A 144179-nucleotide genomic window follows, 5' to 3' on the forward strand; every position below is an offset into this window, starting at 1 on the left:
CGCATTAGGTGACCAAAGTATCTGAGCTTGAGCTTCATTATCAATCCTTCCAATGAGCAATCAGGGTTGATTTCCTTTAAGATTGACTGGTTTGACCTCCTAGGAATCCAGGGGACTCTTAAGAGTCTTCCCCAGCACCACAATTCAAAGGCATCAATTCTTCGGCGCTCAGCCTTCTTTATTAGAAGAATAAAAGATTAGGTCAGGCTAATAAATGGGGGATATGCACATATTCCATCTCCTACCTAGATTATTTCTCCTAACAAAAATTGGAGTTTCTATAACTGTAGCTGCTTTAAGTATCTAACAAGAAAGCATGGGGTAGAGTTGGGAAATCTGATCATAACTCTCTTGTGTCATATCTTCTTTAGCTATTAGAGGGTCATTCAGAGGGTCAAAAGTCAGCAGATATGGAGGGAAAAATAGGTCCCAGAAGAATAACAATTGCAGAGCTAAATATGAGGAAAAAAACTGAGTTCTTCTGAGAGAGGCTCTGTGATAAACAGTAGCATTTGAGGACGGGGATGTGTATCCAAAAGAGAGGGCATGGCCACATTGTAAGTGGTTGGGAAAAGGACAGAGCAAGCAGTAAACTAATGAGAAATCACAGAGACCCGACAATAGAACTGCTCCCTATTATTACAGCTTCGGAGAGTCTCTGATGTTAACTTCTAATGGGTAGGTGGATTAAAAGACTGGGGTTTTCAGGGAAAGGTCTTTATAAATATTTCATGGGGTTCTGCAGTGCAAGCTATCTTTAGTAAGCACAAACTGCATTACGCTGAACGCACCACGCTTGAAGTATGTCTCAATTAATGTGCAAATTTTAGTTGAAACCTGCATTTCAATTCCATTCTAGCCTGCACTGGAACAGGGTCATTAAATACTCTCAGACACACACACACACGCAAACGCAAGAGAGAGTCCTCTGATGATTGAAATGGCATTTGTTCTAAGTTTGTGTGTGTGGGGGGGGGGGGTTCCTGGTCAAATTTCTAGTAGAAGAGGAGGCTGGAGAAAGGGAGGACAAGAGGATTTCTGAGAGAAGCCAGAAAATACTGAAACATTTGAAAAATGGAAGAGTCAAGGAAGAGTAGGTATCAATTCATTTGGTCTGATGGCAGAGCAAACATATATCAGTAGGAAATATGGCATACTGTTGATTATCAAAGGACCCACGTATTAATTCTAAAATATGCACCCTTCACTGCACTTTTCCACAAGCAAAATTTTATTATTAAAAATTACTTAACAATAATAAATTATTTAAAATAATAGTACATTATTTTAAATAATTTATTTAAAATTACTGTTAAACAAATACATTATTTAACAGTAATATATTATTTTAGCTCAGGGGAACCACACAAATCAATAGCACAAAGTGAGGCCAGCCTTTGAAACTCACCTAGATAAATGTCTGAAGCATGTATATATACAAAAATGATACAAATAAACCTGATACTTTGGTCAACTGAATTGGTAGGCACAAGAAGACCTACACCTGCCTAAATTGTATGGATCAGGACAATCTGATGAAATCCTTGTTTTGCCTTTTGGCCCAAAGGTCCAGTAAAATCAAATCAAATCTGTGTTTAAAATGTGAGATGGAGTGTTAGAAAAGCTGTCCCAAACAAATACAATTTGCAGGATTTCTAGAAGACCCTCAGATTCATGCTTTGGTGAATATGAGGAAGAAGGGAGTTTGCAACTGATGGAGAATTATTGTACAGTGGCAAGGGAGAATCTAGACAATGTATATATGCCACCTGAGCATTCCTCTTTTGGGGATGTTACATATATTCTATGATATGGAAAAATCATAGGAGGCCCATGGGACAATTTACTCTTCTAAAGTAGTCTGCATACAAACAAGTTGAATTCACACAAGTCTGCACTATATACACATATGGACACAAAAGTAACCAAGTGTTGGAGATCTGAATTCACCAGGAGCTTTTGTTAGAGGATGTGTCCTGAACCTAAGCAGAATGCTGAGTAATTAAATACCAGAACATGTTATTTAAAAAGTGAAATACTCATAATATGGTTGCCTTGGATGCAGAGTATAGGCTTAACCTAGCTATCAATGAATGCTGATTGACATTCGTTATTTTGAAGTAAATGGTAGATTAATTAAATACATAAAATTATATCTTGAAGCGAGAGAAAGACATGGGGGGAGGCGGGGGAGAGAGAGAAAGTTCCTTCAGTTCTTAAAACACCCTTCCCTTATTTGTTTCTTGCCATTTGCCCTAGTGTTCAAAAGGCTTGTAAGCAAAGAAATTATACATTCTCTAACACCCCTTCTCATCATCTTGGGCACCTACTCACAACTCCCATCTTCTCTCAAAGCATCTGGAACTCCAGATCTTGGGCCAGTGGTTTGGTCCGCATGCCCACCATCATTTCTTCTGTGGAACATTACTGCACACTGTTAAGCCCTTCCTGTTGCACATCCTGCACATAGTGCTATGTGGTGTGTCCATTTGGTTTACTCTTGAATTAATCTTTGCTTTCTGTGACAGCTGAATGCACTTTTATTGTCTTCAAATATTACTATAGACTTGCTATCTCCCAGGTCCTTTAGCAATTTGTGACTGCCTTCACTAGGTGAATGTACCCAGCCTCAATGGAGGACAGTACTACGGTAACATGCTTCCTGCTGGCTCCACCACCCTGGAGGAACAGATGCTTGCTTCTAGATGTACAATCACCTCTATCTTTTGTCCAATCTGCATTCATGTATCCAGTTAGTTCAGGGGTGCAGCTTTCCAGCAGCTTAAACTTTAAATCAATAGTGTCTTTTGTGCATCAGGTAGTTCCACAAGTTGCCAGGTGTCACTTTTGTAAAGAGAGTATCTCTTTCTTTGCTGTTTCTTTCCACTTCTCAGCTTCATCTGAGCTGGCAGCCTTTGGATCTCTCTCCATGTCTCTGATTTCTGCATCCTTTTTCTTTTGGCCATGAATGAGAGCCTGACTATGGGATCCCTCTGTGAATGCCTTAACTGTGACTCAGGCTCAGCTGTTGCGTATTGCAAATTCTTTGCTGCAGCCTGTACCACCTCACTCGGAGCTTGTAAGCCCTCTTCTGAAGCTAGCTTTAATACTGGTTTGAAACTAGAGGCAGGAAATAGCTGTGGTTGTGTTGCCTGCTTGTGGTTATTGAGTTCAGAGCCTGATTGTTTTATTGCGAGTTGGCTAAACTCTCTCATTTGTGTGTTTTGGGGAAGAGATTGTGGGTCTGATCACCATCTTGTGTGTGCGACTGGCAGCACCACTGTCAAGGCAAAACTTTCACACCATAGAGAATGGTTTCCACTGGCCAATACTTTTCAAGCAACAGTTCCTACTAGCTTTGAAGTAGGAAAGCTTTGCAATGTATGCCTGAACTAGAAAATAGTGGGGAACCTGCAGATCGCTTTGCTACAAATATAAGCAAAAGTGCCCAATGTCTTTGTCCTGTTCCCATAAATGTACCCAATCTGAATATCAGATGTATGTTTGGACATGATTGACTAAAGAAGAGATATAAATTAGTTGATGTATCTCAATACTGACAATTCCAGCATGCCATCCACCATTGATACAAAGACAATACTGGGATAATATTACTGCAGTATGCTAGATACTACACACTGACAGGAATACTGGACGCTGTACTAAAACAAGGCAAAGCAACAGGACTACTCTGCGGGAAGCTGACATAAATTCTTCCTCACTGCCCTGAGAGGCTACAACAGCTGATTCTGGAATAGAAGCCACCCCAGATAATAAGAACAGTATCTGGGAAATCCCATACTATCATTTTTAACTGTGTAGCCAAATTTTCTACACCTTTTGAGGAACTTACAGGTTTCGAGTTATGGGGAAGGGAAATATGAATATCAATACAGATCAGTGGTCTAGAAAATAGACCCTGAATTTGAACAGTTTGTATATTACATCTAGATGATAGGGTTACAGTACCAAAGAACAGGACACATTGAGTTCTACTGACACCACAATAGCCAGGCTACAACTGGGCTTGGCTTTGCAACTTGAGTTCTCTACTGCAGTAACATGCCTCATTCCTGGTAAATCCAAAACAGTTGCATACAGCCATGTTTATTATAAACAGAATGGCTATTTCAAATTTTACAAAATCCTTGTTGTATAATTTGTTCATCCAACCTGCTATATTTCAGGACAATACTCTTTAGTAGAAAAGAATTTCATTTTTCAAATCCACAAAGATATTTCTATTGCCAGGGAGAGGGTGTTCATAGATGGAGACCTCACTATCTCCTAATTCCTCTGAGGCCAAAAGTCAAAAGCCAAATTTCCCCGCCTACTTTTTGTAATCATTTTTGTACATATTACTCATTTTTGGAGATTATATAGGAAGCTCAGCCTCAGATTAAATATATATTATTTTCTAAAGATCTTTTTTCCTTTTTTCTTCAATTTATTTATTTTTCCTGAAACAAGATGGTAGTATATTCTGATTTAAAAAAAAAAAAAACACTAATGAGATCAGGTTGCTATCTGAAATCAGGATATTTCTTCAAGTCTGCCATAATTGGAACTAAGTATAGTACATTAACAGTTGCTTCCTGAATTCATCATACTCATTCCAGCTCTTTAACTTTGAAGTGTGTACTGTCAGCCCTATTTGGGTTGATTGCAGTATTAAACTTTGTCTGACATGAAATGTCACATTTTCTTCTAAAAGAAGCTGTTTTTAGATTATTTTAAAATTATTCTTCTGAGAGCAGCTCCAGCTTGGACACAAGATCTTCCAGTCACCCAAATATGCTTTCTACTGTTGCTTCAGTGGTGATACCAATAGGCTGAGGGTTTTTTGTTTTTGTTTTCCTTTTTCAGGTAGGGAGGTTAGAGAGTAACTAATTTCCTGTACATTTCACTTTTCCCCTTTAGGCTTCTTATCTTCCTATATGTTATCTGCCTCTCCACAATTCTTTAGTATATTCAGTGGGAATTCACTACTACTTCAAATCTGTTTTTAGTTACTATTGCTCTCTCTTCTGTATTTATGTGGTTCTTTTTACCTTCACAAGGAAATACTCCATCTGTTCTGTTCTGTTCTGTTCTGTTCTGTTCTGTTCTGTTCTGTTCTGTTCTGTTCTGTTCTGTTCTGTTTTTGGTGTAAGCCTGTTTGATTTGACTTTCTTCCACTTATATTTCTTATATGGCATTTCTCCAGATTCTAAATTAACAGATGTTTTCTGAAAGTTGAGTAAGTATTTCTCCACAATAATCAGATGCTGAGAACACACAGGTAGGAGCTATAAATCTGAGTCTTTCCAGGCTCTTATCTTATGCAAGCTAGTTATTAGACTCCTCTCTCTCTCTCAACCTAATAATCTTCCAACATCTTCACAACTATTCCTTCTCCAGCAGCACTGAATGCTAAGTAATTAAGTAGCAGAACATCCCATTAAGAAGATAAAATGCTCCTGATATAAATGTCTGGATGCGGGGTATGGGCTTAGACCAGCTATCAATGAATACATTATAATTGAAGTAAACGTAGATTTAGAAATATATGACGACAGAAAAGTCTTGCTTCTATCCAATCTACATCTTAAAGAGATGGAAGTATGAGAGACAGACAAACAGCGGAAGTCTCCTTTGCCTCTCAAGCATAGACTCATCTAACTAACAACAGGCTAGGTAGAAACAGACCCAGGGACTGCTGACGTGAGAACCCTTCCCTACATCTGTCTCTTGCCCTTTCCCCCAGTGGTCAAAATGGCTCATAGGTACACAGAGTTGGCCATCATCAAATTCCAAATGAGACACTAGAATTTTAATTGATCCAGCTAGTATTAATCAGGAGGTGAAATTCACATTGCAGCTACTTTTCCAACTTTACATATATGGGAGAGACTAACATGACTGACTAAATCTGAAGTGTGCCTTTTTTAACCGGAAACCACTAACTCCTTACTGAGGCAGCAGAAAAAGGAAGCCAAAAAACCATGGAGAAGCTGGCAGCTGATATGCTCTTTGGATATGATAGTCCTCAAAATGTAAAAGCAGCTGTATCACTATATAAGATTTTAGCTAAAAAGGGTCCCATAAAGGCCAGACTGTACGTGGTTCTTTAATTAACTGTAGCTTTAAATAATTACTAGTCAATTTAAAATGAATAATGAATAATTGAAAAGCAGTAAATGTAGGTACATGGAACAAAGAAATCTCCACTAGGTAGTAAGTAAATAATGAATTCAGTTGACTAATTTGACAAGGGTAGTTGGATGTGTGCATAAAACATACCCACAAATTTATTGACTAATTAAAATGTTAGGGCAAGACTTCAAGCCTAAATCCTCTGAAGATGGTATATAGCTGGAAGTCATTTCCCCAAACTAAATTTACATTTATAAGAATGTTAAAAAGCCAGTTTTACATATTTTTTTTCAAAATGGTAATCAGAGAAGGTGGTTGATTCAATGTATGTGTGAGGATAGAGGACTGGGAGAGGGAATATAGTTCAGGTTGCATAGATTTGGGAGGGATGGAGTTCAGATGGTGATGATTGTAGGGGTGGAGAAAGCTGGAGAGGAGTTGACCTGGAAGACTGCCAGTATGGTAAGACCTCCCAAACCAGTAGAGCCACTGGAGAGAGTTGCTTGACTTCCAGACAGTTGAGATGATAGGAGTGGAGCTTTCAATCTGGAGTAATGGGGTGGCAACAACAACTCTATTACAGTGGCAACCATTGCTAGAGGGTGGCTGACTGCATCTGTGGCAGCTCATTGTTTGTGGGCACTTTTGGAGCTAACTGTTCATCAGTCTCCTCCTCTGACTTCGAATCTGAGCCCACCATGACACTAGAAGTCCTGATAGTGTCTGGGCTACTCTGCTGCCCATCAGGATCTGTCACGGGTATTTGGACCTAGTTGCCAGGCTAGTGGTGGACTCTTCCTGCCCACTAACGTTGAGGGACTTCAACCTCTGCATGACAGTTTTAGTAAAACCCAGGAGTTTGTAGCCTTCATGACAAACACAGGCTTGTCTCAGGTAATCTCAGAACCAACACACATGTGTGGTCATATATTAGACCTTGCCTTTGTTTTAGAACAGTTGCTATGTAATCTGGATGTTGAAGGTATTATCATCACTCCACTGCCAAGATCAGATCATTTCTAGGTCCAGATGCAGTTAATAGTCACCTGTAATCTGTATATGATCCATCCCAGATGGTTCATGGATTTGGATGGGAGTTTGGGGAGTTTCCTGACAATCTGACAGGCAAATCTGCTGAGGATCTGTTTTGCTTTTGGCAAAATAAGGTGACCTTGGCCCTTGACAAAATCATCCTTGAATGAACTCTCTCTGTCAACTGATCCCGGGTGGCTTCTTGGTTTACTAATAGCCTCCAGAAGATGAAACGACAGAAGCAATACCTAGAACATGTCTGGAGAAAGACCAAAAGTGAATCTGACCAAGCATGGGTACATGCCCACATGTAGGGCTACTCTGTGGTGATCAGAAAGGCAAAGTACTTTTATTTCTCTCTTATTGTGTTGGTGTGTTATGGCCCATTTAGGGTAGCTAATTCCCTATAGTGGTAGAAGATAGCCACATGATCTTGCTTTAAGGAATTTAAGAAATTGCAGAGCTTTATTACATTTGCTCCCCCCCCCCCACCAACGCAGTCCAAAACACTGTTTTGCCTTTGAAGTGCTGCACAGACATTTTTCAATTTGGCTATATCTGTTTCTTTTCTTACATAGTATCTTAAGAGTTGGAAGGGGTCATTTAGGTCACTAACTGCTAGTCAGTGCAAGAATCCAAATTAAAACATCCCAGACAGATAGCTGCCTCGCTTCTACTAGAACATATATAGTGAAGGGGAGTCCACTATCTCTCTAGGTACTTGGTCCCATGGTCAGATTGTTCTTACTATTAGGAAGCTTTTTCTGAACACTCAATTGGAAACTGCTTTCATGTAATATAGATCCATGATTCCAAGTCATGCCTTCTGGAATGATAGAACAACTAGGATTTTATGCCCCAATTTTCCTGTTGAAAAATAAGAATAAATAGTTGGCTTTGGGGATGGGGGAAGATCTTATGCCTGCTGCTGTTCTCATGTCTTTTGTCTGTAGCAAAATGATTGCTATTTTTATGGTTTTCTTTAGCTTTCTCTTCAACTGGCAAAGCTATTCTTACCTCACTTTCCTTGGCTGCCTTCATATACTACTAAACAGATTGTCTCCTCTTTCAGACCCAACATGATATGAATTAGGATACCAGAGAAATTTAGATGCACCAGATCCCAAATAGTGGTAGGCAAATTGCTTATTCTTCCCCTGCTCAACTTTAGGAAAGAAAGGTGACCTCATTGGTCTTACAAAACCACAGAGGATTTCAAACAGCTTCCTTTTCACAGAGTAATTGTCAATGAGAAAATTAGCATGGATGAGCAAGCCATCATTCATTCACCCACTTAGATGGGTCCTCTGTGATCTGACAGGCCACTCCGTATCTTCTATATTGATCCTGCACTCCTAGTAGGATGCTAACCAGCTATTTAGTGCTACTGCACTGAAATAGGGAGCACTCTCTGCCCAGTTGCAAATACGAATTGATGTGTGCCTAAGATCACTGTAATAGTATTCCTTATCAACAGGAAGATCAAGTGTACATACTCAATTTCAAACTTGCATGTGGTCATCAGAGCCAAACTTTACCCACCCTAGAACTGAGGCCTGATTCATGTTACCTTTGTTACAGTAAAATCACTTGTTGAATTTTATCATTCTGTTTCACTGGAGGAACATCGCACTGAAAAACTCATGTGGTAAGAACAGGCATTTATCACATCCAAACGCAAGAAGAAGGAATCAGTCTTCTCCTTGATATGCCATTTTTTAAATAGTGAAATGTGTATTTTGTATGGAGGAGCATTTAATCAGAAATGATATAACAGAAGTTTACTATGCAAAGACTTTCCCTAAATTTCACCATAGTAAGCTAAGGTAAATATGTCAATTCATTCTTTACCCAGGAATAAATCAGCTAATCATTGCATGAAATTCTCCTGATAAGACCACATCAAAGTAACTTTGTCATATTAAGATTTTAATTTAAGACATTTGTTAACAAATTGGTTGGTAAAAAGCCTTTTGTTGTTGTTTTGGTTCTACAGGCATTAGATTCTTGTCATCAGATGGACCTATATCAGGCAAAGGTAAAAGGAAATGCTCTGTTAAATCTGGTCTAAAATGGCATTTTAAAAATATATTTCTGGCATGATTTTATTTAATTTTTTCTTAGGCACTTGTATATTACACATTTACTAGTATCAGGAGCAATCTTATATCTCAGATGATCATGGTTTGTAAATCAAGTGTTTCAGCTATTTCCAGTTCTAAATTCCTGAATAATAAGCAAAATAATTTTGAATTTTCTTTTTTTTTGAGTTATCATTACTGGCTAGGAATCAATGTTCCAAAGATTTGTGAAGTAGCACTAATTAATTATGTTACAAATTTCAGTGAGTCCTCTTGATGTGTTGAATGTAGCCTTGTTTTAAAATGTATCTATAGTAGTTTAGGTCCTTTATGGAAAAAATGGGGGGAAAACCCATTTTATACAATATAAAAGGGGGAAAAAATTCAAAAGAACCTTGGGTTCCATTTATTCAGAATACAAAGTGGTACTTAAATGCAGTCATCAGTGCCAAAGAAAAATGGAAAGAATCTCAATTCTGAAATGCCCTTCAGCAGAGCAGTTAAAAAACCTTACAAAAACTGAACAGATTCTATCAAGTGCACACCGGTAATTTACATAAAAGTACTTCAGTCTCCACAACCTGCAAAAGGAATTTAGGGATGCTGGCACAGAGTACTTTAGTTCTCTGAGTGTGCAGTGGACAGAAGCCTTCCTCCACATTATAGCGTTAACATACATTGTGTTTTCAGATATATGAATCCTGCTGCTCATGTCCTTGTTCTTTTGGTAATAGTCTAGGGACCTGAAGGTTGCCTTCAAAAGACAGGCTACAATTTGAGGTTCTGCATCTGGCCACACCCAACATTACAACCCTGAAATGCTCATTATAGTGATGGATCCCACTGTTCTGCAGAACAGCATATCTGGCAGTTAATAACAAATGTGTTTGCATTTGTTGAAAGCAGTGGATTAACTGTGAAGTAATAATCAAATCAAAATTGCGTATCCACAAGTGTACTGTTGATCCGGTCCTTCCCCTCCTAGCTTTTGAAATGGGTAGAAGCTCATCTTTCTCCCCAAGCCTCAAGAACCTTCCTGAACACCCATGGCTCAAGATCAGAGATGAAAAAAAGAGACCGGGTTTCTTCCTATGTCGCCAGATCACTGTTTTCTCTCTGCATGAAGTAACTAAGTTCACAGGGCAAGCAGCGGAGAATAAGGGAAAAGGGAAGTGATTTGAGTCCTTCCATTGCATATAGCTTTTTCTACTGAGACGTGAGTGTCAACCTGTATGAGCATCTGCATAACAGGAAACATCAAAAGTGCTACAGAAATTGCACTGTTGTATGAATTCTTCTGCAAGCTCTGTTGCAAGCAATGTAAAACGATGCTTACAGATAAGACAGGTAAAATAGATATTTTTTTCCCTTATCAAGGAGCCACTTGGCTCTGGCTACCCGGAGTATATTAAAAAAGATGGCATCTGTGAAGCTTGATATAATGACGTTCTCTCACCGGCCCCATCTTCCTTCCCCCTCAGGGTAAACAGATATTTTCCATCTACTCAGGATACTTGAGATGGATTGGAGAATTTTGCTTGCACGTGGTAGTGGCAGACGTTAAGATCATAGTATCCATTTCCCCCGTCATGGGCCTTCCGTTTTCTTTTTTCTTTTTTTCATTTTTCTTTTTAATAGTCTGCAATGAATTCAAATGAATAAATAAGGCAAGAAAAAACAAGAATGCAAGATAACGGTGCAGAACAATATATGTCAGTATTCCATCAGAGGTTACATATAGCACTCAATTTATCAGTAGAAGAGATTATTGTTATCCTAACTTATATAATTTTTCCAGATCCAAGTAAAATGTGATTCATCACCTTGGCTAGTCAGTATTCGAGTTTTATCAGTCACTTTTTCCCAAAGAACAATTTTTTTTGCACATCAATTATCCAATGTTACCCAGAAATTCTCAGTTTTGCAGCCAGGAATAAGAATACAATAAGCTCACTTTTGTTTGGTTTAAAGTTATCTCCCTCAAAAATATGTAATAATCCCACGTCTGGCACACATTCTACTTTTTGTTTAGTTATAATTGCATATGAAAAAATGTTTCCTTCTGATTGCAACCCCCTCCAACATTTTGATAAATAACTATAGGCTACTTGTGCTAGTCTAGTTGGAGTTAAATGCCAGTGATGTAATATATTCCACTGCATCTCTTGAGTGGAAGTTGATAGAAAACCACCAGATTTCCAAAATGTTGGCCATTATGTCTCTTCCATTTGTTTCCCTAAATTTGTAACACCTGTTCATTTTCTGTATCCATTGAAGGGAGATTCTGCAGTATCCATATCTTATAAAATATAGTCGCCATTTTGGTAATGTGAGTTACTTTTATTGTTATCAACAGTAGCTAACAAATTAGAAAAAAAAATGAAGATATGCCAGTTGAAAAAGTGAGGCTGATGGAAAGACCAGAAAGTCTGAATTTTAATGAAGAATTCTTGCACTGGGAATTACATCAATACCGTAAGTTTTTGGCTGAAAGGGGAGACACAAAGATACCGGTAAGAGAATTTTCCTCCATTTCTTCCTCTTTGGCCTGCTTCACATAACACCTTAATGTGGTTTTTGAATTAACCCATTTTCTGGATTCCCAAAATACAATTAATCTAATGGCTGGGTTTGCACAATACACTAAGACAGGCAGATATACATATACACATACACAATTAAAATTAATTAATTATAGCATTTTTTGTAAAGATTGCCACTAGGTCTTCAACTGATCTGGGTAAATGTGTTGTGGGAACACATTCTCTATTTATGACAGCATTTTACAATGAATTCTTTATAACCTCCGCTATCCACGAGTTCTATAGATTAGACACATGGCCATAATAGAAAATGTTCTACTATATTTCAAAACATTTGTAGAAGACTAGCCATGTTTATCTGTTGCAGAAAAAAGAAAAAGGAAAAAAAGGAAGAGATGTCTTCTACACCATAAAGATTATCACAGACCTTACGATTACCATCATATTGCAGCATTCAATTCATTTCATCATATGTGGGAAATGCTGTTGTTTATTTCAGGCTTATTTACATACTATTGGCAGCAGGAATAGAGGGTCAGGTGGAGAATGAAATGTGTAGGGTACAGAAAATAATAATTGATTGAATTACTGCTATATTCAAAGTTGTTGGGTGATAATATAGATATTTTTGCAGGGCAACCTGATAAAAAGTCTTCATTTTATCACACTACACAGAACGTTTTCACACACTTTCTGGAAATCTTTCTCTGATATTTCTTCATTCATACATAGTTACTTTAACATAGTGACAGTGCTCTAGGACAGTGAAATATTCCCCCCCACACACTTTTTTTTTTTTAATATTCCCTTTTCTGATGTCAGATTTTCTCTTGGGTAGCCAAGACTGCTTGACCTGCAATAGGGGACTGTTGGAAAAATCAGATACATATTGCATTAGAAAATGAGCTGGAATATTAACATTTTTAAGTCCTGTAATAATATTGCTAAAATAGGAGGGCTGGCTGATTCTACATCTCCAGCAGAGTCTGATTCAACAGTCTTTACAGCTGTGATGTGCTCTTGTATTATGTTTAAGGTTTGGTGGCTATATGCAAGCAATAATAACCCTAACTCCCTGCCCGCACCATATAAGTTGTAGTTAATATGTTCAAGCAGTTTTAGTTGGGAATTGTTGGTAACAATTAGTGGGGTTCTGTTATTTTATTTGCTGGGTTTGTCCTATAGTGGATTCTTCCTCAGTATCAGTATATCTGGTCCTTTTCTTTTTTCTTTTTTACTTCCTTGGCTGGTAATATAGTGTGAGAAATGCCTTCTTAAAGTGGGAGATTCTGTATCATAGCCTGAATAGAAAAAAAAATAGAGAGAGACCGAATTTGAGAAACTATTTTTGAACTGCAACTTCTAGGTCCCTTCACCAGTGACCATGTTGGCTCAGACTCAGACTCTGTTGGGAGTTGTAGTTCAGGAACATGTTGAAGAACTATGGTTACCCATCTCTGTTACTGAAATGGTGTAGTAGGTGTAATATGATAGTGGATTTCCATTACACAGTTGCACAACTGGGACTAGAAGATACATATGCTGCATGGACTGATCTAGGTTTAGCCTGAAGTTGGCAAAAGTTAAGTACTGGTGGAATTTCACTAAGTAAATATAACAAATCTTTAAGAGGTCATAGGATTCTTTGTCAAATATTTGTTTTTCCCTAGCGAAGGCAACACTGAAATATATTGAAAACTACCTTATAATATTGTGAGCCACTTAATAATGTTAAAATATATTATTTGTATAACTTCCTTTCCCAGTTGTTTCATAGCTGCTCCAAAGGATGGGACGGTGCTAGTAAGAAAAGGTACCTATCAGTTCTATGCAGGAAAGGTTTCTATTAACAAACTAGAAAGATTCTTGGAATTTGAGCCTGGTGAAAAAATTTAGGAGGGCATAGTAAGTGTATTCTGAGAGCAGTTTTGTTGTTTGGTTAATACATGCCTTGTGAAGTCTTATACAGAGATAGATACCAACAGTCTAATCTACTGGATTATGACAGCATTATTACTTACAATATTGTAGTTGTTCAGTCATTTCCAACTCTTTGTGACCCAATGAACAACAGTTCACCAGAACTTTACTGTCTGTTAGTAAAGTTTTCTTTGAGGTGTAATCTTGTGCTCATGATATTAATGACAGTGTCTAACCATCCTGTCCACTGATGGCTTCCTTTTCTGTTGCCTTTGATTTTACTACGCATGAGGGTCCTCTCCAAAGTTTTTTGCTTTATGATTCCAAAATATTTAAACTTTAGCTTCATTATTATTAATGTAGCCAGTGAACCATCTGGATTTATTTAATCTAGTACTTAATTATTTGCTCTTCTTACTGCCCAAGGTATTCTCAACAGTTTTCTTCATCATGACTATTCAAAGGTATCCTTTTTTCTTTGTTCAGCCTTTTGATGGTCCTACTTTCATAGCTGCACCAAATGACTGGGAAGACTCTGGCCTTGACAAAGCATACCATTAATATTTTGTTTAGGTTTGTCACAGGCGTTGTTCTGAAAAATAGGTATTGCTTTATTTTATAGTTACAATCACCATTCCTGTGGACTTTTGAGCCAGAAAGATAAATTCTGTTGCTACTTCTACTTCTTTACCCATTGGGATTGGATTGGCATTAGAAGTTGACATAATTTTGAAAATTATATTATTAACAGGGGAAATAAGTGCAATCGTTTAGTAATTTGAGCATTCTTTGAGCTGGTATTGAGTGATAAACTTATCTTTTCCAGTCACTGTTGTGCTTTCTATGCCTGCTAACAAATGACAACAGCACTACGAAGACCATCTTTCAAGAGTTTAAACAATTCTGCTGGTATTTCATCAATGTCTGCAGCTTTGTGATTAGCAGTATTTTCTACAGCCCGTTTAACTTTCCAAAATGTCTGGTTCTAGCTCAGGGGGCATACCTTCATACGTATTTGTGATTTTGGTTTCTTTTTTGTATTGAACATGTATTTGAAATTTCTTTATATTTTATTTCTCCATTGATATTTTTTGCTTTAGGGTTTGTATCCCGACATTGACTTTAGCACTCATTTGCTAATAATGATGGCCACTCCATTTATCCCAGAATCATATCCTGGTTATGAATATCCATTTAGTTGCCTTGGCATTAAACTGGAGTGGGTTGCTATTTGCTTCTCCAGGGATCATATTTAATTTGACCCTTTGTCTGTGACCTGCCCATTATAGGTAATTCTTCTGGAATAAGCATTTCTAATGGTGAAGTTCAGTGTTTCTCAACCTTGACAACTTTAAGATGTGTGGACTTCAACACTGGTATAGTTCATACTGTCATTGGACTGTGCAAAGCCCTTCAAACTCTACAAGGTAATGATCCATGAAGGAGATTACTTAGTATAAATGCAGGATATAATTGCTGTGGAGACATACAGTTCTCCAATCCAGTCTTATCCTTTTGCTATTATGTGTAGTTTATTTACTTTGCGTACCAACAATTCATTTTTTCCAGGTATATCTTGGACAGCTGCATCTTGTGGGAAGAAGAGGACTAGAAAGAGATCATTCTGTATATATGCTCAGATTTCAGGGATGAACACTGTTCCACTAACATTTCTTAATATGTACATTCTCAATTTTGAACATGTTTAAAAAGATGCTGTTTTTTTAAACCCAGTATCCTACCGTTGGATTATAATTCCCAGCCAAAGGCCTTCCTGGCTGAACATTTTAATGGGTTGTAGTTGGAATGCAGGAAACACACATACAGTTTCTTTTAGGAATCTGTTCCCTTCTTTTTAAAGTCTTGTGTGTTCCAAATGCAATTGAGAAGGTTGATGCTAAAGCTTTTTCAGATGGAGAAATGCTAGCAACATGGGAGTTTTTTCAGCAAATGAAGATTTCATAAAGAGGCTGCATTCTCTGAGTGGAATAAACTGAGTAAACTTTGAGTTCTCTTTTAAATCCTACCTCAGATTTAAATATTTTCAGAAAATGACTGTAAACATTGAGCTTTTGTTTTTCCAATGTATTTAAAGTAAATTGAGAATTTGAATTATTTCAAATTCAATTCAGTTTTAGGAAACTGGATTCCCTAAAATTGGGAGAAAACAAAGCAAAACCCCAAGGCTCTTAATTTCACAATCAGGTCCAGAGGCATTAGCAGCATGTAAAACCTCTGAATTATTGTCAGTTTCAGAATCAGTTTGGGGTTATTCTGAGTCTTCAGTATTTTTGGTAAACAATTAAAAACTACTGCTTGAGAAGATACATTGTTTTCAAGAACTTTTTAGTTTTGTTTTTTAGTTTCTCATTTTTTTTCCTTTTTTCCCCTCTCTTTTTGTATACAAAAGTAAATAAAAAAATTCTAAAAATCCAGATTCGGAAAAATGTTATATAAATGCTAACTTTCCCTTCCTATTTTTCTTCAGAAAGCTTTCTACTGCTTTCTAACAGCAGCAAATGCAGGGAATGCAAATGGGATGGCATTCCTTGGAAAGGTACATAATTTGTTTCCTGAGATTAATTTGGGCCATATTCTTTTCTAGTCCCTTCCTATAAATAAAATTAGGTCAGTTACAAAATACAGAAAAATCCAAAGGAACAGCACGTAACAGTTTCTTTGGGAATTTTCACTAAGGTATTATATATCCATCAGCTAAACAGTGTCCTTTTAATATATGCAGATGTATTTAGAAGGAAGTACTGTTGTGACTCACAGTAATAATATAGCTTTGAAGTTCTTCAGAATGGCAGCAGATAAATTAATGTATTAGTTTTTAAAGATTTTTCTTTCTTGTACTTTGCATGGATTTCAAGGAACTTGCAGAAATGTTCATATAATTTAGCTAGAGTCTTGCATAGTAAGAAGGAGGGATATGAAAGTGTATGTGAATGTAGCACATCTATACTAACACAGTGAACACACAGTTGGACTTGTATAACACTATATGATTGGACATACATAATATATATAGACCTCAAATAATATTAAGGCTAAATCCAATGCTCTTGGGCCAGAAATGGATGGTGTAGAAGGAAAATGGTTTATTTAAGTTACAGTAGGTAATAACTAACTGAAAAGATATGAAGGAACTTGTAAGAAAGTTAATGAAGTTTAGTGTCAGGAGTAAATATTATCTTAGGAAGATCAAAGGTAGCTAAAGGAATTGGAACAATATAACTGTTGGAAAGTCAGAAGTTTGAGAAAGCAGTAGATGGTGAAGATATTAAGAAGGAGTCAATAGCAAAAAGACAATTCAGGCCAAACTCTAGCTCTGAAAAGAAGTGGAAGAAAACATCAACAGTAAATTCTGCTTTTTAGGTGACAGAGGGCTTTGTTGTGGAATACCCTGTCATTCGAGTTTCTTTTTTTCTGGAAGAGGTTAAGAAGATTAATGATATCTTTCAGTTTGACAGATGGGATCTAGAAGCATATCTTCAATACTTCTGTAATAGTGGTCATTAGTCTCCAATGAAGGAAAATAAAGTCTGTCAAGCTGAATTTGATTCCTGGTGACTGCATAGCCATGGCCATGTAGTTTTCTTAGAAACAATATGGAAAGTCCCGATCAGGTCTGCTTAGCATTTTCAAGAGTAGTGAAGAGTGAGCTCTAATGAAGGACTGTGTGCCAAATCTCAGTAAAGTTTGTTTCATTTTTGAACTGCTTGTACCCATTATAAGTTCTTCCTAATGTTGAAATGAAATGGAGATTATGCCCAAAACATGGAATTCCCATTTAGCAATCATAGTTAATATTTATTGATGGACCTGGTTCACCATATTAAGGTGATGAATTCCATTGTTTAAGCTACAGTTCTGAAGTGCATATATTTATCTGAAGAATAATTCTCATTGAATTCAGAAAGGAGATTCACAGAACATTGCATTTCTAATCATGAATGTGAAGAAATAACTTATTTTGCTCAAAGTCATATGAACAATGTCAAGTGACACAGGTGAAATATGAGAGAAAACAACTAAACTTATGATTTAGATTTTGGACTACAAGCAGGGAGATCCATGCTCTAGTTCGCTCACAGTATGGGAAGTTCTCTGAGTGATTTGTCAGTCATTCTTTCTCAGCCAGTCATCCTTTCTCAGCCTGTGCGAAACAAGCACCACAAATCTCTCTCTCTGGGTTAGTCAGAAGTAGTTTTATTGGAAGCATTTGCAAAGGCTGGTGGGCTTCGTTGCAAATAAGGAGCCACCCCCACATACACACTCCGGCCTAATTATATACATTCCCGATCGCAAGTCCCTCCCCTTTTCCCCATTGGCTAAGGTACTCAGGGTGTACACTCTTTCCGGCCGCTCTATGATTTCTTCCTGGTCCCTCCCACCTCATCCATTGCAAGTCTATGGTAATTTGCTCAAGGTTTCAGCTAATTGCATTATACTGATAAAGACTGCCCCAGGTTAAATTAGTTTTTATTTACATTGTCCCACACAAGGAGACAACTTCCTCTCCATCTGCCACTATTTGATAACCATAACACTTAACACTACTTCCTTATCTCTCACACAGCTGCACTCTTAGTATGCTCAAGCTACTATTTGTCAATAATAACATATTTTATCCATCTCTCACAAGCCTAACCTACCTCACAGAGTTGTTGTTGTGGGGGAAAATGGAAGGAGACAGCACTGTGTATGCTACCTTGCGCACCTGAAGATAAAGCAGGATATAAATCTAATAAGCAAATCAGTACCTAAATTCAATCTTGTTACATGTGTTGACTCACAGAAATCATGAGACATACTGTACTCTACCCTGTATTTCTAATGCTTTTTTCTCTCAAATGTTTTTTCCCTGCTTCTGAAGGCAACATGATGGCTTTTCTATGCTGCCAAGTATATAATTTGGAAAAGCGTGATTTCTGTTTGCTGACTTGTCCAAATGAACTACAAACTACCAATCCCATTTTAACTGCAGTGCCGTTAATATATAGTTCTGTATGTCATGCTAAGCCAGAACATTTGGTTAACTGAGTAAACTAATATCATGAGAACATCATAGGGAAAAGCAGCCTCGATGTTTCAAAGTTGTGGTCTACCACTATCAATTTTATTTGTGTAATGCTACTGGGAAGGTGGGTGCTACTTGTAAAAGTAGTGAGAATCACACTGAGGTGCTTCCTGTTGGCATGGGGAAACTACTTTGAAGAGATTAAAACTGAACTATAAATTTGACTAGACAGTTTATTCTTTCTTTTTTAAAGAACAATCCATATCAAATGTGCAGGGATGATTATTTCATTCTTGCAAAATAAATATTTTTAAGCATTAAAAATGGGCTAAAATAAAAATCATAGAGGCAGCTGCAGCTTGCAATATGGCACTTTGGGGAGGGATGGGGGTGGAGAAGGCATCTCAGAAGGGACCCTCCCTAGTTTTTGGGAGAGTAAAAGTAAGGGAGCGGAGAGGTGCTTTCAGACTTGCAAGATTCTGTTACTGTAACCTTACAATAAAGGTGGTATTAGTACTCATGTTGGTGCTTCTTGTTTGGACTACCTCAAAGGGTTGACACAGATTGCACTAGAATCTGCATTTCCAACATATTAGTTACTGGGGTGATCATCACTCTGTTTTTCAGTGTAACTATTTATAACATGGGGTATATGCCATTTATTCCATCTCTAGCTCACTGGGAGAAAAGTAGGAAATAAACATGAGGAGCAAAAAATAAGATTTGTTAATCAAGACAAGAGAAACCAGATACTTCAAGCATTATTTACTGATCTTTAATAGCTTTCTTTGTACTCTTCAGCTTTACAGAACTGTATGAGAGCTAGGAGGATGGTCAAAAAAGATCCTGACAGCATACTTTGCTTACCAGTCTGGTAATATAGATTAATCTCTTGTTCAATATGCCTGGCTGAAATGGGCTATGAGGTAGCTCAGAGTAATTCAGCTTACATCATGGAATCTGGTAAGGGAAATATCCAGTTATGCTCTTGCCTCTATTCTGCAATAGATGGGCTGCATTAAGATATGTAATGTGATGCCACAATTGTGTTACAGAAAAGGTTAAACTTCTACAGAGAAATCAGATATACCCACTGGCTCTTCTCTTATGGAAGTGAGCTGCAAGTCAAGGTATGAACAGACTTAAAAGCAATCTACTTTTATTAATATAATTTCCTCTGTTTGTGCTTTTACAACTGAGTAGCAAGAAATGATTATGTTAAGCCATCCCAAAGAATCATGTAATATTTTGGATACAGAATATGCAGACAATACTAAAATATTATTAAGATGGCATTTTCTTGGACACTCATTTTATGTTAAAACTGTTGTATTTTAAAATATTTATTTATTTATTATTTCAATTTCAAGGCTATCCAGCTCTGTAGTGACTCTGGGCAGCTTACAGATAAAAATTAAATGAAAACAATATATATATCCAGAAAAAGAAGACAGTATTAAAAACCAACTACATGCCTGTTTTGGTTTTGTTCCTTGCTCCTTTTTGTTTCTGTTTTGCCTCTTTTCATGATGATACCATTTTAACCAACAGTTGAAATCAGTTGAGGGGGAAAAAAACAATACTAGTCAATTTTCAGTTAATGGCTTTCTTTATTGCCTCCCATTTTATTTTAGTAAAGAGAAAACAGTCTTAAACACTTTAAATTGTTTTACTTTATTGGTATTTCATGCAAGTCATTCCACTCTATCAGAAAACAAGAATGCCTTGAAATATACTATCTCATGTTTGTTTGAGAAAATTATTTGTTAACCTGCCTCTCAAAATCTCTTGATAATGTTCAGAGCACAGAAATAAACTCATGGAAGAACGAAGACTTAGCTACTGTGTACCTTTAATTCCTGCTCAAGTACAGCAACTATGCCTCTTCCTCCTCTGTGCCCTGATGGTGATTAGATTTTGTAGAAGTTAAGCAGATGACTGGTCTCAACCTGCCACACTCTCTTAGACTTAATTTATGTCAGCCTGCATGGAAGAAGGAAATGGCAAACTACTTCCATATTATTGCCAAGAAATTACATAGATGTGTCCATGTAATCAAGAGGCATCCAGGTCAACGTAAGGAACTCTTTACTTTTATCTCTTCATTGTTAAATTTCATTTTTTCCCCTAATGGACTACTTTGAATGTTTTACCAATGTTCTCTGCCTGTTAGAGATTTATATTAATAATTTTGCTTTAAGGTTTGGTCATAGAATAGAGCAATGCTAAACGATAACTGCTGGATCATTTCTCTTTATAAAATGGACAAAATCCTCTGTCCACTCACTGTAAATTCTTTGAACTGCAAGTGGTAAAAGATGGTCTCCTTTGCATAAATGGGTTGAATTCTGTCTAGTTACTGACAAAAACTATCATATAGATTAAATAGTTGTACTTTATGAAATAGACCATTTTTCACGTAACGACAAATTCTATTGAAAGTTTACAACATAAATATAGTTTTATTACTCTGCTGTAAGCTGCTTTGAAAGTTTTATTGCGGAACACATAAAAATTTCAGAAATCAAATAAGATGTTTGAGGACTTTATGGATAAAAATGGAATTGAGTTTTATACATGAAGAGACAGTAAGTTAATTCCAATCCCTATCTAAAATACCATCTTGATAAGAAACAATTGAGATTATAAGATCAGCAGGCAAGGACTTCTTAAAGAGGTCCTCACCTTCTGATTGTGAGGTCTCTTTGTGGAAGAGGACCTCTTCCTACGTTGCTTCCAAACCATGAAATGCACTTATAGTCAGGAACAGACTCAGTCCCACTTTTTTTCTCCTTTTATAAAAGACATCCTCTTTACACAAGCCCTTAGGGTTAATTATGGAATTATTTACTGTTTTATGATATTTTAGATGTTGGGGTTATATATTTTATTGTCTTTAGCTGCCTTCAAGTCCCTATAGGTAGAAAGGTAGAATATAAATAAATAAAAATACTGCGGAGTCCTTGGGGTTCTCTGAGCCTGGTTATTTTCTTGGAGATGTTTCGTTACCCATCTAGGTAACATCTTCAGTGCTTATAATAAAAATACAATGCTTAAATAAAAATACCCATGTAGGATATATGTTTGCATTTTTCCAAGACTGTCTTCAAAAGCTAGTGGAAAAAAAATTTATTCTGAAAAGCTTACTGTAATCAGTTCAAGTTTATAGACAATGTGCAGGATACAAAATAAAATCAACATCATCTTCTTCATCTCTTCCATGTATTTGTTTTCCAGGCAATGCATTTGCCAGAGTTAAAACTAGAAATTATTACTTCTGTTGCTTTGGAACAACAAAAGATTATGCTACAGCAGCAGTTCATTATAATCTTGCTGCAAATCAACAGAGCACTGAAGCCATGTTCAATCTGGCATACATGTATGAAATGGTTTAGGCATTCCTCAGGTAAAGTAACCTGCCCCTGATGTTGTTTCAAACACTCGTGTTCATTTTTATTGTAAATATTCTAGTTAAATAACGAAGAACAGAAAACAATTTCTAATGCAATAAGGTAAGCTTTAATCAATTGAAAAGTGACTGACTAGTTTTGTAAGTCAGTGTGTTAATAAGAGCTGGATAACTTGTTGACTAAAGAAAATGTAAAGCATTAAGAAATGACTGACTGTATCTTGACATTTGCTAGTTCAGGTGTAGAATACGAATTGGTAGATTGTAGAGAACAAAATAGCCTTATATTGTCATGGAGAACTGAAAATGCAGAAAGAGGCTTCCCCTACTTGGTGCATTGGTTTTTGATCTCCATCACTGTCAGCCAGTGCTTCCTTGACCAAGTTGGCTGGGAATTATGGAAGCTATAGTCCAGTATGTCCAGTATGTTGGAAGAGCACCTGTGGGGAAAAGGCTTATCAAGACCACCCCACAACATTTTGCAGCCTACCCCACAAGTGAATAGGCATTATATCCAGACATGGCCCATTCCTGGCACTGTGGTGGAATAACTAACAATTCAAGGCTTTTTCATGATACTTAAAATGTGCTGCCTGAGTATAGCCACTTCATTCTGTATAGAAGCATTTTTTTCCTCCCAGAAAGGGATCTTTATTTTCTGTCCTGAGACTATGAGGAATGGACATTAGAAAGGGGAAACCCCTCATGCAAAAGGAGAATGTCAATTGTAGGGCTTTGGCTCTTGATTTCTTTATCTAAGCCATGTCTAGAAAATAATGACAGAAACAAAATAAGCAATGATTTATAACTAGAACCTTGTGCTGACTGATGGTTTGCAACATGAAACATCTTAAGGTCTTTGGTTTATATCTAATACTGTCCCTTCAGGACATTCAGACAAAACAACCTTGATGGCTCTACAATTGTGTTCTTTCTAGAAAGTACATGCATGTGTCTACACAGAAGTAAACCTGACAGAGTTAGTTGCAGTTTTCAGTTGTTGTATTTTTCCAGAGCAATTTGCTATTCTTAGAAATTATTTCTTATGCTCAGGATATACATTTAGCTAGAAGATGGTATGACCTGGCAGCTGAAACCAACCCAGATGCTATCATGCCAGTGTTCCTAGCATATATAAGGCTTGAGGCTATGCATGTGCTTACATATCTGCCACTTGTCACTGTAAGTCTGATTTATATAAGCTCAGTCTGTTCTAACAGTGTTAGCTGTAGGGTTATCAGATCTGGACCACAACACTCCAGAGAAGCATTGGATTTCAGCTAATTGTTTTCTGTATATTTTGATGTCATCTAGTGGCTGTCCAGATCTTTGAAGTCAGATCTGGTGGTCTTAGTTAGCTGTTCCAGGATACTTTCTTTATGAAACAGCTGTTGCTTTATATTTCTGTTATTTGTGGTTTTTAAATCTAGGATGCTATTAAACAAATGATAATGGTTGTTTTAAATGTTAAATGTCATAACTGACCTATATTGCAAATAATATTGCCACTGCAGATAACAAAACTGCAGATAACAAGACCTTAAAAAAGTACTTGGCACGTATGCAAACATCCCCCAGCCATGTTGAACATGTGTAAAGAAACAAAAAACAAGGTGAAACCCACAGATAGATGAAAACCTATTCCATGTATTACATGTACCACGTAAGGCAAGACTGCAAATGAGAGCAAAAGGTCAATAAAACTACATTTCATATCTGGTGGCTCTATGATTACTGTATTATCATAGATACTCCTCATACTAGCAGAAGTTGTGTGTACTGATAGAAATCACTGAACAACATTCAGGAAATATGCATACGAGTTTTTAGTATCAATATGGCCTCTCTTATTAGTGCATTACAGTACTCACCATATAAAGAATCGGTAGACTGTTCAACATTATTAATAGTATACTGATGTGTCAGATTGTTGTCAGAACAACAAGCAATGATGCCCTTACTGTTTCTGTTAGATGGCCAATAAAAGAAAGGCAAGGAAGGAAGATGACATTTACAATAGATTAAGCTGAAGGGGATCAGATGAAGGATCAAGCCAGGCTTTAACAGTTCATTAACACTTTTAATTAATAAATTCATTAAGGATTTTGAGGGGTATTAAAGGAAAACAAAGAAAGGGGGATTATTTCAGGCATAAGCAACAGCTTCAAGAAAGATGGTTGGTATATGAAAGCACAGAGGTGGTCGTCAATGTCAGTGGTAAATTACATAGTACATAAAAATGATTAAAGGGGAAGAGAGATCTCATTAAGTTCATATTGTAAAAATTGATTTTAACACATTTCCTACCTATGTTTCATAGTGTAGATTTGTTTTTGTGATTTGTTAAACATGTTTATTTAATGTGTTGGGCAACATTCATAACATGGTTTAACAAACCATAATTTTGTATTATGCTAAGCCAGTAACAGAAAGACATTTGTGGAGTCACTGGAGTGGTCCATGCATCAATCTCTTCTGTATGTTGATCTTTCTTTCCCTTCTGGAAAATGGTGGATGGGGAGGCGTTGCAGAACAGGTCCTTTCCTACAGCCCAGGATTTGACTGTTCCTTTGCAGCACCAAAAGGAACAGTCTGCCACTAACTGTGGGTTAGTGAGTCAAAAGAGTGATGTATTTCAAAAGTGCTTGAACATAGTGAAAGTGGGAATGCCCAGGGGATGGGGACAGTCAGCATGAAAAATTACAGATGGTTGCTATGTACGTAGTAATGGAAGAGAGACAGGCATTGAAAGAGAAAACAAGGCAAAATCTTAGAAAGAAGTTACAGCAGTCTAATAAAAAATATGAAAATGCAGCCAGGGTTTTAATGAAAGGTACAAAAGAGGGGTACACCTTGCAAAAAACAAAGAAAGATTTTGCAACCACATAGTTTTAGGGGGGAAGTTAAGAATAAATTCTAGGACATCTACATCAGTGCAACTGAGGGCATTATGGAGGTATTACAACACTTCCAGGAAGATATTACATTGCAATCCTAGTATGACTACCCAAAAGTAAGACTTACTGAAGTCAATAGGGTATCTATTCACAGCAAGATTGTACTTAACCAGTTAACCTGTCAGAAATATAGCTTGATAAGTTTCCATGGCATCAGTAAAGCTCTTGTAGTAGCCAAGAAAAAAAAAGAATTTAGTACAAAACATATCTGTAAGAAGCACTGTTTTTTATATATATATAAAGGTTTTTCTTCTCTTCAACAGCTTACTGGAGTCTAGAAACTGACAGCATTTGATAGTTTGCTAAGACTACACTGGGATCTGCGTACGTTTATATTCCTGTTTATGTTACTGATATTGTTAATAGCCAGTTAGCAAAACTGAACAGTATTAGCTGATATTTTTGATTAAACTGATTTTAAATTCTAATTTTCTACAGCATCTGTTTAGTAAGAAGTCAAAGCATACTAACACACTCTAACAGTGTCATTCTCCTCTTTCTAGCTTACTTTACAAATTGAAGTATATTCAGAACTTTTGTTTAAAAGCCACATGATTCAAACTCACTGCGTGTCAGGTCTATGATGTTCAAGCCCCAATACAGACAAATCTCTTGAAATCCAAAGCAGATTTGAAAAAGATTTCATTTACTGGAGGATACATGCAGCTCTAAGCCAAGCATTGCTAAAACTAAAGCCCACGTAATTTTCCCTCTACTTCCCCCCCTTCCCCCCCCCCTTCAATCTAGGCGCCACTTTTGGTTCTCAGAGAAGTGTGACCCTGTGCATTCCTATCCTCGATAACACGTCTTCTTCCCGGCCTTCAATCTTCCTCCGGCTCTGTCTTCTTTCACTCCCCCCCGCCCCTGCACCAATGAGAATGGCAGAATCAAAGCAAGCTAAGAAAACATTCCCTAAGATCAAAATCTACAAATGGCATTTACTATACTAATAAAACAGTCCTCTAGTTGACATATATTTTGATTGCTGCAGATTCTGGCATTGTGATTGGATGCAAGCAAGGTGGTGCCTTTCTTTCATTAGGCACTTGGCGTAAGTACATCTGCATAAAATTGTACCAACTTTACCTGCAATGCGTGTCTTCTAATATAAGCATTTAGCTTATTTTTCCCAATTTCTTTTGCACAAACATCTTTCAAACTCTGTAATTAAATGACTCTTTTGAAAGTGCCTGTTAAAGTTTACTTTGGTCTATAAAGTTAGAAGTATTCTGGTCATGAAACTCAATAGTAAGATTTAACCCACCAAATAGGACAGAAAATATTCTTTCTGAAATTTTGGAGTGCTGCTGCTAGTCCAATACTTGGTCAAATAGACCAGATGATCTGAATTGATGACTGGATTCACTATCATGCTGAGCCAGCACTAAACAGATCTCATCATGGCTTAGTATACCACATGATCCCAGTCACCAGGTACAGATTCTAGCTTCCTAAATTTACTTTCATTGGCTGGGTTTTCAACACCTTAGGATAAAATGTGGTTGTCTAGTTTGCAGTTCACTATATTGTACGATCCAATAATTAGGTTAATTAATCAAAATTGGGTTAATTAATCAAAATTAAGTAAAATCTAGCTAAGCAAGTTGTGCAAACACAACCATAAAGTGTCTGGTAGCTGAAAAAACACTTTTGAAATTGTGTGGAGACAGTTCTGTAGTGTCAGAGAATAAGTCTACAATTTCTGCAAATTTGCAAAAGTGAACATCTTAGGCCTCAGGAGTACCAAAATAGATACATCTGACCTTGAGAAATGGGTAGGCTAAGTGTTCTTTTTTCAGTAAGTAGCCTGAAATCTCTCTATGAATGGCTGAAAACCTTAGGTAAGACTGAAAACTATTCAAGTTTAATCTGATATTGATAATCTGTAAATTAATTAAAAATTGGCCCAAGTGATGCTAAGATCTCATTTTCAACCTCAACACTGGTGGCATGCAGGTTCACCCACTGCATATGCCAGTTATTAACCATGGTTTATGGAACATGCTTGGTTTGTACATAATACTAAGCTATAAGTGAGCTCACGTATCACACTAAGCCAAAACACATAAACTATGTTGTTAATTGTTTTAGTATTAGGTAAACCAGACCACTGACATTTGGGCTGTTCTGTTTAATTAAAGGACAGAAGAAGAATCCAAATCTGCTGTGTTCAGCTATACAAAAGGTGAAAGAAAGTGTATTATGCTTTAACTGATCTAGCCAAACAACTATCTCTTCCTGAGGATAATTCTTGCACTGAATTTCTCTTATTAATATAAGACAACAGAGTCTTCCACAGATCAGAGTGCTATGTTTCTTTCTAGTTAAATAATGTCATAATCTTTAGCTATTTGATGAACACAGATCAATAGACTGAAAGTAAACTAAGGATAAGAGAATGTAACCATAAAAACTGCACAGTAGTAGGATGGGGCAATAGCTTGGTTTTGAAAATGTAAAAAGAACAAGTGTCTAAATGCTCAAATGGTTTTTGCTTCAACCATTTGAGCATTTAGACCAGTGTTGTCCAAACTTGGCCACTTTAAGATGAGTGGACTTCAACTCCCAGAATTCCCCAGCCAGCCACTCATCTTAAAGTGGCCAAGTTTGGACAACACTGATTTAGACACTTCTTCTAAATATTCCTCTTTGTCTCCTTCTTCTAGGTTCAATAGCGTAACTGGCATGCTGCGTCATTAAGTTAAATACAATTGTCAGGCTTCATACAATACACTGACCCATACAGCATAACTTACAAACTATAATGGCTGGATTCACACAATATACTAAACTGCAAATAAGCAAAACTAATTTTGAGTACAGGTGTGCAAAACCTTTTGAATTTGAAAGGAAGTGTTCCATCTGTATTCTTGGCTTGATACTCTTTTGATAGAGTCAGATCATCACCAGAACCCATCCAATGAGTTTGGAACAAGGAATTTGGAGCTCAAATAGTTTGTACACCTCTAATATTAGTTTAGCATTATTGTGTGACTACAGCCACACAGTACAGAAGCCCTAAACAGGCAGTAACAGATACTTAGGATAAGTGTATGCAGTTGCATGTAGCCATCTTGTTGTGTGATCAATTCATTTACATGACGACACCAAAACAGAGAGTTCAACAATACTGCAACTTCTGTATTTTGAATATCTGGAGAACTGCTTCAATGAGTTCCTTCCAGCAATCTCTCTGAGTATTCAGCTCCTCCATACATCAGTTTCTCCATATCATTATGTGCTTACATCTCTTCCACATTGATTATAGATCACCATACAGCTGGGAGCATGAACAAGCCTGGTCAATCACAGCCTGCCATGCACATCAAAAGTAAAATGGACCTCCTTTTTAAGGCAAATGAGTTGATTAACTCTTCCAAATTATCTCTCTCCATCTGGGCTGGATTCTCACAACATAATAGGTTAAAATGTGACTGATTTGTTGGTCACATGTTGAGTTAATTTCAATAAACTACGGTTCAGTTAACTGATTGTGCAAGCATAACTTGTTTATTTTATACACAACAGACACACATACACATATATAGGAGGAATTAAAGGTAGCAGCTCTGCTAAGTCATTGAAGTCATAATTAAGCTTATAAACAGATTATTGTGGTTTACTATTTTAACTGGAAAATTTATCCCCATTTTAACAAGTGCAAAAGCTAGAATAAGAGATACCAATAGATCTTTGGATAACTTAGCTGTAAGTCAGCATGGATGCCTGACTCATAATTGTTTAATGCAGCATAAAAAAAATAAATCTTTTGTTCTGGATAGTTGAGAAAAAAAATTGAAAGAAAATCCAGGGATGGTTGTTACCAGGAAAATACCTGGATCCTTATTACTTTGACACTCTTATCCATGAGTGTCAGCAGGGTGGCAAGGTGGGTAAATGCTTATGTGTGCATCATGAAGTTATTCCACAAGTGGCCCAAGTTAACAGATAGCATCATGCAAATGATACATTTCTACAATGATGTCAAATTGCATGTGATGACACTGTAGCTTGTAATAGTCACCTATGGGATGAACATACAATTAGAAGCCCACTGTTCCTTAATTCTTAGCATATGCCTACTGTATACCATTACTTGTCATCTCAGCTCTTCATTGGTGGGCCTTGGGATCCTAGCCAAGAATCTAGGTCCCAAAAGCATGTAGTCTGGCATAGTGGAATTAAATGGCTTTCCTTTCATCAAACAGCCCACTAGCTAACAGACAATACATTATTTAACAGAAGATGCAAAAAATGCAGCAGTCAGAATGGCCCTTCCATGTAATGCCTAGGGGTTGTAGGAGCAACTACCCAGTCCCTACTCTGCCATTCATTTATTGAGTAGGTGGACCTCTCACATTTTCACATGGACAGGTAATACCTATACAGAAATACACACTATCATTTCTTTGGATGTATCCAGTTCAAATTTGCAACTTTACTATTACCATTTATATATAAAAATACAGCCACTGAAATGGTAAACAGGAATATAAACCCTTTTTTTCCTAGGCACTGAAGTAAACTTTTGGGGAAACATAGTGTCAGTTGTTTGTCAAAATTAAATGATAACTGCTAAATATTCAACAGGCTATGTACAATTTATATTACTATGATATTTCATGTCAAAGGTTTTTTTTGCCTGGAATAAGTTCATTTATTTTTCTCAGATCCCCAAATGATACTGTTGCAGAACCTCTCTGTGCTGGTTGTGCCTGAAAAGGAAAAAGAAGTTATAAGTTTAAACATGGGAACCAACTATTAAGTAAAATAATATGGTTCCTTTTTTAAAAAATCAATTAAAAACCTTTTTTTTTTTTCTTCCTAGCATTTTTCCTGCAGGTGCAGAGTCCACTTTAAAAACCCTAATACATACACTTATTTAGCCACCCCACGTATTACAGGGAAGGTAAATATTACCTGTGATTCATGGAATTTCCATCCTATCATATAATAAATCTGAAATGTTGCTGGTATTGTCCCATCATTATTTCCGTACAATTCTGCAAAAGAAACATTTTGCATTTATTTCAATGCAGCAACAAGAAATACAGCAAAAACCTATCTAATCTATTATAAAATCAGTGGCTTGTATCCAATTCAAGGCAGCTTAATGCTCTAAAGGTACTGACCCAACTCCCAATGCCAGCAAATTTATCAACTATCAGGAACCATCAGAAAAGAGCACAGGGGAATGCAGTGGGTTCACTGGAGGCACACCAACCCTCTTGGCATAAACTCCTCTCCATTTTCTGTCTCTTGTTTGAGCAGAACACTGGTTGTGCTACCCAAATAGGTAGTTATAACTGCCACTTATAATGACAGCCTATGGGAAGAATCAGCAAAGGATGACAACTTTATATCATAACTATGTTTCACTGGCTAGGTTTCCATTCTCTCTTTAGCATTAAGGCCAGTGGATTATATATCTATGCTGGAATGGTACATTCAGTGGTGCTGAAAAGTTTGTCAACCCTTTTGAATGTTCAATCTTTCTGCCTAAATATGACCTAAAACGTTATTTGTTCTCCACACAAGTCCTAAAACTAGATAAAGAGAACCCAATTAAAAAATGAGTCAAAAACATATTTGTTCACTTATTTATTGAGGAAAATTATCCAAAGCTATGTATTTGTGTCCAGCAAAAGTAGGTGAAACGTTTAGTTGCAGTTATTGCTACCCTAAGGGAGGCACACCGGTTACCGAAAGCAAACTTTTTCCCAAACTGTTAAGCACCACTGTTTATGGAAAGGACAGAAGATAGCATGGAGTGAGCAAGCTTGAAAATACAGAGTGATAAAACCTTGCTCCATGTGATAAAGATGTCTTACTGAATGGGAAGCTCATACCCTTATACACGGCTGCAGCTGCCAACATGGTTTCTCTGTGTAGCAAAGGTTTCCTGTTCCAGCAGCAATTACTTTCTCCCATACCTAAAAACAGTTTCAGGCTTTAAAGGAAGATACAGCACACACCATCAGTTGAATGCATTTCAGCAATATGAATAGGATCAGATGAGCATAACTGCTTTAAAATAACGCCAAAGATTTCTGCTTACTCAAAGATAAATTAATCTATCCACAATGAGGTTACATGAAGGACGGCAACCCCAGTAAGCAGTCTTTAGCCCTAAAATCTCTTTATAAACAAGTATACATTAAGATAAGTGAATCCACTGAAAACTAAGACCTATACAACATAAAGAAGTACACTTAATACAGTTGACCAGTAAACAATTTTCTATGAAAATGTCTTCATAACGCTTATAGCAGAAAGCTTCCAACTTTCCTTCTACAACAGAACAATTGTTTATATGTTACCTGGGAAGTAAACTCCACTGAATTCAGTGGAATTTACCTCCACCTAACTGTGCTTAAAATTGCAACCGATGTTTCTCTTTAATGTACAAATTAATCAAGACAGCAATACCCCAGCTCTCAAAGCACTTCCTTCAACTATTTGAGGAAAGAAAAGATGCAAGAATTCAGTTTGATTCAAAATTACACTGGTGAGTCAAGTCTAAGCAGAAATGAAAAGCTACTTACTTGATGTATAATGATAGCTATATGAGTATATTAATAATGCAAGGTTGGTTTAAATGGAACCAAACAATTGGCCTTTGACATATCTACAGTTTATACCTACAAAATATATCTACTGGAATACACGGGTCACTACTATGGCTTGTTACTTGAAAGGTCACTCTGCCACACCCTAGGACAGAGGCAAGCATCTTCTGAGGTGCTGAGGGAAGGGACATCACCCAGAAACCATATACCTAATTTTTTTTTTTTCAATTCAGTTTCTGGGGGAAGGGAGGGAGTGGTAACAGTGCCATGATGTGCTGCCTTTTGGGGCACACATGCAATGTTGTGATGCCTGTAGAAAGGGGGCAGGGCTTGTGCCCAAATACTGCTTTTGTCAGTCTAACCTTCCTTTCTCCTTTGCCATCCCCCCTCCAGATGCTGCTACAGGGTGGTTGGCAGGGAGAACGGGGGCAGAGGGCTTTAGGAGATAAATTGCTACAATTCTCACTTTTAAAACCCTCCCCAAACTTGGAGAATGTCCAAACATAGCACCCCCAATTTGACCACTTTGCTATTAATTTATGTGGCATAATTTCAGAGTTCTGTCTGTAAGTTTACCACCCATTTTAGAAATGTAGCCACAACATACAGAGGTTTTGGTCTTTGATTGTAAATAAGCTAAACGCAATATGCAGAACTGTATACTATCAATCTTAACAGGATATGAAAAAGTAGACTGCAAATGTAAATTATGTTATGCATTCATAGGTTCTGAAACATATATTATTTCTATATTCATATACTTTTCATTAATTCCTCTGCGACAAAGAGTGTATTTACTCCCATCAATATACTTCACAATTCAATAATAAAGTAATGTTGATCTGTCACTTATTTCTCCAAATGAAGTCAAATAGCTCTGGTAGTTCACTATTTTAAAAAATTGGACTTGCCTTGTAGATCAGCGATAATTTCAAACATTCCTGGATAGTTAACTTGGATTTCATCTGAATCCTGAAAATAGTAAATAGTTAGATTTATCTCCAGAACAAAACATATTGTCTAAAAATGGGATCCCAGAAATAAATAAATGAGGTAAAACTAAATGTTGCTGACTATGTTGTCTCTATCCTATATACCACTGCATATTGTAGAATGTTTATTTATTTATTTTTTTGAACTGGAGCTATCAATAAAATGCTGACATTGCACACTGACAGAAGAAAAATCAGTTGGGGTAAGAAAAAACTATACCAAACCAACAAACATTGGTTTTACTGCAGCTTATAGAAAGAGTAGTCCAGCAAGTTAGTTAAATAGATGCTGGGTTTGTATATCACACTAAGCCATATCATGATTTGACTGGCCAATGTGGTTGGTAAATCACAGACTGGACCTTGGTGTTGTGTGTAAACCAGGCCAATGTAGCTCATTCAGTGAGCCATGGATTAGTGCAATGTGTTACTGCAAATCATCCCCTCCCCTGCTTCCTTTCGGTCCCCTGGCTAGTAAAGTTGGGGGACTTCAATCTAACTTCCTTCTGCTAGGGACCTGAAGCAGCCCAGAAGTTCATGATCATGAAGACAACTACAAGCCCGACCAACTTATTGAGGGACTGATGCATGTGAAAGGTCACACACTAGATCTAGCTTCTGACTTGGGGCAGACACGAACCAATTTGAAATGGGGGGGGCATTAAATTTTGCCCCTTGTCATGGAGGATAAGGATATTTTCTTATTATTATCATTTTAATTTATATGCTACCCAACTCCCAACAACTCTGGACTGTTACAAATAAAAATGTTACAAACAAATAAACAAAACTACTGTACAGTAATAGACCAAAATGAAGAGTAAAGATGGCAAGGATGACAAAAAACTGATGGGAACAATAAGAAACAAACCCACACAATCCAAAGGGTGGTTTCACTCACCCTTGCCAGTCAGATTATTCTCTGTCTGCTAAGGAGTTTTGCAGTGTGACCCCACTTTCTCCACAGTGGGGAAAAATGGGTCAAAGGGCTCTTAGAGAGACTCCCAAGGATCTGGTAGGCAGTTTGACCATGGTCACCCATTGGACTAAAGGGGCATCCAGGAGGCTGGACCACATTGCACTGGAGCAGCCTCTCTCTGCTTGCAGATCCACTGCAGTTTCTTGCTTTACTGAGGAGCTGAGAGAGATGAAGTAGCAGAGAAGATGCCTAGAACGCTGCTGGAAGGCCCACCTCAAGTCTGACTGGACACTGGTACAAGCTCATGTTGAGTGACAAAACCAAAATATTTTGCCACTTTATTGCCATCCAGCAGCCCTTTTAATGCAACTTGCTCCATTCTCAAGAATGTTTGCCAAAACCATCTGAAGGGCTGCTGTGAATAATTAGCATTTGATGGACAAAACTTCTTAGATTTAAGAGGAGCTGGACTTCACCTGGACAGTGCCAATGGAAATGACTGGGATGTCATCTTGTGAAGTGATCTGGAAACATTTTGAGTTTGTGAGTTCCAAGGAAGCAGACAGAACCCGCTGCAGTGTCAGTTCTACCACTTCTCAGGTGGATCCCTGCTCCTAATGGCTGGCTAAGGCTTCCCGTGAGATGGCAGGAGGTTGGATCCAAGCAGTAATCAGTCCTTGAGTGAAGGGTTGTTTCCATCACCTCTGAAAGAGGCTGTAGTGTGCCCCCTACTTAAGAAACCTTTGTTCAAGCTGACTATTTTGGACAACTTTAGATCCATCCCCAAGCTTCCTTTTCTAAAAAATGTTGTGAAGAAAATGGTGCCTCTGAACTGTAGAGCCTTAGAGGAAAGAAATTATTTGGATCCTTGTCAGTCAGAGGTCAGGTCAGGATACAGCACAGAAATTGTACTGGTCATGCTTGGTGATGTCTGGGATTGGGGAAGCACAACCCTCCTTGATCTCTTAGTGGCTTTTGATACCACTGATCATGGTATCCTATTGGAACTTCCTTAAATGATTGGAAAGGGGATCATTTCAACTACTCTGATTTAATGAACAGGATAGGGAAACATGAATAATCTGAGACCTTGAGATCCTTCTGCTGAAGTCCAGGAGACTTCAGCAGGTGAAGTTCTTCTCCTTCAGATCCAGATCCTATTGGGAAGGGGAGGTTCAGGTTCAGCCTGGTCTCTATATATCAAATGCAGAAATAAAGTATACTGCTTCCAGTTCATGGGCTGGTTCCCATGTCTGCTTTATCTTATGGCAAATACATTACCACTTAGAGATTTCTTTCTGTTGAAGCAAGGTAACAAGTACTGATTAGCACTTCTTGTAGTTTTCTGGAATGTTCCTTTCTTATAACTGATAATTACCACAGTCAGTGTGTTGAAGCCAGCTCTTCCCAGTAGATGTCCTAGGTCACTCACAGCTGTAAAAGGGGACACATGTGGAGAAAATCCACCTTCTCTTTCTAGTTCTGCTAGCTGCAAAGAGCAGCGAAGCTCAAAGAGTGTGTCTCCCCCAAACATGGAACCAATGAATACTCCATCAGGTTTAAGGACTCGATGTACCTGAAATAAATCATCATAATTAAATCAAACATTAACAAAGATCTAAAGTATCACTGCATACATTTTGATGCTAAGGGCTTACTTCATGGTAAACTTCACCCATTTCATTGTAATGCAGCCTGTCATTGCAAGTCACTATAAAATACTTAGACCAGTGTTGTGCAAACTTGGGCACTTTAAGATGAGTGGACTTCAACTCCCAGAGTTCCCCAGCCAGCCATGCTGGTTGGGGAATTCTGGGAGTTGAAGTCCACTCATCTTAAAGTGCCCAAGTTTGGACAACATTGACTTAGACGTACTTCATTCTTAAATTCCACAAAATCTCATTGGACATGTAACACAAGAAATATTTAACCAATGCATTTGCAGGAATTATTAGAATTGGAAGCGGCCATGCAGTTGATGTAGGAATCCAAATTAATATACCTCAACTGTTAGGAAAAGTATGGGATGGGATAGGTTTGGCAATGACTTGCCCCCAAGCAGTTGGATCAATATTCTTAGCCAGAAGTGAGCAATCCTTTTGGCTCTGAAAATTACATTGAGCAGCAACTACAGGTCAGGGCTATATGCCAATAATATATACACATATGTATGCATACACAAAAAGTGCTATTTCCCCAAAACAGACAGCAGACTCCCTTTCAAATGAGGAAGAATAAATATCTGGGTAGGACTAGTGGGGGGAAAGGCTTTAAGTCCTGTATCCAATGATCTTGCTTCAACCAAGGTTATCCATTATTACTGATAGGGAAAAAGCACAAGCCTTCAGACAAGATGGGGGAGTAAGAGATATCAAAGCCTCCTCATCAAAATAATTCCACTTCTGCTGCTGCTGATTGCAGCTGTCAGAACAGCAATCTTTTCCCCACCATCTAGCATTCAGTTAGTAGCAAAGAAAAGAGCATGGGCAACAGGGGTTGTGTAAAGAGTGACCATGGTTGCATGTGGGCTGTGGATTACTGAACTCTGCCCTAGGCTTAGCTTTATCTACTGTGCTGTATCAGCTGTGGGCAGGTGAGTACATTATGGACTGACTTTACAGAAAATAGGATCTGTAGCAAAATATTACAGGTCAGTATCTCTTCCGACATGATTTCTGTTGAGGGTTCCATAAATAAGCTCAAAGAGGCTCTTTTACTCCACCCCTTTCCTTTTTTTTTTTTCCTTTGCTAACTAACACTCAATATTCCATAGCTATTGACTGTACACAGTTCTTGTTGAGTTTAGGTTGCTTGCTCTGACAATTGTGTTTTTGCTTTAGGAATATACTGATGTAGTTTCCTTGGCAACAGTAAGGATGTGGCTTATTATTATTGCCTTCTTCTGGGATGTCATTTCAACCTCCCAATCTAGTCTCCAGTCTTCTTGTCCCTGGAGGTCTCTCATCACAGAACTAACTAGGCCTGAACCAGCTTAGCTTCTGAGTCCAAACAAGGTCAATCAGGTGCTGCCACCTGCACATTAAAACAACAGTGAAGTGTTACTGTCATCAGTTCCCTGAGGGTCTGAACACGCAGGCATGTTTCTTAAGCATTTTTCTGCAGAAAATTTTATATACCAATAAAAGATGGGTGATATCAATATATTATAGGGAGGGAACGGGTGTACTTACTTCATGCAATGCTTTGGGAAGATCATTGACCCAATGCAAACTAAAAAGTAATTACAATAGAAAGCAAGTTAATAAAAGGCACAAAACTATCTCAGCACTGTAAATTTTAGGTGGCAAGCTCAGAGTGGCATGTTGGCACAAGAAAAATATACCACAGCGAAGCTGCATTTATATAACATACCAAGAGAATGATCTTAAGTAACATGAGTGCATGTGGCATCATTTCTGCTGTGCATTTCATCCAAAATGTCAGTTGCACTGTATTGTGCAAATTCAATCTTGGATCCCTTTGACTTAGATAGCCAGTTATGTAAAGGCTAGGATTCAAGGAGTCACCCGTTGGGGGGAGATGGGCAGCATACAAATTTAATAATAAATAAATAAATAAAATAAATATGCTTTCCTCATTTTTTACTGCAGATCAACACACCAAGTCCTCTAAAGCAGTGTTTAGGAAAGGTTGCAGGAGTACATCCAATAAAGTCAATTTTCTTTATATTAAACTTCTGGTCTCCCAATTATAAATTACACTTGTCAAGCTTGTTCTGGTAGCAGACCAGGTATTATACTAACATACAAAATTACAACCTCAGAAAGAGTTTTAGAACTAAGGGTCACAATTATAAAAACCACTATTCTCATTATACATGTATCTAATTCAATTGTTAATTACCTCAGACTGCTGACAACAAGATTAAATGTGTTTTCTTTGAAAGGAAGAAATTCTTCATCAGCTACAATATTGACTCTTGGTATTTCTGAATGTATTGTGTTCTTCTAAATCAGATTAGAAGAGAAATAACTTAGGACTCCAGTTAAGACAATTCAACTTTTCAGTAGCATGAATTAATATCTGGCAAACATCATGCAAATATTTACCAGAGCATTTTCAGCCACATCTGATTGAAAAAGCCTTTCAACAACATCCTGAAAGAAAAATAGATTGTAAGAGGTTTTCAATTATTTTACTGATTTTATTTAGGAGGCAAGATAGGTAAGCTTGTTTGGCTAGCCAGATGAAGAATAAGAACAGCATGTATGTTGTATGTGATAAGGCCTTTGTTAAAAGATAATATTGTATATGCATCATTAAACTATTTCTTTGTATTCATATACCTGGTATTATTTTGTTAAAATAATACTTTTGAAACTATAAAGAATTGATCTATGGAACTACTGCTATTAGTCTAAAGCTACCCTGAAACATTTTGAAAAATCAGGTATTTCGGGAACCATAACACGCTCACACTATAGACTTCTATTTCCTTATCTGGGGAAAGCCTTTTTTAATTAGGTGGAAGAGGTTTCTGATCAGACATACAGAGGAAAACACAGTTAGGGTCCTTTGCCCTCCGCACAAAACCCCCATGTATTCTAAGCCACAGCAACTAGCTGCAATCCTCTGCATAATTATTTAAAAATCCAGCTGAACCAAAGGGGTTTGCTTCTTTGTGACCACAGTCTGTCAAATGCTGAGACTATCAAACACGATATGATCAAACAGGAGTGACGCTTTTTATATCTTATTTTTAGCATGCAGCAGAGGCTTGACTAATTACTTAGTTCAGTTGTCTGATTCAAATTCACAAAGTTAGGCGGGTTCACACAACACATTAAGTCATAATGCAATCTGTCTAGCCATAGCTTCATGTGTTGTATGAACCCATCCATTTTGGCTTATAACCCATGGCTTACTAGTTTGATGTATTGTGTAAATCAGCCAAATGTGATTTGTTCAGCCATCCACAATGTAATAGGTTGTACTCTATGAATAAAACCCAAGCTACAGAAAAGCATAATACCTTGTTTAAATGCTGAGCTATATAGCTTCGCCCACACCCAAGGTCCAAGGCAAGGGGAAATGTCCTTAAGAACCAAAAATAGAATAGGAATAAGATGCAAAACTGCAAATCATTGACCTACTTTGTGTGCAATGTTTCAGTAAAACCATTGCTTTTACCAACAGAGTTAGCAATCTTACGTGTATTTACTTGTGAATACACTGCCCTAATCAAGGTGAACATAATCTGATCATGGATATTTAATATCATATACTGACTGAATCTTAATGCCTACAAATTCAGTCCCCTTCTTCTTCACACTGCAATCCTATGAAAATTACACAGTAATTCCCACTTCAATTCTAGAAATATTGAGTCAGGAATGATTCTTGCAGTGTTCAGCAATGCTTATTCCTTATCAGAAATGGGTAAGAGGACAGCATTTAGTCATCTAAGAGTCGGTCTCAATGCAGCAGCTTTTGCTATTTCGTTCCTGAGTTCTAATTCAGAAAAATATACACTTAAAGCTTCTTTGGGCATATTCCCTTAAATGCTTTGAAACTGAAGTAGACAAAAGGATGGATGCAAATTTCAAAGATGAATTGCTTCTTTTGAAGCTGGTTGATGTAAAGCTTAATCTGATAGCTGCAACAAATTGAAAACAGAGAATGCTTCTTCCACAACAGGGATTACAACTTTTCTGCGTTTAGGGTCATTGAGAGTTTTTAAATTCCCTCTAAAACTATGTTAAGCATATTTTAGAGCTTATATTACTGTTCTGTTTCCTGGTTGAAAATTGTGAGAAGCCATTTCCTGAGTTTGGGCTACTGTGGTTGGAGAAAGCTTCCAGAATCACAAAGCCAGGATGTTGGTATGGCATGCAACTCAGGCCTTCTGGCTTGCCCAATCTTGTTTGATATGCAGGGTGAGAACAATGAGATAAAGTTTGTGAACTCTTTAAAACTCTCAGTAATTCTGCAGTACCTACGGTGGGATTTGAGCTTCAACTAAGTTGTATTAATAGACAGAGATTCCAGTTAAATAGCAACACATAAGACAGTGTATTTTGTCATGTCTTTACTCAACACCATCAAAACTCTTTTTCAGAGGACTACAGAGATCTCTTTTGACAGGGGCATGATTCACTTCCACGATCCTGTGTCATGAAGAGCAAGCTCTGAGAGTGGCAACCAAAGTGTGCATATGTACAGGAAAGGCTCCTCAAATGCATACCTGATTGGAACATTTGACTTACTCCTTAAAAGAGCTGATTATCCTAGGATTTCACATACTTTTAAAACATTGGCTTAATGTTTACAATAAAGACCTGAGATAGCACATGTTTGTACTGTATGTTGTTTGTTTAATCAGAATCTTTTATCTCAGATGAACCTCTGATCACACTGTAGGTCATAGTACTTCAGGATTATGGATAGTTCTAAAGGGTTCACAAAATTTCTCTCATCCCTATATACATGAACAGATGGGCCTTTCATCTGAGGGACAGGGCTTTAAGGTAGGTGAGGGACATCTGACCAGGCTTCTGTAGGCTGGACAGAGCAACCTAGAATGCCACATTTGCTTCATGGATCAGAAATTCCTCATCCCCATTTTTCAGTACTGCTGAGATAAAATGAACAGAACTCAAGGTAATGAATAATGTAATACACTTACAATGAAATCCCAAATCAAAAATCATTCTTTCCACCCTATGCCTCTGGGGGAGATGGGTGGCATGTAAATTTAATAAATAAATAAAAATAAATAAATAAATAAATACAAACTATAATAGTTTATTGCCCAAGTTAGCAAGTTTTTGCTTTTAAGTATTTACATCTCTTATCTTTAAGCTTTATATTATACAGACAAGGCACATCATTTTGTAGAGAAAAAAAATGAGATAATATCTTACCTGGATATGTCAAACACACGATCAGCCATCCTACTACCAACCTAGAATACAGGAAAAAAATTAATATTTATTAGAAGATGGTTTTGCTATTCTTTCTGTTCTTCACATTTGGCATAGGATTGGGGGAAAACTGTTGAAACAATGACAGAATTCACACTTCATGCCAAGTCACAGCAGTAGGGCTACCAGTAGACTGTAATAATCTAGATGACGAGAGTTAGTATTTTCTACACCTCTTTACTGCCATCATGTTGTCCAAAAGGGGTCTGTATTCTAGTTCTGACAACTCTAATAATAGAATTGGTTCATACTACTTAGTATGTTGCATGAATTCACATCAGCAGCTGTGTTAAATTGTAAATCATGGATTTTGTTTTAATGCAACGTGTGAACATTCCCACTGCAATTTACCCAACAAATCAATGTTGAACAAATTATGACATCTAACAAAATAAACTGCAATTTATAAACATTTTTGATACCAATTCATTAATTTTAAGGTATTTTTTGGTGCCTTTGAGTCAGTGTTCTCCTGGCGACTGTCTGGACAAGTCCCTGCAGTTTTCCTGGCAAGGTTTTCAGAAGTGGTTTGACCTTGCCTGCTTCTTCCCAGGGCTGAGAGACAGTGACTGGCCCAAGGTCACCCAGCCGGTTTTGTGCCTAAGGTAGGACTAGAAGTCACCATCTCCTGATTTCTAGCCTGGTGCTTAACTGCTACACCAAAGTGGCTTTTTCTTTTCTTTTTTTATTTTAATGTTACACAAAACTAAAGCACCGCTTTAGCAGATCAAAATATTTCACATCCCATGTTAATTCGACCACCAAAGTAAGGTCAGAATGAAAACAGAACAAAAACGACCTAGAACCTAAGATTTTCAGCACATTCCTTACAATACAGTATAATGTATCCGTTGCTGCCGGAAGAATCTTAACGATATTTGAGGGCTAAAAAAAAAAAAGGACATTGGATGTAATTCGGCAGTTTTGGGGGAGGGAGGCTAGATTACTCGGGGCTTTCCTCCGACAACAGCACCGAAAAGTTTCTTCGATACTCGCGAAGGCACGAGATGCCTCAGAACGCGAGGTCGGCAGCGGGTGGATCGGAGCGCCCGCTCCTCCCGCCCTTTCGCCTCTACCTCCTCCCGCAGATACTCGCAGTGCTCCGCGTGAGGCTGCCCGGCTGCCCAGTTCTTCTGCTTCCTCTTCATCTGCCGGTCGAAAGGGCTGAGGGCTCCGGGCCCCGTGGCGGGACGGGACCCCACACCCAAGGGCGCCGAAGGGGCGAAGCGGCGGCGGAACCAGGGCCCCCACGGCGCGCCTCTCACCGCCGCTAACTGCAGGCGGCAAAGGCACGACGCCCGCAGAAACGCCTTAGCTTCCATTGCTCCTCCGGCGCTCGCTTTGTAAGGACTGCTAGAGCTAGAAAAGACAGAGCAGCAAACGCCTGTTTGGTTCGCAATATCCGCCTGCCTCAAGTTGAAGCTACTTCTGCACGCTAGCTTGGAGCTGGAGGGGGTAGGCAAACCCATCTGAAAGGGATGGGAGGGTGGCTTGCTCAATTATACTGCACGTTTCAGTAGCGAAAACAGTCTTGTTTTTAAACAAATAAAAAATAAATAAATCTGAAAGCTAAGTTTACTAAGTTAGCTCAAGAGTACTACGTAGGGTACAAGCTTTCCTGACCAGGCAAGTGGATTAAAATTCAGGCAGAACGGGGAGAAGGGGAGGAAAAAGCGGTAGGTGTTTAAACCGTGCTTGCATCAGTTACAGACAGGGTTTATCCAGCATGCTAAACCCAATTGTGCAAATCCAGCCAATTGGTTTATTCAATAAACCACTGACAAATAACGTTTTAATGTGAAGTCAGTCACAAATAATGGTTGGGAAGTCAGTCTTCGGCTGGTTTTTCATGACATCTAGAACCACCAACTAACCTTCCCTGTTGACTTCTAGGAAGAATGTTACTTTGCAATTTCTACTGACTTGCACAGTAGGGAAATAATAAAGGTACTGACTTAGAAGTCCTGCTTATTATGTATTTAACGCATGCTTTACTTAATTCTGGCTATTGAACTAGACGATTGCTAGGATTCACTAACATTCTGAGCTATAAACAATTCACATAACATACTGAGCCTCGAATTACCCAATCACATTTCAATTTAGAGCGACATGCAAGTTCAGCCTAAGAAACCTAGACTGCGTTAAAGGCTTCTCTTTCAGCCTCACTGCAGACTTAAAACATTGCATCTCCAACCTCCAATGTTAATGGTGAAATGCATTACAGTGTTACTGTACGTCATATCTCTCAGTGTCCCCTCCCATTGTGATACAGGGACAGGCCACCAAATAATATTGCATTTCTAAGTCTTTGCTCCAGCGTTCAGTACATGGATGACAGTGCTGGACCACACTGAAGGATAATTACAACCGATGCTCAGCTACTGCTTCTTCGATCTGTACAAAAAAAACAGCCCAGCTGGATCAGATCAAAAAAGCCCCTGTGCGATAGAGGACTTGAAGAAGCTCATTAAAATCCAGGTTTTTAAAACGACCCAAAATAGCAAAGATTGAAATTTCCTTAAAAGTAGTTCTTTGAAAAAAAAAACAACGCACTGATTGGTCTGATAGGTTCCAGTAAAGCCGTACTTCCTCTTTTCTGCCCCTCCCCTCCGCTACCTGTATGAAGTTAATGTACATTTGGCTTTCGAGTCGCTGTAGGAAATGACGTACATTTTCTGCGCACGGAAGCCTGTTCGGTACCTAGGGTCGACGCGTGGTTTGTTCAGGCGTAGTTAAACGAGTGGTAGCATTGGTAGCGGTAATAGCGGGATTGACACGTAATAAGTAAGTGAGATTTCTGCTGGGGAGCATTATGGGGTTATGAGATTCACGCGAGGCCGCTTTCTTTCCTTTTCTGTTATCTTGTGGCTCAGATGTAGAGATTCACGACCTTGACTTTTGTTTCTCTGCGCGTTGCACTTTGTTTATGCAATACGCTAAATCTTTGTTAAGTGAACAGTGAGTTCAATGCTAGATTCCCACTACACGATAAACTAAAATGTAGATGTTTGATGATAATTAACGAGGAATAGCTGCTGCGTTGTTAGATTCGGAACTTAAATACAGAGACATTAAACACAGAAGAATTAGTACTTGGTATTCCCATGCATGGTGTTATTGGTTAAGACCACGAAGACCCATCTTCAAATCTTCTTAACCGTAACATTTACTGCTTGATTTTTGGCCAGTGACTACTTTTGAGCCCTGTCTACCCCACAAAATATATGGGAGATAAAATGAGAAAAGATCTTAAGTGTACTGCCTTGATCTAATAAAGGATATAAATGTAGCATATAAATTAATAAATACATAGCGTATATTTATTCAAGTTCAGTTATATTCAATATGCATATAAGTGCAACCAAAGGATGAAGCAACGTGAATTATTTTTCTGTGTTATTTAAATGTATGTGCCACAGTGTAGGTGGATGTAACATACTGCCTAATGTTATCCATAATTGACCTAAAAATGCTGGGTGGTTCTGAGGGCAGAGAAAGATTGAATGTCTTTTCCTATTTACCATATGCTTCTCTAAAAATCTCTTCTTTTATCAAAAATAGTGTTTTTCAGTCTTGTTTTATGGAATACTGCTTTGTTATCATATATGAACTATTTTAACTTTAGAAGATAGCATTTATTATTATTTTATGATATGACAATACTTATTTTTTCTTTCCTTTCAGTAGTTAAAATTTGTTACATTTTATTAAAAAAAAGCAAGAATGGAATCTAAGAAGGAACTCATGAGTGACAAGCGGTTTTCTCGCATCACAAAAGACCCTCGGTTTTGGGAAATGCCAGAAAAGGACCGCAAGATCAAAATTGATTCAAGATTTCGGGCTATGTTTCATGACAAAAAATTCAAGTTGAAATATACTGTGGATAAGCGAGGTCGACCTATTAATCGCAGCTCTACAGAGGACCTGAAACGTTTTTATGATTTTTCTGATTCAGATTCTGATGTTTCAGAGACTGACAGTAAGCAGACTGAAAAGAAAACAAATCAGAAAAAGGTCAAATCTAAAAGGGAAAAAAGCTCCCAAAAGTCTTCTGTTGGTAGGCAGGCAAGCAAGCAGGTAGATAAGATTTCATCTGTCTCACAGTCAGATATTTTAAAAACCGATGGTCAAAAAGGCAAATCATTTAAACCAGAAAAGGATATAAAAGAGAAAAATGCAACTGAATTTCCACAAGACCTTGCAGTTGTGCCCAAAAAGCAGAACAATTATGATGGGATTTCTAAAGAGAGTATATGTAAAAAATCTTCAAGGAAGATTGTAAAAGAAAAACCAATGGGAAATTACAGTAAGTAAAATAATTCAGGCCATAAAAAAAATGAATAAGATTGGTTGAATGTAATTGCCATTTGCATCAGGTTTGTATCTTCTACTCCTTGGAAGTAAGTTTTACTGCCTTGCTTTGGATAATCAAATCTTAGTATGTTAAGCCAGGATATATACAAACCACTTCTCTTTGCATACAATGCCTTGTCTTCTAAAAACAGGAATTTTAAAACAATAATTAGTCATTTCATCTGAATTAAAAATATCAAGTATTAACTTCAGAATATGACGGGAATTCTTTATCATATTTTGAAATTAGTCCTGGCTGGTTCTGAAACCATTAAAATTGAGAAACTAGTTTGTTTGGCCCCTTGTTTTTTAATGGTGTATATTCCAAAGAGGTTGTATGCATATGGAAGAAGCTGGTGTGTTTATCTATCTACTAAGATAATAGGATAGCCTAAGCTCTACGTGGTTACAAATTGTTGTATTATCGTATATCAAAACTAACATACAGGTGAAACTCGAAAAATTAGAATATCGTGCAAATGTTCATTTATGTCAGTATGGCAACTCAAAAGGTGAAACCAATATATGAGATAGACGCATTACATGCTAAGCGAGATATGCCAAGCCTTACTTTGGTATAATTGTGATGATTATGATGTACAGCTTATGAAAACCCCAAATTCACAATCTCAGAAAATTAGAATATTACGTGACATCAATAACACAAGGATTGGAAATAGAACAATATCGGACCTCTGCAAAGTATAAGCATGCATATGTACTCAGTACTTGGTTTGGGCCCCTTTTGCAGCAATGACTGCCGCAATGCGGCGTGGCATGGATGCTATCAGCCTGTGGCACTGCTGAGGTGTTATGGAAGACCAGGATGCTTCAATAGTGGCCTTCAGCTCCGCTGCATTGTTTGGTCTCATGTCCCTCATCTTTCTCTTGGCAATGCCCCATAGATTCTCTATGGGGTTCAGGTCAGGCGAGTTTGCTGGCCAATCAAGCACAGTAATCCCATGATCATTGAACCAGGTTTTGGTACTTTTGGCAGTGTGGGCAGGTGCCAAATCCTGCTGGAAGATGAAGTCAGCATCCCCATAAAGCTCATCTGTGGAAGGAAGCATAAAGTGCACCAAAATCTCCTGGTAGATGGCTGCATTGACCCTGGACTTAATGAAGCACAGTGGACAAACACCAGCAGATGACATGGCTCCCCAAATCAACACAGACTGTGGAAACTTCACACTGGACTTCAAGCATCGTGCATTGTGTGCCTCTCCATTCTTCCTCCAGACTCTGGGTCCTTGGTTCCCAAATGAGATGCAAAAGTTGCTCTCATCAGAAAAGAGGCCAGGGGGAACAGACCAGTTCTTTTTTTCTGTAGCCCAGGTAAGACGCTTCTGATGTTTGTTGTTCAGGAGCAGCTTGGCAAGAGGAATACGACATTTGAAGCCCATGTCCAGGATCCGTCTGTGTGTGGTGGCTCTTGATGCACTAACTCCAGCCTCAGTCCACTCCTTGTGAAAGTCCCCAACACTTTTGAATGTCCTTTTCTTGACAATCCTCTCCAGGCTGTGGTCATCCCTGCTGCTTGTGCACCTTTTTCTACCACACTTTTCCCTTCCACATAACCTTCTATTGATGTGCTTTGAGACAGCACTTTGGGAACATCCAACTTCTTTTGCAATTACCTTTTGGGGCTTTCCCTCCTTATGGAGGGTGCCAATGATGGTTTTCTGCACAACTGTCAGGTCAGCAGTCTTTCCCATGCTTGTGATTCCTACTGAACCAGCCTGAGAGACCATTTAAAGGCTCAGGAACCCTTTGCAGGTGTTATGGATTCATTAGCTGATTAGAGTGGGACATTTTGAGCCTAGAATATTGAACCTTTTCACACTATTCTAATTTTCTGAGATTCTGAATTTGGGGTTTTCATAAGCTGTACGCCATAATCATCACAATTATACCAAAGTAAGGCTTGACATATCTTGCTTTGCATGTAATGCGTCTATCTCATATATTGGTTTCACCTTTTGAGTTGCCATACTGACATAAATGAACATTTGCACGATATTCTAATTTTTCGAGTTTCACCTGTAATAATAGTCTTTCTGGTGTAGCAGAAGCATTATCAAATCATGTGTTAATAGCATGCTTTTGAAAGGATTCTGTTTTGATCTGACATGTACTTATAAAATCAGTGGGGAAATGGGTAAAATCTTTGGAAGACACAGATGAGATAAATCTGATTTCTGAAATAGATGGCAGTATCTAGCCGGCTATAAAGTCTGCACTATTTGGGATTGCAGCAGGGAATCATATAGTATTTCCAAAGAAATCTGCTATATCTTGTAATGTCACAAGGCCTGTTCCCCTAAAACCATTATTAAAGATTTGAAGGCCGCAGAACATGACACAGTAATATACTGACGTCTTTATGTAAGACATGTTTTAGTAATACTTAATCATTTCCCTTATATTTATTAACTTGATTATAAATGTTAATGGGATGTATGAGCTTGGTTTTTGTTTCTGTGCCCTTGAGTCAGTGTTGACTCCTAGCAGCTGCCTGCTCTGTCTGCAGTTTTCTTGGCACGATTTTTGGAAGTGGTTTGCCACTGCCTGCTTCCTAGGGCTGAGAGAGAGTGACTGGCCCAAGGTCACCCAGCTGGCTTTGTGCCTAAGGCGGGAATAAAACTCACGGTCTCCCAGTTTCTAGCCTGATGTCTTAACCACTACACCAAACTGTCTCTCTATGAGGTTGTATATGACATCTTATTTCATCAGTGTCTGGAATGAAATTTGTTAAAGGAAGTCAGTGTAACCATCCATCTACTGTATTTTGACATTTGGTCTTAGTTCTGGTGAGTACTGAAAAACCACTTTTACCAAGGTATATTGTGCCTATTCATGTAAAAGCTCATATTTGTGACTTTTCTTCCAAACACCTTTGAGGACTGAAATTTGTTCAATTTCAATTTGACATTGGATGGGGGAGCTGCCAGAATTTCCCTGTGATTTATAGCTAGTGAATTTGAAAGGATCCAAGTCACAAAAATACTTCATTTGAATCTTCAAACTAGCTGACAAAGCACTTTTGTGTTGTTAGGGAACCACAGAATACCATGGGTGCATAGTTTAAGAAAACAGTGCTTTGAACTATGCTACCTACACCATTAAGTGAAGAGTATAGTCACAAAGCTGTAGGATTTAGCCAGATGGTGGTCATTAACTGCCCCAAAGAAAATTGCTGGAGAAATGGATCTACTGTGATAGTACGCTTAGCTTTGGAATGAGGCATTGAATATGGTGGTTTTATTGGTGTTATTAATATGTTGGTTCTCGTCCTGCTTGATTGTAATTGTAGTATTTGACTGTGTTTTATATTGCCATAGTTCCTTGGATGCTGGATATATATTTTTTGTTTCCAGTTGGAACGGTTTGGTTTATGTCAGATATCTCATTCATATTGTATATATAGAGTGATTATGTGCCATCAAGTCGTTTTTGACTCTTAGCAACTGCATATTTTTCCATGACAATCTATCCTTTATTTATTTATTTAGTGGATCGCTTCAAATAAATAAATTCATAGCTCTTGCTGTGTGGTATAATAACCAAGATACTTGTGTATAAAAGAATAGACTTCCTAATATAAATTTGTGTAGCTCTTTACACGTACCCTATTTTAGAAATGTAAAGTAGTCAATATAGCACCACCTTAATTTGTTGCAATTCACATGTCTGTTTAGACAAAAATTAAGGACTCAGGGCAGAAGAAACTAGCTAACTGTCATTTCAGGGCACTTCTGGCAGTTTGAGGTGACACTATTATAGGAATTTCTTTTAACCACTCAGGGTAAATGGGTAATTGTCTTTGGCAGTTATTATAAACATGCTATTTATAAACTATTATTGGGTAAAAAGTAATATTCAGTTTGCCAAAGCTCTTGAGCTCTCAATTTTTTTATTTTTATTTTTTCAAAAACACTGGACTGGAGTGTAGGTTTTTTGGGAATAGAGGAAAACATTTTGTTGTCATGAATTTGCCTTTGCAGAAGGATTATAATGCAAGTATATGAAATGCCTTGTTGTTTTTCTTTCATTTAGGAAATGATTTATCTGCCAGCTGTGTCAAGAAAGCATATATGAAAAATAAAAGTTGTAAAATTGAGAATTCTAATCTCCAAGAATCAAAAGAAAGTGGGGAAAGTGAAGACGAAAATAAGTTAGAAGATAATAGCGATCTGGAAGAGGAAAGTGATGTGGGAGATGATAGAGGAATAAGAAAGGGAAGCAGTTCAGAAGATGATGAAGAAGAATCAGTGAATGAAAGTCAAACAGATGGTGATGAAAGTGACAGCGGGCCAGATTTGGCAAGGGGGAAAGGTAATCTTGAAACCAGCTCCGAGGAGGAAGAGGAAGATGATTTGTCAGAGTTATTTCCCAGAGAGCCTGAAATTATACATGAGTGGGGGGAACTGGGGAAGGATGCCCCACAAGCAGATCAGGTAAGGTTAATGATAGCAATAAGTGATTTGTGATCCTTTAAATGTTGGGTTGAATCAACTCTGGGTAGTCAATGAACAGGGATGATGGATTATTCCAACAGCATTTGGAGGACTACTGGTTACTTGCTCTATTCAATGGATCTTAAAAGTTAGAACTATTTTAATGTTCTATTTCTATTCATATTCATATTTACTTTAAATGTAAAATCATGTGGAATTCAGAGATGTGTATTCCCAGGGAGCATCCCTAGAATGGTGGACTTAGTTACAAATTGTGGCCTTTAATAGTGCAATCCATGTACATGGATCCAGAAGAAAGCCCTGCTGAGCTTAGTTCCACTTCTTCCAGAGTAGTATATATGGCAAGGATTGGCGTTCTACAGGCTACCTGAGGCCCTGAGACCACCTTTAACTGCACTGCCAAATTGCAGAATATTGTTTCCAAAAATCAGCACTGTGGCTTCCTGCCATCTGGAGGTGGAAACTGTGTGTTCACATAGCATGCTAAACCATAAACCATGGTTGGAAGATCAGAATGGCTAAACTGAAAGCAAACAAGCCATGTGATCTCTTAGTGTACTGTGTAGAAGGCCATCAAATGTGATTTGGCCTTAGCTTAACTGCATGAAAAAAAACCATCGTGATTCAGTAAGTATGATTTATATTTTAGTTTTGTGTTGTTACATACCAATAACATGGGTATATGAATTCTATAATAGACATACATACATTTTTAAAAAGCCCTTGTGTATGCTGTATCCCCTCCACTTTGCCTAGCCTTCTGCCACTCCATGTCATTGCCCCACTTAATACAGCTTTTGACCCCTCCAAAGGCATTACCCACAACTTCCCTTGCACCTGAAAGGTTCCACATGCTTGGTGTACAGAATAGCAGTCCAAGTAGAAGTTACTCAAAGAGCTTCATATGTGAAATGTTTGGACATTAGCTTCATACTTTATAGTCCAATCTCTCAGCCTGTGTGATGTTTACAGCTGGTATTGACAACCTGCTACTTCTAGGTACCACTGCACTCATTCACCCAAACTAGGTTGAGGTGTCTACCAAGCAATTCCCTCTTTGGGTATATTAATGAAGCAATCTCTCCATTCATGCATGGAGGGAAACATCTGTAAATTGGGAAGAAGGGAAAGGAATCTTCCATTATGATCCCAAAGAACTTAGATAGAGAATAGGTATCATACTGTATCTCAAATCTTTTACAGCTATTTTATTCAGTCACTTATTAGGAGCAGGAAAAAAAATCCTCTGTCTTTATCCATTCTCTGTCCCTTTGTCTCTATGCTTTTGTGCATATTTGCTGCCATCTCTTTGTGTCCGCCTCCTCTCTGGACTTTGTGCAATTTGTGTTTGTTCCCTCTTTGAGTGCCATTTTTTTTTACTTTGCTATCTCTCTTGCTGTGTCTGTCCTCTGTATGTCTTTCCTGCCAGCCCATCTCTCCTTGTCTCATTTTCTCTCTGAAAAAGAGGAAGAAAGGGAATGTACTCCCAAATTTGTGTTACTGATTGTACTTCCACTAGAGCCAGTTCATAATTCCCTGCTTACAAAATAGTTGCATTCACAAAACTTTTATAAAATGCATTCAGAAGGTTGCCTGTCCTTGTCCTAGAGCTAAGAGGAATCAAAAAGCAAATTTGTTCTTTTAGTTCATTGATACAGGGAAAAATCCTAATGTCACCAGAAAAGATTTTCTTGAGTGTTTAAATAGACTACCCTTATATGTGCTGTCCTTGGTCACTGTTGTTTTAAGGAATGACTTCAACTGACTGAAGTGATCTATATATATTCAGTCATGGGCTTGGCTGAGAAAGCAGAGTTAAGTTCTGATTTGATGATTTCCATCTTCTACTCTTTTTCATGGCAAGAAGCTTTGTAGCTTTCCAATTAAACTGTGGTTCTCCCTGCTATATACAAATCTAAATTCACAGCTGAACTTTTGCATGAATGATAGGCTCAGCCATAATGTTTCAGTGTACCTCTATTGTCCTATTACAAAATACTTTTCTTTGATACAGATTACACACAGACTGGCAGTTTGTAACATGGATTGGGATCGATTGAAAGCAAAGGACCTACTGGCTTTACTTAACTCATTTACACCCAAAGGCGGTGTTATTTTTTCTGTAAAGGTAAGCACTTGCAATAAATACTTGTACAGATCATCAGCAACCAGTGAAATAAAGGTCTTGTTGTTATTTTGGTTATGAGCCTGGCAGGACTTTTGAAGACAGCACTTTCCTCTTTCCCTTTAACTGGAGCTCTGGCAAGACTGCTGCAGTACTTTGATCAGAGAGGGAAAGAGATTGATTGATTGATTATGTGCCATCAAGTTAGTGTCAACTCTTAGCAACCACATACTGTAGATCATGATCTCCATGATCATCTTTTCGTAACCTGGACTTTCAGATCTTCAAACGGTGCACTCATCGCCACTGTAACTGAGTCCATCCACCTTGCTGCTGGTCATCCTCTTCTCTGTCCTTCCACCGTTCCCAACATTAGAGCCTTCTCTAGAGAGCTGGGTCTTTGCATAATGTGTCCAAAGTAGGCCAATTTGAGCCCAGTCATTTGTGCTCAAGGGAGAACTCTGGATCAATTTGTTTGATGATCCATTTGTTTGTTTTCTTGGCTGTCCACAGTATTCTCAGGAGTCTTCTCCAACAGAAAGAGTGATTACTTGTATATTTTCTAAAGATTTTTTTTTAACAAGGATCAGTACTGAGTCTTAGACCACATTTTGGGAAACACTTGTCTAGATTTAGAAAAAGGTAGGCAAATGAAAAATATCCAGAGTGGATATTTAATCCTTAGAGATGAATGTTATATGAAGTTAAACTTCAGAAATATTTTGTCTGTGTCTGTGTATTCATTCAGATTCAGAATATGTATTTTCATTTTTTTTTAACTGGACAGTGGTGGTGTAAGAGTCTAACTAGCATTTCTGCCAACGTATTCATACCCTTCTTCTGAATCACTTGAAAGCACCTAGTTAGCTGAAGTTCTGTTATTTATGAGTGTCTGTGTGTGTGTGTATATAGGCAGGCTCTGGCCATGATTGATTGTGGCACGTTGGCCTAAAAAGGATTCCTTCCCACAGTCAGTATAAAATGCAACTGTAAAGGAATGCAAATTACTTTATACTTAAAAAATTGTAATTTGGTTGAGATCATTTCTCAGTTCTGCTTTGAAGGAAGGATTCTTAAATGGAGTATAATTGTAAATCCTGATGATACAATAGATGCTAGAACTCATTTCTTATGAAAAACAAAGCTGTTTTTAGAAGGAGAACAGTGAAAATACTTATATTCAAAAGTTTATTGCTTTTAAAATGATGTGTTTTTAAAATGATATGCCATTTACTGCCATCCATTTTCAAGTATTTGGCAAGTACAAACGAGGCTTTTTCTGTAAAGATAAGATAGAATAAAAATAAAAATGGAGACTTCCTTTTTTGTTTAGTTTTTCATAGCTTTAGTGATAGTCTACATTTTATGTAAATATCACATGTGAACTTCCTTTTATAATCCTGGTAGTTTGATTGCATAGAAAATATAAGAAGCTACCATCCCACTTCCAACTTACATGATATAATTGGTGTGTATCTTCTTTTTTTTTTTTTTTTACTCTTTTTAGATTTACCCTTCAGAGTTTGGAAAACAGAGAATGAAAGAGGAGGAACTGAAAGGCCCTACAGAACTATTAAGCCTTCCTCAAAATGTCACAGAAAAAGACAGGTATTTCATGTTTGTTGAACTTCTGATGATTCTCTGCATGCTTTATTCTTTACCAATGGGCATAAAATTTATCTGCCAGTCTCCATTGCAAAGCTGGGAACAGCATTAAATATGCCTACCCTTTTCTTTATGCATTAAGTGTCTCCGTACCTATTACATATAAGTCACAGTGAGCAGTCCATAAGGGTTGGATCCAGGGTTGTGGATCCAGCATTGCTGTGTAATGCTAAACTGTGAGATTATGGGTTGTGGGCTTTTCTTTCTTTCTTTTTAATATTCCCTATTTCTTTGGAATAGGACTTTGGAAAATTCTTTGAACTTTAGAAAATTCTGGGCAACATATTTTAAACTGATTAGTATTCAAGACATTCATTTTAATTGTGACTCCTGAGCAAATGTAGTAGTAATGGAATAAGAAGAAAGGTTACCTTACTGCTAAAGAACAGAAGGCAGAGAGTAGCAATAATTGATTGGAATAACCTGCCTATAAAAATAAGTCCATCATTTGCTTTTTTTAAAAAGCTTTAAAAAAGGGTGAGTGGGGGGAGGCCTATGCTAGTTGTCCAGTGAATATGAATGGTGAAGAATTTGGAATAGATAAAAGGAAATACTTTTGAACATAGTGCATAGTTGCATAGAATTTGCTTCCAGTAGATATAATGTCCAACTTGGTTAGCTTTAAAAGTGTTCAGATGAATTCATTGTGAAATCAGGCTACCAATGCCAATAATCATTATCCTGGTGCCTGGAGGTTGTGAGAGTCTGGATAGGGAACAACAGGCTTCAGCTGAACCCTGGCAAGACCGAGTGGCTTCAGGTTTTGGGGCGTTCCAGTGCTAGGACTATACTATCTTTGGTGCTGGGTGTGGTTGCACTGCCCCAGACAGACCCAGTGCACAATCTGGGGGTCCTCCTGGACTCATGACTCCCACTCAAAGAGCAGGTAGCAATCGTGGCTAAGAGGGCCTTTGCACAGCTTCATGTTATGCACCAGTTGCTCCCATTCCTGGGTTGGGGGGCTCTGCTCACAGTTACTCATGCTCTGGTCACCTCTTGTTTGGACTTCTATAATGCACTGTATATGGGGATGCCCTTGAAGAATATCTGGAAGCTTCAGCTGGTACAAAATGCAGCAGCATGGCCAGTTATATGTGGCCCTAGAAGGGTACACATTACACCTCTGCTCCATGAGCTTCATTGGTTGCCAGTTTGTTTCCAGGGCCAATTCAAGGTGCTGGTTTTGACCTTTAAAGCTCTTCATAACATAGGACCGGGTTATCTGAGGGACTGCCTCTCCCCGATTACATCTGTCCATCTCATCAGATCTGGCAGAGAAGGCATGCTGAGGGTCCCATCTGTCAGGGAATTACATTTGGCAGGTCCCAAGAGGGGGGCCTTTCTCCCTTGGTGCCCGCCTTGTGGAATCTCCTCCCCCATGAAGTGAAGTTAGCTCCATCCCTCTTAATATTCTGCAAGTCCCTCAAGACCTGGCTGTGTGATCAGGCCTGGGGGTCCCAGGAGACCGGGAAGATTTTGTGATGGCTTCCTTACTGTGGTTAACATCATTCTCTCTTGTTCCGTGTGTTTTTTATAGTTTTTATAGTTTTAATAGTGACTGTTTTATATGTATTTATTGGTTTTCTTTTTAATTGAGCATTGTACGCCACCCAGAGTCACTTTTTTCTGAGATGGGCAGCTAAACAAATATGGTTGGTAGGTAGGTAGGTAGGTAGGTAGGTAGGTAGGTAGGTAGGTAGGTAGATAGATAGATAGATAGATAGATAGATAGATAGATAGATAGATAGATAGATAGGATTATTTATTACATTCAGCACTGGTAGCAGCATACCTCTCAGTGTTAGTTGCTGGGAAACTTGAGTGAGAGGGTGCAGTTGTTGATGTGGTCCTGCTTATGGGCTTCCCAAGACACCTGGCTGGTTGCTATACTTATGTTCCTAAAGTATCAGTAATATTCCTGGTCCTGGTCACCATAAGAGTCTGGGTCTTATATTTGGAAACGCAACTGGATTTTTACATGTTCTCAAATTAGAGTTAAACAACCTACAGTATCTTTAATTAGAATATAAAAGGAGTTGTCTTTTGTTTATTTTAGTGACAAGTCAAAGTTTCCAATTTATTTTTGGAAGGAAGGGAGGGAGGGTAGTGAGAAAGGAGCATACTGTACTTCACTAACTTAGACTTACAGGTACGTTAGACCTATCTGCAAGAGTTGACATACAAGACTCTACTCCCATTGTTTTTCCTCATATTAGATCATTAAATGTAAATTTAACATATAAAAGCATGTACTAAAAACATTATTTGTCTGTGTAGTGTAATGAATGCGTGTTTCTAAAAAAAGTGCACCTATCACAGAGTTAGGAGCAGCTCAAGTTCTTTTTTTCCTTTTAATTTTTATTTAAAACAAAAATGTATTTTCAAGAATGATGTTACTTACAAATAGACAATTACTGAAGTTATACAATTAATGTTCAATATAGCATTAAAAAAAGACACCAGACTACATTGAGTTGTTTTCATTATAAAAAAAGTATAAATTTTTAGCTCAATGCCACATCTCCACTATGTTGTTATTTATAAATGTTGAACCACAAAGCACCCCTATAAATAATAGAGGTAAATATTTAATTTCTGACTTCCCCCTTCTTTATACTCCAACTGATTTGCAGTACCTATTGGTATAGACTTTAGAATCCATATTCTAAGTGCTTGTACTTACCATGTTGCATAATATATAATGTATATGGAAACCATTCTTGTTTAAATTTAGTTAAACTTCTGTTATGTATATATACTGTTAGTTTTGCCTTTGCTGCATATACTCCAAGTTTAAGTTCCCAATCAGATATTGTCGGTACTATGTCTTTTTTCCAAACTTTCCAAAATTTGTCCTCATAGCCATAAACATGTATCTTAATAAATTGTGGTATGTTTTGTTCTCTTAATGTATCCTTGAGGTTGTAGTTACAAGTTGGGTGCTTCTCATTGTCTGAAATAACTCTGGAATTTGTATAATGTGTTTTACCACTAGATGGAATCTTTCTCCTTCAGTATGTAGATCTCACTAGTTATTGGTATACGCATATGTGAATGCCTATTCATAGTTCAGTAATAAAATTGAAAAGGTATGTGTGGAAAGGGGGAGTTTGGTTATTTTATTTCTTCATTGCTACTCTTACTATACATTCTAAGTTCTAAGTTTATTATATGCATCAGATGATATCAATGGTAGCCACTGTTCAGAGGACTTTCCATTTTCAGTTTGTATGCCCCTTATTTGTTGAAGTATACAGGTGGTCCTCAACTTACAACCATTTGTTCAGTAACCGTTCGAAGTTACGGCGGCACTGAACAATGGAATTTATGACCAGTCCCCGAAATTGTGGCTGTTGCAGCACTCTCACAGTCAGGTGATCAAAATTCAGGCACTTGGCAGCCCACCCGCACTTACGACAGCAGGGGCGCTTCAACTCCCCCCACCCACCTGTCTCCCCCCCCCATTATGCCTTTTGGACCCCTGCCACCCTGCGCTCTGTCGCCCCAGCTGACCTTTGCTGCCACCTTGCTCCCACTGCTGACAAGTGTGCCCCTGGCCCTTTGCGAGGCAGCTGCTGTCCATGTGAGGCTTTCTTCCCCAGGTCATGCATGGCAGTTTCCTCATGAGACCTGGGGAAGATGGCCTCACGTGGCCAGTAGCTGCCTTGCAAAGAGCCAGACTGGGTGCACCTCATCAACAGTGGGAGCAAGAAGACAGTGGAGCTCAAGGCGGCAGGAGCCTTGGAGGGCAGGGTGGTGAGGGCGACTTTGTGCTACACTGCTGAAGCTGGGCTTTAGGCTGTGCTGTGGCTCAGGGGCTAAGCTTCACACAAAGGGGCTTTTTGGCATGCTGTGGCTCTGGGGCTGCAAAAAGCAAAGCCCAGCCCTGGCCTGGCACAGCAGCCAGGTCGGGAACACCTCATGAGCAGGAGGAGCAAGAAGACAGCAAAGGTCAGCTGGGGTGGTGGAGCGCAGGGTGGCAGGGGTCTTGGAGTGCAGGCTGGCGAGGGTGACTGTGGCTGGGACTGGGCAGGGGTCCTGGGCCATGGGAAGCAGCCCCAGAGCCATGTGGTTCTGGGGCTGCTTGCCACTCCGCAAGGCAGGGTGCATGATGGCCAGAAGGGCAGAGACGGGGGGGAGATAAGCAGGTGGGGGGAGTCAGAGGCAGTCTCTTACCTTACTGAAGCTTGGGGCTGGGAGGGATCAAGCCTGGAATGACTTGAATTGGGGTGGGTCCTCAGCTAATGACCAGTGGAATTCACTTAATGACTGCAACGGGGAGTGCCAAGATTGCCATCGCTAAGTGATGTGATTATGTGACATCTCACTTTATGACTGCATTGCTTAGCAATGGAAATTCTGGTCCCAATTGTGGTCGTAAGTTGAGGACTACCTGTAATGAACAAAAAGAGTGCTGTATTCATAACATTAATATGTATTTGGATTTTGTCAGGAAAAGTTTTGTGATGTTAAATATTGTAACATTTAAGTATCTCAAAATAGAGGTATAATTGGCTAACACTGCTAAAGCAGCAGCAAAAGCTTTCTTTTGAAGAGCAGTATATACTTTTCTAAAATAAAAATAAATTTGCTTTTGACTTTTTTTTTTTAATGGAAGGCAAATGTAGTAAAACTAGTGCTACATCTTGCTAATTTTTTAAAAAGCCTCTTTCAGCCCTAATTTTGTTAGAACCTTAGCTGGCTGATAAATTTTATCCATTCTTGTACAGGTATGCTGTGCATTGGTATTGTACCATTATGTAGAAAACAAGGATCTATAACCTGTGGCTGAGAGTCAAAGAGGGTTGTTAATAGTTCAGAGTGTTTAGTGTAACGCTGAACTTGTATCTCTCAGACAGCAGCTGCTTTTGAAAATGAGGGACTTTTTAAAAGGTATGGCCTAGGGAACTGCTGTTCAAAGCAGAAATGTGAAAACAAAAACAAATTCCTTTGGGGGACTGTAAGTTGCAGATAAATTGACTCTTTATATCCCGAACTACAAACAGGACTACCAAACAGATGCATGGTATTTAAGGTATAAAAATCTTCCAAATTCTTCTCTTATCCCTGCAAATACCAAGAGGAAAAGGAGTATCCATTATCATAGTGCTTTAATCCTAGCAAATGCTTTCCCCTTTTAAGTTGGAAATCAGCCAACGGTGTATTCCTTCTCAGTGCCTCCTTTTCTCTAACGTTACTTTTCTCATTCCTTGTAGCCTTTATAAGGAGAAATTGAGAGACTATCAATTCAAACGAATGAGGTATTTCTATGCAGTAGTTGACTGTGACTCCCCTGAAACAGCCAACAAAATATATGAAGAGTGTGATGGATTGGAATTTGAAAGCAGCTATTCTTTTGTGGACTTGAGGTAACACATATTAGTTTTTAATAGTTAGTCTGGTTTGACAAACTTCTAATTATCTTTCTCCTTAACAAGCAAGGGGAACATGAAAGTTTGCTTTCATGACTTTGAATGTAACCTGGGTTCCCTGGTAAAGAAAAATATTTAATTTCCCCATGTTCTCTTGATGGTGTTCTGACCAAACTGAGTTTGACCCATGTATCTCAAATCCATATAAAACACTAAAAAGCTATGGAAAGGGATGGTTAAGGAAATTTGTGTTTGCCTGTTGATATGATCCACACCTTCTGGATTAATGTATGAATGGGAAAGTAGTTGCCTACCTTCTTTTTGTACTTTCTGAGTGTTCCAGTGAGTTTTCAGCTTCTAAACAGAGAGAAGATACATTTTAGGAATTGATATTCAGTGAAACAGGATCCTTTAAAAAACGAAATACAGAAATAGGATGAGATGTGTGGAAATGCAACCACAGTGCAGACCCCATTGCTGATCTCTAGGTTTAGGCTATCTTTCCCATATCAGACTGATTCTGTGATTCATGTCTTTATTCTTCCATCCCCTCTTGCTGGTCCCTTTCAATTGAAATTGCCTGGGATTTAACCTGGAATCTTCTATACAGAAAATATTTCCTCTGTCACTGAACTAGAGTTCTCCCCTCTCTGCTGGGGGAAAAAAAAACTGGAATATGGCAAGTGGTCAGGATTGTCCTCCAGATTATATATTTTTAGCTTTGATTATAGGATCAGTATCATTTTTCAGTTCCTGCCCTGAGCAAAGAGTTAACACTTTCATTGTGTCACTCCTCCTTCTCTTATCTAGAGCCTGAACAACTGGTTTTTTCACAGCTAATTTGAAAGATGCTAGGCCTATCAATTTTGTCCCTTTGAGGCATTGCAATAGCTGTTTTAATAATGAGCTATTTTCTTCTGGCTCCTAAGATTTATTCCAGATGATGTGACATTTGATGATGAGCCAAAGGACGTGGCCTCTGAAGTGGATGGGGCTGCTTATAAACCAAAGTACTTCACATCCGCTGCTGTGGCAACATCAAAGGTACCTTAACAATGTTTTTATAGCCATTCAGAATTTGTTTGGTTTTGTGTGTTTAATTTGTAAATTACGTAAATTTAGCAGTGGTCACAGTGTAGATAGAAGGGGGAAACTATCCATATGTATTGATGCAATATAAATATTCTTGCAAAATAGGCTGCTTTCTCTGCTCTTCTTGGAGAGGATAATAGTACTTGTATAACAAAATAATAGGGCAGCAGTTTGTTATAATTCTGATTTAATGAAGATGTCATGGGAGCTTTACATTGCTTGTTTGTTTGTTTGTTTGTGTGTGTGTGTGATTTTTTAACGACTGCTTTTGAAAGTAGAGTAAGAAAATCTGGAAAGCACAGGTGGCCCTTGTGATTCTAAGGGGGTTCCATTCTACTGTAACAAACCACAAAGAACAATAACTTTATTATGTCTATATCTATATCTATATCTATATCTATATCTATATCTATATCTATATCTATATCTATATCTGAACAAGTTCAGTTTATGAGAACTGGAGATTCCAAAGTCTATATTTGTCCTTTTGGTTCCATAAGCACTTCATTCCATAAAGGTGGTCGCTGCAAAGTATTTGTGCTTCCCCTTTGTTCAGTGTCAGTGGATTTCCCATCTATGGGGTTTCACATGGCTTACAGCTTACCCTGTGGGATGCTGTAGAAGGAGCAGCAGCAGCAGCAGCAGCAGCAAATGCATTGAGTAGACAACCTAACCCTGAAAAAACATACTTTATGCTTCCACAAAAGGCAGTCTGCCATTTTGGGAATGCACGAAGTACAGAAAGTCATTCCAGACCCATGGATGCATGAAAAACTTTACTTGTTTATTGAGGTCTGGTCTCAAGCTTGAATAAATTGTATATACCAAGACTATCTATACTTTATCCTTTTTAGTTTTTTTTTTTTCTATTAATGATAGAATTGGGGAGCATTCTTTTGAGTGACAAGCATGGGCTCATTGCCTGAGACTGCAGTTCAATGAATCAGTGATGGAACCTTTGGTTCCCTAGATGGAGAGCAGTTCCCAACCTTCTTTATCATGGCCACCATGAATTGATCCCATGGAACTCAGTGGAGCTTAGGTTTGAGAAGTGCATTATAACTGTACCATCTATTGATAGCTGCAAGGCTGGTATTAGGAGAACCTGAATGTTTAATTTAAAAATGAAAGCTTCTTTTCAAACCTTGTTGTTTGGAATAAAATAACCAAATGCATGTAGTTATTACATGGAAAGGCTCCATAACAGGAAATGCTTTGGGCAAACCTTTCTATGATTTAGTCTGTTATCCTAGTAATCTGTTTCCTACCTGTCTCCAAAGATCATAGCCGTCCTCTCAGTCCCAGTTACTGTTATTATAGCATAGCCCAAGTGACTAAAATATTCCAATATCTTGATAAACCTGAGGAAAGGAAAATAAGGATGAAGAAATATATGCACAATTGCTGACCGTCTTTTCTCACTAATGTTAGCTGCTGTATTCCAACCAAAGTTAGAGCTGCTCTGACATCCTGTAAGGAAAGTGGGACGTAATCCTGCAGCCTTGGGTCATTCATCTGTATAGATTTCCATTCCTTACCCAATACATTTTGCTTCAATAATATTTTGCCAATGCTTGAAGGTAGGGTGTTGCAGAATTCTCTTTGGTTGTAAATTATTGTTCTTAGCACTACAACTGAATTTCTTATGGCCCAGAATCAGGACTGGCATTAGTATGGTTATTTGGAATAATCAAGCATGCATACAAATTGTGACTAGAATGTATACATTGTGCTAAACCAACATGTGCATGGCTTGGTTTTGGCTCAGCATGTTGTGTAAGCCTAGCCATTGTAGTTGATGGCTTGGTACGATGTGAGGAAATACTCAGTTGAAGTTTATCCAGTAACCATTGTTGAACAAACTGGTTGACAGTAGTGCATGAGCCAATTGCTATGTGATTTTCCAATGCATATTTACAGTTTAAGATGCAGCATATTTATCTTGCCTGTTGGTAAGGTAGACATTACGTGGGACGAAACAGATCAAGAAAGGGTGACTTCTTTGAGCAAAACTTTTAAAAAAGATGAACTTCTAGACATGGACTTCCAAGCTTATTTGGCTTCATCAAGTGAAGAAGAAGAGGAGGATGAGAAAGAAAAAGGTATTGCTAATTGATAAGGTTCATCTAAGCAGTTCAGGATTTTAAAACAATATTGTATTAATTATTTTCATGGTGTCTATTAAAAGAAACTAATGGGTACATTATACTATGCTTTTAATAAATCAAACATTTAGTTCTTTTTTTTTAAATTCCCCCTCACTAGCACCCTTGCTCTACCTGATTAGGAGTCTCATTTAAAACCTCTGAGACACAAGCGTTGTGTAGGTGCTATGGGAAGCCATATTGTCTACTATGTGAATGATCCTGTACAAGCTTCTGATTTATAGGCTTTTTTCCCCAGATCTCTGCTGTTCCTTTTCATGGACATGAGAAGGGAAGTGTTCCCTTTCAGTTTAAAGCAAACTACAGACCCTCATGATGTCTGAATTCAGCAGATCATGTCAGGTTCAGCCCAAGAAATGTAGTGGGACAATTCAGGAACAGTTCAGTTACTTTATTAGCTTACACCTACTAGACAGAATCTTGCCAGACTAACTCTAACCCCCAGCGACCGCAACTAAACACTCTGAATTCCTTAGGGTGGTGCCAGTCTCATCCTGTTAGTTTTCATACGCTCAGGCTGTGGGCTGAGGAGATGCTTGAGATTCCTTTCCGACTCCCAATGATCTTGGACCTCCTCACTCAAGTCTTCCATCACAGATCATAATTGAAGTAGCTAGTGAAAAGTAGGTATTGGTTTTCTGCCTCACACAAGGCTCTAAGTATAGTTTCTGATTTTGGCTTCTACATGAATTGGCTTAGCCTACTTAACACAGATAAGTATTTGTTAACACGGTAACAATGTCACAGCAGATGTCAACACTTAATCAAATGTAGCTAATCTCAAAAAAGCTAAGTAGGGTTGGACCTGCTTAGTGGTTGGATTGAGAGAGCATCAGGATATCCCAGGGATATGGACTAGACCAGGAAGTTGAAAAAAGATCCTCAGAGAAGACGGTAGCAAACCATTTCTGTACTGTTGCCTGGAAAACAAGATGGATGTGTCCATATAATTACTGGGAATTGAATTAATCTCAAGGGAGACCGTATCTTTACCTTACTCAGATAACCACCCACAGTAATATTCTTAGAAGTATGAACCTTTTTTGAGAATTGAATATAAATGTACTAGGTGACTAGACTAATCATAACCTCTCTCTGTCTCTGATCTGTACTTCGATAATACAGAAGAAAGGCAACAGTTCATTTTTTGTAATGTTTGAACTTGCATAAAACTGGAAGAAATATAAATATTTTCACTAAAATTTAATATTTATAAAGCCTACTTAGGATACTGATCGACAAATCCTGTTTTACAAAGAGGGCTCTTTTATACTATAAATAAATAGATCTGGCGTAATGTTTTCAAGACAAATAATTCCAGAGCAGTGCATTTTTTTTTCTGCTTATAAGAAAGCTGCTTTCATATGACTCAAGTGGGATTTCATTTAGTAATGAATAGTATTTTAAAACAATCAGTAATACGGTTGTATAGATCAAAGAAACAGCTTTGGGTTAATAGTAGAACAAGAACTATGCAATGAACAATGGCCAGTTCTCCATAAACCTATCATAGTTATCCACCTTACTTATATATTGTTTAATCTTTGAGTTGGTAATATTTTATGGCTGTATCCTGTCAATTATGTTACATTCTTAAGGCAATTATATCAGGAAAAGTGAACAAATTATGATTAATTGATATTTATTATTAAGTCATAATCTTGTATAAAGAAGCGGATGGAATAAGTTTTCTTTGACATTTTGGAAGAATTGGATGGCTACGGTTGTAACTGGTACTTTTATTATTCATAGAAATGTTTCTTTGCCTTAAAACTCAGCTCCTGAAATCATGCAGTTGTAGAGAAACTTAATACTCTGAGTTACAGAGGCTGAATCTGGCCAATTGATATGAACATTTGTATACTTGAGGAGTTTGAGTAGTTTGGCACTGCTGAGAGCTGGAAATAATATTAGTGACATAGTCACAAAGGTCTCTGATTTCTTTGCCATCTTTCCTTTCTTCATGTAGAGCAAAGGGTATGTAATGTAAACCTCAAATTTTCTGCCATACAGTGGATGGAGTTATCATAAGTTTATAATACTGTAATATCAGACTTAACAATATGATCATATGGAGCTTGTATTAAATAATATAAATCATTATATTAAAATGAAAAAAATCAGTGCATCTACATCATAGAGTAATGGGCAGGAGGGGAAGATAGTAATGGCAGTTGGATGTGGGGAGGGAAAATCCCAGAAATTGCCATGTCATCTCTCCCTTTATCCATTCTAAATAGACACTGGGAACTTTACATCCATGCACATACAATCATCCACAGTACTGCATTGCTAAAGAATGGGATATGATTGCCCCCTCCTCAAGAAGCAATCACTGGATCCCACCATCCTGGACAATTTTTGTCCAATGTTGAACTTCCCTTTTTTAGGGAAGGTTGTGGAGAAGGTGGTTATGCAGCAGCTCATTGGGCCCTGGATGAAGCGGATTATCTGAACCCCTTTCAGTCAGATTTCAGGCCCGGGCATGGGATGGACACAGCATTGGTTGTGTTTTTAGATGATCTCTGATGGGAGCAGGATCGGTAGTTCATCTGTCCTTGCTCTTCTTGACCTCTTGGCAGCCATTGATACCATCAACCATGGTATCCTTCTGGATTGGCTCTGTGGGCTGGGAGTGGGCAGCAACAGTATTGTGCTGGTTCACTTCCTTTCTGCAGGGCCGGTACTGGTTGGTGTTAATTGGTCCTGCCCTTGAACCTTGTTATGTGAGGTTCCATAGAGCTCGGTTCTCCCTCCACTCCTAGTTAACATCTACTTGAAGCTGCTGGGTGAAATCATTTGTCACCACTGGGTGCGGTATCAACAGTATGGTGATGATACTCAGTTGTATATCTGCCCCTGGCAAACTAAGTGATGTAGAGGATGTCTTGTCCCGGTGCCTGGAGGCTGTAGAGGTCTGGATGGAGAACAACAGACTTCAGCTGAACCCTGGCAAGACTGAGTGGTTCTGGGTTTTTGGGCCTTCTAACCAGTATATTTATTGGGGACTAAGCAAAAACAGCAGAAGAAAAAGAATGAATTTCAGTTGTTTGAAGAGCAAAGTGAAAAGTGTAATCAGATGGAAACAGCAATCTGTACTTATTTTCTTCAGTATATTTATTGAAGGTATTGCATATAAGAAAATCATCAGTCTATCTTGTCCTGATTTACCCGGAGTTTTTTAATTGAATGTATAAATTAAGTCACTGAGCTTCCCATCAAGTGGAGTTCATGAAAAGTGACTCTAGATAGTATTCGGAACAAACTTTATTTATTTAACATGAAAATCAGGGTGCAGTGCTTAGTTGTAAGATATAAGCTGTGGAGAGAGAAAACTCATGATTCCATCCCCAGCATGTTCTGCAGGTTTGTTTGGAGAAGTCTCCTGTTCTTTGCCTGATCCCGCCCCCCTCCCCCCATATGGCTTAATTTCAATTTTTATATAAATATTTTTAGAAAGATTCTCTCTTCACTTTTATTTAAAGGTGATGATGAAACACATGTAGTGGATGGCAGTAAACCTAAAGAACATTCGAAAGATGATGAAGACCAGATAATGAAATACAGAGAGCTTCTTCAGAGTATTCAGGAAAAAGAAAGGAAGCACCGAGAAACTGATATGGAAATGGAAATTAAATGGGTTCCTGGTAGGTGGCTCTTTCTTTTTTATAGTATTGGTTGTCCATTTCTGATCTCTTCTCCCCACTTAAAAAAGGCTGAATAGCTTAAATTCCATCATTAAAATATATACTGATTGCAGCAATTAAACTAATGATTAGTTAATATTAATTCAAATTATTCTACTGAAAAGTACTTAAATATTTGTTTATGGAGAGATAATATGAGCAAACATAAGGTTTCTTTCCTATTGCATTACATCTATAGTTTTTGTTTGTTTTTCTTGGTTGTAAGGTGAATTTGTCAGCTACGAGCTTGGTTCTACTTGTCTGTAAGTGGCACAGAGATAGTTTGAAAGCGTTGCTGATTTTTTAGTGCTAGCAGAGTCTTTCTGCCACCAGAAAAGTTATGGAGAACAGGTGCATTACTACTCCCAGCTTGTTTTATAAGAGTTTGTCAGCTGTAGAATGGTTATACTCACAAATATAGTGCTTTAGTTGTCTTTCTGAGGATTGTCTCCATGTCAAGTAGCAACATCTGATTACAAGGTCTGTGGAGAATTGCTTTTTCATTTGTTGGAGTGGGAGTCCTTATGGAGAAAGAAAAAAACTAATGGTGCTTGTTTTTTCTCAATGTATTTTCATTTCTTCTGCTCTGTACCCCATGCCTGTCTTTTTATTTTAGGAAAAGATCTGTGTTCCATCTTGCAGTGAAGTACTGCTGCTTAAGTGGAAGCTGATAAATGATTAAAATGTGCTGAAGGTGTGCCCCTCTCTGTTGGTGGAAACGTTTCAATCTTTTTTTTTTTTAAGTAACAAAATTCTATAGACATCTGGGGGGAAAACCTCTTCAGTTCATTATCTACAATGCTTTAATTTTGTGATAGATCTGTAATAAAGTTTGTTGTTCAAAAATAACAAATGAACACGTAGGAAGACAGCGTATCCTACAGCTTCTCACCATTTGCTCTGTTTCTTCTAAACAGTTCTTGGCTTTGCACATTGTGGTTGCCTAGACAATTTGGGAGGTTTGTTTGGCAAATGACTTGTAAGACAATCTAATCTATGGCAGAAGTTCAGTCCCTTTCTGCTTCAGAAAAGGGCATGTTACATCCAAGTCATCCTCTTCCAAATGGAGCAGTTGATTTCATTTTCTGGAAAACTTCTTCAGGTTTTTAGGACTCCTGCTATGGAAAAATATGCTTCAACACCTAACGTTGCCTTTTTAAAATAATACTTTAAGGCCGCCATCAACATAATATGTAAAAAGTCAATTTGTTTTGGTAGTTAATCTCAGTAATCTCTTAATTTGCTAGCCATAACTATTGTTGCTTTCATTACGAAGAGCAGATAGGTTAGGACAGGCTGATTGCATTCCTGCATGCCGGAAAGGAGAAAAAAAGTGCTTGTCCAATATTGTTTTAGCTGCTACCATAAATTGTAATACAGTGGTACCTCGGGATACGAACGCCTCTACTAACGAACTTTTCGGGTTACGACCAGCTCCGGCCGCAAAAATTTACCTTGATGTGCGAACTCCGCCTCGGGGTACGGTCATTTTTCCGCCCTGACACGTGGTCCGCGGCCATTTTTCCCCCCCTGACACGTGGTCTGCAGCCATTTTTCTGCCCCTGATGTGGTCCGCGGCCATTTTCCCGCCGCGCGGCGCCCGGCCATTTTCCTGCTCCGCTGCGCGGCGCCCGGCCGTTTTCCTGCTCCACCGCGTGGCGCCCAGCCGTTTTCCCGCCGCATGGTGCCCGGCCGTTTTCCCGCCCCTGACGCGTGGTCCGCAGGAGCCGGAACAGATTAACGGTAATTACATTGAACCTTGTGGGAAAATTTGCTTCGGGGTGCGACCAAATTCGGAGGGCGGAACGGATTAACCGGATTTACATTGAACCCTATGGGGAAATTTGCGTCGGGTTACGACCAACTCGGGATACGCCCAGAGTCACGGAACTGATTAAGTTCGTATCCCGAGGTACCACTGTACTGTGTCATGTTACAAACACATGGTATTATAGAATCCTATTCCTGGGATGGAAAAACCACTAGGACAGAAGCATAGGACCTTCCTCCTTTTGCCTGTTCAGGTTAACTTTAAAGAACAGCTTATTTTTTTCAGAACACAGCTGCAGCAGAGAAGATTTTTGCAGAGTCTCATTAAAGTTTTAAACAATCATACTTGTTCTTAAACTAAATCTGAGAAATGAAAGCCACAGTTGTTTGTGCATCCATATATTTGCTGTTGCACTTCCATTGTCAAGCCAGACTTATTAGCTATCCTGGTTTGGATCCCAATTGCAAGTTATACTTTCTTAGTTCAGATACTGAGGTAAGCAATGATTTATACGAAATAAATCACTGTACTGGAATATATTGGGAGAAGAAAGAGGTCACATAACAATTCCTATAAAAGACAGCTTTCCAATTCAAACAAATGAATGAAAAAGATAATTAGACTATTTCATACTTTTATTTAGCCATTTTACAGTGATTTGTTGAAACTGGTTTCTTGCCATTTTTTTGACATTCGAGCTCTTATTCAAGCTTTGAATCTTGAATTTCCTCTTATATGAGAAGCTGTCTTTTTCTAACTTCTCAGATGCCCTTCTGTACCCAAAGTAGTTGAAAAGGTATAACCAAAGGTATAATAAATAAGTCATAATATGGATATGTCCTGATTTCAAAGGAGTAGGCATTATGGTTTAAAAAAAAAAAAATCCGTACACACCCATGCATGTGAAACAAAATCTTGGTCTTCCCTATTCTGATATTTCATCAGCTAGTTCTAATTCATTTCAGGTTTGTTTTGTAGCTTCTGGGGATGTTGACTGTAGTATTTTATAATATATATTACTCTGTTAATAATAAACTCAGTTCCTTAGTACAATATTGTTTATTCACTCACTGACCAGCAAAATTTAGAAATATAACACACCAAAGTAAAATCAAATGGGTGAGATAAAATACTAACATAGTAAGGGATCTTTATAATAAAAGTGTAACACATGCTACTATAATAGTATGTTAATTAACTGTGCAAGTATAAATCTAAAATATTACCAACTATGAAGTAAAAATACATATCACCTAAAACAAGATTAACTAATAAATAATAAACCTGGAATGATGAATAAAACAGAAGTGGTTATTCCTGTGACCAGTTAAGCCTTATTTTCATGATCAGTTCTTTAAATTATGCCTAGAAATTTGAAGGGTTTAAGGTAGATGGTGAAACACTCATTTTCTGGCAAATCAGTCAGAAAGGAGATTACCATCTTCTGAACTATCTAAAACTTTCTAGTAGTTTTTCAGGGTAGTCCCAAGTACAAGCCACTAGATCTGACCTTGATAGAAACTCTATGAATGAAATTTTCTAGATTTTGAACCAGGAGGAAGAAAAAAATGCAGCATTTCCTCCTGATGCTCTTTTTTCCCATGGGTTCACCTGAATTCCTGCTGAATTCAGCTGCAAGATAAAGAAGTACATCAAAACCTTTAATGGGATACAAGAGAAGACTGAATGCCATTATCTCAAACATGACAAGGCTGCATTTTCTTTGCTTCGGTTCTTCTTTAAATACATCTGCTGGCCTGTTTTCATGCCATTGTTGCCAACAATATATAGATAACAAGACTAGAAAGAGGGTGACTGTGTACACTGATTCCTATTTACATATGGGAAACCCCAATCTTTCCTAAAGTCTTCAAACACAGATTTGGATGGACAGGTAAATAGTATGGAATCCAATATAATATTACAGGGAATGGCTGAAAAGGACCAGGAAGTACTGTCCACTAATTTCTCTGGCTTGCTGGATAAGAGCTGGGTTCTTTGAGTCCAACTTAGCAAGTGCCAGTCAGATCCCTCAGAACAAGGCCAAATGGATGTTTTCTCATCTGTTACTGGAGCCATGGCTTCACACTGGTGCAATATACTACCCCATTCCAATTTTAAAATCCTGGTTTGGTTTAAAGAGCTTCTGCATGTGTTTTCTCATTGGCTGCAGGTCTGAAAGAAAGTGCTGAAGAGATGGTAAGAAACAAGCTAGAAGGCAAGGATAAACTGACTCCCTGGGAGCAATTTCTAGAAAAGAAGAAAGAGAAAAGGAAAATGAAGAAAAAGCAAAAGGTAATTTATGGCTTTAATTAAGTAGTTTTAAAGGGTTCTGTCTTTCGAAAACCCTGTCCCAGCTGGCTCAGACTCTGAAGAACCTGTACTTATTCTAGCACACACAAACCTTTTATGTAGGATCCTTATGCTGGGACTCATTTCAAACCAGGCTTATTGGGAGGTGGGACCATTTGTCAGAACATTCCTAATATAATCCAGTGATTGCACACTGCAAGGGAACCACATGGTTATTGATGCTAACTATCCCTCAGGGAGTTTCATTTATTTATTGCTAATATATATATGTCTCACCTTCAGACAAAAAAGAAAACCATGGATGATTTGCAGCATTCTATTTTTATATAAAAAAAGAAATACATAATAACAGCTTCAGTTGATAAAAGTGACCAAAACTCCAATGTTTAGGTATATAAACTGTTCTAAACGAGAGCTGGGTTTTATTTGGTGAGGGCTACATTCTTTCATGGATGTTCTTTTGACTGTGTTGAAGCAAGCAATGGTTGAAACCACAGTTCAAAGTAGATAGAGATAACCATTGTTTCTCTGGCACACATTCTTGCTATGACACCTCTTTTGTTCTTTCAGTGACACTCTCACCTTTCTCTTTCTCTCTCTCAAATTTCAGAAAAGAGACATTTTACTAATCTCTTGCATAAGAGATTTGAAAGTAGTCCAAGGGATGCAGGTTTTAGAACTTGGAAATGAAAGTTCTTTGCCTGGAATTGAAAAGATAGCAATGTGAGTGTGAGATGATCCTCTCTAAAAAGAACATTCCATTAGCAGGGTGTTGCTGTGAGGAGCTATGTTTCCCCAGTTGCCACTTGTCAGGCAGTGGGATGTTTGAGAAGTGCCTCCAAATGACTTTAGTAGTCAGGCTGGTTGATATGGAATGCTTTCTTCAATCAACCCCTTGATGTTTCTAAGGAATTTTGATCTCCTTGAAAGTTAATTTGAAAGCCCACACTTTTCTTGATGCTTAAACTGCATTTACAGAAAGTGTAAGAGTAGGCAAATGATTGATCATCAAGAAGTCAAAACAGTGTTTTCCTTTGCCTTTGGTAACCTTGTGAATGAAAGATAAGTTATCATTAAAAGAAAAATAAATGTATTAGCTCTCGAGAAAAAGCCCCTTTGATCCTGTATCCTTGATAAGTTCTCCATTCCTAAAGGGAATGTTCATTACTGTTGTTGAAAAGCCATCTTGTTTGAGCTGCCAAGACTTGGATAAAAATTATGTCTTTTTTTTTAAATCTTAAGCAATGAACAGATTTTGCCTGCTGATTTTTTTACTTTTTAACACTGGAAAGATCTTCAAAGAAATACACATTTTGGGATTCTACTAGCAAACTGATGTCAGAGTCTCCACCATTAGGTTTTCTCATGGAGAAGTCAAAAGTAGACGTTCCAGATATCTCTTTATTTTAAGATTAACCTTCTACTCTGAGGATGTGTTAATTCCATATGGATTTCTTTCTTCAGAATGTGCCAGCCAAAAAATGTTATATACTATAAACTGAGTTTCAGAGTGCACTTGGAAAAGTTGATCAAGAATGTTTATAAGAATATTAGATAACCATCTCTTTGAAGATACAGCTTTTGAATTTGTGCTCATGATTATTATGATCTTGAGTTATTTATACAATCTCTTTAATAAAGAAAGTGGGCTGTATATTTTATTATTTTGTGAAGCTAGCTGCATGCACAAGACTCCATCCCAGGGTACATATTCAACATCTCAGACATAGAATTTACATCTTCATGAGAGAGAAGAGCATGTTCTGTCCATGTACAGAGTCAGATTTCTCCCAACCTCACCCTTTCAGCTGAAGAAATAAAAGTTTTAATCCTTTTAGATCAAAAGTAAAAGCTGAGTAGTGGGGCCAGGAAAAAAGGGGAAACTAACTCTGTTCTTCTGAGCCCCTGATTAAAGATTGGAATCTACAAGAAGCTGAAAGAGTCCAGGAAAGCAAGAGAAGAATTTTTGCTTCAGAAATTCACCTACCTCTAAGGAATAAACAAACAAGTCTAGCCAGAAAATTGCATAAGAATTTTGATGTTTTATTTTTCTATGTGGTATTAGTTAAGCCTTATAATTTCTTATGTTTGTTTCTCTATACAGGTAGGTAATTCTGTGTAACCTCACTCTTTTATTCCTACCTCATGCTGTGTAGCAGACAGGTTCCATCATGTGGTCAGCCTAGAACATTGCATGTGTTTTTGAAAATTTCTTCTGGAAGTAAATGGGGTTTCATGTGCCATGTCTTTTCTTTTTAAAGTTTGATGTTGTTTATCTCTTGTGAGATTGATCTGAGTCCCAAAAGAGGGAGGGAAGGGCTGTGAAATCCCTAGTCACACACCGTTATGCTATAAGGCATTATAAATTCACCCTCCTCCCCCCACCCCATTTTTACATTTTAATAGCCAGAAAAATCAGCACAGGTTGTAAGAGCTCTATGTCTCACACATATGCCAGGTGAGGTGTTTCCTAGAAGATAGGTAGTGACAGCAGGAACTACCAAGCTGCTACAAGGTAAGAAATGGGGTCAGATTCTGAAGATGCCGAGGGCTTCTGGGAGAGAGGTTTCAGACCTCCAGTCTTCCATCCTATAGATTCAGCCATACTGTTTCACATTTTTAAGGGCTATTTATTGGCTTCTCCATATTAATAACCTATTTTTCCTCCAGATAAGCTCTGGACCTTGTAGATGGGTCTGTGTCATTTTATCTTCATAGCACCCCCGAGAATTACACTAAAATAAGAAATAGTGATTTGCTTGAAGCCACTTAGTAAACATTAAGTCAAATATTGATTTCAATATTGTTCTGAGTTTCTTTAATCCAAATTTGAGATATAGTCATTACACTCTCCCACATGATCACTTTGTGATTTTCAAGCATAATCTGAAGCTTAATCAGTGTTTCCAACTATCCTTTTAAGCATCTATCCTAGCTACTGCTTCAAGGCACCTGTAGTTGATACAGTCCCTAGTTTTTAGGAAACGTTTTCCTCTCCCCGCCAAGATAGAACTTCTTCTTTCCAATCTAAAATTGGGAACTCTGAGAAGGAGTGGTGACGTTACGAACAAATGGTAAGACAGAAAATATTCATACAAATATCCCTGTCTCTTGTTTACCACAGTTTCCATTCACTAGAGTATGGGGAATGAATTTTAATATTGTAGATTCTCTTACCATTCTTGACTAGAGAGTTTATAAGCCATCAAAATGTAGAAGGACTAAACAATCCAATGATAATTTCTTGTCCTTCATAAACAAGAGTCTTTTAAGCAAGGTACTTGTTCTCGATTGATTTCTAGATGAATTCATAGCATGCCATAAGTTCTGTTGTTCCCCAACTCTGCAAGCCTCCTGTAAGCTGGTCTGTTTCCCAGATTTCACATTGGTTCATCAAAATGGTATGATGAAAAACTTATTTTGTTGCGTGAAGCCAAGTGAAACCTAGTTTAATAGTTAATAGAGGTAGGCAATGTGATTCCCTTCAGAAGTTTTAGACCAATTATCTTGAACTCCAGTGTGGCCAGTTCTAATGAATTGTACCCCCAAGATGTTTGCAAGGCATCAGATTCCTTACCCATGGACTCTTAGACCAGGATTGTATTTTACTCAGACATGAAGTTAATTGCACAGTGTTCAGCTACCATAGACCTGTCTTACTGAATTGTTGTAAATGTTGAATGGGGTGGCAGTTCTTCAAGAAGATATAGAATTTAAACATAATAAAAACAGAAGTGTCCCTGCGTAATGTCTTGGTATGTTACAGAACTTTGGGATTATCCTTGGGCTTTGAAGCCAATTTTTTTAATACATTAAAAAATCCCAAAGAACATTGAGAAATTAAATACACAAATTTGGCCTATGGAACCTCTTGATCCTTGAAAACCACTGAATTGCCAACAGTCTAATAAAAATGGACAAAATGTATTACACGTTCTCCACCAAAGGAAATGGCTGTATTCACTTTTTTTTTTGCATCGCATCATATATAAACACTTTGGTTCAGAAGTGATTGAATTCTGTTCAGTTTTCTATATTTTATTTATTATTTATTTTATTTATTTATTAAATTCATATGCTGCCCATCTCCTCCAGAGGGTGACTCTGGAGAGCTCACAATTAAAATCAAACATTAAGAACAGTAAAAATAAATATCCATATTAAATTGCCTAAAAAATAATACTATATAAAAAGACTATATACATAAAAAGACTATATAATTCAAGATGATGAGGGGGGCAGAATCAATACCCTACCAGCCAATTCCAAAAATGCGTGTCCCCATCAGGCCCCCAGGCTATCTGGCATAGCCAAGATTTCACACTCTTCCTGAAGGCCATATAGGGCAGTTCTGCATCATTTTGCTCTAGCAATTCAACTTTTACCATGCATTTCCTTATAAAGCACTTCTTAAGAGGTTCTCAGGAAGTCTATATTGATGCCTCTAGTCCTTAGTTTTGTTAATTTCAGTGAAAGCAATTGTTTCAGATCATTTTCTTCCTGTGTGACAGGTTTGTGTCTTGGGATTACTTCTTGAAACTTGTTTTAGACAGCTTTATGCTTGGTATATTTAATTGTATTACTAGTATTTAATAGTGAAAATGCAATGTATTTTGTTTCAGGCTGCCGCCGTTAAGGAAATGCTGACTGAAGACGAATGCCCATCTGATGTTGATTTGAATGACCTATATTTTGCTGAGGAACTTGGGAAAGCAGGTTAGATGTCAGTTTTGCTGTCCTGCATTCTGAAAGATGATACAGTCCATGTCACATACTTGATCCAAGAAGCTCTGACGAAAACAGTCACTCAGTGCTCTTTTAGCTACTTTGTATCTGTTATATGTGTAAAAAAGGTCTGTTTAATCATTCTTTGCTAAGTAAAAGCAGGAATGAGAACAGAAAAACAAATGGGCCATTTTTGCAATGGAAGCTGAAATAGCAGACTTTTCTAGTTTTGTGTATTGCTACTGTTGCCATTGATATGAAATTGCTGGGGTGGAGTGGGCAGATTGATTGATTGATTGATTGATTGATTGATTGATTGATTGATTGGGCAAATTTATATAGCCACCCATCTCACCCAAAGCGAGTCTGGGCGGCATACAACAATCAAATAAAAACAAATATAAAGACAAAATGAAAAATATAAAAAACACATTAATAAATATCATAAAAACCAAGATACAAACCACAGGGGAGGGAGAATAAAAATTGCCCCCTCAGCAGTGGAGCCATCTAAGCAGGTCTACGGTTCCCTGGGAGCCCCAGGCCTGATCACATAATCAGGTCTTGAGGGCCTTCCAGAATAACAAAAGGGATGGTGCTAATCTAATCTCCGGAAGAAAGGTATTCCATAAGGCGGGTGCCATAGCAGAGAAGGTGCGTCTCCTGGGACCCACCTTAACTTAATTAGTAAGTTATAACAAATCAGGATAGAAAAAAATCTCAAGTGAAATGTGATCATATTCCAGAAATACTTTATAGTACAGTGACAGAGCAAATTCAACCCTTAACTGCAAAACGATGCCCAATCGGTGTTGATGAAACTCTTAATAGAATTTAAAAGGTGTAGCCAGCAAGGTTCTTTACTCTTTGGGAATGGTATCCTTCTATTTTATCTTCTGGAAGCTGCTTTCAAACTGGATCCTGATTTCAAAAGTAATTTGCCTTGCCAGGAAATTGCTTGCTATATAAAATAATGCCAACATATATACATTAGAGAAATTGTGCAGCTCTCTAAATTGTGCTGTTTTTATGTTTTTAAATATTGAAACCTACCTAGTAAGCAATGTCGGTAGATCCTGTGTTTGTTTATTTGTAGCCCAGAATGGACTCTGGGTGGGATACAGCAAAATGAGAACAGGGCACCAAATATGTGTGTGTGCGTGTGTGCGTGTAGTAAAATCAGCAACAGAAATCTAATACATTATAGGTACCATTCAGTTAAACTATTCTAAATGGTGAAATGCCCACTGGAATAACACTGCTTTGGCTGGTTTTAGAAACATCTTTAGAGTAGGGTCTGTCCATATCTCCAGGGAGATAATGTTCCATGAAATGCAGACCACCACTAGGAATGTCTCTCTTCTGGCCCACACCCAACAAACCTGGTGAAAGAGAGGTACCTGCAACAGACCCTTTTCAAATGACCAGACTAGATGGGGCAGATCTGATTTTGGAAGGTGTTGCCTGATGTATGGCAGTGTATTCATGATGTGTACCACAAAGGGCTTTAAAGGTGAAAAATGGTACTTTGAATTGGGCCTGGAAGCCAATGGGCAACCAATGATTTCAGAATAAGTAGGCTTATAAATCAGAGCTTACAGAAACTAAACAGGAAGGAAAGGAGTCAGATTGTTTTGCATAGTTGATACATTTGGCTTTCTAGCATACCAAAAAAAAGACTGCAAGATGATGAATTTATAATTTTTTAGCCTTGGAAACCAAGCTTCTATATATTGGAGTATTGTGGTTTGCTTATTTCAAACACTTTTCATATAGCTTTGATACAAGAACAAGCGTCTTGAACAAATTACTTACAGAGATTTCCTATGCGCTTGCCAAGAGAGAAAGGAAAAAAGAACAGCTTTTACATAATGTTTACTGCTCATGATGTTATATTTGCCTATTGTACTTCCTGAAACATGGTTTGAGATTTTTTCTTGAGTATGTCTAGCGCATACCTAGTGCGCTCTCTTTCTGTCTCTCTCTCTGTCTCTGTCTCTCTCTCTCCAAAATACTTTTCTTTTAGCAGTAGAACCTTTGTGAGATCTATATTTGTGTACGTGAAGAATCTCAGAAATAAAAATGTGCTATTTTGATAAATTTTATTCATTTAAAATATTTTTGGCCTCCCTTTATAGCAGGAGTCCTTTGCTTTGAGGAAAATATTCTCTGACTAAACTTTTTTTCCATGAAGATGAAGATGTTTTGATTTATATTTTCCTCAGATAAATGTTGTTATGTTTTTAAAGATGACATTTCAGAAAGTTTTCTATTGTTTTTGGAGACCATTACTTATGCGTGTTTTAATAATTAGGTTTATTTCTGCTTATTATCAGGTTTGAATAAAACATTAAAGAAAAGAGAAGTTGTTAAAGAAAAGGAAGGTGATGCTGAAAAGCAAAAGGTAGGAGTCACTTTGAAGAAATATTGAAGTTATATATAGGAATGAGTACTTTTAACAGTACTTGTGCTATCTGGAATGGACGGAACTGGCATTTTGTTCATAAGATGCCCTTGCCTCAAATGTGAAGACCAACAATCACATCCTCAAGGCTGAAAATAGCAGTGAGGCCATCCATACTCTTTGACACACATGATCACTTTCAGGAATTAACCAAATTGTTTCTTTTTTAAAAATGGCACTTATATCTTTGTCTCAAATTCAGAAATCTCAGAGTGTCTCATGTGGGTGTTTCCCATCCAGACAGTGACAAGGTTGGTACAGATGTTGGCTTTAGCAGTCCTAAAGGATTAGCTGTTCCCTGCTGAAGCCTCACTTCTGGAGAATGCCAGAGATGGGGAAAGCTGAGCAAGCGAGCCTAAAGTATCCCAGTGTCCAACCATGACGTGTTTTCATTTTCACCATTGCCATTTGATCCCATTGGTCCATCAGCAGAGGAAGGATCAAATGAAAAGGAATGGTTGGGGAGAGGAGCTGCTTGAAATCTCTTAAGAGAGAAACGGAGATTCTTCTCTCTTTCCTGCTGTCCTGATCCATGTCTAAACAATAGGGGAGAGGAGGCAGATGCCAACCCAAAGCCCTGTTTTTTAAAACTGAACTCTGTTTTTACTGCAAAAGTTCTTTGAGAAAAATCAGTGTGTAAACTACTAGTACACATTACAATTCACACTACTTTATCTGTGTATTTATTAATTTATGCATGTGATTACTTGGCTTTGTGTTGATAAGATGAATGATGTGCTGCACATCATCTTCAGAAGAGTAATATGTGTTAATATCACTTACCCACTGTGCTTTACAGTTGGTGAAACAAAAAGCAGCTTACGTTGTATGAAACAAAAATGATCCCTAATTAAAATGACTATTAATGGAAATTAGTGGCTGCGGAATCCTAATACTAAAAGAGAATTTATTCCTTACTCCTTAAAAAAGAAACAAGATTGAAGTCTCATTGGAAGAACGGATCTCACTTTGTGCAATGATCCTCTTGTATTAGCCAGTATAACAAGGCTTGTTGACAATAAATAATAGGACGGCTTTTTTCAGAAACTCAGCTTCCTTCCTTCTCATTTCCGAAATGTCAATACTTGCAACATGTTTCAAGGATTTGCCATATAGTCTGAATCAATTTAAACATCACCAGCATCCGTGTGAAAGGCAATGGAAAAATATTTCCACATAATGTCATGATGTTGCACATGTTTGGAACAATATACAGCAGCTTCAAAATGTCTGTTATTTGTGATCATGTTTTAGCTGTTTCCAGATGTTGACTGTCATGTTAAGGTAATGGTGAAGTCTGAGTTGAGCTTGACTCCTGGTGATTTGAGGAAAAAATCCGTATCATTTTCTTGCAGCACTATGGAAGTGGTTTGCAATTGTCTTTTTCCAGAGTGTTTTTTTTTTTTCCAAGAACCCAGTGTAGTTTGAAATCCTAGAGTTTCCTGGTGGCCTAACATCGAAACAATAATAAATCCTTGGTTAGCTGTTTAGGACCAGCCAAGGTTTGCTAGATTCTCTGTGTCCACCAATTAGATTACAGCATTTTTGTTTTCTTTTTTAAGTAGGGTATATTTTTCATTCTTCAAAAAGGTGATTATCTGAAATAGGAATATTCTGCCTTTGGAATATTTTAAATGTATCTAACAAGCACATTTGGATCTACTGTGTGCAAATGTTTTGATTTGTCGATATGTGGGCCTAGATATATGCCATTTTCAAATTGCTAAAAAAAGATTAGCTACTTGTTTTTCCTGTTAAAGTCGTACAAATTAATAAGACCTTGCTTACTGACTGATAGAAGGAAATTAGCCTAAAATACAGTATGGAAAAATAGATGGTTTCAATTGTTAAAATTCCAGTAGTATAACTGTTGCCAAGAATTCTTCCACATCTCTGGCAAGTATTCAGGTTGGGAATGGCTTCTTCAGAGTAGGAGCTTATATCCCACTGATAACACTAAAATATTGTGTTCAAATGTGTGCAAGTACTCACAGTCCTCTTGCATGCTGCGCCATATGTTTGAATCTATATATTTGGGGAATATGACACCAACTATTAAAATTCAGGCAGTCTTGGAGCATACAATGAGAATATGTTGTTAGATTCTTCGTGTGGTCAGTATTTGAGACTCTGCTTAGAAGTTTAAGACATGCTAAACTTTTCAAAGAAAGGATGGGTTAAAAGCGTAACAGATAAATCAAAGAGATTAGAATTCTTAATCTAGTCTTATTGCAGTGAGGGTGATGCTCTTAATTGCTTTTTCTTTCCTTTTATAATAAAGTGCTCTTATCCTTGCCAATAAAAATGTTTTGTAAACAGATCAGCAATTATGGTTGTTCCCATCATGCATTAGCAGCTCAGTCTTTAGCTGAGAGATAGAAACATCTGGAATCCATATTATCTGAAGTGTGGTACAAACAGAGCCAATCTGTTCTGATTATAATAGGCTGAAATGGCTCTGCTGCTAATGGAGGAGGAGGATGAAAGGAGACACTTCAATTATGACAAGATAGTAGAACAGCAGAACCTGAGCAAAAAGAGAAAAAAGCTACTAATGAAAAAGAAGGAACTGCTGATGGATGACTTCCAGGTAACACTATGGGCTTCCCTTTTCTGAAATGTAATAAATGTGGATAATTTTGAATTAATGTAGACTAATAGCCACATGACCATAAACATGAAAATATATTTTACTATTATCATTCCTATTGTTTTGATAAATTGCCACATTCCACTTACACCCCAAGTAATCTTTTACTCCTGTAATCTTAGTTTGGCATAATATGAAGGAAAGGTAAAACACTCTTCTTTTGCCCTTGTTTTTTGATGAATATATATCATGCTGTAGAATACAGATAAGTGGGATAAAGAGAGGATGGCGATGGTGATGATGATGATGATGATGATATTTTTATCCCACCTTTTTTATATATAACTCAAGGCAGCAAACACTCCTAATACTCCCGCCTCCTATTTTCCCCACAACAACAGGCCTATGAGGTGAGTTGGGCTGAGAGAGAATGACTGGCCCAAAGTCACCCAGCCGGCTTTCATGCCTAAGGGAAGCCTAGAACTTACCGTCTCCTGGTTTCCATAGTACCAATCTTATTCATTTAAGAAAGAGTTGCCTTGCATTTTCTACCTGAAAATGTATTTTTGAAAGAACTTACTGTCTCTTGGTTTCCATAGTACCAATCTTATTCATTTAAGAAAGAGTTGCCTTGCATTTTCTACCTGAAAATGTATTTTTGAAAAATATTTTCATCACCCGTTTAAGGTTGTCTCACATAAGTAGTTTCCAACAATATGGCATGGAAAATAGATCCGTTGGCTTATGCATGTCACCTGGGTCTTTATAAAAAAAAGATGAGAGAAATTGAAGCATACATCATTTTTTTGGCATACGACGTATACTAGTATTTGAGGAAGGTTTGCTGCTTGATACGGTAGTGAATAGTTCTGCTGGTATCTGGGAAAAAAGAGGAATACAGGTGATATATGGACTGAATCCTAGAGTTTATAGAACATGGCTTCCCTGCCTTTTCTTAGACCATTTTTGATCAACTCTTGGTCTATGAAATAGGGGAATACAGATTGATTGAAAAAGCTGCTCTTCGTGTGTTCCCAGGAGAGCAACATGGGCTTGGTTTCTCTGTTGTTCTTGTGTAAGAAAACCCAGAAGAAACAGTAAGAAGGTAAAAAGAGGGCATAATGCTTTGTAAGAGCAATATGATTCTCAGGGCAAAGGGGAGACAAATTGCAAATTGCAAGATTCTTCCGGACAGACCTGTATTTTGCTGGTCTATAATGATTTGATTCCTGGTCTATACTGTAATTTGTCTGTGTTTAAAAAAAAATGTGAAGCATTATGTACAAAATGCAGCCTAGACAAGTAACATTTGGTAAAATCCATATGTTAATTGCATTTTGTAGATAACAGTGGGTGCCTTTTTTTCCTATATGGATGGTATTTGCATGTAGGGTAAGACATGCTCCAACATATTTAGCATATTGTAAGATATATGATCTCTCTGCAGATTTTCAGTCTGTGTATTTAACATGCCTGAGAACTGCTCTCAGTTTGAAGGCCGTTGTATGTCCTCTTAAGCAACATCTATCTCACATGATATGGTTACAATTTTCTCCTTATTTTTCCTTTGGCAAGTAAAATTTCCATTATTGCTGTTCCCAGGTAAATGTTGCTGATGCCAGATTTCAAGCCATGTATACTTCCCATTTGTTTAATTTGGATCCTTCTGATCCAAACTTTAAGAAAACAAAAGCAGTGCAAAAGATTTTGGAGGAGAAAGCTCGCCGAAGGCAGCAGGGGTCAACTGAGGCAAAGGGAGAACAGGACATTATGGCAGAGAAGAAACCTGTTGCCGAAAAATCTCTAGATCCTTCATTGTCAATGCTAGTCAAATCTGTCAAGAATAAAACAGAACAATTTCAAGCAAGGAAGAAACAGAAAGTTAAGTAAGTTGACTGAAGAGTTTGAAGATGAAGTGGACTTTCAAAGAAATCAAAAATTCTTCCAATTCGAGCTTAAATGCTTATAAAAATCTTGCCAGAGGAATTGCAAATGAAGCTATTCTAAAAGCAAATGTAACTTATTTTGGTTATATTAAAAAGTGAGGTTGTTTTCCTTGTTATAACTTGAGCTGGGATTGGCTCTTGAGCATTTTTAAATGGGGAAAATATTTTGGATATCTGCAATCATATTAATAAAATCTATTAAATGGAAAACATGTGACTTATTACTGTGACTAGCATTGAATAATAACACATTGCTTAAAGTCATGCGATACTTCAAAGATGTATTGCACTGTTGAAGATTGTTCTAGTTTTTTGAATGTCACAGCAGTTCTTTGGTTCACACAAAAAATTAGAAGTTAAGAATCTGATAAGCTATAGACATTCCTGAATTGCTCTACAATTCAGGTCTTTGGTTAATCATTAATACACAGATTATACCTGCAGAATATATTCTGTTGTAATTTTACAGGACTTGGTGAATGGCTCACAATGCAAACTGGAACCAGTGTTCTCCCAGATTTAGATAGTTCTGTATTTCCTTTCTGGGAATTGCTAGATGCACGTCTGCACTAGAAGACCTGATTGTCTTAATTGGTTACTCAGTCCAATAATAGGACTGAATTTATGAAACAGGCTTGACAGCCAAGCAAAAAGTACAAGCAATGCCATCCTCTGACTATTTTTGGAACAAATTGGGGGAAGCTGCTATTTCCAGGTCTTTGTGGAATAGGTTGCTCTCCGTACTGGTTTGAATATTCTCTCTTCCCTTCTTATCCCCAAACCCCATAACTGGGGAGTGTTGTTGTAAGGAGGGCATACTTACTACACAGCTAAACAAAACTTCTCTAGGAAGTTTTTACAAGGTCTATCCTCAACGCTATCCTCAAACTCTTACGTTTAAAAGGAGGACATTATGCCCCCGCCGCAATTAAACTTTTCCAGGCGAAATCGCTTGCCCAGATGTTGTATGGGACACACCTTGGACCCTCATCCGCCTCCTTACCCCTGGAGAGAGTCCAGTCCAAATTTTAAGAGCAATCCTACAGTTGCCTCGCTGTGTGTCAAATGCCTGCTTGCGCCTGGAGACTGGCCTTTTAAAGGTTGAATCAAGAATCTGTCATCTTTAAATCTATGGCTAAAACTTAACCTTTTCCCTCAAGGCCTTGCTCCATTAATTCTCCAAGATAAATTTGTTTCTTCATGGACCAAGGCTGTCGAGTGTAATCTTGCAAGGCTAGGTGTCACCCCGCCTTTGTTACTTCAGCTGGGCTTTGACAAGGCAAAACTGAACCTGAGACGAAGGGTGGAAGACATGAAGAGGCAAGCTGATCTAGAAAAAGTTCCATCGTTTATGGCCCCAGAATCCACTAGATATACTGTAGCTGCTGCCAGATATCTCAGGCAGCTAGAGGTAGTGAACTACCGAAGGGCCTTTTCACTTGCCCGATGTCATGTTCTCCCTGTGAGATTTGCCCCGTTCGACAGAGAAACTCTCGTGACACGTGTGGTTCACAAAGAAGGTTTACTCATGCGTAACGTAGTAGTCACAAGCAAAGCCAGGACTGGCTTGGTACAATTGCATCACTTGTTATATTCCCCCCTTCCCGCGCTTTTTCCCGCCTCGTGATCGCGTTGCGGCTGTGGGCTATTAGGCCCCCCAATGTCCCCCCTGATCGTTCATGATGGCAGGGTCGGTCAGAGTCCATTGTCCTTGATTGCCAGTCCCCCTCCGGCTGGGTTGGCCCCTCCCTGCTACGTGCAGACCCGCGGGTTCTGTGCTGCGTTGCGATCTTGTTTCGCTGCCCTGCGGCCCCGTTCCTTGCTTGCTCGCGCCGTTATCAGTTCGTAATTAAAAGCTTCCGCTGCGGTTTTCCTGTTTAGCTGGCCGCAGGTGGCTCGTTAATTAGCGGCGCTTTCGGTTCCTCTTTTCCCCGCTAGCTACCGCCGGTGGATTCCGCGTGGTCTGGTTGCGAGCTTCCCTGCAGCCCCGTGCTTCCCTGAAACCTCGTGCTGACCGAACCTGACATGCCGCCCCCCTGACGACAACTCCCCCTCGGTCCTATTTCGGCTTCCCGGGGTATTTACTGTAAAAGTCCCGCACTAGGTCCGGCGCCCTTATGTGGGTTTTACTCACCCATTCGCTGTGGGACTTGGGGAAATGTTTCCATTGCACTAGGAGCTGGGTCTGCCCCTTGTGCCTCCGGGCGTCCAGTATCCGGTTGATTTCGAAATGCTGCTCCCCCGACCATGATGGGTGGTGGTACTCCCTCCGCCTTGTGCCAGGCGTTCCCCGGCTGGTGCAACTTTAGCAGGCTGCAATGGAACACCGGGTGGATCTTCCCGAGGCTTTTCGGGAGCGTCAGCCTGACGGTCACCGGATTGATGATCTCCGAAATGGGGAACGGCCCCACAAACCTCGGGCTGAGTTTTTACGATGCCTGGTGCGTCTTTAGGTTTTTGGTTGACAGATACACCTGGTCCCCCACTTTCCACTTTTCCTCGGGGAGCCTCTTGCGGTCCGCGTGCTTCTTGTAGTCGGCTTTGGCTCTTTGCAATGCCGCGTGCGCCGCTCGCCGGGTCTCGTCGATTTGGGCGAACCAGGCGTCCAGGGAGTTGATCTGGGATTCCGGCTGAGGCAGCTCCGGCATGGGGACGAATTCTCTCCCGGTGGCTACTTTGGACGGAGAGAACCCGGTGCTCTTGTGGACGGCGTTGTTGTATGCCACCTCCGCGAATGGTAGTAGCTCCGCCCAATCGTCCTGTTGGTGCCCCACGTAGCAGCGCAGGTACTGTTCGAGCCCCCGTTCAGGCGTTCCGTGGCTCCGTCCGTCTGCGGGTGCGCCGCGGAGGATAGGGCTTGTTTCGTCCCCACCCGCTTCAGGAACTCCCGCCAGAACCGCGCGATGAAGTTGCCGCCCCGATCGCTGACGATACGTCGAGGTGCGCCGTGGAGTCGGTAGACATGTTGCACGAACAGTTTCGCCAGCCCCTCGGCCGTGGGGACTCGCCGGCACGCTACAAAGTGCGCTTGTTTGGAGAATAAGTCCGTGACCACCCAAATGGCGGTCTTCCCCTTACTCTCCGGGAGCTCCACTATGAAGTCCATGGCGACCTCTTGCCAAGGGCCGTCGGGTTCCGCTACCGGCTGGAGTAGGCCTCTAGGTTTGCCTTTGGCTCCTTTCGCCGTTGCGCACACCGGGCAACCCCCGAGTACGCCTCCACGTCCTTCCGGAGCGTGGGCCACCAAAACTGCCGCCGGATTAAGTGGAGTGTCTTTACGAAGCCGTAATGCCCCGCGCTCCGGCTGTCGTGGGCTCTCTCCATGACCTCCCGTCGGCAACCCTCGGGCACGTACAGCTTTCCTTCGTGCCACCACAACCCCTCTTGGCCGGTTAGCGCCTCTCGGTTCTGCTTGAGCCAACCGTCCCGCTCCGCTGCCTCCGCGAACCCTTGCCTTACTTCAGACGCCGCGTCCCGTCGCTCCCCCTTGGTCTGGCTTCGGGTCACCGCCTTTGCAGCCAGCCTGCTGGCGGGGATGACGGAGTCCACGATCTCCTCCCGTAGGCTGGCGTGTTGGGGCATGCGAGACAGTCCATCCGCTAAGAAGTTGCGCTTCCCGGGGATGTGTTTCAGTGTGAACCTGAACCTCCCGAAGTATTGGGACCACCGTGCCTGTTTGGGGGATAGCTTACGCGGGGTCTTCAGGGCCTCGAGGTTCTTATGGTCCGTCCACACCTCGAACGGTTCAGTTGCCCCCTCCAGTAGATGCCTCCACGTGGCCAGCGCCCACTTGACCGCGTACGCCTCTTTCTCCCACACCATCCACCTCCTCTCCGTCTCGGTGAATTTGCGGGAGGCGTAGGCGCACGGGTGGATGGCCCCTCCGGGCTGGGTTGGAGCAGGACTGCTCCCGTTGCCACGTCTGATGCATCCACTTGGATTATAAACCGCCGGTCTGGGTCGGGATGGCGCAGGATCGGCTCCGCGGTGAACCGCTGTTTTAGTTCCTCAAGCGCCCCCTGGCATTCTGCAGTCCACGCGAGTGCCATGCTGGGCTTGGGGGGTTTCCCAGTGCCCTTGGTTTTTAGCAGGTCGGTTAGGGGAAGGGCGATTTGGGCGAAGTTCGGGATGAACTGACGATAGAAGTTCGCAAACCCTAGGAAGCTTTGGAGTTGCCTCCGGGTTCGCGGCGCTTCCCAGCCCAGGACATCCCTTACTTTCGCCGGGTCCATCTCAATTCCCCGGCTGGATATTCGGTAGCCGAGGTAGTCTAGTTGCTCTCGATGGAACTCGCATTTCGAGAGCTTTGCGTACAGCTGTGCCTTCAGCAGTCTCTGGAGCACCGTGCGCACCAGGCTCACGTGCTCCGCCAGGGTCTCGGTGTAGATGAGGATGTCGTCCAGGTAGACCAGGACGCCCTGGTAGAGTAGGTCGTGCAGCACCTCATTAATTAGCTGCATAAATACCCCCGGGGCCCCTTTTAATCCGAACGGCATCACGGAAAACTGGTAGCTTCCGAGCGGGGTGTTGAACGCCGTCTTCCACTCATCTTTTGCGCAGATCCTAACTCTGAAGTAGGCTTTGCGCAAGTCCAGTTTTGTGAACACCCTCCCCTTCGACAGATGCGACATCAAGTCCTTCATCAGGGGGAGGGGGTATTTGTACTCCGTGCTGATTGCGTTCAGCCCCCGGTAGTCTACGCACATACGGAGCGAGCCGTCCTTCTTCTCCCGGAATAACACCGGGGCCGCTAATGGTGACTTCGCGGGTTGGATGAATCCCCGTGCTAGGTTCTTGTCTATGAACTCGCGCAGGGCTCCCATCTCCCTCCTCGACAGGGAGTACATTTTTGGCTTAGGCAGGGTCGCTCCTGGCTCTAGCTCGATGGCACAATCACTGGGCCGGTGTGGTGGGAGCTGGTCAGACTCCTTCTCCCCGAACGCTGCCGCCAGGTCTCGATACTGCCTCGGGATTCCGCCGCCCGTCGGGGGTTCCCCGGGTCCGGCCCCTCGCTTTGCGGTTGCCTCGCCAGTCGCCGCCGCCTCCCCTCGCCTCGGGATCGTGGCGGGTCTCCGGGGTCCCGGCGCTGCTGCTGCTGCTGCTGCTGTTGCTGTTGCCGCCCGGGTCTCGGGCCCCATCTGCTCTCGCCCCGTCTCCCGGTGTCCCGGACCCTCCGCTTGTCCGCCGGTGGTTGCGGCTGCCTCCGTCTCCACGGCTCGGTCCCCTCTGCTCTCGCCCCTCGCCGGTCTGTCGACCCCGAACCGCACTGCCTCCGCCGTCCAGTCGACTCGTGGGTTCCGCCACCGCAGCCACGCCAAGCCGAGTACCACCGCGTAGTCGGCCACCGGGACCACCACGAACCTCAGTTCTTCCCGGTGACTCCCGATCGTCATCTGGACCGGCTCGGTGTAATACTGAGCTGGCCCCCCCCCTGCCAGCGTGCCATCTAACTGGCTGAATGAAATGGGCTCCCGGAGGTGCCTCAGCTGTAGCCCGAGCCCCGAGACCACCGCTGGGTGCATCAAGCAGTGGGTGCAGCCCGAGTCCAGTAGCGCCCGTAGCTGCGCCTCCCCTCCGGATCTCACCCCCGGACGTGTATCCTCACCCGGAACGGTGGGCAGTCCTCGTCTCCTATTGGGTCCGCGCGCCTCGACTCCCTGCTCGCACTGGGACGCCGTTCAGTGCGAGCGCGCCTCGTTTCCCGCCGGCTCCGAGTCCTCTCCGGAGGATGCTGTCTCCGGGGTCGACCACCCCCCGCGTCCTTTCTCGGTCACCGCCGCCACTGCCCCCTTCCGCGGTCGGTCACCGGTCCTTTTCCCGTTCGCACGCGGGGTTTTGACTTCGGGCCGTGGTGGGGCGCCTTCCCGCTCCGTCGGGCACTGCGCCGCCCGGTGGCCTCTGCCTCCGCATCGGAAACACAGATTCGGGGCTCTGGTCGCCTCTCGCCTCCCGGTGGACTGCCGTCGACCGCTCCGTCTCTCCTCGGGGGTCCTCTCCCTCGGCCGGTCCCTCGCCTGGTCCCGTCGTCTTGTGCTCTGTTGGATCTGCCGCCACGCTGATTCCGCCGTTCCGGCCAGCCAGATCCAATCCTTCACTGTGGCCGGGTCGTCCCGCCCCAGTGCCCGTTCCAGGATCTCTGGGTTGAGTCCCCTCTTAAAATACTTCACCTTCAGGGACTCCGGCCAGTCCGCGAGCTTCTCGGCCAACCTCCGGAACTCCAGGGCATATTCCGATACCGATTTGCCCCGCTGCCTGAATTGTAGGATGTCGTCCTCCGCCCGCTTGGCGCTCAATGTGTCCTCGAATCTGTCCCGGAGCGCCTGCATGAAGTCCGGGAAACTCCGTAGTTCCGCCGCGTTGGCATCGTACAGCCCGATCACCCAGCTGGCGGCTTGGCCATCTAGCAGCTCGGCCACGTAGGATACCCTGTCCTCGTCTCTAGCGAACAGGTGACCACCCCTCTGCATGAACCCCCTGACGTGCGTCAGAAAGTGCGGCAGCTGTTCGGGGTCCCCTGAGAACTTCCCAGTGATACCTCGAAGTCTCAGGGCGTCTGCCGCCCGTTGGTCCTCCGACCGGGGCGCCGTGGGTGGTGCCGGCGGGGGTGTCGGACCGCCCCCCCGTCGCTCGCCTCCTCGTTCACCGCCGGTGGCCCCACTCTCTGCAGTAGGGTCTGGAGCATCGCCTCCACGGCGTCTAGGCGTCGCTCGACTCTCTCCTCTAGTCGGGCGAATTTCTCGCTCCACTCACGGTCCCGGAACCCCGAACCCCGGGTCATCGTAACGCCCGAATCGTCTGGTCCTTGATTCACGCCCATCGACCACCGCTCGGATGGAGTGCGCCCGGCCCTGGCCGCTGCCCCGTCGCTCCCGGGCGGCTTCGACCGCCCTTCCGCGAGCCTGGATCCCTCGCGCTCCAGCTGACCCACGGATTCCTCGTCGCTGGTCATGCCTGTATTGAGAAAAAAAAACGCTCCTCGGTGGTACCGGGTAGCGCTGACGGTGAGTCCTGGCTTTATGTGAGATTTGCCCCGTTCGACAGAGAAACTCTCGTGACACGTGTGGTTCACAAAGAAGGTTTACTCATGCGTAACGTAGTAGTCACAAGCAAAGCCAGGACTGGCTTGGTACAATTGCATCACTTGTTATATTCCCCCCTTCCCGTGCTTTTTCCCGCCTCGTGATCGCGTTGCGGCTGTGGGCTATTAGGCCCCCCAATGTCCCCCCTGATCGTTCATGATGGCAGGGTCGGTCAGAGTCCATTGTCCTTGATTGCCAGTCCCCCTCCGGCTGGGTTGGCCCCTCCCTGCTACGTGCAGACCCGCGGGTTCTGTGCTGCGTTGCGATCTTGTTTCGCTGCCCTGCGGCCCCGTTCCTTGCTTGCTCGCGCCGTTATCAGTTCGTAATTAAAAGCTTCCGCTGCGGTTTTCCTGTTTAGCTGGCCGCAGGTGGCTCGTTAATTAGCGGCGCTTTCGGTTCCTCTTTTCCCCGCTAGCTACCGCCGGTGGATTCCGCGTGGTCTGGTTGCGAGCTTCCCTGCAGCCCCGTGCTTCCCTGAAACCTCGTGCTGACCGAACCTGACACTCCCTTCAGCTGTGCTGGACGGTAAATATAAGGGAGTTCCATTGGTTAAAAGGCTGTGTCCATGTGGTTCTGGGGAAGTGGAAACCACTGGGCATGACCTCTTGCGGTGTCCATTTTATAGAGAATTACGAACAAAATTTATTTCTCCAACGATTAGCAGATATCCTGGCCGACCGGACGCCGAATATCTTCAAATTCTCCTCAAAGATGAGTGGAGTAATGTTACAGAGCAGGTGGCAAGATTTTGTGCAGCAGCTCTTAAGAGCCGACGTATTATTGTGAACAATTGATATAAGCATTCTGTGTTTCTATATTTATGTACTCAAAAACCGATATTAACTCTTAATTTTAATGGTTTATAATGTGTAATTTTAGGACGATTGAAGCCATGGTGCATAAATTATTGTAAATGATTTTTAATTATAACTGACAAGTACCTTGACTAGCATACTTTTGGATATATAATCCCTTATTTGGACTGGACATATTTCATGTCTTTCCTTTTCTTTTAATATTGTACTGGTCTAATTGACTGTAATAAAGTTAATACAATACAAGGTCGTCTGTGATATTTGCTCCATTTTGAACTCATATAGAAGGATTCAATGTCTCATCCTTTGGGGCTGAACTCAGTAATATGCCTTTAGCTGTCATACCAAACTTAAAAATAAGTGAGTTTAGGCAGACCTACCTTTCATCTGAACTACAACACATGGAGATGGAAGGCTGAGCCCTTTTCTTCCTCCATCTCAACTGAAGTTGAATATTCTCTTCATATTATATTTATTTTGGCTGTACTGGATGTATGTGTGTATATCCATGTAGCCTCAGAAGAGAGAGGAACAGGACAAATGGCTATAATACATGATTTGGCTTGAAGCGCGTGCTGAAATCACACCTTTTACAGCATATAGCTGACTGCTTGGAGATTTCATTCTAAAAGCATTGGCTTATGGAAACTCCTGGGGAAGATTTAATCATTTGGATCTGAAATATGAGCATACTGGAGAAACCACAGATATTTGGACTTGGCCAACCTGGGATTTACTTGGAACATTTTCATGGCAGAGTTTTTACCTTCTTCATTTTGAGGAAATGCATAAAACACACTTGGTTTACAATCTATCTGCCATAAAAATAGTTTGCATCCCCAAAAGCATTTAAAATTACTGTTTGAAGTCCTGCTTTCTCACACTATTGATTTCCTTCCTGTCCTTCTCTATTAAATATACAAACTAACTTGTAATCATCAATGATAAATGAACAATTACAGCAATACAAGTTGTCAAAAATTTGAGAAAAATAATATCCTAGAAAAGTAATATGTTGAATTAAAGTAATTATTATTGTTTGTCTAAAAGTCAGCCCTGCTAGGGTCAGAAATGTCTTGAAAATCTATTCCAAATTTTAGGTGCTATAATTGGGTAAGAGGATCCATCTGATGTTCAGTGGCAGGTGGAGTAAGTACAATTCTTGGGGATAATTTTCTGAAATGCTCTGTTCACAGAATATTTGAGGCTTTAAAAGAGGAATGGTAGCCTGTAGAGTCAGATATTGCTGAACTTCAGCTCCTAGCAAATCACACCTTTAACTGTGCTGGCTGAGGTGCTGGGAACTATCCACAACTTTCCCACCCCCTCTTTAATGGTAGATTGACCACTTTAAACATGCCAAGGAACAAGACTATTCCACATAATTTGCTAACTTATCTTTATAAATATACATTCTAGAATAGTTTACTGTAATTTAAACATAAGCATAGATTTCATGAGAGCCAGTTTGGTGTAGTGGTTAAGGCACCAGGCTAGAGACCAGGACCTATCCAGGCAGTTGTCAGGAGTCAATACTGATTCAAAGGCATGGGGGGGGGGGGGGGAATGTTTATGCCCTTGAATCTCTGCCTAATCACTGATTTCAAAGAATGTTTCAGTTGTCCTTTCTACCGCACACCCTTTGCATAATGCTTCTCCCTACTTCCATGCACCTTTGTCTCCTTTTTGGGTTGTTGGGCATACTTCCAAACAAAGCACTAAGTTGCAAACAGATATTTTCATTTTCTAAGAAAGTTTTGGAGCCAATTTGGGGTCCGAAGGCATTCTTGGAAAGAAATATAGTGCTCCGATTTGAAGTCTATATATCTAGAGGCTGACTGGCTGCTTTGCAATATGCCAGCTTTCTATTTCTTTAATTAAAATAAAGTTTCTTTTTGTAATCCTGGCTTTTGGTATCATTTGATTTATTATAGAGCAGATGTCTCCTCCTGTCCATTTAGGGCTTTCATACCCCTGGTTTTGCAGGTATAATACAAGTAATATATTCTGGATGAGTTGTCATTCTGAAGAACTAGAAGGCACATGAAGAATTTCTGGTCCAACATGCCCTACTCAGGATCATAATGAGCTGATCAGGTGAGTTATGAATAAGCAACAATTTGTACATTATTTCAATTCAGTTATTGTTTTGTTTTGCTGAGGGGAAAACACTTTCTGAAGGATTTTGGCATTGGGTTCTACTTCTTACTTTAAAAATGATATCAATTATTAAATAACCTAATAGAATTGGAACAGAAATGCCTAGCAAAAATAATCAGCCCCTCAGTCAGTCCCATGTTTGCTCTGATGTTATGTTAGTCTGGTACACATTTGTTTATTCCAACAGAAACCTGGCTTGAAAAAAGGAAAGGTAGCACACTGAATGGTATCTTGGGAAAAAGAAGTTTGAATGAATCATGCAAAAATTATTACCCTTCTCTCCCACTTTCAGAAGTCAGGCTGAATGTCCCACCTTAGTCTTCACAAAATATTGCAGGATTACAGATCTTTCTTTCACTACTGTATGAAAATGCTTTTCATGTTCTTCTCTTAAGAGAATTCACTTAGCTTATTATAAAAGTCCTGTTTATTTTACATGGATAGTCTGTTGGAAAGTACTGTGCTAGATCTCACTGCTGGTACAATCACTTCTAACAGATACATCTATCTGCACTACATATTAAAAGTTGATTGCTGCTTCTAAGGAGATGTCAGTAACTGATGGTCCTTGGGGATTTTAACTTGTCTCCAAGAAGCACTGAGTCTAGGGAAGTTCAGAAGTTCATGGCCATCATGCCAACCATGGACCTGTCCCAAATTATTGAGGACCTGATGCAGACTGGAGGTCATGCACTAGCTTAGTTTTGCCTCAGTTGCAATGTGATTTGAAGGTGGAGGACATTACCATCAGTCCTTTGTCATGGTCAGATCCCTTTGTACTTCTTTACCCCTGGCTAAATAAAAAGTGCTTTCTAGGTCTTGTCCCAGTGCCTGGAGGCTGTAAGGGACTGGATGGAGAGAAACTGCCTTAGCAACTGTAACAAGACTGAATGATTGTGGGTGTTTGGCTTATCCAATGCTGGGAATCTTCCATCTTTAGTCCTGAGCAGGGTGGCATGGCTTCACTTGAGACTGGAGCACAATCTGGGCATCTTTCTGGACTCTCAACTCTTGCTTGAGGTGCAGGTGGCAGGAGTGGCCAAGAAGGCCCTTGCACAGGTACAACTTGTGCAGCAGCTGCTCCCATTCCTGGATAGAGAGGCCGTCCTCACAGCCATTCATACTTTGGTCACCTCACAGTTGGATTATTGCAAATTGCTCTGCGTAGGGTTGGCCTTGAAGCTTCAGCTGGTCCAGAATGCAACACAAGCAGTGATGGGTAAGCCTCACTATAGCCATGTAACAGCCCTTCTATGCAAGCTGCAGTGATGGACAGTTAGCTTCTGGGTGCAATTTAAGGCATTGGTTGTTACCTATAAATCCCTACATGGCATAGGACCTACCTATCTGAAGTACCACGTGCCTCCATAATGTCTGCCTATCCTGTGTGTTCTGGCAGGTTTGGTTTGCTTAGGTCCCCTCAATCAAACAACATCACCTAGTGGGACCTAGAAGGCAAGCCATCTCTGTTGGGGCACTTGCCCCAACAATATTCCCTAGAGATCCACATGGCTACCACCTTGCCCATCTTTAAGTACACTTTAAAAACCTGGCCTTTCCTGCAGGCCTTGGGTTAGATGGGTGGATGGGCCCATGCATTGTGAGGAATATGGAGAGAATTTTTGCTCCCTGAATGATTGCTGTGGTTGTTTTGTCCTGTGTTGTTTTAATTTTGTAAAGTTGCCCAGAGTCATCTGGAATGGGACAAAAAAAAATTCAATCAGTCAAATAAACAATAGCAATACAATGCATCTCACAATAATGGGAGGACTGTGGCCAGCTGTCCTGTGTGCTTATTCACTCAGCTATTCATCTACCTCACTGGACAGCTTCAGGCAGCTGTCAGCTTTCGATCCCCCAACTGCTCGCTTGCTCACTCACTCATTCATTCATTTAAGGTTTTGTCACCTTTCGGCTGGCCTTGAACTGGCTAATCATTTCAACAGAAGATTCCTTTCAATAAAGGATGGTCTTCCAATAGAGGACTGTTCTCTAAAGGAGGGTACAGGACCAGAGAATGCCAAATTTTGCCTGTTCCCAAGAAAAGCAGAGTAACGATGAGGTGAAAAGTAGCTTTATGCCATTTTCAGCTTGTCTTTCACGTTTGAAAGCTGTCCTGTTTTTCAAGCCCTCTCAAGATTCAAGAAGTACTTCAAAACCTCATTAGCCCTGCTTTAGCTGAATTGTGCTAACATTTGGCAAAGAATGATAAATTTTTCTTTTACAGGAAAGCTGTGCTTCTCTTTCCCTGCTGCTGCAGCCATAAAGAAGTAGATTCTTATTTGTTTGTTTTTTAAACTCAGGAAATAGAGAAGAGGAATAGCCCTCTTAATAAATGTTAAAACCTCAGTAAAAAGTAACTCAGTGAAAAATGTGCATGCTTATGCATTTGAAAAGTGATTTAGCATCCAGTCATTTCCTTTCAAAGTTGGCAGCCATAATGGTGATTACTGAATATGTAAATCAGGTGCTTATAGATCTTATGTTACAGGTTGGAACCACAAGAAGTTTTGATTTATTTAATAATAATATAAAGAAAAGATCAGACAAGCAGAGATAAACAGGGCCACATGCTTTTTATTATTTCTGCCCTGCAGAATTAAATGTATTATTTCCAATCAACTGTGACAGTTGGTTTTTATTCCCTTTCATATTTCTACATCCTCCAAAAACAACATGGCTAAGCCATACTGACACATAGTTTAAATAAATAATGGTATTGAAGAATGATATATAAAATATAAGGAACTAAAGATGTTACAGGCCTTGCAACCTGCCCCTTATACTTACAGTTTTATTTGAAATGACTAAAACAGTGTTGCATGTTGATGTTAAATGTTCACACTTCATTTTTACATAATTAAACATTGAATACTGATTGTATAACTGATGGCAATCATGACAACCAGCTGTAACCACAGAAATGATATTGAAACAACTTGATAATTTGGCAAATTGCAGGTATACTTAGTTTATACTTTGGTTTCTGGTAACTCCTGAGTGCTGGTGTCCCCCAGTGGAAGAGGGAGGCCAGATGTGGCTTGCATAGTAATCCACTGGAGTTAATTCTCTCCTCCATACAACTTTTACAGATGTAGGAGTCTTGTTCACCTAAAAGTGGTCCCTACCATGCGTACCATTAAAGATGCATGTTAGAAATCCCTTTCACTGATCTGGATTCCCAACTGAACAAAGTTTCAAACCAAGAGGAAGCCAAAATATGCAGTAGCAGCTTCATTCATACATTCAGATGGTGGTTTGGCATACATTCTGATGTTAGAAATGTAGGCCAGCCCACACAGAATATGTGAAAGGGTAATCCCAAGGAGTGTAGTGTTGAAAAAGCAAATTTAAAAAACCCACACCATTCGCATTTACTACTTCACAATTTGCTATTATAAACAATGGTTCTCTGTTGCTATTTTCATGGCACTATCATTTATATATACTGGTGCTCATAGCATTTAATAGACAAAAAATACATTGGGGAATTTTTTTGGTCAAAAAGGGAAGAAGAAAAGGCAAGGATATTGAGTGTCAGCAGATACACTCACCTTGACTTGATATTTGGCTACAGTTGGGAGCGAGCACCTAACTTTGTAATTCAAAGGGTACCAAGAAGAAAATGTGTGAAGGAAACTGAGAGCATGAAAGAGAACGATGGTGTTGCCTATTGGTTTAGGGACAGAGTTCCTACATGGATAGAAGATAACCTTGGTTGGACAGAACCACCTTGGAGGGAGGGAGAGTTGGAGCCTGTGGGTAAGGATATAAGTGGAAACAAGAGCCAAAAGCTAAAGTGGAAGTAAGATCAAGAAAAGGAAAATCATATGGATGGATTTTCCAAAGCATAGCCAATTATCAGAGAATGTTTGCATGTGTGCTTTGACTGAGCCAGAAGAGAAGAACAAATATTTACACAAAGCCTTGCCCAAATCAAGGTAGCATAAAAGATCCAGTAATCTATACCCCTTTATTGTTTTTATTTATTTATTTATTCTCACTGAATGGCTTCTTCCATTTCCTACATTGCTTGCTGCCCAGAGTGGTTATGGTAATTCACAGACTGCCATTTTTATTTTTAATCCAGCAAATCATTCCCAAGATATAAAGAAGTGAAGACGTGTAAACTCAAGAATTCTGAAAGCAGTTTGATTTGGGGGCCAAGGAAACATCTGCCCTCCAGACTTCAGCCCCCATAAGTTCTTTCATTTGCCAGAGTGAGTTGGACCTTGCGTCACCAAGTTGCTTAATTTTTGGGCACTATGATAAAGTGAATAAGGGGTATAAACAGAAGTTCTTCCTTCATTTTGCCTACTGTATTAGCAAAAAAACCCCTGACCTCCAGGAATATTGTCATGAACAAAAATAGTAGCATGAAACCTGAGCATTACTTGTTGAGCTGTTAGTGGTTAGAAGTTAAGGCATACACCTGCTTTTGCTAAGGTTAGTAGAAATAGAGAACTCCAGCCTCAGGCCTTTTAATCTTTTGGGGTTTGGCTCACATAGAGCTAAAATTGTGAAAACAGAGTAAAGCAAGGCCACATATTACTCAGAAACTCACTTCCATGCCACTGGAAAGAATAGCGAGCCGGTGTTAGAAAACCAAGATTAAGAAAGAATGCTATTTTGGCTGATCCGGAGAAGTGGGCTGTAGCATTTTGGTCATGTCAAGAAGGTGATTAGTTGAAGAAAGCATTTTGTGCTGGCAGAGTATCAGGAAAAGGGCTCTTTCATGTAGTAGAGCATGAACAACTACAAACAGACGTGCCCTCAGGGCTTTTTCAAGTTGCTGGAAAGGTTCAAGTTTGGCTTTTGGCAACAAGTGGGAGCCTCCTTTTCCCCTCCCCATGCACAGTTGCTGCTTTTGTGTGTTTTTCTTTTGTCAATTCATATTTCTGGCCAGCTCCATCCCAGATGAGTTCCACTTTAAAATTAATGTGCAGCAACTATTGCACAAAAATGGGCAAAACTAAAAATACATTTAACTACATTACAATTGTTCAAAGCTTACAGCCAGCCCAACAGAAGGCAGCCACACATATTATACTTTATGATGTTTCTCTTTGCTCAGTCTAGCTCTCTATATGCACAAATAAAAAAGGACTGTAGTCACTGGGGCCTGGGCTGTAACTGTTCTGATAAAGGGAAGGAATTGGCATGATTCTTTGCTAGTCCAGAACAGAAAGAAACAGCAGCAATAACATTCCTATAGAGATCACAATGAAAGTAAAGATGTGGTTAAAAAGAAAGCTAGAATTGCACTGGCTTTCTTTGCAAAGATGCGAGTGTGTGAGAACGAGAGAGAAAGAAGTTTGTGAGCTCTAAAATGCTAGAGCCCAGAAACAGGTTAATCATCTCAATAAGAAATAGGCCCATCCAAGATTTATAGTTAAGAAACTTTGCTCTGAAGTAATGCCATATGGACAGACTTTGAAACTGTTATTTAAAAGGATACTAAATGATAGTTTCTTAAAGAGCAACTTGAATGTATGGGTAAATTTATCTGCAAATCATTTGGATGTGAAAAAACACATTATTGCAGTTTGAGAAATAAATGTGTTTTTAGTTAGACAAGACAGCATGTTATCCAAATAGTGCATTGTCATGGCTACTGGTGAAGGAATGACATGCGAGCTAACGTAGCGGTACTCATGTCAGTGCCTTCTAGTGATGCAAATATTATACTCACATTTCTGCAAAGAAAGCTGGAAAACCTAGTTGGTCTCCCCAAACAGGTTTTGAAAAGGAGATTACATGTTTCTGTGAGAAATCTCTGAGATAATCAGTCACATTCAACATATACACAGTAGTTTGGTGATGCTTGTTTTTGCAAATTTCAGTTTATTTATTTTATTTATTTTTTTATTTATTAAATTTCTCACCTGCCCATCTCCCCCCAATGGGGGAACTCTGGGGGACTCACAACAAACATCAAAAACATAAATATATATAAATACATAAAACATCAGTTAAAAGCATTACTAAAAAGGGAAAGGAGAGTCCAAGAAGATGAAAAATCTGAGGCTGAAGACAGGAGGCCTCTATGGGGCTAGCCATCCCCATGCTTGAGGTATTCCCTCCCCACCCCAGGCCAAGTGGCAGAACCAGGTCTTCAAAGCCCCTGTCTATAATAGTGGCTATTCTCTCTCTGCTGTCATACTATTTATTAGCAAGCTTCATTGGAACAGCTGATTTAGAAAATCTGGCCCGTCTTGGGCCCCATCCTAGTATACTGGGTTGCTGTACCGTGGAAATAGATGGGCCACCATCTTTTTTAAAAAATGTGGCTTCTTGCTTACTGGGTTACACCAATCCAAATTCTTGTGAACCATGCAAACCCCATCCATCAGTGCTCTGTTACAATTGGATATTTCCTCTACCTTCACATTGCTGCATTTCTTTTAAAGTAATATGGTGTTGTGGTTTGCATATTAGATTGGGGAGATCCAGGTTCAAATCCTTGCAACCCTGGCAGTTCAATAGACTTTAGATTTATTGCTCTGCAGATAACTAGATACCAAGCCACATAGGGCTTTATAGGGTAGTAAAATATGTCGAGGTTGGAATGAGAAAATAGCATACCAAAGAATGGAAATGGATTTCAATATTGTTGCATGCCAAAATGCTATGCTCAGTTTTAGACTATTGTCCTATTATACTGCAAGTAGGAGATGGTTGGATTCCCAGCAAAGATTTGTCCAAAGGAAAAAAGCCTAATATTTCACTGACAACATTTCAATGAGACTTATTGCCAGGGAGGCAACTGCCTGTAAGACTGCAGCCTTACATCATGATCTTGTTCTCAGGATTCCTTTCAGGTAAGTTTGCATAGAATTGCAGCATTACTCCCTGTTCAGGTTTCTTCATTTTGTGGCCAACTCTTTATGCTGCTCCTTCTTGCTGCTTGTAGTATAGGGAATTGTCTGGAAGATATTGCCACACAAAAATTAGCTAACTAGGAATCCTGTATGTGTCAATTAGTAAGTCAACCCAAATCCCATTATTGGGAGGGGGAAATGGCTAATTCTAGGATGATTGGAAGCAAACTATTGACATCTAATGAAAACTAATGAATGGCAAACTAATGAATGGTCATCACACAATATGCATGTATTACATAGGCAATCATGTCTTGTAAATAGTGACAGCAAGTAAGTAACATGGCTTTGAGTTACCTATTATTTATATGATTAATCTATAGAATCCTATTTCAATATATGGGACATGGGACTCATCCAAGGACTCCATAGCAGATGCATCGTGTTTGGGAGTAGCCCTCATTGCAAGGTAGTATCAGGTCCTCCCTTGCAGACTGAAGAGGAAGAAAGCATCCAATAAAAATACTTATTTTTCTTTCATTTAAGAATGACTGTAATCTCTTGAAATGGTGTGGGGGGGGGATCCTCTTTTGCAGCACAAAACATTCTAATCACTCTTTGTTAAGTGGGCAGCCAATGAGCTATTCAGGGCATATTCTATACAATTAACATCTTCCATCCATTGAATGCTATGCTTTCTGGGAGGTTTCCTTTCCCCAGCATAGTACACTTCTCAGTGACAAACTCTTCTTCATCTCTCTCAGGCAAATCAAATAATCCAAATCTGAATGCTAATTAAGGTGGAGGTGGAGCAATGATGTTTCCAAACACTTCTGGTTGCAGAGCAGAGAGAGAAGCAACAGGACTCCGTTGTCTCCAATGAGAAACCAATTACCATTCCTTCAGAATAGTTGACCTGTTTCCTTCCCAACAACTAGTGTAATAACTAATTTCAAGAGTTTGCATATAAGACTTTTTGCCCAATATGCCAATTTAGGTTTACATACAACTATGGTGTATTGAATTTAGGTAACAATACAACTATGGTGTATTGAATCAATTTACCTGGGTTTTGAACACATTGGACCACAAACTAGCCACCCATTTTAGCAGTGTGCTATGTGAACCCCGCTTCCCCCCTCTTTTTATCTCTTGCCAGGTATTTTAGACTGTACGTTGAGCTACGGTGACCGTTACAGCTGAACTGCTTCGAAAGCCGTTTTGGCAAAAGGGGTGGAAAAAATACTACCCACACATAAATGAGTTTTCTCACTTCGGTTCTTTGTCAGCAAATCTACTGAACATGCTGACATTAAACTTACGCAATGAAGTGGCATGTTCAATGGAAAGTCCACATAGGCTTATGACCTGAAAATCAAGTATTGATCTGCTTCCAACTGGTTTCCTAAAAAAAAAAACCCAAACCCTCTCCAACAACAGCCCTGCAGAGGATGAGCGAACGTGCTCCAGAGCGGAAAAATTACTCTCCCCCTCCTTTTTCTTCTCCTTTGGAAAAGTAGTAGTGTTTATTTTAATACATTAAAAGGGAAACTACTTAAACTCCCCGCCTTTGCTCTATTGGGGGAAAAGTCGGCTCAGAAGGCTATGCTTCCGCCATTCTAGTTCCCACACGTGATGGAAACATTCAATTCGGAACCGGAAGTGAGCAGAGTACAGACTTGGTCGTGTGCGCGCGCGCGCCTATCTCCCCCCCCACCCCCCCATTACAAAAACTCGCTGAGGAGGCTGATGACAAATGCGTGGGTGCGCGCGCCCGCGGCCGGAACGAGACGAGCCTGGTAACGGCACCTGGCTGGAGCTGATGAGCGAAGGAGCGACCCCCGCCGGCGACGCAGTAGGGTATTTCCCCACTCTCCTGGGGTGCGGGCAATGACGTCACGCGCCGAGGCAAGAGGCGCGTTGGTGATGTGATCAGAGCGCGACTCCTGCCCTTTGCTTGCCCGGGGGCTCGCCTGCAGGGTGCCTGAGGCTGCAGCCTTGTGGGGTGGGGGCCAAGCATGAGGGTTGTGGGGGGAACCTAGTGGTGTGGCTCGTCTCCCCGAGACTTACCTGGGTAGTCAAGGGGCCCAGCCTGGCTGTGAGTGAAGCCTCACGGAAATGGAGGTAGAGCTGATGGCCAAAGCTTTCATCTGAAGCGGGAGATAACAAGGAGCCTTTCTTCTTAACTTGGATGCATTCTTGCTGTCCAGCAAGGCAGTTCCTTAGATTCCCAAGCTCAAACAGCGGACTGGGGATTTTGCAGCTCTGGGTCATCATGTTTCAGGTTGCTATGGCAATACTGGGGAATGAGTCCTTTGCTGCTCCTGTGTTACTAAGAAAGCTTTAGGAAAGGAGGAATTTAAAACATCCACCATCTTCTGGTGTTTTCTTATTAGAATCTGACCTCATCGTTTTTGATTCTGAGTAAGATGCTGGATGGGAACAAGTGCGGAAATAACAGATTGTGTTAAGGTCTCTTGGGTATGAGCTTTCCATAGCCATATTCTGTGGCTCATACTCGGTTTTTGAGACACACTTAATGCTGTCTCCACAGACACTATACCCTGAAGTAGGCGTCTTCCTTATCAAGAGCATAGGATTGAAGTCCTAATGTTGGCATTGATTTCAGTGCAAATATGAATAATAGTCTGCCTGGGCTTCCATAGTGCAGTTGTGTAATTGTTGCACAAAGTTGTGTGTAGGTGAGAATGCTTGCAGCTTCTAAATGAGTGCTTGCACTCAGGACTCTAGTAATACTAGTCTAGCAGCCTTGTAGTACTACTAAAACCTTGCGAGAGAATAGAAGTTAAGAGACAGTAGGGGGAAAGGGACACTTTTTGGAATAGCCCTATTTTATTTGAGTTGTTAAAGGAATCATAGCACTCTGCCTGCAAATGACTTTCTTCCCTAATTTCTGTCAGTGTGAAAGACTACTAATAAACCTGCTGAGGCTTATAAAAATTTAACATTCTCAATAGTTCATTTTAAAGTTAAGAATAGGTTATGCAACATAGTAAATAGCAAATTAATACATGCCTGTATTGTATAGTTTTGCTGAATATATAGGCATTTGTTAGGACTCTGCTGATGTTCATAGATGTGAGGAGAAAATTCCTGCGCCTGAGTAGTGCTTGGGTACAATGTGACTGCTCTGAACAGAGTGCGTTTCTTGAATGGAATCCTCCCTAGCCAAAAGTAGATAAAATAATGAGATAGTTTTGCTTGATTTTGTTTTCAGGAAGAGTCCTTTTCCATGTTTTCCCTTGGATGGAAGCATGCTTTGTTCCACAGGAAACGGTAGCCCTGAAGTATGATCATGGAAAAGGGAATAAGCTCAATAGAAGTTCCGCCATCCATATCATCTCATGCCACTGCAGTAAGGATGATGGTAAAAGAACATGAAGCCAAACCGGTTCAAAAAGTGAGACGAGTGGGATTTGTACTTGTACATGCAGGTACATGTTGGAATATTGCAACAGTAGATGGGCTGGGTTGTAATGTTTTAGTATCATATGATACTTTGGGAGAGGTGGGAAACATGTGAAGCACAGATACATTGTGAAGAGAATGGTGAATGTATGTTTCTATTGCATGACATGTTTCTTCTGCCAATTTACTCTGGCTAAACTGTAATCTGCTCATTTGCTTCCAATTATGGTTATCCATTTAGCCCTTTTATTTAAAGTAGGACGTACGGTACAATGCCCACACCTGTTCTCTTTTGGCAGGAAGTAACTAATCAGAAGGCTGCCTCCTTTTTTAATTTGCCTTTCTGATGGGTAAATTTATCTACAGCATGATGCATGAAAACATGCTTTTAAAAAAAAATGGTAGGCTAACAAGGCATTTATGCTGAAGGCTGTATTCCCTTCAACAGAAAACAGAGGTGCTCCCCTCTGAAGAGTGCATATTGTTGATGGGCAAGGTCAATCTTTAATACTTTCTTCATCCCCTTTTCTTGAGCAGCTTTGAGAGATTGCTTTTACCATTGGTCAGAACTTATCAGTTTATTGTTTGCTGAGATTTTTTGGAATAAAGGGCAAAATATTTTAAAATCTTGTGTATGTTGCACACAGCCATGGCTTATCTAATCAGCGGTTTACTAAATTAACAATTACTACTTTTGCTGAACACGTTGAGCTGTAAGTCATGGTTCACAAATCATCATCCCAGGGATCATGTTAAGCCCCAATAGAAGCAAGCACATATTGGTCTATTTTGATAGTTAAGCTCATTGTTGAACGAAGGCCTTATCAAAGGACAATTAAGCTTTACTGCAGTTTTAAATGATAAAACAGATACAATTTTCAGTGTCTTATTTTAATATCAGACTTAATAGCACAGAGGTCTTTTTAAAAATTTAATATCTTTATTTTGTAACAAAACAATCTTTAATCTAAAAAATACTTTAAAAAATTAAGTACAAACTAAGAAGGAAAAGAAAAAAATCTATATGCTTATCAGTGGTTGTCGGAAATGTGTGATCTGTTTTGGAAAAGGCAATATTTTCTACTAATCAAAGATTGCAGCAATATGTGTTACTATGACAGATATTCTGTGATATCTTAAAATAATATCTTATTCATATTAGTGAATTCACTGGTAAATGGTCTATTTTATATTTTACATCTGTCATCTCTGATTTGGCAATGTTTCTTAGGAAAATCTTTGACTTGAGTTTGACTCCAGGTGATTCCATAGGCATGCCAATATCATTTTTGGGGGGAACAGCATGGATGTGGTTTACATTGACTTTTACTGGGATATTTTTTTACTTTCTAGCCTAATGTACAGCTCTCATATTTACTGGGAATCTCCCAGTAAATTCCAGTACTACCACCTGGCTAGGCAAACTTTTGTTATTAACTCTTAATTAGCACTTTTGCTAGAAAGTTAAGCAGTTGTTGTTGAATATTCTGGGCAAGTATTAATAAGTTACACTAAATGTTTTGCACTGTTAGGGGCATGAATACAAATATTAAAACGTATCCTGTTGGTGCTTTTATTGTAAAGCAGTGGTACAAGAGTTGGAGGACTTAGGCACTAGGAAAAAGAGCTATAAAAACCTGTTAGTTATGGAAGATATTACCACTTTATTTTAAACATAACAGTGTACCTGGGGAGATATTAGTAGTAAAATTTCTGGCATGTTCTCTAAAGCCACAGTCCAATGAAGCAGTCTATCATGTGCAAATGATGTATTTCCACTGTAGGGATGGAGAGACAATAATACTACTTAGTTGAGGCTCCTCTTGACAGTGGAGGAGAATGAATGGGAAGTTTAAATAATTCTAAATATTTTAGCAGTCCATGAGTTGAGGCTAAATTTAACCAAATAATTTGTTGTGTAATCAAGAATTGGTGTAGGTATAAATTGCACCACTTAGTAGAAGGCAAAATGCTTTAAAGGAGAGTAAACACTTTTGTATTTCTGTGCTCATTGCTTACTAATATTTCTGGATTCTTTTAGCTTTGCTCAAGAGGTAATAGAATTTAAAAGGATAACATATCATGTTAAAATGAACTTCACATGCCTATGGTGGATAGAATTGTAGCCTCTGTTTAATAAGTTATACATAGTTAATCAACTTCTGTTTACATTTTGATGGGTTGTTTATTGTGATTGCAGTGATAAAAGGCAAACATGTGGGCCTCTGTTCAGAAAGGGACAGCACTGCTTTTCTTGTTCCATGCTACTTCAGGTCCCACTTACGTTTGTACCTAGCACGTAAAGGGAAGCTGTATTTCCTTGGTGCAATTCCTCATTTCAGGGCTAGGTATTTGAACCAATGCTATGAGTGCTTGCTACGTAGATGGCTTTCTGCAGTGAAGTGTTGTTTGAGATTCCCTTAATGAGCTCATGATCATAGGGTTGCATGATTCGCATTCAGGTTCTGATGATGCAGGATTATGCTGTGGAAGGACAGACCCACCCAACCTGTTGATAATGCCCTTGAAGGGGATACATGCTGGTATGTAGTCTGCTTACAAGATAGAGGTATATTTGGGATGGAAAGGTTTGTTTTACAAGAAGCTTTAAAACAAAATTGTTCTACTTACAGTACTTAATCACTTTTACTCTTTTCTCTTACATTTTCCTTGATAATAGGTGCAGGTTATCATTCTGAATCCAAGGCCAAAGAATATAAACATGTGTGCAAAAGAGCATGTCGGAAGGTAAGAGTTTCTCGATCTGTTAGAAATGTTCTCTCTTTACTTTTACTTCTCTTTTTTTATTATTAAAACTTTTATTAAGATATATAGAAAGCAGAGTTAAAATACAAATCAGAAAGTATAGAAAAGAAAGAAAATAGAACTAAAAAAAAGACAAAAACTAAAATAGTGAGAACTCTTTACTTTTACTTCTCAATAATTCTTAAACAATTCCTAATTACACTGTTTTTTAAGAAAAGTTGTGTACTTAAAGTTTTAGACCGTACATATATATTTCTTCACAAAGTACAGAAACTGAATTATTTAACAAGTTGAATATAAGAAAAATGCTATTTTCTGTTTGTATACATATCACATGAAACATGTCATCAGCACAATAGGAAGTTTGAACACTTGTAAGTCAGCACGATGTGCTTTCTTGTAGAGTTCAGGAGACATTTGGCACCTTATGGAAGGAATAGTTTTATTAGTGCAGTCTTTGTTGTGTTGAAACTTTAGACCAAGAGTAGGCAACCTAATGTCCTCTAGCTGCTTTATATTGGAGCCCCCCACAATCTCTTGCCATTGGCCATACTTGTCTGGGTCTGTGGAAGTTGAATGCAGACATCTGCAGGGTACCAGAGTGCCTGTTCTTGCTATAGATTATGAAGTTAGGTTTATTTGTTTAGCTGCTGGAACATTTGGGAATGCCTTGATCTTTCAACTCTGCTTTATTTTTCCAATCTGCAAGTTTAATATGTCTTTAATATGCTTTTGAATTTGAAAACAGTATGCTTTATTAGTCCTATGGTCTTACATGCATTAATGTATGTCCTTCTGAATTTAATGACATTTATACTCAAGTATATGCAATATATGGGTTTACACTATTAATAGTTTTGGTTCATGTTGTACACTATGATTGGGTTTGGTGTAATATATGTCATAACTAGTGTTACATTGAAATATAACTTGCTTGCCTTAAACAAACTTTGAACTTCAGCTTTATCAGTATATAACTTTAACTGTTAGATTTTGCAACTTTCTCTGCCAAATATCTTAATATATTTGTTTAGGATGGCAGTGTAAAGTCTGTGGTTTTCCAGATAGTGATGGACTCCAGCTTTTATGGCTTGTGGTCAGGAAAGATGGAATATTTAGTCCAACAACATCTGGATGGCTGCTGGTTACTCATTCTTGACTTAGAAATAGCTTTGACTTAGCTGTAAAAACTATTTCCTTAATAAATAACAATCTTGTATTGCTTCTGTTGCAAGCTAAGCCTACAGAATGAAAGAATTCCCAAAATGATGAGCAGTACTTGAAAATGTGCTGTTTGATTATATAATTAGGAGGCTACACTTAACAGTCTTATAGCAATCCAACTGGATATGGAATAGGAAGTGATTTCCAAGTCATTATCAACATTTTAGGGTAAAGGTAGTATCTTCAGTTCCATCTTCAGTACCCTGGGGACTTTATGAAGATGTTGAAACACTGGAGTAAAATATTCCCAGTGATACCTCTCTCTCCATCCCATCAAATGTCTTGGTAATTTTCAGCTTCTGTGCTTGGAATACAACATAGCTGTCTGCTCAGAAGGTAGAACAAACAAATGTCAAACTGAAGAAGACTTCTGAATGTGGTGCTAGGTTAATGCAGTGAGACTAGTAAACAAATAAGTTTGTAAACAGAAATTTACTTTACACATCTATTGTCAATTAGTGAGGCAGTAATTTTCTGCTTTGCTTCATATTTCATGTAGTAGGAAATATGTGCATTTATTTGGTGCAAATACAGGATAGATTTGATACTCGTATCCTAGTGCTTCTTTTTTTTTTTTAAAGTATGTTCACAGTGTAGCCAGAGGCCTTAGATTAAGTGATGCCACAAATGTAAGTATAGTGCAGTTCTTTTGTTTCACCTTAGAATAGTCATTATCCATTTCTTGAAACTTTGAACAATATCTCTTTTGCAACCAAATGACTCACTGGGCTTTATTGTGTAGAAAATTTAGTATGTAAAATATTTAAGAGGCAATACTTTATACCTAAAATTCTGTCTTCTAGGCAATTGAAAAGCTACAGGCTGGGGCTCTTGTAACAGATGCAGTGACTGCAGCGCTAGTTGAACTAGAGGTACTTATATTTATTCAGGCATTCACTCTTTTGGTGGCAGTTTGACTATATTTTTCTGTTCATCTTGTCTTATATTAAATGCATTGATTGGCAACATATATTAGAAGACTTTTAATATGTAAGATGATGTATTTTAATAGAACTCTTGGGCTCTTCATATTTTGGTTACTTGTTAGTGCTCTTTTTTGCGGCATCTTGTTTCCTCTGGTTTCAAAGAAAGTGATGGGCTAATTACCTCAAGAGCATCTCAACTTTCATCTCTCATTGATAGTTAGGGTTAAATTCCTTTATGTGTGCTTCACATCTGGTGAGGAAGTCATTAGGGAACCTGAATATTTTTTTTTAGAAAGATATGCATTTGTTTCCAATATAAGAGATCATGTCATGACAAATATAGTGAGAACTTTAGTTAAGATTTGGACCAACTGATCTTGCTACTTTAAAAATATAATGTTGTAGGAGGAAACCCATGTTAGTCTATGGTGGCAAAAAATCAGAGTCTGGTATCCCCTTTTATGACTAACAAATTTAATTAAAAGGCCCAAGCTTTCGTGAACTGCAGCTCACTTCATCAGATGCATAGAGTGGCTAGATTGATGTGGGATTTAAGTTGGGGTGAGACAGGGAGGGAAAGGAAGGTGAAGACAGATTGGTTATACAGATGCAGGTTACATGTGAGACAGATTACCAGTAAGTCAGGCAGCTCCAGTCTAAAAGCTTCAGGATTAATTGCTTTTAGAATGAATCAGGATCTATTATTTGACCCCGGACTTTTGTGGAGATAACAAGTGGATAAGTAGAGCTGGACCAGGTAGTTAGTGGCTTTGTTTGCAATATTCATGTGTGCTTGCTGCACCTGAATTAACACATCCCTTTTTGATAACTCAGTGTTCATGAAGCATAATTTCTCCACCAAATTAGTTCTTTTAACATCAGGTAGTAGTTTTTAAGAAGAGGCTATGCAGCCTCTTCTCAAGGATGTTTAATTTGTTTTCCTGCACATCGCCGAAGGTTGGACTAGTTCCTTTCATTGCCAAAATTCTATGGTAACTGAATTCTTCTCTTTCCCTGGGGCATTAGCATAATTAAAGGGTAGATACATCTATATCCTAAAGTACATATGAGCTGTTTACTTAATCCAGGTTTCCACAAATGGGTTTGGTAAAAGGAATGTCATGAAGTATAATACAATTCTTAATCCATAGACTCATTTGGATTATGGCCAGGAGTGCAATCTCATTTTTCCTGGGATTAGCAAATACTGGATGTAGTTGGGTAATAAATAGATCAAAAGTGAACTTAATTGGAGGAGGAAGGGTGTCACCTTTTTAGTTCCCACTCTTTTGAGCAAACTTGGCATAAAGCGTATGTGTTTTAATTCATTTAAAACATCCAAAATATGCAGTTCTACATATAATTGTAATATGACAAAAAGGGGAGGAAATCAGCCTCTCTCTCAAATTTAACAGTCAAATTTAACTGAGCTTTTAGAATAAGGATTTGTAACTCTGGTGAAGTTGTACAGCTGTTTTTGGAGTAGGATGGATCTTATATCCCTGAAGGACTTAGATGCAGATTGTATTTGAACATTGGACTGGGTTAAATTGTCCATGGCCTGTAGTGGATGAAATAATTGGAGCAATATGAAAACTGTTCAAACAGCACAGACATTTGAGAAGCTGAGGAATTATATACCAAGACTATCTCTTTTTAGTTATCTGCTGGTTTCTTGCCTGGAGCAAGTATTTACCTTTCTCCTGAGTAAAGTTTTCATAAGGTTTATGAATTGGACATGTCTACATTGATTCTGAATTTCCTGTTGTGTTAGACAGTGTTCTGGAAATGTTTGGGACAAGAGAGTGGAATTGGGGAACCTGGGAATGTTCAGGATAAATAAACTGATTGTTTAATAATCAAGCGCCTTCCTGGAACAAGATTTCTATGGCAGTACTTGACCTCTTGGAGGTATTGTAAGTCTATATGTGAAAAGTAATTTCCCTTTCTTTTTCTTTTTTTTTCCAAAAAGTTGACTGTCAGGAAGTGTTTTGAATGCAGTTAATGAAAGTGGAGGGAATTGATTTTGATTATTGAGATTTTTAGAGCACTGGGTGCTTTTGACATATACATTAGTATTCACTGTGAGCCTCTGAACCACAAATAGAAGTATATTGTCTATTTTAATACTCCTGCAGTGTGTTTCATTACTGAGAATCTTGGTATGTGCTGTTTGCATTAGTCTGAGCTAGTTTTGGTTCTTGACAAAGCTTTCCAAAATTGTGGAAAATTAATCTGTGTGTAATGTACAACAATAATAAATCCATTAATACTTGGCTGCCAGTGCAATGATAAAGGGCAGTATTTTCCAACTTTGGTTTAATTATTGAATTTATGTCCCATTTTTCCACTAAAAATGACACTTAAAGTAGTCAGCAATGGAAATAATATTACAGTTAAAACATGTAAAATAAATTTAAAAACACACATTTATCAAAGCAGAAGCTGCACTTAGCAGCACTAAAATACAAGCTTTAATGCCTACGCTTGCCTGTACAAAAACATTTCCACCTACTGGTGAAAGGCAACAGAAAAGAAGTGAACCAAGATTTTTCTTGGACAGATGCTCCAGAACCTGAGCACAATTACTCAGAGGCCCCTCTCCAACATTATATATTAAAATGTCTTTGATGGGGTAAGAGTGCAAGACAGCAGTCTCTCAGTTTTCAGTGTATAAGCTTTATATTTGGCACTTTTAATTTTTTTGGAAAAAGTGATAGCCAATAGTTGAAGTTTCTAAGCGCATTCCAAAGGTTTCCCGTTGTCTATCATGTTATGTCCTCTTTGGACTACTGTAACTAAGAGAGATGTTCTTGAGATCTGATGGAACACAGTTAATACATTAGTGTTAGCTGTCCAGAGGATCTGATCAGAATTAAATATTCTGACCTTTCAGTGGAATTGAATCAGGAAGAAATGATCTTTAAAAAGTTCAGGTGTTGCACTTGTAACAAACTCTTATGTATCTGAATATTTTGATGCACAGGCTTTTGTACAGCAAATTACAGACATACTTGTAGGAGTGCTTCTGACTGCTTGGGGTTTATAAAGTTATTTCTTAAAGATCACCCACTTTTATTGGATGGATAAAGGTGGAGGAAGAGAAGAACTAATTTTTCTAGGCAGTTGTATTTTTTAACCTAGTCCCCACTCAGTTCAGCTGTTATATAACATTAAAGAAAAGAAACGACTGGCCAAAAGGCAGGATTTGCTCTTCCTCTTTTATTTGTTCATGATATTCTGATATAAAGTGTATGTGTCATTTTCTGGAGTGAAAGTAAGCAAGCTCTTTCTGCAAATCAGTGGCTGCCAGTTGCTATGTCACTGAGGCAGAGGCAGCAGTTAATATGTTCCAGTTAATTTGAATGGCTGCTATATCTCTTACTGTAAAAGCAACTGATGCTGAAATAAAATTGGCCAGATGGAGGCATAGTTAAAGTATTTTACCTTTCATTATATGGGAAAAGATAATATATTCAAATACTTAACTTAAGGAAATCTGAACACAAATGACTGCACACATCAGTGGGTAGCCAAATCTAATCTGCATGTTATTAAATAGCATGTCTGCCTCCTTCCAACATTTACAACCAATGTCCTAGAAAACTGGAATAACAAACAACTGTTTAATAAATAAATAAAATGTCCTTTTCAAAGAGATTTGCCCAAACATGGTGTTTTGTTCCCTGCCTGGCAAGGATTTTATGGTGATTATAAATACAGCAGGATATATTTTACCCATGGTGCACTTCTGGAGACAACTGACCCAGACGTTGGAAATGGTTGTTTCAGATAGTTTGAATGTGTTTTTCCCCCTCAGTCAATGCCTGTCAGTAATTAAAGGCCTTAATTCCATTGGCTTCCATATGTAGTGAAGTGGAAGCTCTCTGATTTATAGTATGTTGATTTAAGGCATTTTCTTTTATACACTGCAACCCTGGTGTGAATACCTAGAACAGGGGCCTGTATATACAGATGTAAGAGACAATATGTAAGGAAATAGTAGAGATTCTGATTAGGCTCTAACTAGTTGTATACAGTTGTATACTTAATGGCTCTTACTAAATTCTTTTAATACCATTTGACTACAGGTCAAACTCTGGATGCAAAAGAGAATTGGGAACAGTGGTGTGAATCTTCCTTTAAATGAGAGTATATGTTGATAAAAATATAGATATTTCCTCTGCCTAAATGATAATGCAAACTTCAAAATGTAATTTCTACTTCCAGAATCAGTTTCTGCCAATTTTTTTATTTGTAGCTTGCACTCCAGTTGCAGTTCTTTACAAAATTAAATATAAGAATAAGGGAGGTAGATCTGAATGCTTCACGTTTTATATCCAAATGAATTCAGTAAATAAATAGCTTTTTTTCATATAGCAGAGTTTGGGGGTTCTCTGCTTTCCAGTGTTCTGTCCCTCGGTTTCAACATTCCTTAGCTGTTAAAAGAAATTTTGGAAAACTTGTCTTAATTCAACATAAAACAAAGAATAGCACAACCGAATTAAATAGGATGGATTCAGCTCCATCTGCATGCAAGTGAAAAGCACCACTTCTATATCAGAGAGGAGCATTATTTTCTTCTGGTGGCAGCTGCCTCTCTGAAGGGTTGCAGACCTCTAGGGGAAAAGCATTTTTCAGAAGTATTCTCATTTGTTGAAGCCTGATGTGCTTTAGAAAACATCCTTTTCTTCCTCCTGGATTTGGCATGTTACAGAATTAAACTTCTTGGTGCTGTCATTGGAGATGGAAGACTAAATGAAGTGTAAATGGAGCAGCACATATAGCAGTTAGGGTCCTAAGCAATATTTGCATCTTCATCCAAGAATAATCACATTTATTTGCCCCGTGTTCTCAGACCAATTTACATTGGAGTCTGCTCTTTGTGAGCTTTTTGTACAGTATGTAGTATCAGACACACATTTCTGCTGTGTTCAGGGAACTGTGAACAAATCCTTGTACTTTGCCAGATTTATGTACATATATTACTTTATGCGCATATCTGAAAACTGTTTGCATACTCATACAGATCCAAAGGGAATTGTTTGAATAATACTGTTTCCTGCTCACTGTACTAAGAAATTGTGGTTACATTTCATTTAGCAAAAGCCATTTGACATTTTATGTCTTTAACAAGCAGTAGTGTTTCCTTTTGTTTCTCTTCACAGGCACCTTCTGTATACTCTATGTGTACATTTAGGGAGGAGAGAAATGAAGCACCTGGTGAATGATATGGGTGTGAGTGTGTATGTCCACATGTCTCAGAACTGCTTTCACTATATTCAGTGCCTATATACAATTTCTGACTATAACAGCATGGTGGAGCTCATAGGGTAAAAGGCTGGAGGTTTCATGCCTCCTTTCCCAACCTGGTTCCTCTTCTTGCCTTTGTGTAGTTGCTTGGTAGTTACTGCTGTCATCTTCTAGGTGGCTCTTCACCTGATATCCTCTCCCTTAACCCTAGTGTGTGAGAACAATAGGGTTCTCACCACCTGTATTGCCTAAATGACAATGGAATGGTAAAAATGGGTTTTTAAAGAAAACCCAGAGCATGCATCCATAGATTCTGTGGCTCAGATGAATAATGTGTATCCTATGACTGGCATGAGGGGTGGACAATGTGGAGTATTGGTAAATGCAAGTTGGCCAATCTGGCTTCACGACACTGGCATTGAAATTTTCAGTAGTCTGATAAATTGTAAGAATGCATGTTTTTCATGTCCACTCAAGAACTTTCATGGGTTTTTATTTTTAATATTATCCTGTTTAATAATACTGACTCTCTGACTTTTTGTTTAGATCATTTCTAAATGTCCTGCTGGAAAGCACCCACTCCTTCTTTACCCTTTTTTATGGTTCTGCTTTCACTTGCCCTCTGTTTTCCTCTTTTCTGTTTCCCCCTCCTTCTTCCTACCCTCTTCTGTTTCCTATAGGGATTAATGAATTAAAACTAGTGGGCTGAATATTGGGCAACATATTGGCTCAATAATAATAATTTGACTCAAGTCTCTTGTGATAATAATGTTTATTTATTTTTTTTAAATTTCTTTATAGGATTCACCCTTTACAAATGCGGGAATGGGATCTAATCTAAACCTATTAGGTGAAATAGAATGTGATGCCAGTATTATGGATGGAAAATCACTAAATTTTGGAGCAGTTGGTGCTCTCAGTGGTATGTCAATCAGGCTCTCAAAGGTGTAATATTTATACCAGAAGGATTTTTGAGTATGCATTTAGTCACATCACAACAATCTCATGTTGGGTTCAAGATGAGTAAGTTCCCATTGGAAGAGGATAGAAATGTGAGCCAGGTCACATATTAGTGATTATTGCTGTTATTGTCAACTTGCTTTATTTTGGTGGGGTTTTTGTACATTGCCTAGGGTCACACTGTTCAAGTTGGGTGGCCATATAAATTTTTTAAATAAATAAATAAATTTGAAATGTTCTTGGCAGTGACTCATGATAGTTGAAATTCCCTTAAGTAGCTATGATATTATGATAGAGAAAAACAAGCAGAAAATACAGCAATCTGTCTCCAAAACATAGAAGAAATATTAAATCCGTGGAATGCTTCCCACTGAAATCAGTGTGACTTTAGATAATCAGGATGGCATTGTCCCATGGACTTCAGTTGGTTTTTCTATGTTTTGGATTAGTACACCTGTTTTCTGGGGCATACTAAGGGAATATATTACAGACATTTATGCATCTTTGAAAATGAATACAATAAAAGCAGAGAGAATTCTTGAATATGTGTCTCTTAAATAGTGTATATATATAAAACTTACAGTATAAGCTACTATGTGAAACATACTTTATATTAGACTGCAATCTTCATTTAGGGAAAATGTTATTTGTTCATGTGTATATGATTGTGGGTCCATTTTTTTTTTAATTTTACATTCTGATCTTTTGAAGAGTGAACTTGTCCTTTTAAAGTTAGCTCTATAATTTGGTCTGCTTCTATTGAGAAAAGTGGCCTTAGTGTAGGTGACATGATTTGGATCATCATTTTAATGTAGGATTTCTTTCTTCATGTCTGGCTTTTTTCTTATTAGATAGCATAGGTTTCTCTCAAATACAGAAATCTGAAAAAAATAAATATGTTTAATGAACTGCAATTAGTCTGTAATGCAATATTGCAATTTTCGTGGATGAACTTTGTTTTTCAGGAATCAAAAATCCTGTCTCCGTGGCAAATAAATTATTGTGTGAAGGGCAGAAGGGAAAACTATCTGCTGGCAGAATTCCACCTTGGTAATTACTTTATTTTGCTTTTTCTTCTTGTTATTGTTTCTTCCTCCTCCTTCATTGTAATGCAATTTTTGAAAGTTTTTCTTATTGCTTGTTTTTTTGAAAACATCAGTAATAGCATGCTTTTTAGATGAGGGCTGGATTAGTTCATTGGTCTTGGAACATCTTATGTTTTCACTATGGCTGTAACTAGAATTGAGAATTAAGGATAATATTTCTACTTATAATATCTTTCATTGTGGTTGTTTTTATAGGTATTTACACAATTTCAAAGCTTCTATTTTGATGTTTGAGCTTTGAAATAAAAAAATCCACTAAATGTCAAAATTAAATATTGTTTTAAAAACATAGATTTCTTCATCTCCTCTTCCAGATTTGTAAAATTTTAACATATGCTTTCATTTAAGGGTATGGACAAAATGGAAAATAAATTTTATTTTGAATGCAGAACAAAATAGCCCTGCTAAACAGTTCATCAGAACATTCTCTATTGGCTATGTTTTGACACAATAAACTTGAAAAGGCTCAAGTATTCCAACAGAACCAAATTTGAATATCAACATATATTCTCATCAAAAATAATGGGTACTCAGAGCAAACTTATACCTTTCACAACCTAGGGCCACAATGGCAGGTAGATGACAGTTACCCCAAATTCATCAAAGTAGCATTTAAATTGGGGCGTGGGGGGTGTAAGCATTAACAGTTCCTTTCAGGAAACAAAATAATTTTATCAACGTGCCTCCATACCCCAGAATCTTTTTAAAAACTTGTGGTGTTTTCTCAACATTTTAACATGGTGAAATAGCTACACTTTCAACCACTTTCTTAGATAACACCTTTTGGCCTGGAAATAAACAGAGTCATCCAGGCAGGCTGTGTCCCTTGCCTACTACATTTTTAATGTTTAAAAATATTCAGTCCATTGGTCTGTTTCACTGTAGCTTGAGTGCAGAAGGTCAGCATAGATTACCTTTTCAACCAACCAATTTGGCAGATTTAAATTTTTTAAATTAGCGTATTTTACCTTGGAATGAAACTCTTGGAATATGCATTTATTTTGAGCTTGGAATGCTCAGAAAGGCTGTTTAAGTGTTCCAAGTTCAAAACAAAATACATGTTTCAAGAATTGGCTGATTTGAGGTTGAAGCGTATATGCTCATGAAAATTTTTATTCTGGAAACAATATTTTCAAATTGATTTAATTTTCATAAACAGTTGTAGATCAACTATAGGTCTATTTTCTACAGATGTAATAATTTTCAAGTATGAGGGGGGGGGAAATCATTTTCTGAGCATCCTGTTCTAATGAGACTGCTTATAGGTTACAGCTACAAAATTGCCTATTTTACTACAGCATGTGGAAAACTTGAAATCCGTCTGCTTTGTCAACTTCTTGAAATTTTTTGGTAGTCCCAGGGAGTTGTTATAAGCACTGAGTTCCTAGGTTTTCTGGGAACTTCAGTAAAGACCCTCTTTTTAGAAAGCCAGGAAGCCAAGGCATCTGAAAGCTGCCCCTTTCAACATTAATAAACTCTCATTTGCTTCTCAAGTATTTTAGAACTATGGTTTGTCTTCACTGGTTCAAAAAAGTGGCTTAGGTTGCGGGTTTATTAAAGAGAATAGATGCCAGTGATAGTAAAATTATGTCTAAAACGAACCTGCTTAGGATTGTGTTCTGCATTATTTATCCCTGTAATGGATATCATGTTTTATGTTGTTTCCTGCAATTCTGCTTTGATTCAGTTAGAACAATTCTGCTAGCTGAAAAGTACTTAAAATAGTTTGCCATCATACTGAAAGATGTGAAAAATATTTCCTATCAGAGTGTCTTCCCCCAGCCACTTACTTGTTCTGTCTCCCCTATTTTTTAGTTTCTTAGTTGCTGAGGGAGCCTTCAGATGGGCAGTGGATCATGGGATATCAGCCTGTCCTCCAGGCGTCATGGCAACAAGTGAGTACCTTTTAGTTAGAAATTACTATTTAAAAGTGCTAAAGGGACACACTGAAACCAGTGAAATTAAATAGTTAAACAGTTAGGTGCTATTCATATCAATAGGGCATAGTCACACCAGCCTTTTGTAGGAGGATTGCACCATAAATATTATTTTGAGCCCACTATAATAGTGTTAATAAAGAAGTTTTTAAATATTAAAATTCAAGGCGATGGTACGCATGGGCTGGGGAATTCTGGGAGTTGATGTCCGCCCATCTTAAAGTTGCTGAGGTTGAGAAACACTGGCATAGAGCCTGGTTACTTGAGTGACTGCCTATCTGCCATAGTATCTGCCTGATAGCATGGCCAATCCAATCTGGCAGAGTTGGCGTGCTCTGGGTTCCTTCAATTAAATAATGCCATCTATTGGGACCCTGGAAGTGTACCTTCTCTGTAGCAGCACCTGTCTCTGGAATGAGGTTCCCCCCGAAGTCCAAACAGCCCCTACCCTGCCGGTGTTTTGAAGGGTCTGAAGATGTGGCTCTTTGCCCAGGTCTTTGGCAAGCAAGAGTGAAGCCCCATTTTCTTCTTTTTCTTTGTTCCTATCTGGGTTTGTTATCTCTGCCATCTTTGTTCTTTTCTTGTTTTTAGTGTTTTTAATGATTTGTAAACTGCCCAGAGTCACTGGGAGTTGGGCGGCATATAAATTTAATAAATTATTAATTGTTATAATTATTGCTGGTGGTGTTTTATTTGATCAGAAGTAGTTATTTATTCAGCTTGTAGTTAAATTATGGATAATATACAACAGACTGTTTCAATTACTACTCAAAGTGTTTGAAGATCACAGGCTTGCAAGAGTGGAAAGGAAAAAAAAAAAAAAGATTACAGTTGTATGTTACAGATCTTAAAAATGCTGCAGGTATAAAGGTTTCAGTTAAATATCTTGTCTTCATTAAATTTGTTTGATATTGTACACCACTCAGAGCCCTTTGGGATGAGGCAGGTTACAAGCATTGCAAAATAAGTCGCTTGTTTGAGATTGTTGGAAATGCCATTGCTATTTGTGTTTGGGGAGTTTTAACTTTCAACAAATAATAATAATGGTACATGAAATACAATGTAGAACTGTTTTTAATTTTATATACAATCTACTTCTAGTTTATGCTTGTTCACAGTTTTCTGATTTTTTAAAAAATCTCTTCATTGTAAAATGTCCCATCTCAATATTATTTAACTGTACCCACAGCATTCTGCACAATGAATATTGGCTGTTAATTTTCTGTTATAACTTCCTTTATTATGTTCTGTCTTTCTTTTAATCTTTTCTCCTTACACCAGGGTGGGTGTATAAGAAAAGAGGAGGGTGATGAAAATAAGCTCTTGTTCTGAAGTGTTCCTTGCATTGGATAGATGCTATATCTTCCCTGACTTTCCACTTTAAATTGAACATGTTATTACTTGAATAGTTAAATCAAAAATCATTCTCTGGTTTGTTGGATCAAAACAATTTTTGGACTGGCATTTGTCATTTTGGAGCCAGCCTACTGAAATGTTAGCAGCAAGGCACTACCATTATATTACTTTAAAATACAGTGGTACCTCGGTTCACGAACTTAATTCGTTCTGTGACTCTGGTCGCAAACCGAATTGGTCGTGAACCGAATCAAATTTTCCCATAAGGTTCAATGTAAATATGGTTAATCCGTTCTGATCCCTCCGAATTTGGTCGCCAACTGATTTTTGATCGCATCCCGAATCAAATTTCCCCATAAGGTTCAACGTAATTACGGTTAATCCATTCTGAACCACATGTTTGTTTGTTTTTTAAACCACAAAAATATGACACAAAGTACAGCACGAAGAGAGAGAAAGCTAACCTTGCTCGACGCGACTTCTGGCGTGGAGGACAGGAAGGCGGGTGGGGAGGCGGATATTGTTTGGAGGGAGAGTCCCCCTCCCTACAGGAAGCCGCAACCACGTGTCACGGGAGGGAAAATGGCTGCGGATTCTGTTCGTAACCCGATCTGGCGTTCGCGAATGGAGGCAAAATTTTGCGAACGGAGCTGTTCGTGAACTGAATTGTTTGTGAACAGAAGCGTTCGTGAACCGAGGTACCACTATATTTAAATCTCTCATTGGTACAGAGGCATTTGAGCTTATGGTTGTGATAAAAATATATTTTCATTGCATTAATTGTAAAGTAATTGTCATATGTAGTATTTTCTATTCTAGTTCTATTTTCCAGTGCTTCCTTCTGAAAGAAAATTTAATATTTCATCTTCAGAGCCTTTTGAGTACACTCCAAAAAATGACTGCCAGGGGGTGCTGTATGATTGATCAGAACTGGACTGCTTTTCTGAGGATTAGATATATGCCCCCATTTTTATGATTGCACTTAAACTTTTCCCAGGGCCTCTAAGATGCTTTGAATGGCTATATTATCATGACCACAAAAGTATAATTGCTTTAATGCTGTTAATAAAATAAGAAGGGTGATCATTCATGATTTCTAATATTGTTAAATTTGTAATTAAATCTCTTCTGCCAGATTTCAGTATACTACAGATAAAATGAATCTGAATTGCATTTCTTAACATTCATTCAGTTCACTGGACTGAAGGTAGAGGGATACAGAAAAGTGTAGATTGTTCCAAGTAAAATTTTGGAAAATAGTGTTAGAAGGAAAAGATCAAGTATATAGAACAGATAGCAGTTGGAGGCTGCATTGGCAGAACCTTTCAGCTCAATCTGAGACACAATCAGAGGTCACTGCCTTCCCTTCAAACCAAAATAAGGGTGTGTTGAACTCTTCTCTCTACTCGTGCCAGTCTTCCATTTTTTCCTCTCCATATAGATGGGTGCACTGTGTAAGAGAGCAAAGACTGGTTCACTTCACCTTTTTCCTGCAGTGCATGAAAATCTGCCTGGGGGCAGGGTGGGTACACAATGACAAATCCCAGTATAATGGCATCTGGAATAACAGAAATGGCATTCCAGCAGACAGCCAGTTTTCTCTTGAGTAGAGTGCAGAGAAAATGACGACTCCTCTCCAAATGAGTTAAGCGCTGTTTATTTGGCATACGAGGCTGGGAGCAATATTGCAAGAGAGCCAACAGTAGTAGGAATGCAACAGTGAATTTCTTGATCAACTCCCTGAGACAAGGTACTAGTTTATACAACTCCTCAACCTAAAACATGTTTCCCCTAGCAACCGCAGGCCGCATAACAAAGACATAGGGATAAAGTTCAAAGTTGCAACTGACCCCGATGCCAAATCTTTATATGTACTTAGGCAGTACTGTTATAGGACCTAGTAACTCTGCCCATAACATCAAGAGTTTACTCCCTTGCTCATCTTTCAGTGATACATATGCTAGCATTTGCTAGCAATGTCCTTCCTTTACATAGCACAGATAGTGTGCAAAAGAATAAATGAATATGAATTGGCACCAGAAATTGAAACTAGGGGAAAACATATAATCTTAGGACATACTCTGACTGATGTTAATTGGGCTTGAACAAGAGGATTTTGGAAGAAGATTGCAACATTATTCTGCTGAATTAATCAAGAAATAAAGTTCCATATCTTGTAGTGAAAGAGTGTGGTTTTATACCACTACAAAGAATTCATGTGATTGTGTTTATTTTTCACAAAAGAAAAAGGTAGTGACTTTCCAAATTTTTCTATTCATTATAGAATAAAGTGCTTGACTTATCTCAACAAAGCAGTCAGTGAATATCTGACTTTAAACAGCAGTTATCTTATCAAAATAATCATTCTTTGAAGATGGAATGATATCACTTTACTCATGGGGGAAGGGAATACTCTTAAAATCGTTTAGGTTTCAGGGTTTATAGATACTTCATATTTATGACTATTGCTGAAAATTTTATAAGATTGCAATGTGGTTTGATTGCTTGGGAAAATAGGGAATTTTATAGGGAGTAGTTAGTCATGTAAATTAAAAACCTTACGTTTGTCCCAATTCAGGGAAATGGCATTTTAAGAGGTTTATTAACACCACTAGATGCTGACAGCTTCAGAAAAACTAACCACGGTTGTTCACCTAGATATTTGTAAGAAAAAAACCCACTGAGATAAAAGATCAAAACACACTTTTATTCAATAATAAGAGTTTGGAAAGTCACCACTGATCTCAAGGCAGCACCTGATGACGCATGATGACATATGTTAAGAACCTAGCAAAGGTGGGTCTCTTCACTGTCTAAGTGGTAGACTGCTTAGGGTTCCTAGCTATATTTCTTTGTTTTTTGATAGGAGAGAAATACTTGAGAAACAGTAAATAGTTACAGTGGCATATACGCATGACAACTTGAGTCTGGGAAGGGCTTCTCTAAAGAGGGCAAGATAGCAATTCAGATCCTTGAGAGTTGGCGGGCATTCTTGTATTTAGTGGAAGCAACAATTTCTAAATGGTCTCATTTATCAGAATGCAACACCCAAATAAATGGCCATAATTAGAGCTGGAAGGATTACTAGAGAACATCCATATAATGTTTGTGAACATCCATATAACCTGTCAGTGTATGAAGGCTGGAGAAGAAGAATTCAGAGTCTTGCTAACCAGCTTATTTCATTGCATTTGTGATTGACCCTGTATTTATTTTCTGCTTAATTTACTTTTACTTTCTTGAATATATCAAGTGTGTCACTATTAATGCCCTAATTTTATGGAATTACATCTATCAGGATCACACATTTCTTCCTCTTCTTGGTTTCTTTTTCTGATTGCCTGAAGGCAATGTCCCTTTCAGTTAAAATTATGTAGGATTGTATTGCTAGTTAGATTATTATTTATAATTATTATGTTGTTATTTAGAATAATAGACAAATGCTGGATATAAGCCTGAGTTTGTTGGGTGAAAGTCAGAAGAGTTGCATTTAATAAAGTTATTGATAAATATCATTCTTCAGAAATATAAATGCTGTTAAATATTTTACAGGACTTAGTTTAGCAGCTTTTAAAAGGAACAAGAGGAAACTAGAACTGGCTGAAAAGGTAGAAACAAATCTTTTTCAGCTGAAGAAAAGACGACAAACAAGTGAAAAGGTCAGTTCCTATGGAGAAAGACATGGGTCATTCTTAATAGTACTTCAACAAAGTTCAAAGTTTCAGTATTCTGAAACCAATATACTAAAGTGTATATGTGTGTACTTATGCATGTGGCTTTTTTGATACACTAGAGCAGACCTGCACAACTTGGCAGTAGGTAAGGGCCGAAATTAAATAGGCTAAACTTCTTCGGGCCGCAGATAGGTTTTTAGTGCCTCACTTTCCAAGTAAAGTTATAATAATGGGATAATAATGTTTTTTATTTGCAAAATAGTTTAATCGTTAATTATACTATAATTATTATAGTATAATTAATGATTAAACTATTTTGCAAATAAAATAAACCATATTATAAAAAAGAGAAATTTCAATTATTACACTTATTACTTAAGAAAAGAAATATTACTTTGGTAAGTTTGAATATATTTTTAAGGTTTTCTTACCATTTACATTTCGTTAACGGGATGTATTACGCTTCTTGTCAGCAATCAGTTTATCGTACTCCGGAATCATGTTTGAAATCGATGTTTTCAAAATATCTTCCAAATGTTCATTGGTTAGAGTTTCACTGCTTCGGTGAGTGATTTTGCCACCCTCGTCGCCGTCATAATGTGTCAGCACTCACAGGCTGAGGGCTGATTGGTTATTTCCTGGAAATCACCCCTGCAACAGTTCATCGTGGAAACTTTATTTAAAAAAAAAACACATACTGCATTTTTGGACCTTGCGCTCACGAGTGATGCAGGCCGCACGAAATCCTTTGGTGGGCCACAAGCGGCCCGCGGGCCGTATGTTGTGCAGGCCTGCACTAGAGTCTTCTGATTAATTAAATATTCCTTTGGAGTGTTCATTTATTTGGGGAACACTTGATCAGACTGTGTGTATGAAATGTCCCTGTATTCATGGACATGGGTCTAGGCAATATAATATGTGAAATAATCTTCCGCATATTCTTGTACCTGTGTGTGTCAATATGTTCCCTATTGGAATTGATGAAATATGGATAACAGTATGTTGGCTTGTAAAGTAGTTCCTAAGTTAGATACCTAGTTTGCATAGAGTAGTGTGTCCATGCTGGGGATAACACCAAGCTTTAGTTGTGCTTGTAACATATTAACCAAAATGGGTCAAAACTGACCAGTACTCTTCTTACTCTTAGTAGGAAACATAAGGAAATCTGTTGTCTAGACCACGGTCACTAAACCCTGAAGCTCAGTGCTGCCTGACAGATACCAGCTGTGAAAGCCCAGATCAGTATAAATTTAGCTATATTTTCTCTTGCCCTCCTTTTCTGCACTTTGCATAATACTACTTATCCTGAAATCTGTGTGTGTGTGTGCGTACCTGCACTTGAGTCAGAAATAGAGAAGTGAAAAAAAGCCATGGAAGAAATATAATGTGCTAGGCTTAAAAACCCATGTATGTCAGTAGATCTATTAAAACACGTACACTTTAATCATAACTAATTTAAAAGTCATTGTGATTAATAATATAAATATCATTGATTTTACTGAACTGCTGTTACACAAACATTTGAATCCAACCTACCATTTTATTTGAGAGCAAATCTACTGCACCATTATAGCTTGATGATATATTTTACTATTTTCACTTTTTCAGAATGTGCATGACAAATTCAAAATGAAAAGATAAATATCTATTGAAACATTTTCTCCAGTTTAAGATTTTGGTGAAAATTTCTCAGTTTAAAGCATATTCTGTGGATCTGGAAAGGGCTGAAACCTTAAATATCAGGTAGGTAAACATGTCTGGGCATTTATCTAGCATTGACTGATCCAGAATGGTCCTCTAGTCAAAAGACAGGTTGACATTTCTTTACTAAGATTAATTTCAGCACCCTGGTTTTCTTGTTGCTGAATATAGTTTTTGAGTATATATTGAATGTATTTTGTTATGAAGAATTAAGATGTGTGAGAACATCTGCAAAACATATTGCTTTGTTTTCTCCTTTTGTGGGGAAGATGATTCAGAGAAAAAGCTTACTGTATATATTATTCAGGTATTTATTTTGATTTTTTTTAATATCTAAAGATAAGGATCCTCAAAGGTATTTCAGGAAGGTTGATAATGGTATTAATTCATATTATAAAGGGCAAGTCAATGCTTCCATATGCCAGAACATGCGCTTATCAACCTGTTATTTGAGATTTCAAATATCTTGTGGTAATAGAATGGGAGAATTCTATTTCTCAACTGAATTGAGAAATGCTATAACATTTTGGATTATATGTAGGACTGCAATATCAGTGTGCCTAACGTGTCAAGATTCTCTTCTGATACATTATACCAGGGGTTTCAAATTTAAATGAATTTGAGGGCCACATTGCATAAAATGAGCTAATCAGTAGGCTGTATTCAAACACATGCAAAAATGCAACAAATATTAAACAGTCTTTATTAATAATTAAATTATTAAAATGTATTTTATTTATAAATAATAATACAAAAATGAAATGACATAATTAATTGTTAATAAAAGCAAAAATATGTTGCCTACCATAATACAGTAAAATAGGGTATTGCCCTGGCTGTAATCTCCAACTTGTTTGTTATCCCACACCTCACTGCTGTGTTGTTCTGCACACACTCCTGCCAGCAACTGCACAGACAAATGGTGACGTGACTGGCAGTGTTCCTTCTGCGCACCTGCATGGCCAGTATGTGCCCATATGGGGCCTGCACATGTGACAAGACAGTGAGGCAGGATGGGTTCTGGTAGTGCCTTGAATTTTTGAGCTGCCATGGGATACCCAAAAGACCTCAGTGGGCTAGATGCGGCCCACAGGCCATGTGCTTGAGACCCCTGCTTTACATAGTATTTCCAACAATGCTTTGTGTATGTCACCTCTTTGTTTTATGGTAACATAATTATTTCTGGGATCATAGATGGAGAGAGTTTAAAAACCATCCCAGAAAGTAACACAAGCCTCTTCTGTAACATTGCCAAGAAAGTGTACTTGACAGCATCTTTGCCTCTTTTATGGTTTGATGCCAGATGTTGAAGTTGACATAGAACAATACACTCCAGTCATATCAGTGTAGTGCATAATTAAATGAAAACTTGGTTTCCAAGTAGTTTTATTTGAACAATTCATAACATGTAATCTACACTGAATTTTATAGTAAGTGGATTAAGTCTTATGGCTGCTGAAATACAAATGATTTCTTAGCTACAAAAAAGAAAAATCTTTCTCTTCCCCTCCCTCCTCCTTAACTGATACAAGGAAGGAACAGAATTGCTATTCTGTGAGAGGAATAATTGCTTCCCTTGGCAAAAGTGTAGTTTAGCTCCAGCTACTGCTGAGGAAAAAATTGGAAAAAAATAAATTTCCAGAGAGAGCCAGTTTGGTGTAGTGGTTGAGGCACCAGGCTAGAAACTGGGAGACCATGACTTCAAATCCTGCCATAGCCCCAAGACATCTGGGTGACCTTGGGCCAGTCACTCTCTTTCAGCCCTAGGAAACAAGCAATGGCAAACCACTTCCAAAAACCAAAGGGGCTAGTCCAAGCAGTCACCAGAAGTCAACCATTGACTCAAAGGGAAAAAAAAAATGTTCCCAGAGATACCCTTTGTCTCTATTCCAGAGATAAAATGCCCCACATTTTAGAAATGCTTTAAGTCCTCCAGAACATTTTTTAGTGAGCATAGGCTGCTCTGGGAGAAAGGAATGAAACAAAACTCTTCCTTTTGGCTGTTGAGTGTGTCCTGCCTGCAGAGTTCCAATCATGGGGATTCTGGATCTAAGCCACAAGGTTGTTCTCCCTTATTTAAGATGCTGATACGGAAAATACATGATGGGCATCTCTGTAAATATATATATATATATCTTTTTAATTTTATTTTGCAGACAATATATTTCTGACTGCTAGCTTTAGAATGGGTCATGCCGCTTTTTGTACTTTCTACTCTTGAGATCCAATGTGTTTTTATATAAACAGAGCAATATGTGAGAGCTGTAAGAGGCATGGCTAATAATGTCACTGGAATGGACAGGAAAGAAATATTGAACACTCTGGAGGATTGGAGCGAATTTTTACAGGAATTTTCAAGGGGTAAAAGCTGTTGTTGGATTAAGATACCTATTTTCATCACAAGTTTGAAATGTTAAAGTATTAAATGTAATAATTGATCTAAATTAAAATAAGTATTTAATAATTGCATTAGGCTATTAAATCAGTATGACTTTAAAAATCATAACTGCTAAATGATCGATGCAGTATTGAATGGCTACAGGGGCCTTAAAAACAGTGCCATTAGATACTTGCAGTCTTCATTAGATACTCGCTGGTGTTCCACTGAAGGCTTACACTCTAACAACTGTGAGCAAAAATTTCTATGGATAGAATGTTCCTACTGCCCTCCCTGCTTCAGCTCCCTGGGTTCTGCAAACAGTTCCTGAAGTTTGGGGATCTCTTGGGAATGTATAGGCTGTGGTTGCCCTTGATAGGTTTAATTATTAGAAATATAAGCCTCCCCTCCACATTCATGCTTCGTTCTTTTGTATTAGAGCCATTTATTTTTAGTTTCCATCTGTGTACAATAAATGTGGTGTCCATAGGGTGACTTTCAATAGGGAGGTTTTATTTTTTCCAGAATTCTATGATGAAAATGATTTTGAAGAAATCAGTTGGAAATAAAAGGAATGGAAAGTCAGCCACCATGATATAATTGTTATGGTGCAGAAAGGGTCCGGTTCTAGTCTTCCCTTAGACACAGAAGCCAGCTGGGTGATTGAAGGCCAGTCACTCCTCAGCCCAAATCAGCATCAGGCTCTGAAACAAGCTGGCTGATAAACGTAAAATCCTTTGAGGCATCACACATTGATAACTTTGCATGGCATTCACCTAGTTCTTATGGCAAAAACAAGCAGACCAGCAACTATCTAGGACAAAACTCTTAAGGAAAACATTCCTTAAAGGAAAGTGAGATTTATCCATATAAGCTACAGCAGCTTTAATCTAAGTATAGCAAGGTTTCTTGTCTTGATGAAGGAGGAAGTCATTTCTTTATATATTCGCTTTTCTTTATATATATTTTTAATCCCCCCTTTTTTCTTCTTCTTTTCCCTTTGAATTTTTTATTCTTTCTTTTTTCTTCTTATATTTTTCTTAGTTTGTATTTGTTTTTTATGTCTGTCTTTTTAAACTTTAATAAAAATTATTATAAAAAAAAAAGTAGAGCAAGGTTTCCAGGAGCTGCACTTAATATTTTTTGGGAGGTCTATAACGGATGGGATGTCGCCGCTGTATAGATAGGGCCATGTCACACACGTTGACACAACTGATATTCCTCCTGGATTTCAGAGGGGGTTGGGGGGGGTTAAGACTTGCACTGCAGCCTTTATCTGATTCTCACCTCAAAATGGCAGGAAATAGTGCTTCCATTTTTATTTTATTTTTGGCATTTTGATCAGAAAGGGCTAGAGGGCTTGCAAAGTAAGAGTTTGGGGGCCACAAGGAGCCATAGGGGCTCAGGTTGTCCAAAATGGTCTATCGTTGCTTCTCATATGTTTTCTGAAACTTTGACCCTCTGTATGGCAAAATGGAATGAACTAGGACTGCAGCTTTTATTCTTTTTTGGGACCAAAGTCATTCAGTTTAAAGTGGATTTATGATAGCCTTTGTTTGCTTTTTGGGGTGTTCTAAGGACTTAAATCGTCGGTAGAAGGAAGCATATACACAGCTCTTTCTACTATCCTAATTTGGATGGGAAACTCATGTGCAGTGCTGGCTTGTAGTGGGAAGATCTGGCAGAAGATCCCTTGAAGGCCCAGTTGATAAATAATTAGTAAGATGATGGTTGGAACTCTAGGCTTTGTTTCTAAATGGATACTTATCTGCCAAAAGCCGTAGTCTCTTAGAAATATTTATTTTAAAAACAAATGTATTGTTTGATTATATCAGATTTCAGAGTAACCTTCAGGATAAAACAAGGTAAAAAACAGGAATAGATTAAATCTTGTTCAGTTATATTGAATGTATACTCAGAAATACTTACTCCTAAGTAAGGATACTTAGGGGTGAACTGTAAAAACACATACCTTTCAGTGCTGTCCTGTATGGATCTGCATTGAGCAGTAAGCTCTACTTGAGTTCAATAGATCTTACTTCCCATTAAAAATACATAGCAGGGCTAGGTAATCTGCAGCCCATGGCTTAATTTCATCTAATCTTCAGCCTGATTTTGAAAGCATTTTGGTAATGATTAATCCAGACCACTTCTGTCTACCTCATCCCTGGTACCCTGCTATGTAAAGAATAAGAGACAGCAAACAGTATCCAAAAAAGAAAAGGGGGTATCAGAAAGAGAATAGCAGCTCTGCTTATTTCAACCCTAGCCACTACTAGCAGAAAATGTGGTCTCCAAATAATTACTCTTGCAGTGCCAGTCTAGGGTATTTAATGCTGTAAAATGCATTGCATAAGTATCTTCACACTATACATTTTGAGTAAAGTCCTGTCTGTTTTGCTTATTCAGAAGGAGAAAATGCTTCATTACAGGTGTTTTAGTATTACAGAGTTTTATTTGTAACAAGCTGGGAAAAATGTTTCCATGGCTAGAGCCATTGCTGACAGAGCCCTCTGTCTTGTAGATGAGCTTCATATCTTAGATGGATGAACTGGCCTTAGCAGGTGATCTCAATGAATGGACATAGAGCATGTATAATCTGGTCAAGAAAAGTAAACAATCCTGTCCTTCATTGATAGCTATTTGGCTCTGAGTTCCCATGTGGTCTTCAACTGCAAAAACATCCATGCACTGTTCACTGGTAAGAATAGCTTTTCAGTTTCTTTGTTCCCTGTTGTATAGGAAAATGAGTCAGAAACATTGGACACCGTTGGAGCAGTTGTTATTGATCAAGAAGGAAATGTTGCTGCTGCAGTGTCCAGTGGAGGCTTAGCTTTGAAACATCCTGGGAGAGTTGGTCAGGTAGGTTTGATCCAGGGTTACAAGTTTAGTGCACCTTCACCTTTTTGTTCCAAACTTGTTGTCAAATAGAGAGCGGATTGTTCAACTTGGTGAAAATGATGTTGGTTGGGGTTAGACATTTATATGATGATCCACTCTCAGTGGGAACTGAGCAAGGGCTTGGTATGATGAATTTTAAATTTGGGCCTAGGATATTTGAAGATCTGTTGTTGCATGATCCTGCTTGCTTGTTAAAATTTGGCTGGGAGCTGTGTTTCCTGTTCCATTTTGTTTTTAATACCTTCAAGTCAATGTTGTCTCATGGTGACTGTCTAGACAAGTCTCTGCAGTTTTCTTAGCAAACATTTTCGGAAGTGGTTTGCCATTATCTGCTTCCTAGGGCTGAGAGAGAGTGACTGGCCCAAGGCTACCAAGCTGGCTTTGTGCCTAAGGTGGGATTAGAACTCACGGACTCCTGGTTTCTAGCTTGGCGCTTTAAACATTCCACCAAACTGGCTCTCTTCCTATTCCATTACTTTCTGAAATATTGTCGAGGCTATGCAAGGCAGGGATTTTTAAAACAGATTCCTGTCAAGGGAAACCTTGTGGCCTCCCCATACCAGTGTTGCATAATGACTAAGATACTCGGCCAGGACCAGGAAGCCCAGGTTCAAGTCCATCTTAACCATGGAAACTCACTAGATGATTTTGGTCCGGTCATACTCTCAGCCCAACCTAGCTCACACGGTTGATGTTGTGGAGATAAAACAAAAGAAGATCTCCACGTAAGCCACCTTGAGCTCTTGAGAAATGGCAGGATATGAAACAACAAACAAATACAAGTGAAGACCAATACGTAGCCTACAGACTGATGCTGTTAATTTTCTGGGTTTTCATGAGTTAGGAAAAAGGCTTCAAGATATAGTCTAAACAACTGAGATAGAAGCATTGAGAGAATCTGATAATTTTGTCAAAATGATGAAATGAGCATTGTGGCAGCACAGCACAAGCTCTTCCCCTTTATATGGGCATGCAATATCCCAATGCCTATATAAAAGGGGCAGAGCTTGCGGCATGACCCGCATTTTGCCACTTGCCCCCCCTTGCTTCTGCATACATCTCTGAATTCACTGTAAAAGTCAGTAAATGGAATATTATTCAATTTTCTTACCAGTGTTTCAACAAATTCACTTTAGAATTTACACCATTCTTAAAATAATTGTATAACCATCCTAAACAATTCCTTAAATAACTTTTGGAGGCAGACTTTAAAAAAAAACATGGATCAACCAATGTGGGAAAGAATTTGGCAGAAACAACCCTTCTGAGTCATTCCTACATTTGTTCAAGAAAATTCTTTGAAGTTAATTTCTAAATGGTAGTGTACTGCTATACAGCATAATAAATTTACAGAATCATTCTCCCAAAATGGCTGGAAAGGCAGTGAACAAAACAGAAGTCTTTTAGATCTTTGGTGGGAGTGCCTTAAATAAACATCTTTTGGAATGAGGAGAGAGATAATTACCAATATTAACTCCAAACAATTTGTAGCAGAAGTAAAATTATGCTTGTTGTCAATCTCTTCCAAGCCCAGTTTAGGAACTATGTCATATGTTAATTACCCTGCTGATAATATACCAGTGTTGAAATTATATTGAAAATAAGTCATTGCTTGACATATGTTAAATAAAATAAAAGTATATGGTATATATGGAAAATTTAACACATAAAATAAGATATATTAAAAGATATGCAAACCCAAGGGTTTTTTATATGTAGCATCTTTTTATGAATTGTATTAGTGAAGATCCTAAAGATTACATTTCTCAGGACTATAGAATATTCTGGTCCAATATTTAATCTTATAATATTTTTATCATTATTGTATTTGTTGAGTATTGCTTTTTATGAGTTATTTTTCTGTGGGGTTTTTTTCCTATCAAGTACATTATTTTTTTTAAAAAAAGATTCTGCAGGGAACCTCAAGAAGCTGTAGTGTTTATGGGTTCATAGCTCAGGGGACTGGAACTTGAGGGACTTTGCTCAGAAATAAGGCACCTTGTCAGATAATCTGCACAAGCCTAGTGTTTGTATTGCCACCCATTTTCTAACATTGATTAAGCTTTGTTTTCTTTTATAAAATTCTCTTCCTGTTCTGTCAGGCAGCTCTTTATGGATGTGGTTGCTGGGCTGAAAATATGGGAATTCAGAATCCTTATTCTACAGCTGTGAGTACCTCAGGTATTTACTATTCTTATAAATATTTGTCTGAAATTTATACACAAATGCTTGAGATATATTGCTACTGTATATCTTCAAATGTGTGAATATTTCTAATGTACTTTACATCAGCTGGAGTCAACCTTTGGCTACTTAATAGGGTAGGTAGGGCAATTAAATTAATTGTAAATTTGAAAAATAAACCGAACACATATATAGATGACTATAGAATGTTTGTCCCTCTAAATTCAGAGTATATATACTTACATGTGCGGTTCCTTTGACATTAATTTAGAACCTGAATAATAGCATTGCCCACAAACTGCCTTGTAAAATTACAGCTTGAAACAGAATTGCTAAATCTAGTTATTTATACTTGATGTAGACTTCTCCAAACTACATTGAAGTTGGTTATTTGTTTTCTCTTTGAAGCTAGCTTAGGTAAGACAGGAAAAAACATTATTTCATTAACATATTTTGGGTGATTGAACGGGCTTTTTAAATGTGCTGACCACTAACCCACCATTTGCTCCTCCCCCTCCTCCTTTAATATCCATAGTTAATGCAGAGTTCCTCTCAGTCACCAAACTAGGAGGGAAAAAACTAGGGAGAGTAAATCAAGGCCCTTGTTTAAACATAATATATATCACTTTGGCTCTTAGCCAGGGTTGAGTATTATATCTGCATTATGTTGTGAGCAGCCGTTTATGCACTAAGTAGGTTTATTTAAATGACATGATAAGCCATAAGCATGGTTTATTGGCAGATGTGTCAACAAATTCAAGGCAGTGCATTCACTTATAAGCTTTACTGCATTTACCTCAGCAGAACCCTCAGAATGTACAGGTAGTCCTCGGTTAAGGGGCAGGAGGACGCGCAAGTGGCTGCTGGGCAAGGGGTGGCTGCTGCTGGGGGCAGGAGATCACGCAAGCAGCTGCCACAGTACCCTAACCCTAACTCTTGATGAGTTCCATGAGGCATCTTGATAGATAAGGAAACAATTCCATTTGTAATAATCCTGTCTGAAGGATTAGAATTGTACGTTTAACCCCATTAATAATAAATCCATATTTCACCAAAACTTGCTCCAAAATTTAAACTGCTTATTAGAAGCCTTTTAATTACCCACATGATCACTGCTGCTGATTCTAATTTTTCTGAATACATATATAAAATATCAATTTATAATCTAATATTATTCAAGTAATCCTGCCCTTTTTAAAAACAGGATTGCACAGGATGGACAATTAAACTATCAGTGTTTACTGAATAGTAGTAGTAAACTTTATTATGGTCAATGATCAATTGATCAGTAATTTATATGATACAGGGGCAGGTTATTTGCAGGACTGCCTCTCCCTAAGGGCATCTGCCCGTCCTACCAGATCGGATAGGTAGTAGCCCTAAAATGATTTTTCCACAGTGAAGCTAATATAAAGAAGCAAGCATAAGAAAGGCTGGTAGGTAGGGGTTATCAGGTGTCAAAACAAAGCTGAATTCTTAGACTGAAAAGTTAAAATTAATTGTTGCCATGAATTCCTGCTTCTTTTTAGACTGTATTAAATGTTTGTACTGTTTCTTCAGAGATGGTAGATATTGGGCCATATGCGTGAGTTTTGTCTTTATGTTTTTAAATAGGTAATTAGTTCCTTCTTAGCTTCCTGGCATTCATGATCAAATCAAGATTGGGCAAAGCCCCTGCTATTTGCACTTTTACCGCTCAGTAGAATAACCATCAGGATCAGGTGTTTTTCCTATTAGTAGTGTTTATTATTTCTTAAAGAATTAGAGTAACCTTTGACTTGGTATAATAAACTTGAGTAGAAGTAAATTTAAAAGGTGCTTATTTATAAGACCATGGTTATCATAGGTTTTGCTCCAAGCATTTAGAAAGGTAGAAATGATATTACCATATTGTCATTTCGGTCAAGAGGCCGATAATGTACTACAGTAGGCCTTTCCCTTCATTCCTGGTATTTTTGCTTTATGTGATGCAGTAAATATTCTGTATTGTGTAAAGGGAATTAAATTATAATTTGATAGACATAAAAGCTTTACATAGTTCCACTGTATTTTGTCTTGTATGCATCTGTACTCAAAACTTCCTTACTTTCCAACTATTCTTGTTTAGGCATTTGGTTCTTTTTTTATGCAAAGCAAAACAATACAACCACAAATGTATGTCTTAAAAGCATTCCTGATCAGCAAATTTTAGAATCTTTATACAAAAAAATCTTCAAACTGTTCTTTCATCTGCTTTATAAAATGTGAATCCTTTAATAATGATGCATTTAAGTGCCATCTTGGAAATACTAGGATGGCTTTTTCATGTATTAATTTACAGTGTTTCTAGTATATGATTGGATATTACAATATGAAGTATATTAATCATCTATCTGATCATCTAATGATCAATATACTAAGAAGTCAAGAACAGGTTTATAATATTTTCTGTGAATGTTGGAACGGTATTATGATCTAAAAAAGGGTCTAGAACTTGGTTAAAATCTCCAGCCTTAATTATCTGGGCCATGGCTAAAGTAAAAATACTTTGAAAACTATAGGGATAACAAAAGCACTTATGTGAAACATCTGTAATTAATACATACAATACAGTTATTAAAATATTTGATTACAGATATTTAAAATGTCTCTTTGGATCACTTCTTGTTCCTTTACAATTTTGAAGACTTGTCAATCAAAGTTAGCAGATTTTGGATTTCCACTGAGATATCTTAAACCAATCCATTTTCTGGATAAAGAACTGTCTCATATGGAATAAAATGAGTTTCTTGCAAAATTAACTATTGCTACTATGGATTATAAATTATCCAAGTTAGTATTTGTCTTCTTTGAAAAGGATATATAAGACATTTCAGGAAATAACTAAAGATGAATTAAGTAAAAAATAAAATGAAACGTGGATACAGAAAAAGTAGTATTTCTATAGGTTGGGGGGAAAGAAAAGAATTTTCATTTAACTGAGAGAGACACTTTAAAGAATAAAAAGAAAAATGTGAAAAACTACTGATTTAAAAAATTAAGGCATTGAGTAAGAACATTAAAAAGAAGGAAGACCTTTAAAAAATACAAAGCAAAAATTAAAACAGAACCTCTCCCCCCCACCTCTAGAAGGTCATACTACAGGGACTTCCAGAAGGGATGTGCTGAACATGCAGTACAGGAACTCTCCCCCATCCCTTTAAAAATATGAGAATAAAAAATAGATATAACCAAAGTTTGCTACTTCTATACTTCAGCTGATCATAAACTCATAAATGTTTTTGCAGCATCCTGATCAAAAAAATGTTTTCACTCCAGAATCCAATGATAAACAAAAAATTGCTGGAAAACAAAAAAGAAAAAAAAGCTTATATTTAATTTTGCTGCCAAGCAAGTTTTACTGAAAAGCTGATGTTTCTGAACTGTTTGGGAGAAGATCTGGAAAAATCATTATCTTCTTCACATTCCATTCAGAAGATCCCACTTGCTAAGATAAATGTAGGATATGATCCCGTATTGTAGATTTTAAAATCTAACCACAATAGGACTGTGCTTCTGAACTAAATGGAAACAGAAACCCTCATAGTAAGCAGCTTCAGTTTCCAGTTTATATTCCAACTGCATAAAAAAAAAAATCTCACTGTGAATTCCTCCATAAAGACTACTGTAGATTGCTCAGCATTGTGAGGAATATTGAGCAACTCAGAGATATTAGTCTCTGAATCAGAACATGTAAACAGATCACTTCATCTCAAACATCTTTATTTATCTGCAACACAGATATAACATCCAAGGTACGTTGGTTATTAGAATTTTCAAGCTGGCTGATTTTTTCCCCCTCTGAATCAGTCACTAAGACTTAACTCTGCCATTTTGTGATCTAGAGAATTAGGTCTCTACTTCATGTCCAAAAAGTTCTGCTTCACCTCATCTAGTGCTGCTTTTATCTGTATGAATTCAGTCGTTCAGTTCATTTTAATTTCAATCATCATTTCATCTCATGTGACTGAATTGTTTTTCAAAATAGTTACTACAAGGTTTTGAAATATTGATGGGTGCTTCTTTGGAATAAAAGATCAAAGCTGTTGTCCATACTGCTGCACAGTAGATAACAGTTCTAATTTGGAGAGATGAATTTCTCTAGATTCATCGGCAACTTTGCTGCTGTGGCTGATCATTTAACAATAGTTCATGTGCTATAACTTGCTGCCTGGCTTCCTTCCTTTTTTGCATGTGGCTTGCAGAAAGAAGCCTGGCTTTTCATTTCTCCTCCACTCAATAGGAGTTACTTTCATGTCTGAAAATTAAAAACGTGTGTTTTTCAATGTGGTGTATGAATGCAGATGCCCTCTGTCACACCTGCTTCTAATTTCCTGACTTGAAAGGAAAGCTCATCAAAAGAAGCAGAAACAATTTCTTTGACACACTGCTTTGAAATGCCTTGCTTTACAGAAGTTCTTTGCTATGCCATCTTGGTTCCATTGGTAGATGACTCTAAGATGCTGGGCTTGAATAATAAGTCATGTTTTACTTCGCCCAATGCTGAGGGTTTTTTTTTTTTTAGATGTTTGTTGAGGTTATTTTAAACTTTGAGAAATCTGCTTAAAGGAGATTGGTGTAGATGCTGGGCTTTGTGACAAGCTGAAATGAAAAACATTACACATAGTAACAAAAGGTCATGTAAACTGATAAGAAAGTTAACACTCATAACCCTTGAAGTTTTCATGCTTTTCATGTTTTATTCTAACATTCCAGAAAGATTTCCAGCGCAAAAGAATTGTGTACCTCCTAAAAGATTTCCTAACTTTGGAATACTACAGTAATGTGCAATATGTGACTGTAAAAGTGTTCCTTAACTTTAGAAATCATGTATCATAATATAGTGAAAATACAAGGACTCAGTGGCATGTGATACAGGTGATCCACAGCTGGATCTTTCCTCCCTCTCTCCCTCCCTCCTGTGTTATCAGACAGGGCAGGTAGTTTGATAGGAAAACTGGCCAGGAGCCTATGGGTTGGGAGATACACCCAATGCGGGCAATAGGAAATCATCTGATAATTTTCAGTATGGTCCAGTTAATATTGATAATGTTTGTTTTTGAATGTGAACCTTCTCAATTAGTGGAGAAAAGGAGCCACTAACAAAGGGTTAACTCTTCTGTCCTATAATGTTCCTCCTCTTTCCTGTCCTTGACATTGTTCTCTCTTCCTTGGTTTCATCACATTCCTGCTGCTCTAGGAAGGGGGCTAATGACAAATGTAGTCATAAGGGGAAGAAATGAAGGGATAAAAAATACTCTCATACATCCCTTTCAGCCCTTTTAAGAATAGCTCTTGGTAGACATCAGACATTTCCTCTCTTTCACTGGATCTCCACTGATGGCAAAAGGATTCCAAGTTCTCCCAGCTCCAGCCCCCTTCTCACACACACGTGATCAAAACAATCAATAAGCATTCCTCCTCATTGAAAAAGTTCAGCCTGTGTAATAAACTATGATGTTAAGGGTGGATTAGGCATGAAGGTGTTTTGAATGGGAGAATGTTCAGACATCTGAGCTTTCACCTGAAATGATACAGATCTAAAACATCAGTCAAAAGTAAGGCAGTATTTAATCTTGTTGATAATAGTACTGAAGGGTAAAGAGAAACTGTCAGAGTATTTAAAGAGTTAACCATAACATGCATTTATTTATGGCATATTTTTTTTAATTTTATCAGCCTTATATTTATAGATTGAAGAATAACAAAAGAGAAAACAAGCAGCATAAAGATACTTCCATCAGTCAATGAGCTACCAATGAAATCATGGTGTATCCTCATTGGCAAGCTGTACTCATTAGTCTCCTAAACAATGCCAACAAACTTGGAGGCAAAGAACATTGGGTGTACTTCACCTGGCAAGTACTTACTACTGAACCTTGAAGTTTAGAATTGGTTAAATTTCTGTGATCTTTGCCTGTTTGCACCTAGTTTGAGAAATACTTACTGAATGAGGGGCTTGAAGAACTTTCTCTTTGAAGGTGGGCTTTGATAAACAGTGGGAGTCAGGGTGTTATGTAGCTCCCTGCAGGTCTATTCATATGGAAGGTATCTGCCTCCTTCAGTAGGAGCCCTATTTTAAAAATAGCATTGGAACAAAAATAGTGAAAACATCTATAGACCTAAGGCTGCAGCATGTAGTGTTAGTATTATAAACTATTCCAGAATGACAGATTTAAACTGTTTGGTGTGTAGGAGCCAGGGACTGTCACAGTAAAGGTGCTGCTCTGTTTTCAGTAAGATATATTCTGGAGTGACCTTTTAGCACTTTAAAAAGATGGCTGGATCCAGGTTTGATCCTTTGTTAAGTACCACCCTGTTGGGTTAACATCTGTTTATAATAAAGTAGGTTCTCTGTGTAAATCTCTACAGTAAAATATCTTGACATGATGTCTGTAGTAGTTAACATTGGTGCTTCCCTTCAGAGAACATAGAGAAATAATCCAGGGTTGATCACACAATTTTCCCTAAGTGTGATGGAAAAAATGACAGGACCCTTTGGAAATTCAAGAATACTCACCAAAACAGAAACTTCACTGAAGAGACAGAACAAAGTATTAGACGTATAAGAGAAAGAAACACAAAATAAATGTATTAACTGGAGTATTATTTTTGTATAGAGGTGCAGTGCCAGAATAAGCTACTTAGTTTTAATAATTACTGAAAATATTAAAAAGTGAATATTATCAAGTTCAGCTTATCCCCACAGGATGAAAAAGATATACCTGCTTAAATTACTAGAGTTGTAAAAAGTATTTGAAGGATATGAGATCCATCCTTGAAACACTGAAATACCTGCATGCTCTGGAAAGCTCAGTGCAGCTGCTTCAAAACTTACCCCGATTGTCTGGAATTGGATATGCTAACTTCCATTGGCACAGTAAGACTATCTTACCCTTTCCTCCTGCTTGTATCCTTTCCCATATGTTTTTAAATCGTCTCTTAAGGTCTCCTGGGGAACACATTTCAGGGAATATTGCGGACAGCAGGAGAAAAAAGAATACATGCCACTTGTGAAGTCTATCCTATAGTCAGACAGGTGTTTTTGGCTTTTTGGTTTCAGTTTGGACTAATTTCCTGCAATACAGAGTGTTTATGAGTTTGGCTTTGGTGCTTTGGCATTTGTATGTGATAATGTTATTCTTGATTATTTATTTATAATATAACACAAGCGGCTTGAAACTTAAGCACGAGTGAGAAAAAAATTGTGAAGTACCTTACGTGTTGCTAGTTGAGTCTTAAATACACATACTCTTTTTTTTTTTTTATGTAAAACCTATGGGTTGTGCTTGAAATAACCACCTTTACTATATTGTTGAAAATAATCCTGGGAGACTAAATGGTGAAGAGTGAATACTCTGTGTTTGGTTCTTAAATTATGGATTTCTGCCGTTTTTTGGTTTTCAAGTTCTTTCTAGCTCATTGGAATCCTTTGAGATTTGTACTGTTAAAAAAGTCCTATAGCAGTTAGGACTTTTAATTATAGCAGTTCTGTACAACTATTAATTAAGATATATTTTTTCCATTTTGCACATATATATTAACGGTGCTTGCTCATATATGTCCTTTATATAGGTTGTGGAGAGCATCTTGTACGGACATTACTGGCCAGAGAATGTTCATGTGCTTTGCAAAATGAAGATGCTCATCAAGCTCTGCTAGAAACTATGCAAAACAAGTTTATTAGTAAGTACAATTTTTGTTAATGTCCCTAAATTTAATTGAGAGCTGGCTTCTAGTTGTTCTAGCCTTGTTAATGTAGTGAAAACAAGAGTTCTGTGCCACTGTGTAGGCTAGGACATGGCTTTTTATCTAAAAAGGCTTATTCCTTAATATTTTCGCTAGTCTTTAGGGTGTCATCAGCTTCTCTTAACACAAAGGTAACTGTTGCAGGATAATACTCCTAAGATACCAAAAGTCATGAGTCATGGCACAATCTACAGCCTGGATAGCAATCAGATATATGAAATGCTTTAGTAGGAAAGAGATGGGTTTTTTTCATTATCCTAAATATTGGTAGAATGTGTGTCTGATGAGACGTAAAAAAAATGTGCAGGATAGAGAAACCTTCCAAAAAATTTAAGCACCCAATATTTTTTATTCAATTATTTCTATCCTTTCTTGTGTTTTCTAACTTGGTCCTTTTGTTTCAGAGGTTTAATAAGTACATTTAGGATTATGCACTGGATTAAATCTTGGAATCTCATTTCCAAGTAGTTAGTGCAGAGGATGATTCTTTCCAAAGCAGCTGGAATTACTTGTATATGGACTTTTCCATATGCACCATTTTGAAGGGCTTTTAGTTTTGTTTTCTACATATAGATAATGCAAAAGAAGAGAAGGGAATGGAATGACTGATAAACCTGCCCTTCTAAGGAAGTGAAATAGTTTGTTAGAACTCTCCAGTCACAAAGGGAATGGATGTTGTGTCTTCACTGGTCTGCTCTATGCTAGTTCTGATTCAACTGAGCAGGAATGTTTTAAGCCTTTGAAGAGAGAGTACATGTTTTAATCCTTCCTGATTCCAGTACTACTCCAAACAAACCTTTCTTCTGATCTTTACTTTAAGATTCAAAATCCTTTCCCTAAATCCTACTATTTCCACTGTAATCTATTGCTTTGCAACCTCATTCCTTCATTTAGAAGTTAACTTACATTTTTCATTTTGGGAATATGCTGCTGCCGCCTCTGATAATATCATGCAAAATAAATATACGCCATTGATTTCTATGCACCACAAGATGGCTAACTATGTGGGAAGAAAATTCCTTATAGTTCCCTTTACACCCCAAAGAAATTCAGTTTTATTATACTTATTGACTAATACTCAAGTTCACATCCTCAGTAGGCAACATAAAAGGCTATATCAAATTATGGTTCACCTTTTGTGGCAAGGATTATGCAAAGTACAGAAAAAGAAGTAGTAAACAAAGCAAAGGCAGTAGATAAAAGAAAAGGAAATGAAACTAAATCTAGTTTACATCAACACTATTCATATATTGCTCCATAACTTTCTATCCTTGCAAACTATCCCTGCTTTTACTGTGGTTCTTGTGATCATTTGGACCCCACAGGGTGAGATCTTGCATGGAGCCCCAGATCAAGGGAGATTATCAGTGGTCTTGTATGTCTTCCATTTTCTAATTATTGCTCCCACAGTTGATTTCTTCACACCAAGCTGCTTGCCTATTGCAGATTCAGTCTTCCCAGCCTGGTGCAGGTCTACAATTTTGTTTCTGGTGTCCTTCAACAGCCCTTTGGTCTTGGCCATAGTGGAGTTTGGAGTGTGACTGTTTGAGGTTGTGGACAGGTGTCTTTTATACTGATAACAAGGTCAAACAGGTGCCATTACTACAGGTAACAAGTGGAGGACAGAGGAGCCTCTTAAAGAAGTAGTTACAGGTCTGTGAGAGCCAGACATCTTGCTTGTTTGTAGGTGACCAAATACTTATTTTCCACCATGATTTGCAAATAAATTCTTTAAAAATAAGACAATGTGATTTTCTGGATTTTTTTTAAATCCAGCAGACTAAATACTTTTTTGCCCCACTGTACTTTTTAAATGTGGTTTTGGTTTCCCTTTTTTTGTTTCAAGAAATCTATTAAATATCAATTCTCTCCTGTAATCTCTGCTTTATCTATTATCATAATAGTCATTAACTTGAAGATTATCTGATAAATTCTATCTGTCTGTCTGTCTATCAAATAGCTGTTCTCTATCCTAATTACAAAATATTAGTATGTTTTTAACAAAAGTACTTGAAAGATAATTCAAGCTATATAGGTACAAGAGTGCCTTTCTAGTATGCTGAATTGTTGAGGTGGTAAACATTGTTTTAACTGAAATGCTAAAAAAGATTATTTTAAGCATAGCATCATTCAGTATTAATGTGTTTAGAGACTTGCCATCTGATCCAAAGAAGCCTGCATCTTCCACATGGGGTTTGTTAAGAGCTGTCATATCTCAAAATCAACACCAGTAACATTTTGCAAAAGTACACCTAAGGGGAAATGGAAAAATGCTGGGCACATACTGAATAGTTAGTTTTTGTTTTGTTTTTAACTATCCTGCTATTGATTTTTTTTACTGATGCAATAGTTGCTTGAATTGTAATTTATGATGTAGATTTTTTTACATCTCTGAGAAATAACCATGAATAAAATAGGTTAATAGCCTGCTTGTAACATTGTGGCTTGTTCTCTTTATCATCAGAGTCTTACTTTCTTATCAATTTCTTATCACAAAATAAAACTTCCCAGAGAGGAATATAAATATTCCTTCTTACTTGGGAATACCTGACTGGATATTCAGAATTTTATTAAAAAGTGCAGGAAGGACCACCCTAGTAGCAGCTGTGTTTTCCTCATCTTATTTTTATAACTAACAGGACGTTTGATTTAAGTAATGGTTGGATTAGAAGCGGAATACATGAATTACACTGTTTTTGTGTAGGTACCTTTGGTTTAATAAAGATAAAAGATGGAATATACACTGATGTAGAATAAAAATAGTTTTCTGTAAACATAAGTATCTTTCAGACAGAACAGAGGATTTTATACCTCATCTATTCCTTTCAAATTCAGCCAAGTTTGTGGAATGCAGGCTTCGCAGTAAATGTTTATTCTGTTTGCAGGCTGATTTGGGAGCCTAACAATTGAAATGTGCATAGTTCTTTAGAACTATATGTAAAGTATTTTCAAACTTTTAAAAACCTCAGCTATTTTTCTTTAATAATGCACGCACTGTTTTGCAAAAACACATTTCTGATCAACTCTTTGCATATGAATTAAAGTGTGGACCGTCCACAAGATGAAAAAATATTCATGCTTCATGTTCCTTGCTAGTAGATTTCCATATGCCTAGAACCTTTGATAAAAATGAAGTACTGTACAGTTCAGAGGTAGACAACATTTTTTTATATAATTATATATATTGAGCTTTTGAGTCACTGTTGACTCCTGGTGGCTGCAGCTTTCTTGGCAGAACTAAACTTCACAGTTTCCCAGGTTCTAGCCTGGTGCCTTAACCACTACACCAAACTGGCTATCAAATATTGTGTATTTACTTATTTAAATACTAAATATCCTTTCCAATATTATCATGGCAATCTTTTGTGTGCTATCTTTTCATCAGTGTGATGGTTTATAGTGCAATCCATACATTGCTCAGAAATAAGACAGAAATAAGTTTAATAGCTTTACTTCCATAATAAGTACTTTAAGCTTTAATAAGCTTTACTCCTCTTTAGACCAGAGCCTACATCTATCGCATTCCTATTGTTCAGGGGGAAAAAAGGGAACTTATTTTCAAAAATAGTTCAGCGTCTGTTTCTAAAATTGATTACAGGTTGTCCTCATTTAACAACCATTTGCTCAACAACCATTCAAAGTTACGGCGGTGCTGAACAAATGGTATTTACACCCAGTCCCCAAAGGTATGGCCTTTGCAGTGCCCCAGTGGTCACATGATCAAAATTTGGGCGCTTTGCAGCCTGCCCACATTTAGGACCACAGGGGGGCTTCAACTCCCCCCACAGCACTCTGCAGTGGCAGTGCTGGCAGCCTCTATTTCAGCTGTCTCTCCCCCCCCAGGTCTTTACTTCAGCCCCAGCACTACCACTGCCACCAAGAAGTGCTGTGCCCAGCCACCCCAGCACCACAGTGCAAGCCCCAGCTGCCACCGCTGCCCTGTGCTCCACAGGTCCTGCCACCCCCAGCTGACCTTCACTGTCTTCTTCCTCCTGCTGCTGATGAGGTGTGCCTGGCCTGGTCCAGTCCTATGTGAGGGAGGTGCTGGCTGCACGTGCCCATTCTCCAAATAATGCATGTGCTTTTCCAAATAATGCGCTTCCTTCTCGCAATGCTTCTGAGGCCTTCTGAAAGCTCACAAGAAGTCAGTGCCCACCCCTCTCCAAATCATCCACTCTTCTCCAAATTGCACACTACCTTCTTGCAATGATTCTTGGGCCTTCTGAAGCATCGTGAGAAGGCAGTGCAGAATTTGGAGAAGGGCACGTGCAGCCTCAGGAAGAAGGCTCAGGGCTGGGAGGGACCAAGTTGGGAATGGCTTGGATTGGGGTGGGTCGTTGTCTAACAACTGGTGGGATTCAGTTAATGATGGTAATGAGGATTGCCAGGATTTTTGTTGCTAAGCGATGCAGTCACGTGATGTCGCACTTTACAACTGCATCGCTTAGCAATGGAAATTCCAGTCTCAATTACCGTCATAACCAGGCTACCTGTATATGTATTTCTTCAGAGCAGCAGAAAGAAAACAACATTGGATAACTTTTCTTTTAACAAAAATCTGAGTTACAGCTTATTGCACTCCGTTTATAAGCTAGTTAAGTACAAATAGTGGAGAAAGTATTGCGTAAGCAAACCTTTGAGTAAACCTAGTTGTTCTGAAACTTATAGACTTCTTGCAAATGTAGCTGAAATAATCTTACAACTTTTGAAACGTCTGAATGTTGCTTCTACTAGAAACTGAGTGTATTTGAAAAATGAGGTTAACAAAATACTTTTGAAGTACTGCTGGATTTCACTAAGCCCCATAGAGCATCACTGTTGTTTTGGTTCTTGCTCCCTGATGTTCCGCCATGGCTTCCTGATAGCCTTTTCACTGTCTCTTAATACACACTCTGTTGTTGTAAAACGATGAAATATTTCCTTGCTCAACAGCATGAGATGAAATGTCAAATGTTGAGTATATCCTTCTCCTATTGTTTTAAATAACTATCAACATATAGCAGACTGTTTTGTTTGTCTAACAAAGAAAAAATACATCAGTGATAGTACAGTAAAAAAAAAAAAAAGACATACATTGCAGTGATTTTAAGTAAGCATAAGGAGGAAAACAAACTAAAGAAAAAAATATATCAACACAAGATGAATTCTAGACAGTATAGAAAATATATTGCCTTAAAATATATTGCCTTAAAACTGTGACTATTAAATGGCAAAATTTATGGTTAGTTTAGCAATAATTTCATTTTTGAAGTTTTCTGAAGTAAAAAACAAAACAAAACCCTATTCTGTGAGTGGAAGAGCATCTTTCAGTCCAATCCATTGCAGGTGAAATTAGTTGATGCAGCTGAAGGTTGTTGTATTTTAAAAGTGTCATTAAAATCAGTGGAAGTCCTCTTACTTGAATTTAATAGGGCTTTAGATATTTTAAGGTTGTTGTCAATACATTTTTAACGTTCCACCCTTCCCTCCACACATAACACTTATTTTTGTGATTGACCATAATAAATTATGTAAATATTTATTTGTCAGGATTCTGTGTGTTGACAATCGATTTGTGGAATGATAGAAACATGTCTTCTGTTGTGTAATAGTCTGTGAAATGGACATTATAATCATTACTTATTTTCATAGAGTTATAAAGAGTTTAAGGTTGTTTGAGTTTTGTTGATACAATGTGCGTGACAGCAGCATTCCCTGCTTTGAGCTGTCTTTGTATAAAGTGCATTTAGGATAAAAAAAAATTTTGGTCTACACTTTTTAAAAGAATATATGTATGCACACACACACACACACACAAAATAAACTATTGTCTTCCACTATTGTTGCTTGATATGTTGGCAATAAACATTTAACAAATGTGTGATCAAAGACTCTTTGGCCTTAACTGACTTGTTACATTTGCATTTAATCTTGTGGCTTAAGATGTTTAGGTTGTATTTAAACCATAAAATACTTTCCACATTTTAAAATGTATGACATTAATTTGAAGCTGCACCAAAAATAAAAAATGGTATGCATAAGTTTTATTTGGCTAATTTAAAATTAATTACAGCTTCTGGTGTAGCACCTTTTAAAAGTATGTTTCGAATTTGAAAGGAGCATTTGTTAGACAGTTGTGTTTTGCTCATTTTCCAGTGTTTCGAAGGGATTTCTCAGCATAAGAGGCACAGTGTTAAAAACAGCAGTGGCTGTTCAGAAGCTGACTTTGTAGTCCCAGTACATTATGGCCTGTTGTTTAACTTCAGATAAATTGTCCTTTTTGTGGTAGGGTAGTTATTACCTTTCCCTGAAGAAAATAATGTTTGGAAGTGGTAGAAATTCTTCAGTTAAATGTGTACGTGATATATCATCCTTTAGTACTTCTTGGCAGGAAAAGCTCACTTTTTTGATGCCACCTAACTACAGTGATAGTAACCTGATAGTATCTGCTTCGTATCTTTGGAATAAGGCAGGTGGTTATATTTCTTG

The 144179-nt window shown here is 38.6% G+C and overlaps 4 protein-coding genes across 12 annotated transcripts in view; 3 read left to right on the top strand and 1 right to left on the bottom strand.

Moving 5' to 3' along the window:
* Positions 1–5948: 5948 nt before the first annotated feature.
* SEL1L2 (SEL1L2 adaptor subunit of SYVN1 ubiquitin ligase) lies at positions 5949–25486 on the top strand (the record flags this gene model as incomplete). The annotated part of the gene is given in 18 exon segments (XM_088149979.1): positions 5949–6069; positions 6072–6097; positions 9164–9205; positions 9292–9352; positions 9437–9511; positions 11605–11627; positions 11630–11761; positions 15281–15337; positions 16200–16268; positions 16455–16537; positions 16963–17074; positions 19539–19638; positions 19641–19700; positions 19793–19867; positions 21975–22121; positions 22124–22143; positions 23200–23328; positions 25367–25486. Coding segments are annotated over 18 exon segments (1452 nt in total), but the record flags the coding sequence as incomplete, so codon positions are not given.
* A 443-nt stretch (positions 25487–25929) lies between these two features.
* On the bottom strand, positions 25930–41960 carry NDUFAF5 (NADH:ubiquinone oxidoreductase complex assembly factor 5). 2 transcript variants are annotated; one of them, XM_007423915.3, is made up of 11 exons: positions 41604–41955; positions 40468–40508; positions 38577–38640; positions 37654–37701; positions 37448–37551; positions 36775–36814; positions 34962–35159; positions 32584–32644; positions 30953–31036; positions 30024–30106; positions 25930–29818 (listed from the first exon to the last, which is right to left on the bottom strand). In XM_007423915.3, the coding sequence occupies exons 1-11, from the start codon at positions 41847–41849 to the stop codon at positions 29729–29731; spliced, it is 1059 nt and encodes a 352-aa protein (XP_007423977.1). In that variant the 5' UTR covers positions 41850–41955; the 3' UTR covers positions 25930–29728. The 2 variants fall into 2 exon arrangements, 1 of the variants encoding a protein (XP_007423977.1); XR_015794991.1 differs by lacking the exon at positions 25930–29818 and having other exon boundaries at positions 30042–30106; positions 30953–31053; positions 41604–41960.
* A 1247-nt stretch (positions 41961–43207) lies between these two features.
* ESF1 (ESF1 nucleolar pre-rRNA processing protein) lies at positions 43208–82731 on the top strand. The gene is made up of 14 exons (XM_025163902.2): positions 43208–43314; positions 44215–44836; positions 48940–49340; positions 51376–51489; positions 52994–53094; positions 58368–58520; positions 59453–59567; positions 61573–61717; positions 65266–65427; positions 69411–69532; positions 74173–74266; positions 76612–76679; positions 79186–79329; positions 80932–82731. The coding sequence occupies exons 2-14, from the start codon at positions 44254–44256 to the stop codon at positions 81217–81219; spliced, it is 2490 nt and encodes an 829-aa protein (XP_025019670.2). The 5' UTR covers positions 43208–43314; positions 44215–44253; the 3' UTR covers positions 81220–82731.
* Positions 82732–99875: 17144 nt separating this feature from the next.
* TASP1 (taspase 1) overlaps positions 99876–144179 on the top strand; it is a 55458-nt gene continuing 11154 nt past the window's right edge. Inside the window, exons 1-11 of one of the 8 annotated variants that reach the window (XM_007423917.4) lie at positions 99876–100010; positions 101389–101605; positions 104260–104327; positions 106373–106441; positions 112550–112670; positions 113674–113758; positions 115630–115709; positions 120660–120766; positions 127602–127721; positions 129863–129941; positions 137538–137648. In XM_007423917.4, coding sequence (XP_007423979.1) covers positions 101461–101605; positions 104260–104327; positions 106373–106441; positions 112550–112670; positions 113674–113758; positions 115630–115709; positions 120660–120766; positions 127602–127721; positions 129863–129941; positions 137538–137648 — 985 coding nt within the window. In that variant the 5' untranslated portion in view covers positions 99876–100010; positions 101389–101460. The other 7 variants (XM_025163903.2, XM_088134513.1, XM_088134527.1 and 4 more) reach the window with 7 other exon arrangements.

The sequence above is a fragment of the Python bivittatus genome, unplaced genomic scaffold, assembly GCF_059951505.1.
Source record: "Python bivittatus isolate LINGU-HERP-01145 unplaced genomic scaffold, Pbiv_v1 ctg000020_np1212, whole genome shotgun sequence".
NCBI lineage: Eukaryota > Metazoa > Chordata > Lepidosauria > Squamata > Pythonidae > Python > Python bivittatus.

What these genes read in the sequence shown, in the direction of transcription:
- ESF1 (XM_025163902.2), top strand. Translation starts at nt 44,254, where the DNA reads ATGGAATCTAAGAAGGAACTCATGAGTGACAAGCGGTTTTCTCGCATC. An exon ending in GGAGGATGAGAAAGAAAAAG is followed by an intron (nt 61,718 to 65,265) that starts GTATTGCTAATT and finishes TTTTATTTAAAG; the next exon opens with GTGATGATGAAACACATGTA. An exon ending in TGAGGAACTTGGGAAAGCAG is followed by an intron (nt 74,267 to 76,611) that starts GTTAGATGTCAG and finishes GCTTATTATCAG; the next exon opens with GTTTGAATAAAACATTAAAG.
- NDUFAF5 (XM_007423915.3), bottom strand. Translation starts at nt 41,849, where the DNA reads ATGGAAGCTAAGGCGTTTCTGCGGGCGTCGTGCCTTTGCCGCCTGCAG. An exon ending in CTTGTTGTCAGCAGTCTGAG is followed by an intron (nt 36,815 to 37,447) that starts GTAATTAACAAT and finishes ATTACTTTTTAG; the next exon opens with TTTGCATTGGGTCAATGATC. An exon ending in GGAAATTCCATGAATCACAG is followed by an intron (nt 29,819 to 30,023) that starts GTAATATTTACC and finishes TTTCCTTTTCAG; the next exon opens with GCACAACCAGCACAGAGAGG.